This window comes from Uloborus diversus, unplaced genomic scaffold (genome assembly GCF_026930045.1).
Source record: "Uloborus diversus isolate 005 unplaced genomic scaffold, Udiv.v.3.1 scaffold_17, whole genome shotgun sequence".
In the NCBI taxonomy this organism is placed as follows: Eukaryota; Metazoa; Arthropoda; class Arachnida; order Araneae; family Uloboridae; genus Uloborus; species Uloborus diversus.
This window is the reverse complement of record NW_026558318.1, coordinates 692,975-837,153: the sequence shown is the minus strand read 5'-3', so window position 1 is coordinate 837,153 and position 144,179 is coordinate 692,975. Positions and strand designations below refer to the sequence as shown.

Here is a 144,179-nt window from a genome sequence, read left to right as displayed (position 1 = left end):
ATTTTAAGCCGTTGATTGGTCGATTGGAGCACGTGATCATTAGCTGTCACGTGATTAACTAACCGGACGCTACCGGTCGAGCTCGTCGAACGTAAGCCCTGATGAAATTCGCGAATCAGTTTCGTAAACATAATATTTCCAAAATAACCTAATATTTAAATTGAATCGTTTTGAAAGCACCGCGTTTCTAACGTGATTAACACTGGTGAGAAATAATTGGGAACCAAGAACTTGACCCTCATTAAATAGGTATTCCAAAAATACAAGTTTTTAATGCGAAAAGAATATTTTTTCAGTAGTTGAAAAATTATTGGAAGTTACTCACAGGATTAAGGAAATAGATGGAAAGTTTTCTAAAGTGACACAAATTTGCTGAAAAAGAAAATTGAAGCACTGAATCGGGATTTTTTTCTAGGAAGAGGTCAGAAGTTTCGTTCGTCTTAACCGAAACGTTCATTTTGATCTACGTAATATCCGTAACATTTTAAATGTAATTAAATAGTAAACCAAACTAAATTAACAATGTGCTCGTTTTAACCATGATTTCGTATTAACCGTGGTCGTATTAACAGAGTTCAACTGTAGTTTTGACGACAGAAAGCGTGAGAAGGTTATAACAGGTTCGTGGGATAGGAAGTGGAAAATCAAAAGCGTTTTGTTAGTAGCCGAAACAAGTTACACAAGTTGTTACTGTAATTAACATATTTAAAAATACAAATAAACTAAAACGGTAAAAAAAAAAGAGCAGAATGTAAAAATGGTTCGAAATTAATATATTGCCTTGTATTGAGAAAAAGGAAATTTGCGATTGATTGAGAATTAAAAATTTGAAGATGATTCTTATTGTAATTTTTTAAAAACAAAATGCGGTTTTATCACAAGTGCATCAATACAATGTTCCAAAACTGCTCACCGTTCAAAAGAATGGTCGATTATTTTGTAGTAAGTCACCGCCCTAAAGCCAGGGCTGAGGCAGAAATATTTAAAATACACCGCCAGCTCAGTTATTCCATCCGAGGACTACAATTTCGTGCTTTTTAGCACTCATCAGCCCGGATTAAACTATTGTTCAACTCAAAGATTGAACTATTGAACTTAGTACAAAATACCTTAGCTTTGCCATCAATCTTTGAGTTGAACCGCACCATTGCTGCGGTCGCTCATCTGGTTTGCTAATTCTGCATTAGCTACCAGTTTGTTTGGCTCTCTTGGCTCCCTCAAGAGATTTTTCGCCTCCAGCTCATGTCATTCCTATTCCGGGCTGATGAGCAGGGCCCGATCAAGCCAAACTGGTGCCCAGGTCCTGAGTAGATGTTGGTGCCCCCCCCCACATGAGAAAATCCGCGCAATTTTAAAGTCAATGTTTCATACTAGAAACCTAATTACTAAAAACTACATTTTAAAGGAACATTACTACAATTGAAAGGAAATCTGGGATTTGAATACCAAACACTTGATAGTCACCTAACTAATCGCAGTTAAAATTGCTTCTGAAGGCGAAAAAGAGTCAAAAAACAATTTAAAACTGCAAAAAAAAATCTTACTAATTCTGACATCAAGCTTTAAAAAAGCTTCTTTCTGGCTTTAACAGAGGCAAATGTGTCGATCAAATAATTGTAATCTATGTTTGATGTCACAGAATTTTCAATGGTCAATAAGGAAAACGCCTGTAAATTATCCTGAGAAACGCAGCTTTTCAAATGATTTTTTATTCTTTTCAAAAATGAAAAGGAACGTTCACTGGAACAGCTGCTGATAGGCATGTAAGAAGAAGCTGCAGGGCTGAATCCACATTCGGAAATGTATGCGTAATGTTTAGAGATCTTATCCTTTTTAAACATTCTCCAGGAGAAAGATTACTTTTTGCAAAATTTTAAAGTGTGTTAATTCTTCTGGAAAATGTTCATCTATGTCATCCGAGTAATTATTTTGAAATTCCAGAGCTAAGGGACAACGACTTCTTTGTGCAAAATGTTTTTAACTTTATGAGGTTTTAAGCTGATTTTTAAAAAAAAATTGAGCTTCCTCTCCCTTAAAGTTGAAAAAAAGTAAAATGAGCTTAAAAAAAAAAAGGAAGTAAGTGAATTTAGGCTAGGCTATTTTGGTGCCCCTAAATTTGTGGTGCCCAGGTCCGCGGACCCGCCAGACCGTGCGTTAATCAGGCCCTGCTGATGAGTGCTAAAAAGCACGAAATTGCAGTCCTCGGATGGAATAACTGAGCTGGCGGTGTATTTTAAGTCATGGTCGATCATTTTTTTAGAAGATCGTTTTGACCCGTTCATTTTCAGGATTCGTTCTTTAAGAACCGTTCGTTCATGAACGACACACCCTTAATAAGGAGCAAAACTTTCAAGCTCTTTCTTAGAAACAACAGAAATGTTCACAAACATCACATGGTCTGCAACCAATTGATAAGAGATTATACACCAATAATGTTTTTACCAAGAGGCAGTGAGAAGTCTCATCCTTTTGCTAAATGAGGACAAATGGGTGCTAAGGGATGTAAGTGGACATTTTCAAGTTTGGAGTAAAACGCTTTAAAAATAAGGTCCTATTAAGGCTTTCATTGAAAAACCTACCACTAAATCATGCCCCAAACTTGTCTCGCCAACCTGTTCCTGGATGTCGGCTTTTTGGTCGAACCACTATTCCGTCAGGGGTCGAAACGTATGTTACATACGTTTCTACCGAAGTGGGACATCTTTGCGTGTGAAATATCTTTGTTAGTACTATCTCTTGCCCCAAGACAGGAACGGCTTAACTACAATTTGGACTGGTTATCTCCAAATTTTTAATTTTGCCACTTACATCCTTTTGTTTAATCTAAAGTTTGCCAAACGTAAAATAAATAATAAAAAAAAAAAAAAACAAGGCTAATGGATACAGTAGAATTCTTTTATTTTACACATTATAAACACAAAAAGTGCAGTTGGTATGACAGCAAACATGGCAGTCAGCGAATAAAATTCAAGTCAATAAAATCAAGCTTTTTCAAATAACAAATAGAACTCAAAATGAAATGAAATCACAATTAAAAAGAAAAGAAAACAAAGTGGTTCTCAACTCAATATTATACTTTGTATTGCTGAAATTTCAATACTCATAGTTTGCTACTTTTTAAGTTTTTTTTTTTTTTTGAGGTTTCATGTTTGTTCATGAGAGTTTATTAATGACAAATAGTACATTTTTTGGCGTTTATGTTTCAAATATTGCTCATGTACAATGACTTTATCATAAATGCTATTTTTCCTTGTGAAGTAAGATGAAAACTTCAGTTTTTTTAAAAAAAAATTAATGCCTCTCTCGAGAAAAAGGTTCTTTTGCAAAATTTTGCATCATAAATTGTTTAGGTCATGAAAAATTGCACTATGATGTAATAAATGCCATTATATTGAAGTGTAATTAGAATGTTACACTAGAGTATAATAAATGATACTATAATATAATAAATGACGTGTTTTTTTTTTTTTTGGCACATACGACAAAAGAAAACATGAAAAAACTACATATTGCACATTTTCAAACAGGCCAGAAATAAATATAATTTCAATTTAATAAAATATAACTTCCTTGAAATAGCTATACCTCAGAGCCAGAAGGACGCAAGTCCAAAAGAGGCGATTTCCTGTTTACTAATGCACTGTATGTAGAAGCCTATTCCGCATTAAGCCATGTGAACGTAATCTATATATATATATAAATGAATGTTTGTCTGTATGTCATCCATGAACTCAAAAACTACCCGGCAGATTTGGCTGAAACTTTCACCGTTTGTTATTTTTGGTACTGGGAATGTTTATAGACCAGTTCAAAAAAAATCCGTTCCTTTTTTATTCCAATTTAAGTCACAATCCATTGGATAAATACGAATAAAATGCAGAAATTAATTCGCGTGAAAGATCTCATTGATAAGAAGCCATTTTTCTTGAGTTTGAAAAAATAAATTCTTTCTTTATTGTTTTATGGCTTTTCATGCAACGGGGGGATTTAAAACTTTTTCTATTTGATATTTTTAGCGATGGATTGATCTTGCAAACTGCGTGAGAACAAAATTTGAGAATAGTCACGGCTTCACTGGATACCTAAACCCATTATTATGAAAATGGCTATATATATGTATTTTTCCACGGAGAAAGTGCCTAATATGCTCATTGAAGCCACTCGCCACCAGGTGGCACTGCAGAGTAGCAACTTCTGCCCCGTTCCACCGATTGTCATGAAAATCAGTATAATGATGGATTTTTTTTTGTTGGCGTCGGGTACAGCTAGTTCTTAATAAAAGTCCTTTTCAATTTTTTACCCCATCCTTTGCGTGGGCCAGAAAAATGTTTTTATTCTCTACTGTAAAATGATCCTCTGGCTCTGAGATACAAAAATGTGCACATCGAAATGGAATCTTACATTAAGGAATTTCACTCCCATATATATTTGGCACTTCAATGCTAAGACATTTTCAATAAGCTCAAAAAGAATCAATTGGAAGAACAGATAATTATATAATCAAAAAGTTGATATTCTTTTCTTTTCGCTCTTTGCCTTGAATTTTGGCAGTTGCTATAAAAAGCAATAAATAGTTCTAATTTTTGGTGCACAAGGCTTGAAATTCAAATCGAGCTCAAAGAATGAATGGGATATTCATCCTTTCACATTCAAAGAAACTGTTTTTGATACACACTATGCGTTAACTAAGTTCTGAAATGGGTTTCTTTAAAGCGTTGTTTGATAGTGATACAACTATCGCAACAACTTGGGCATATTTCATGATTACCTACCTAACAAGACTGCTTCCCTCCTCCAGTTTTTAAATTTGTACGAAGTACAAAGATGGAAACCAACTAAAAAGTTAATATTCAGTAAATTACCGCCCATTAGCCAGGGCTAAAGCAGAAATACATGAACTACACCGCCAGCTCAGTCATTTCCAGCCGAGGACTGCAGTTTCGTGCTTATTAGCACTCATCAGCCCGGCATAGGAAAGGGACTGAGCTGGAGACGGAAAATCTCTTAAGGAAGCCAAGAGTGCCAAACAATTTGTAGCTAATATAGAATTAGCAGACCAGATGAGTGACCGAAGCAATGGTTCGATTCTAAATATAATATATTAGCTACCAGTTTGTTTGGCACTCTTGGCTTCCTTAAGAGGCTTTCCATCTCCTGCTCAGTCACTTTCCTATGCCGGGCTGATGAGTGCTAATAAGCACGAAACGGCAGTCATCGGCTGGAAATGACTGAGCTGGCGGTGTATTTTATGAAACAAGTTAATGTTCATGAAATGGTACACTCGAACTCACTTACAACAAGCCCTGAATTAACGAGAACTCAAAGGCAATAACCGAGTTTCTATGTTAAATTTGCCCTTGCGGATTTTTAGACTCGTACATGGGGGATCCTTTTGGCAATGAATAAAAAAAAAAGCTAAATTTTCAGCTCTTTACCTCAAACAATCTCTCCGAGTTTTTTCAGAAAAACCTGTTTTTTTCAATTAAAATTTTTTTATAGTAAAATACAAAATGAATGAATGGTGATTTCCCCCCCCCCCTTATTCATGATTTTTCATGTATTTATAAAATGCATGAAAAAATGTTAGGGTCATAATTTTAAAACGAAAAGCCGGTTTTTGGTGAAAAAAAATTAAAAACATTTTTTTTCAATGTTCTTCTAAAGAGAGAGTTTCTAAAGAGTTCTCACTCACTAAATTTTGTCAAATAATGTCTTTTATACTCCTCTACACTCAAGATTTTTTTCAAATTTTTTGAAGTGGTGGAACAATACAAAAAAGAATTAAAAAATAATTTTTTCCACCATACTTTTGTGTTTAAACACATTTAAATATTTTTACAGCCAAAAAATTCATTTGAATTAAGTCAGTAATAAAAATTTTCTAAATAAAAAAAAGTGAATCGACTTCAAAACTGCATCTGGAAATTTCTCTAAAGAGTAAAAGAAATAATTTCATTCTTTTAACAGCATCTATAGGGTCTGGTGGGGTAAAGTGGTCATAAAATCGTTGGTTTTTCAACTTAGGTGGATAATAAATGCAACAAATTCTTTAAACACTTCAACTTTTTTTGTTGTTATTTTACATTGCATTATTAAAGAACACGGTACATTGAATTTTTAGGAAGAAAAATATTGATTTTAGTAGTTTTATATAACTTTCTTTTCCCTATGTTTTTATGACCACTTTACCCCATGGGGTGGGGGAAAGTGGTCATAGCATGGGGTAAAGTGGTCATAGTTAAAAATAGATGCAAAACCATTATAAAGAACCCTAATACTTGTATATTTCAGTTGTTTTTATAGTTACAAGTATATTCACGAGTACATGCGTGTATACACGAATATATACGTGTCGTGTTATACGCGAGTAAACACGTTCCTCTATGAATAGATACATGTATACATCAGATACATGCATACACGTGCCTACTCAAGAATATACGTGTATATACGAGTATATAAGCATGTATATGTGATTACCTACAAGAGTGTATGCGTGTCTACATGAGTACATACATGTCACATGTTTATGCGTGTCACGTATATGTACGTGTCACATGTATATACGAGTATATACGCGTATAAACAAACATAATATGCGCGTATGCACTTGTATCTCGAGAAAATACGTGCATACTTGAGTACATATGTGTATAGTAGACGCATATACGCATATATAAGTGTACACACATACATATACGGGTATACAAGAGTTAATTCGTGGATACATCCAGTGCGTCTTTGGTATGTATCTACTCACGTATATATAATATGGAAGCACGAGTATATACGCATGTATATGTGTAAACACGATTATATACCTGTATAGACGTATATACGGACATTTACGTGTATACACGAGAATATACGCTTATATACATGTCGACCTACAGAGTGAATCTAAGCTCTTGGGCAAAAATCAAAGGGGTGTGAGAGGGGAGGATAAGAAGCAAAGAATCATAAGGAATTATAATCACTGACGAAGTACATGCACACAAAGCCAGAATCTGATAGATGCAAAGCAGGGCACAAATTTGTTGCACAAAGATGAGTTTACCTAACATTTTAGTTTTTAAGAAATATTTAGAGCAGTTGTTGAAAGTTACGGTCTGTAGTAGCTCTAATACACGCATCGCAACAAAGGCGCAGTGGCTGATGAAAGTTTTTCAAAAGTCTCGTTATTGCAACAGAGAGGGATCTCTGAATGCGACGCATGTATTACAACTGAAGGCCGCAAAACTTCATCAATTGCTTTAAAACTTTCTTAAGCCCTAAAATGTTGTGTAAAATTGTAATATATATATATATATATATATATATATATATATATATATATATATATATATATATATATATATATATATATATATATATATATATATAAAATTAAGCAAACAGAATTACAAATATTAAACAAATTATAAATAATTAATGATGAGAAAAAGGGAAATTGCAAACAGCTATTAAGTAGAAAAAGATAAAGTATGAATCCAGAGCTCATCAGCCGTGGAGGATTCATTAAAAATGGTCAAAAGACCAAAATTTTTAACTAAGAACTATAAGCTTAAACATTCTCTTTTAGTTCTTAGTTAAAAATTTTGGTCTTTTGACCATATTTAATGAATCCTCCACGGCTGATGAGCTCTGGATTCATACTTTATCTTTTTCTACTTAATAGCTGTTTGCAATTTCCCTTTTTCTCATCATTAATTATTTATAATTTGTTTAGTATTTGTAATTCTGTTTGCTTAATTTTATATTTACTTGGCTTTTTAGTTTTGCGGCGTTGCGCATCTATGGGCTCTTGGTGTGGTCTTTTCAATATTTTTCACTTTTATTATTATTATTTTTATTATATATATATATATATATATATATATATATATATATATATATGACTATATATATATATATATATATATATATATATATATATATATATATATATATATGACTATATATATATATATATATATATATATATATATATGACTATATTTATATATATATAAAAGAAGTTACATATATGTGTGACTTTTTTTGCATCCATCAATTTCTCACTTTGCGTGCATGTAGCGCGTCAGCATTGTGCTTGTGAATTTATTGATTCTTACTTCTTATCCTCAACTCTAACACCTTTTAATAATTTGCTCAAGAATGTAAACTCACCCTGTATACTTTGTATCATATGCTTGTATGTAAGTGTCTACTCGAGTACGTACGCGTATATACGTGTCTACCTGAGTATATAAGCGTTCTTATATATACGAGTATAAGCGAGCATATACATGTATAGTATAATGTATAGCTGTATGGATAAAAATACTTGCAGATACCCATATACGTGGTATATGGTATATGCGTATGTATTGGTGCATTTATGTGAATACGTCTATGTACATGTTTACACGAGTATATATATGCATATACTAGTATATATACGCATATACTCGTATATTTAACCCCGTTTACTGTAAAACATAATACATATTAAGTAAAATTAATATTTAATTTGTATCTGCCTTATACCTAAAGATTAAGTGACATTAGAAGAACAATATTCGTTAAGCCTAATATTATGACCACTTTACCCCATCTTACGTAAATTGTTCTAAAAAAGTATCTAAAACAGATTAAATAACTGCTAATGAGTAAGAGTTCTTGAGACATGTAGGAAGCTTCCTGTGCAGTCAATCTGTTCTTAATTTTAACAAAAAAAATTTACCAAGAAAGTTAAAAGAGGTGTTTTGATTTTTAAATTTTTTTATATTCACGCAAAATATTTTTTTTACTAAATAATAAAATTTAGGATTTAAAATGTAGTTTTCGAACTGCCCTACTCTGAAATAAAATTTTCCACATTCATTCGAACATTTATTTCCAATCTACGTATATCCTTTTATTTGACGTATGAACCACTTTACCCCATTGAGCACTTTCCCCCACCAGACCCTACTAAGCAGATAAAAAGATCACATTCAGATCAATACCTTCTGTAAATCTGAAACTAATAGTAACATCGTCATGGCTTAATAAATAATATTTTAAACATTTATAACAGTTATTCTCACTAAAAAAGCTAGGAGAAATGAGTAAAGGTTTTACGATGCACAAAAACCTCTAATTTAAAAAAAAAGCTCATTTAGGAAAAAAAACAACACTAGTACAAAAATCAGAAGCTTTTCTTCCTTTGTTCTATACACAATAAGTATTTCTTATAGTACACATGATTGATGAAACAGCAAATGGATTGTAAAAGACGAATATTTTAACGGTTTTTCAAACCCACATCCTTTCTAAATATATGACTTAGAAAGGTTTTATTATATAGATTATTATATAGAGATCTAAATATATGACTTACACAAACTATAAATACTCTGTATAATAATATAATTACAACAATGTAAAAATAGGAAACACTTTTTTTTCTGATGTCGGCTATAAAACAGAAAAAAAAGGCAGTTATTCTAAAATATCATCAATTAAACCTAGCTTGGCAGAAGTGATACGTCGACGCCTCTTTAAAATTTCCAAATACACTTCATGAACTAGAAAACAAAATAAATATTTTAAAAGCTATCACAACAGAATATTATTTTTATATTTAAATTGAATAACAAAAATACAAATGCATTTAAGTACAAAATTCATATCGACCTATTTTGGTCCTATGTACCTAAACGCTGTTCTTGTATAACAATGATACATCATTTTACGGTTTTAAACCCATTGAGAAGGAATAAATAGATGGAGAGAGTGCAACCTTGCTATCCCGATATGCATACTTAATCCTAGCAATTGAGAGTGCCTTTTGATTGGAAAAATAGTACTGAAGCACAAAATTGTGAATGGAAAGAATTAAGGATTGTTGTTACGAAAGGGAGAGGTAAAGCTACTTCTTCAGATGGGTTTAATTTCGTTTTTGAGTTTTTGGAAGAAGTGCCACCTCTGACTCTGTTGTACTGTGTCCAGAGTTTGAATTTTTTGGAGCAATTATATTGCTCAAAAAAATTCAAACCCTTCAAATCCATATCCTACACACACCTACACACTCACACATATACACACACATACACACACTCCTACACACACACACACACTCCTACACACACATACACACACTTGTGATTGCGGTAAACATAATTTGAATTCCAGATGCCAAAATTCAAATTAATTTTTAATTTCTTTTTTAAGCCCAGCCCACCCAGGTTTTGATCAAATATCCAGGTTCTTTTTAGGTTTTAGAACATCGATAAAACACAAAAATATGGGAATTTACAAGAGTAAAATTGTTAAAAAGTCCGAAAATATTGCAAAACTCACAATTTTCAGATGCAAGCAATGTATATTCTTACATGCCATATAGGGCAATTACTCAAAAGCTTATGACATATGCATACATCTTTTTAATACTGATAAACCTCAAACTAAATTAAGCAATTAATACATTTTTTAATTGTTAAAAGCAATCCAGTTCAGGTTTCTATTTGTTTTTGAATTTAAATTTAAATTTAATTCATAAATTGAAAATGTTAAAAACTATGAAAGTAAGTACTGACTATGTATTCTGTTCCTCTAAATATGATAATTTATAGGGGTGTTTTGAAGTATTCCTTCATACTCAAATAGGAACAGAAAATTCAAATGATTCTACTGATATAGATTTCTAAACGCAGAATGTTGTTCACTGTGGCTTTATTTATGGGGCATGTATGATTCTACAAGCACAACAACAATGACATTTTTTTAAAATTTCAAATGCGAAACCAGTTTGTAAACTGTTATAACATAGCACATGTGGGGAGAAATGAATAAAAAACACTTACTACTAGATGTTATTAGGCCTTTCTGCAAGTACCGAAAATAACAGAAGAGATCACAAATGGCTGTAATCTGAAATATGAAGTTGTGTTACATATACAGACTAACTTCAATTTAGTACATACTTGATTAATACTCCCTTTTTACTTCCTTTTCCAAAAAAGGAAGTATCGTATTCGCGAAAAAATTTTCACACAAAATTCGGCCTTCATTTCCATTTTGCTCACCCCCAAATTAATGTTGAGTTTTTTCCAACCCAACCACACGTGGATATATGCCTAGAAACGTACAGACACCCGAAATATCCATTTTGACGACCCCCGAGTTAATTACAACGAATTTTCTCGTGACATTCGTATGTACGTATGTGTGTATGTATCTCGCATAACTCAAAAACGGTATGTCCTAGAAAGTTAAAATTTGGCACGTAGACTCCTAGTGGGCTCTAGTTGTGCACCTTCTCTTTTGGTTGCATTCGGATGTTCCTAAGGGGGTCTTTTGCTTCTTTTTGGGGGGAAATCATTGTCAAATTCATTGGCAATATATCGCCAGTCTTTTGGTCGCCAAGTTTTGTCGCCAACTTGCTGACAAATTTGGCGATTTTTTTTTTTTAATTTGGTTTCACTTTGTTTCTAAAGGGGTCTTTTGCCCCTTTTTAGGGGGAAATCATTGTCAATTTCGATGTAAACTCAAGTGGTGTTATAATTTGTCAGACACTTGGCGATCTATCAGCAGTCTTTTGGTCGCCAAGTTTTGTCGCAAACCTGCTGACAAATTTGGCGATTTTTTTTTTAAAAATTTGGTTTCACTTTGTTTCTAAAGGGGTCTTTTGCCCCTTTTTGGGGGGGGAATCATTGTTAATTTCAATGTGAACTCAAGTGCTGTTTGGCGACAAATTTCGCGTTTTGTTTTTTTCCAATCTGGTTTCAATTTGGCCACTGTTGGTGATATTTAGAGAGTAAACAATTGAATCCCATTAAAATTGCCAAAAATGTGGAAATGACATTAAATTGGAGTAAAAGGAAGTCATGTGATGCACACATCAGCTCGTTTATAAAAAATCCTTAACCACCAAATATCTATACACAGCGCAATCTAAAAATAAGCGAACGTCTTATGAGGGTTGGTCAAGTCTTAGATCCCACTAGACTTGACCAACCCTCATCGAGTTTCCTAAAATTGTTACCATAGTTGTAAAAGGTGTAAATAAAATGTGAAAGTAAGAATTTCTACCTCCTTCACGTTAACTAATGCCAGGGGTTGAAAGGTGCCTTAAAATGAGTCATTTATTCTCATCGAGTTGCCGAAAATTGTTATCATAAATGAAGAGTAAAAAAACGGCCTCGGAGGATATAAGAAAGATTATAAGATTGAAAGCAAATCCAACAGAAGCGAAACTTGGAGTGTCCCAGCTAAAAACTATTAGAGAGAATCAAGTTTTAGTTAAGTGTTTTTCCGAAAATGTGATAGAAATTTGCTTCAAGCTGAACGGGAAGCGAAGTCTCCGGATTTAAAAACATACCTTCCCAAAAGAAGAAATCCTACAATACTTGTGAAAAATGTCCCAAATGAAGTAACTAACGAAGATCTGTTCAATGTGATTTCTGAACAAAACCAAGAAATTGATGAACCTGATGAAAGCAAAAATATTTGAGCGTTCGTTTTACGTTGAAAAAGTTCCAGCCCACCACCACCCTTTCCCACCCCACATCATGGAATGAATACTAGACTTAGGATTAGATTCAAAACGTCAATACTTAGACCTAGTAGTAACTTCCTCTTATACCCAAAAACTGAACCCCATCTTATTTCCCTGTGTTTGAGATACGTTTGAAATGTAAGGGTCATCAATTTCATACTTTTTTAACCTCTCGACGGCCTGCACATTTGCGTAAAGGGCAAATAATTGCGTCGTAATTTTTATTTGTCTTTTGTACATCAGATTACTTGAAATTTCGTTATAACACAAATATACCGTAAACCGGGTATTGTAGCACCCTCATTTTTGAAGATATTTCAACAATTCTTGAACAAACGATAGCTTAACATCTCAGCTTTAAATTGTCGTTTGAAATTCTTCCATATATTGAATAGGAAGGGAGGGGGGGGGTCATTTTTTTTAAATTAATGTTATCCCATCATCCGGAGTTACTTTGTAACAACGTGTTTTCTCCATCTAAAATGCCTGTTTCGGTGGTTTGTAATAAAGTTACCCCATCCCCACATAAATCAGTGTTGTCAAAACCATTTTACAGTTTCTATCAATTGGCGATGTCAGTGCACTCTGGAAAGTGATTCTTGAAACCCTGAGACCACCAGGGGGTCGCCAATTGTAAAATTAAGCCCGCCAGAATGGTTCAAAAATAAAAAAACAGGTTTTTATAAAGTTACCACGTCAGTCTAAAGTAACCCCGGTTTACGGTAATTGTTTCTAAAAATCGTATGCATTTCATGTTTTCATGTTTATTTGGAATAGTATTATTTTTTTGCGTTTGTAGAAGGGGGAGAGTGACATCACAAATAACAGCCCCAGGTGCCACCCTTGCTAGGTATGCCACTATATATACAGGGGTATTTCGTTTTAACCTGCAAAGCCTCTATTTTCGCAACCGTTTGTTTTTGATGCATACATCCAATTGCAAAAATGTTCAAAATCAGAAGCAGAGTTAAGACGTTGAAAGTTTAAAGCAAAAAAATTAAAACCATTCAAAAAATACAAAATATAACTTTTTATACGGGCCCCAGGTCCCCTAACTCATATTTGGGGACATTTTCTCCATTGAAAAATCATCTATGAAACGCAGCGTTTTGTGACTACACCACTTTACACTCGCCATCAATAACATATTTTGGGGGAAAATATAGCAGTTAAAAAAAGTTTGAAATTATATGTGTTCATATAGTGTGATTTTTCAAATTGTTCAAGGTTTCGTAGTGTTTTTTGCGTATCATGGAATAACATTTGCATTTATTTAAGAATAGCAATGAAAAAAAAAAAAACTTAGTTCTTTTTACTTTGACAACCTGACATAAAAGGTGATAAGTCCCAAAGTTATCTTTTGTATGGTTCCTTAAAACTTTGAATTGGAATATCTTCTTGAGTTTTGGTCGCACAAATATCAAGTTTTTTTATTTAAGTAATATTTTTCGATACAAATTATTTCCCTTAACATAAGTTAGGGGACCTAGGGCCCGTAGAAAAAGTTAAATTTTGTACTTTCTCTGACTCATTTCTATTTTTTCTTCAAACTTTCAATATCTGAACTCTGCATCTGATTTTGAACATTTTTGCAACTGGAATTATGCATCTGGGACTATCCGTTTCGAAATTAGAGGTCTTGCAGGTTAAAACGGAACGCTCTCTCTCTCTCTATATATATATATAGGGGAAGGTCGTTTAGTATCGGACAAGGGCTGCTTCTTAGTTCTGCCGCCAGGGGCAGCACCTACTGGGTCAACATAGTGTGCGGTATTGAGGAAGAAAGCCACAGACGCTATATTGGTTCAAATCAACTGTTCGTTCTGGTGTGCAAAGCTAGTTGTTTGTTTGTTGAGAGAATTGCAGTGCACAAACTTAACTTTTGGGTACATATTTACACATAGAGTAAGTTATATTGTTTTATTGTTATACCTTTAGACTGATAGTATATTAATCTAAGTATTATGAGCTATAAAAGTGTCTAGCTTAAGTAATAACCTAGTGGTGGTTAAACAACTGTAGCTTTATAGTCGGGTTGTATTGGACAAAATTACTGGCACCAAAATAAAATACCGACGGTGTTTTTCTTTGTCCAACAGGTTGAAATGGAACAATCACGACATAAATAGGATGAGAAACAAATATGAAAGAAGCCATTGAAAAAGCTGGACTTAAATAAAATGACAATTAGCCAACCATAGGCTTTATATTTTTCAACTTTTATAAAAAATGATTACTTATTTTCATTTTCAGACTTGTATACTATTCTAAGTAACCAACTACTTTGTTTGTTTCATTTTTTTGCACATTAAAATGCTATTTCTGAACTATTTGTTTTTATTTCAACATTTTAATGTTGTGTCCGATAGAACCCTCCAAAATTTAAAATTGGCCAAAAATAGAGTTTGACAAAAATTTGTTTAAAAAATACGAAACCATGTTTTTTTAACCAAAGTTTACAATTTATGTTAGGTCACTTAGTACAGCATAATTCAGTGTAAAAACTAATTCTTTACAAATAAAACAAAAAGTGTTATGATTGAAATGGCTCAGGTGTCCGATACTACCCGACCTTCCCCTATATATATATATATATATAGAGAGAGAGAGAGAGAGAGAGAGAAAGAACTCTCGCTTCCTTAGACACTCAAAAGGACTGTGAAAACAAGTATTTAAATGAATTTATTGATTTCTGAAATGAACATAAGAAAGCACTTACTCTATTTCTGCTCAAAGCAGATATATTAAAGCTGTTCTGTCCATCCAGATACATTTTATATGGGCATAAACGGGGCGCATCCATCAAGGCACATGTTCTAGAATAAAATGAAATCAGAGTCATTTATTAACATACTTGTACACACATTATAGCATAAATTATTTATGAACTTATATATAGGTCAGGGTTCATACTCGATTTGGATGAAAAAATTTCATGACTTTTAAAAGACTTTTTCATGACTTCAATGAAAATTTTCATGACCTTGTTACACGAAGAGAATAGCACTACTTAATTTCAAACTTGGTAATATTTGGAAATGAGCATTAGCAAAACGTGTATATGAATGCCACAGTCATTGAAGCACTTACTCGTAATGGAAAAAATATAAGTGCACACTTAAAAAACTAAGCTATTCTTATTTGTTTTCATCATATAAATTTCAGTAAAGTAAAAATGCAGTGAAGCGAAAAGATGATGCTTAAATGTCTGATTTTTTTTTAAAACAGGCAGAATGATATTGAATGGGACAAAGGTTGAATGAGTCATCACTAAGTTTCAATAAATTTGCTTCAAAAGTTACCTTTTAGGGTCAACAGTGCCTTTAATCATCCACGTAACTTGACAGTATTTTGGTTCTTTAAAGTAAAGCCAAATAGTTTAGTTCTTTATGTTTCTAAACCAGCTCTTTTTTGGGAAAACCATTCAGTAATGAATCAATCTTCTGATTCAAAAGTATATTTGTTTTGTTTACAAATTTGCATATTTTCAAATGCATATAAATTAATAGGTTCGGAACTTCCAGAACACGTTTAATTCCCGACATTGAACGTAGCAGTGGGTCGCATGGATTAGTTTTGCGTGCCATATGTTGGGCACTACTGTTTTAGAGCATTAGAATTCCTCTTTTTCTGTATTCTATCGCATGACTTAAGATCTTTATTTTCTAAAACATTCAACAAATTAAGATAAACTCTGATAAATTTAATAATAAAGTCCTTACAAGTGATGGAATTGAATTTGCAGGCAATTGAATTGCTTTTTTTTTTTAAAGTGGGCGTGGCAAAACTAAGAACGTGAAATTTCGCTACTACAGAATATGAAACATAAGAAGTGTTGAAAATAACAGAAAATTCAAAATAAGTGATGTCCAGGCAGTAAAATCACATCGCAAAAAATGGCAAGCGGCTGCGACAGAAGTGGATGCAATGAGATTTCAAAATTCAGATTTGATTTTTGGAACGTTCAATTTTCCACTTTTAATAGCTTTTATGTGCTATACTGTTAAATCACCCAAGATTTCTAATGCTCCTTTAACTACTGTTCCTTTCTCTTTGTCCAGGACATTTTTCCATAACTTGAAATAAATTTCCATAACTTTTAATGAAAATTTCAATTTTCCATGACTTTTCCAGGACTGAAATTCTGTTATTTTTTTTTCCATGACTTTCCAGGATTTCCATGACCCGTACGAACCCTGATAGGTCCACTAAAAAAAAAAAAGGGTAAGTGCTCCAGTCGTCGACCATAAGGACATAAAAGTGCTTATAAATAGAATATATATAACTCAAAATCGAATATGATGCATTCCCGCGTTCTTATCCGATTTTGATTTCTTTTACCTGTCCACAACTATCATCCAATAACAGTGAAGTTGTAAGTACGTTTTATTAAGTAATTATGAGTCATTTTATTTTAAGTAGTGTGCTCATTATTCTAGTTTGCGATTCTGCTTATTTTTACTTTCTTTTACAAAAAAGGAAGTATTATATTGGTAAAAAAAATTTCACTCAAAAATCGACCTTAATTTCAATTTTGCTTACTCCCGAATGAATGTTGATTTTTTTTCGACCGGACCACACGTGCATATGTACCTAAAAACGTATAGACTCCCGAAATATCCATTTAGATGACTTTCGAGTTAATTTAAACGAGTTTTCTCGTGACCCCTGTATGTACGTATGTATGCATGTGAATACATATGCAGGGCTCCCAACATATTTGAGCCATAGGAAAGGGTAAAAGAGGACCACTTTGAATCAAAAAGGGGACCAAAGAGGACCAGTTAGGAATAAAAAGAGGACCTTAGGAGGACCGTTCATAATTAAATCCAGGGAGCACAAAGAGGCAAATTAGCTGTCTGGCATTAAATACGTGAAGATAATTTGTTATTTAACCATAATAATGTTTTTTTTAATGATAACTCCTTATCACCTTCTGTACAACTGAACTTTTTATCCATTGAATTACATTATTTACACAAACATTTGGATGGGGGCAGGGTGACAAGCAAGCATGTAACTGACCATCTTACAGAGTAACTTTAATTTTAAAATAAATTTTCTACTATTTAACAGGTAAAAACTGCCTAATTAAAAATAATCACCTAAGTGACCGATGATTCAGTGCATACCTAATAAAGATCTTTTAGATACAGTTATTACAGTAAACACCTTGCACATAGTAGTTTACAAAATTTTTCACATTAACAGTTTAAAGAGAATTCATTTTGATATAAGGTACCGCAAGACAAGAAGATATAGTTTAGAGGCCAGGAGATCTCCCTCCCCCTCCACAGACCTTGGTTTTTACACATATTTCCAGCCTAAATATGGTATGTTTATATACATATGAGAGTTTATGACCAAACACCAAAGCAGGAGGTAATTTCTGGCTACGCTACTGACTGACTAAGTTCAAAAATACTAGAGGTTTGCAAATCATTTATTAGTATGCTAACTATCCAAATCATTTCTTCATATGTATGTATTACTTGTTCGAGCAACAAAAAATATTGTAACTGTCTTCAAGTATATATACAAATTAGTGAGAAAGAAAATTTTTTATTAAAGTCACCACACCCAAAAATATACAAATGCTGCTTAAGCGATAAATACACTGAACTGAATGTAAATTTGAGCCTGCTTTGACTGGATAACTTAATGTAATAAATAAATGTGAGAGTTCAGATTCATAGAGCTATATTTTCAAATTAAAAATACTCACTATGAGTATTTAAAAAAAAAAACGTACAAAGTTTTATAATGAATAAATACCTTTGTGCTGAAAATTAGAACAGTTAGTAGTCCAACGTTGTGAAGCACTAAAATTGCAAAGAAAAGGGATGACTTTTCAGCCAGAAGCTCACATTTCTTAGCATTGAAAAAGGTGTTCCTTGTAACACCGAAACACGTGTCTGCAATAATTTTGCAATTTTTGTGCTTCACAATGTTGGATTACTAACTGTTCTAATACAAAGTTTTAGTTTTTAATAATTAAAATTAAATAATACAATTTGAGGTAGCACATTTCAAAACAGATTCCAATTTTCAAAAATATTAAAATAATTACAAGCTGCAAAAGGATTGAAATCTTGAACACGAGAATCAAATTTTCGCGAAGTATGTTCACTACTGGCATAATTTCAAAAAAAAAATCTCTAAAACTAAACATGACTAAAATTGAACATAAAATATACTAGTCTAGGATAGCATATGTGAAAATAACATTCGATAGCGCAAAGCATTGAAATATGTACAAGATGCAAAAAGATTGAAATCTCAAACACAAGAAGCATATCTTCGCGAAGTTCGACTAAGTGCAATGCTGCTATGTTTCCAAAAATAAGAGTTTATTATCTATTAAAATTAAACAAAAAATAAGATAATCTAAGGTGTCGTATGTCAAAATAACTTCCGATTGCCAAAATTATCAAAACATTAACAAGATGCAAAAAGATTGAAATCTCAAACACGACAAGCAATTTTCCGCGAAGTGCGAGTAAGTTCAATGTTGCCATGGTTTCGAAAAAAAAAAGTAGTTTATTATCTATTAAAATTAAACAAAAAATAAACTAATCTAGGGTGGATTGTGTCAAAATAACTTCTGATTGACAAAAATATCAAATTATTTACAAGATGCAAAAAGATTGAAATCTCAAACACGACAAGCACTTTCCGCGAAGTGCGAGAAAGTTTAATGTTGCTATGGTTCCAAAAATAAAACAGTTAATTGTCTATTAAAATTAACCAAAAAACAAGCTAATCTAAGGAGGTGTTATGTCAAAATAACTTCCTATTGCCAAAAATATCAAAATATTTACAAGATGCAAAGAGATTGAAATCTCAAAACCCAGAATCAATTTTCGGCGAAGTCCTAGAAAGTTTGATGTTACCATGGTTCCAAAAAAAAAAGTAGTTTATTATCTATTGTAATTAAACATAAAATAAGCTAATCTAAGTTAATGAATGTTAAAATAACTTCTGATTGTCAAAAACATCAAAATATTAACAAGATGCAAAAAGATTGACCTCGCAAACACAGGAAGTAATTTTTCGCGAAGCTACATATCGAACACGAGTTCAGAAAATTCCACTGATGAAACATTCTTGATTTTTTTTCAAGGTTTTTCAAGGGCGTACGAACCCGTGAGAAATATCGGTAGCAAAATGCTTTGATTTGACGTCATAACTCCTCCCCCAAACCTCTCCATTTGCTAGATTCCCATGTTACAGCGATTGAAAGAGGAGTAATGTCGTCAATCTGAAGCGAAATAATACCAGAAAGTCAGGTTCAATAGAAAAACGGCGCCGCGGCCGAAGGTTCGGGCATAACAAACGTCAGCACACAGTATCTTTTAATGTAATGAAAATTTTTAAAATCTGATTTTTGAGTAAAAACAGTGTAAAAGCGGACTAAACGGACCTAAGTGTTAAAAAGCGGTCTAAAGCGGACTACACCTTAAAAAACGGACTTTGGCGGGAAAAGCGGACCATTTGGGAGCCCTGCATATGTCGCATAACTCAAGAACGGTATGTCCTAGAAAGTTGAAATTTGGTAAGTAGACTCCTAGTGGGGTCTCGGTGCGCACCTCTCCCCTTGGTTGCATTCGGATGTTTCAAAAGCTGTCTTTTACACCTTTTTGTGGGGAAATCATTGTTAATTTCGATGAAAACTCAAATAGTGTTATAATTTGGAGGACACTTCGCGATATATCGCCAGGCTTTTGGTCGCCAACAAATTTGGCAATTTGAAACTAATGTCATGTACACCACCCTTGGCGACTTTTTCCTGTCGGTGCCAAGAAAACGATGTATGACGATATATGTCATAGATCGTTCTTAGCGATGCTTTTTTAGCGCCAACAGGAAAAATTCAGGTAAAAAAACATGATCAAAGCACTTCAGAACACTATATATATAAAAACAACATAAAACCACAACAAGAAACATCGCGAATATACGCTTCAAAAATACCAGGAACGAGAAAGTTTTTGTACAGAAAGAAAAACTACTAACAATTATTTAAATTGCTTAAATTAACAAATTACTATAACAGCTCACCAATGAAATATGTGCCAATAGAAATAAAAGTTTTTTTCCAACATGCATTACATCGAACAAAAACTTTTCCCATACTCTGCTAAAAAAGAGCAAAGCGATTCAAATTGCGATGTTTAAAGCGGAAATTATCCCCAAAATCAATAACTATTTCAGCCAAAAAAACGCTTAGTTACTCAAATTTCGATGCATGAAAAGTAGAAATGTCTCAACAGAACCATCCCAAAGATAAACAATACAAAATACCATACATTAATTTGCTATCCACACATGCTTTCAAAATACCTATTATATTTTACATAAAATAACACCTTCATATTGCAGCGAAGTTCGTACTTTCCATCCGTGGATAACGGTGGCTCAGTGGTAGAATTCTCACCTACCACTCGAGCGACCCGGGTTCAAATCTCAACTAGATCAAAGTGAGTTTTACTAAAATTTCCTTCTACTGTTTCCCGTATTTTCTCGAATGTTCTATTGATTTTTGTATCTTTCCGAGTCTGGAAAGTTTCAGCACTTTCTCAAGTTGTATATAAGCAGATGTAACGTTCATTCGTGGTTCTGAATAAAGATCTCGAGTTGAGACTAACGAGTATTCGCTTCGTTTGGCTTTCACATTGTCTCCGTTAGCTTCATCTACGCGACAATATTTTTTATAAAATGCTAGAATCAACTTGTTTTCAGAAATTCAGTACCTAAAGGAGGCACGTTTATGGAATATGTCTAAATAATTCGTGGCATCGATAAGAATTAACTTTTAGAATAAAATAACCGTACTATTTTTGGTAAATTAATTTACATACAGTAAAAATAATGTTAAAAACTACAAGAAACCCTCAAGATTTTGTAAAAACAAAGAACTTACCTTTTTATGGTATAAATCCTCACACTCAATCTGGAACAAAACAACATATGACAATGGCTACCTTACAGATACACACCAAGTTGGAGTTTACTTTTAATTAACGTTCAAGTTTGAAGAAACTGGCATTTTCTAATATTTACTCATCAAAAGACAACTACTGAATTTAAACTAACAACTGAATTTAAAATAAGCTTTCCTGTAAGGTATATTGCACGAAAAAACAAGAATATCTCCTGCGTGAACTGATTAGAAATAAACAAGTTTGAACAGATCTAAGATTGCCTTCGGGTTGCCAAACACAGATTAGTTTCGGCAGGGATGCCATGCTTAAAAAATTATCACTTCATTGGCGGGAAAAAATATTTCAATTTTGTGCAAAAAATCGGAGTCGCCGAATGGGGAAGGGGGGGGGATATCACATCTGTACCGGCATTTTTTTTTAAAAATCTGGTTTCAACTTGGCCATTGTTGGTGATATTTAGAGAGTTCACTATCATAGACTAATAATAAGAGTAGACCGAGCTTCCCCAGACTTGTTGATGAAAAAATTGGTTCATGGATACATCATGTGACTGGTGGAAGGCTCGGCGAAAATTTTGGCGGCATGGTTGCCAGCTGGCAGGATTATCTATAGTTTGGCACTCGGCATGTATTTTAAGACGTAATGTGTTTTTATTATAATTTTTTTCCCAGGTGCAGAGATGATTGAACTGTTTTTGTTTTAGTTATGCATTATTTTGACATTAGTAATTAGTTTTTGATCGCAGTTTTCAGTAACTTTAATTTCATTCGGAACTACTACATCAGCGTTGGCGTAAACGCAAAAATGTACTAATTGGTATCTTAAATTGAAATTGTTAGTAAAAATCTTACCGTTTGCCGATTGTTTTTGGGCGCTTGCATCTTTAATTGCTTAGAGAGTTATTAAAATTGAATAAAGAAAATGCACAATACTATCTAAACGAAAAACTCACTATATTAGCAAAATATTTACAACTTAGAATAACAAATTTACAAATCAAGACTCCATAAAAGATCATTCTTCCGTGTTTCATCAGTTCTATTTATTTTATTTCTCGCGGGCGTTGATCGTCTGCTCCGATCAACGCCCGCTGTTGCTAGGATATCCACCAGTCACATGGTTTGGTATATGAGCAGCAAACGGGTTTCCATAGCTCGGTCTACTCTTATTATTAGTCTATGTTCACTATTGAATCACATTAAAATTGCCAATTTTAGGGAAATAACATTAAATTGGTGTAAAAGGAAGTCATGTGATGCACACATAAGCTCGTTTTTTTTTAAGAAGTCACATCACCTTTGAATGTTAAGTCCCGTTATTTTTTTCGTTCTAATGTAAATTTGCTTCTACTTATGTTTTAATGGATGGTATAACATTACAATCAAAAAATAAGCTCCTTCTTCGACTCATTTATTTTTGGAGGGGTGGCCGCAGGGGTGATTGTGAGTTCATCAAAAAATACCTGAAAGTTTCAAAGCGAAAACGGGGGGGGGGGGGATCTTTGGCCCCTATTACTTAAGTGCACCTATGCCACACTATTAAATAGTTCTGAGTCAAAATAGTGTGTGTACATTTGATGAAAATTTTAATGGGTTACAAAGTTACTTTTGAGCTTGTGTTATACAAAATTATCTTGACATTTGTCCATCTTAAGGGATAGGTGTCCATCTTAAGGCTCTTGCAGGTATATTTGATGAGTATTATATAATTTAAAAAGATTGCGGAGGTAGGGAGATAAAAGCATAACAAAAAAAAAAACATAATTCCGGTATTTTCGGACATAAAAATACCGGAAATACGTCCGAAAATACCGGAAATTCGGTAAAATACCGGAACACAATCACCCCTGGGTGGCCGACCACTGGGTACTGAATTCTTATGCATTTTCAATAGTCGGAACATAGCAGATTGACCCCTGGTTCTATACTGTTTGGTTGATCTACCCAGTAGTCGACTGCGTACTTAATATGAATTTTCTAATGTTCATTAAATAGTAATTAAAATGAAGTATTGACACAGCGGCAATTTAGCTCTTTTTAGTAAAAATTCCTTTTCTAACGTTATTTCTTCAAACGAAAATGTTTAAATTTTGTGCCTTAACGTTTTTTTTTTTTGACAAAAACAGTCGTTTCATCATTTTACTGCTTCAAATATTGATTTTAGTTTAGAATTCTCAAAAACAGGGCTGGAACCAGGTTGTAAATTCAGTCCGCCGTTGTGCGTTTGGAATATAAGTTCTATTCTCAACTTCTCATTACCAAATGGTGATTTGTCGGGATTTTTTAAAATCAAATCATGATACGTTGATGAAATCGATAAAACAAATGATCTGACTGGAATTAGTACTTAATCGGCAATAAATAAACATTCCCATTGGCAGGAATTAAGATGTAATGCTTCAATACTTACGTTAGCTCAAATTATTTCAATGAGCCTTAAACCTGTGATTTTTCTTTCTATTGCTCATTTTGCTAGACTATTTACTTCACCAAAGGTTTAAGAAACCTGTATTTTATTTAGACTAATTACCGTAAACCGGGATTACTTTGATACAGGTTTCGCATATTTTGTATTGTAGCACCCTCATTTTTCAAGATATTTCAACCATTCTTGAATCTAACGATAGCTTAACATCTCAGCTTTAAATTGCCGTTTGAAATTCTTAGATATATTGAATAGGGAGGGAGGGGGTCATTTTTTCTTTTTATTAATGTTACCCCATCATCAAGGTTACTTTGTAACAACGTGTTTTCTATATCTAAAACGACTGTTTCGGTGATTTGTAATAAAGTTACCCCATCCAAAAGATAGCCTGAGTTTTTTTTAATAACAAAATTCAATTTTTCCATTATTTTTGGGTTTAAAAAGCTGGTTTTAAAAGAAAAATGGTTCTTAAGTCACGTAGAGTGGTTCCTACCACTCTAAGCATGCTCATCTAGCAGGAATCAGGTTTGAATCAAACTAAAAAGAGAGAAATTCATAGGAAACTTCTTTTATTATAAAACATCAGTTGAAAAAAGCTTGAAATCACATCAAGCGTGTTTTTTAAATGTAAAACCACAGCCATCGTAATGTTTTTCTTCATTTCGACAATAAAAAATATCAAGGTAACTTCACTTGATTAGAATAAAATAGAACTTGAACTAGAACTTGAAAAGAATAGATTCAAAAATTATAAATGCTCGAAAAGAAATTAAGAATAAGACACAGAAATCACAAACTTTTTAAAATAAATGAGGCACATGAGATCTTTCTTATATCGTGAACATTATCCAAGGTGCACTCACAGCAGTCTTTGATCTATGGCTTCAAGTCAACTGAAAACAGTGCATTCTCTCCATGTTTGATTCTTGGGATTCGAATCCTGCAGCAGATGCGGCGAGGATTAAACCACAGCTTATCCTCTTCTTGTAGCCACGTCCACCACTTTCCGGATTTTTTCATGCATGTTACTTCAGATTCTCCATCCTCCTCTTGTACAACTTTCCCCGGGTATTTCCGTCCACCGTAAATTACAACTACATAGTCCCCTTCGATCAAGGGTTTCTCCATCAGAGTCGGCAGCATTGCTGGCTGCGGTGGTTCTGGAAAGATCTGGTCACTTGTTGAAGGAGCAAAACGACTGTCTATGTGGAGTAGATCTTCATCTGACATAACCCCATGACTATGTTCAGAATTCCCCATGTATCAAAGTTACCCCTTCAACTTGTGTTGTTTTATGTTTTAATTCATAGTAAATCGTAGAATTGAGTTAGAGAAATAAAAAAAAGACAAAATCATCTTAAATAGTTGTGTAATCAGAAAATAACTCACCCGAATTCAAAAGGTTGCTCAGTTGGTGGCACCAGAAGGGGTTAGGACAACAAACTGAAAACAGCTGATATAACGGATAACACATAAATCAGTGTTGCCAAAACCATTTTAATGTTTCAATCAATTGGCGATGTCAGCGCACTCTGAAAAGTGATTCTTGAAACCCTGAAACCACCAGGGGGTCGCCAATTGTAAAATTAAGCCCGCCAGAACGGTTCAAAAATAAAAAACAGGTTTTTATAAAGTTACCCCGTCAGTCTAAAGTAACCCCGGTTTACGGTATTCCAAAAGCAGGTACCACATTTTATTACTGCTTCTAACCAAATATTTAATTCATTGGGGTTTTTCTTAACAACGAAATCAAATTTACTTCTTGTTTAAAAGTTTGCTGAATTTGTTTTAAAATAACATAGTTTCAAAGTTGCATTACGTTGCTACCCACTCCATTTTAGTTTATTAATAATTAACTAATGTTCTTTTTGAAAGCTGTAAGATTAACTTCCATGACATCCTCCATTTCATAATTTCAATTTACCCACATACAGACCCGTAACTTGGGCAATCAAGAAGGGGGAGGGGGGCGATTGGCCCTCTTTATTTTCGAAATACAATTTAAATATGCATTTTTTCTTGTGTTTTTATTTTTATTTCCTATAAAATGCATTGCATTCATACCCTTTGCCGCCACGCCCTCCCAGAAAAACTTTGAAAATAAGAACCTTGCAACATAACTCGTCTTATTCTAGTCCGTTCACAGCAAAAGTACCTTTTTTTTTATGATAAAATTTTGTTTTAGATGTGACAAGAATTGCCAGTCGTGCTTTTCAAACGGATTTTTACTTGCTTTGTTTTGAAGTGAAATTGCTTCCCAAACTGCAATTTTAGTTTTATATTCCATATCTTGAAGTTCCGTTCTAATGAATATGGACCAGTCAAGTTGCAATTATATCGATCATCAATACGCTATTTATCGATCATGAATTCTATTCAGTTCTAAAGAAGTCTAGCTTCAGTTTAAAGTCTAGCCAACAGCGCAGCATTGCTAGCAACAAAGCCAATAAGATGCTTGGGTTTATCAATAGATCTATTTCAAACAAATCTAAAGAAGTTCTTCTGCCCTTATATAAAAGTTTGGTAAGACCCCATTTGGAGTATGCTGTTCAGTTTTGGTCTCCTTATCTTAAGAAAGACATTAATGTATTGGAAAGGGTTCAAAGGCGGACTACAAGGCTAATAAGTGGACTTTCCCACTTAGATTATGATTCCAGGCTTAGAAGGCTAAAATGTACAGTCTTGAGCAAAGAAGAGACCGAGGGGACATGATTCAGCTGTTTAAATTTATTAAAGTGAAAGATGTTACGGGGGCTAAAGTTTAGCACTGAAAACAGGACAAGGGGTCATTGTTTTAAGCTATTTAAATCTCAGGCTGACATGTATATTAGGCAAAATTATTATTTTAGCAGGGTAGTGGAACCTTAAAACGCTTACCGGAAGAAGTGGTAATGAGCAAGGGAGTAGACAGTTTTAAGAGGGCCATTGATCCTCACTGGGGATTGTAAATTGGCTAGGACCAGTCTAGCTGGGCCCAGAGCCTGTTGCTGGTCGTCACTTTTGTATTTGTATTTATCGAAACATCCAAAGTACATACAGAAACTTTTGCGTCAGAAGGGGGGTGGAGGGGGGGGAGCGAATCCACCTTTTCATGTTTTCAAAATTCCTTTCAAAAAAAAAAAAAAAAAAAAAAAATCCGGATCTCATTTACGTTCTTTAATTTCTATTTCACAGAAAATGATACTACTTTAGAAGATGAATAATAAAAAATGAATTACTAACTGGTTGCAAATTGAAAAATAATATGAACATAGATGTTACGAAGACATCAAGAATGCAGAATTCTTTGGAAATTATTGGAATAATTAATTTTGTATGCAAATGCTGTGCTGTAAGAGTTTCGCATTAAATATTGCTTAAATTTATTCACTCATACTCCATAAGAGTAATGCAAATGAAACGGCCGACTACTGGGCTCATACAGAGCCGAGCACTGGATTTCAATCGCCTACTACTGGAACATTTTCTGATATTAACTATAGGTTAGTTTTTAAAATATTTTTTTTTTTATTTCTGAAACAATTTAGTGAATCATTATCAGAAAGGTATAGCCTAAAGTCTAAAATGTTTTTGTTGTTGCGTTGATTGTTGAAATTTATAGGTTAACAAGAAAATTCAATGACAAATGATCATGCAATTATTATGTATGCTTATCCATGGAAAGGTCATTCAGATTCAGTTTTTTTTTCAAAGAGCCAGGCTGAATAGTTGACATTTTTGATCTTGCTTAAATTTTCAATATTTGTTCTTTAAGTAAAATTATTAGGCGCGTGTTTTTTTTTTTTTTTTCAATTATTATATTATTAGTATACCTTAAAATAATGTATTTTCTGAAATTTAGATTTCGTTTGTGACTTTTAAAGTGAATAATTGCTTGCACCAAGAGTGACCAGGTATGAAACTAGGTGGAGAAGAATTCTTTACTCTAGCAGAAACGAAATCAGTTAACTGACCATCTCATTTAGTTTTTATAAAATACCACTCTTCAACAAGTGCTTCTCAGGCACCTGTTAAAAAAGCAAACTTCTGTTATTTCAATATTTAGTACTATTGTTTATACTAATATAACATTCAATTTTCTTTAACTAATTAAATTGACATCTGAAAGTAGTATATATTTGGGAGAAAGAGAAATTTCCGTGAATGATTTGATTAGTTGTAAATATTGCGAGAAAATGATGGTGCACTTCATCATTATACTGAAACAGCCTTCACTGGAAAGTCCCAAGATTATGCCAATATTCTTTTGATAAAAAAGAAACCAGCTGTTGCTAGAGTGAAGTCATGCTATACATTTTTTTATTGGTAATGAGCCATGTAATACAGTAGGGGCCGCTTAATGTGATCACGGTTAATGCTATCATTCGCTTAATGTTATCAGAATCACGAAGTCCCGGAACACTTGTATGTTAATTACACGTTAAAAAGGGTGGATATTGTAATCAGCGTCTTCGTCTATTGTTATCACTTTTTCATAAACTTTCAATTTTTTTCCGGTTTTTGTTCCTCAATTAACATAAATACATAGGCAAACCCTGACGAGACTCACTTTCTGTGTAGCATTTTGTGGTTTTCAATAGCAGATCAAAATTTTTCTAGGAATGTAGTTACAGAAACGCTCCCCAGTGACCAAAGATTCTCCCTAAGAAAACTTTCTTTTGCACTTAAAAAAATTCAGTTGTGGACATGTTGCAGGCATTGATGTAGGACCTCCATTGTTGCCACTACTTTGTAAACTATTAAAGAATTGTGTCGAGATTGAAAACAAAGCGAAATTAAATTAAAATTTAAACAACAAGCAAAACCATGCTGGAAAAGATAAAAAAGCTGAATGTGCTTTGTAACAGGTTTACGAATGTCAGGGAAAACGGTCATATTTTACTTCACCCATTACTATGTGATTTAAAATTGCATAATTTAATAATTTAGCTTTAATTTTTTATAATTCAGATGTTTCCATTCTGTTAATTTAATAATTTATAATTTCAAACTGCGTTCAGTTGAGTCATTGTGATTTTTATTTGAGGTTGCCAAAATAAATGCACCTTAATTGGAAAAAAAAAATCATTATTTTGTGTCTCCTGGATTCTTTTCGGTTATTGTTATCAAATTATATTTGTCCCAAAGTGATCACATTAAGCGGCGTCTACTGTACTTCCAAATGTGGAGACCGCAGAAACAGGGTGTTTCTCAACTCTTGGACAAAACTTTAAAGGGGTATAATACACATCTGGACAAACAATATAATAGCAAAAATAAGTGTCCCAAACGTCTTCCGAAGGAGATAGGCGCCATTTAAGTTTAGGGCACAAAATTTTTAATGATCATAAAAAACGGAAAAATGGATCGATCCATTTGCAGTTTTCGCTAAAATTATTCCCTTTATCAGTATTTTCTTGAAGATAAATTTTGAAGATGTTGTTTAAAAAATGCCAATAGAGGGCGCTTTAGAGTTTGGAGTAACGAAGAACTATTTTTTACCGATATTCTTGAATCTCATTAAATGCTTTCTAAGGCTTGGACTTATATTTGGAGAACATTGTAAAACTTCAGGCTATACCTTTCTGATAATGATTCATAAACTTGTTTCTGGAATTAACATTTTTATTTTAAAAATCGAGCTATTGTTAATACGAGAAAATTCTCCAGTAGTCGGCCATAGAAATCCACTGCTCGGTCATGTATGAGCCGAGTAGTCGGCCGCTTCATTTTCATTACTCTAATGAGTGTGAACGAATAAATTTAAATAAAATTGAATGAGAAACTTACAGCACAGTAGTGTACCTTACTAAATTAATTATTAAATCAATTACGAAAGAATTCTACATTCTTGATGTCTTCGTAATGTTTGTTTTTATAATATTTTCCAAACTGCAACCAGTTTGAATATGCATCACATGCATCTTCAAACTGATTTATATTTTATTATATATCTTCTACATCAGCGGTTATGCACCTTGTGGGGGGGAAGTAGGGAGTGAATTTAGGAGATCGCAGAAGAATACCAAGGGGGGGGGGGTATATCAGATAAAATAAAATTTAAATCAAACAATGACATTCGATTTTGGGGTCACTTGTCAATATTAACTAACAGCTCTCTCATTAATATTCAGTAAATTACCGCCCATTAGCCAGGGCTAAAGCAGAAATACGCTTTCACGTATTTCTGCTTTAGCCCTGGCTAATGGGCGGTAATTTACTGAATATACCTTGCCTCGCGTTCAATCTTCGAGTTGAACCGAACCATTGCTTCGGTCACTCGTCTGGTCTGCTAATTCTATATTAGCTACCAGTTTGTTTGGCACTCTTGGCTTCCTTAAGAGGTTTTCCATCTCCAGCTCAGTCACTTTCCTATGCCGGGCTGATGAGTGCTAATGAGCACGAAACTGCAGTCCTCGGCTGGAAATGACTGAGACGGCGGTGTATTTCACGCGTCTCTCATTAATGTTGTAGAAGTCAGTAATGTGCACGCCAATCTCAACTGGATCCTAAATTACCTCAAAATAATTCCTTCTTTTCAACTTGGATTTTATATGGCACAGAGGTGCCCATAGTGTTGGATGGGAAGGTATGATTGAAATTAACTCTTGCCCAAATAACGTAATATATTTAGCAGAGTGAAATTGGAGTTCGTGAAACAGTATAATTGAAGACGAATAGCTCATTAAACATCAATTAATTTATTAAAAGATAAAAAACAAAGTATATGGCTTTGACAAAAAGTAAATAAGGATAAGTATATCATTATTGCAAATACCCCGTTGACCTAGACTAATAAGTATTATCAATTGACCCGACTATCGTTCATGAGGAACGAAGTCTTCAATGGACAAACGTCATACTACTTCAATTAAACAAAAAAAAAGGCTAACAGCCTAAGCTTGCTGAACAGACAGCAAGTTGGCTTGCCTGACATGAGCCAACGCGTCTAGGCTGTGCAAGAAGTGAGAGAGAGATCAACTGATAACAGCTTTGCTTATATTCAGAATCTCATTAGCATATCTTCACTTCAATGCTACCTGATCGTGATCTTCAGTGGCCAAGCCCAAAGCGTGTGTACGTGACGTCACATGTTCAAGAAGAATCGACGTTAAAGTAGTCACGTCATGGGCAACGCCCGCTACACGTGCCGTTCTCTATTCCAAGACTAGTTACGTCACGGATTCTAGCGTTCGTTAAGGAACAATGATATGAAAACTGCAAATATGTAAAATGTTATCTAACATACAAAATGATAATAAACCTTCACTTAGATTGACATACTATGTCTATCACATAGAGGGGGATTATGGCACTAGTTGCGCCATCAAAATTTGGGGGGGGGGGATTTTTTTTCCAGAAGTTTTTTTTTTTTTTTTGAGCAATCACGGTTGCTTATTGTCCTCACTTGACCGTTCTTGACGTTGTGGTTCCTTTTTCAGCTTGAACCAGGAGCGTCTGCAGCACCACCGCCCACCGTCCTCTGCAGGCGGCGCGGCTGCTCCGGTCCGGAGCTATCCGCTTCTCTTGGTCGGAGGCGTCCATGTCCTACACATACTCATGCTCACACACATACAGTACAACCTTGATATCTCGAATCTCTTGGGATGGGAAATTTTTTCGAGATATTGAGTTTTCGAGTTATTAAGGTCTTTAAAAAATTACACTAGTAACTCTCACATTTACATACATGTACGCTATATTCATTTATATATGTACTATCGGACCACTTTGAATTACGATCAATAAAGTAGTCTTCAATATTTCACTAGATTTGAAATTTTCTAATTGTCGCAAGTGCACAGGATGAGATTTTGAAATGGACAACAATTTCAACTTGGTTTTTCACCTAAAAATTTAAAAATGCTGATTTTATCTTTAACCAGTAACCTCACATTCAAAAAGTTCTCAGCAGCCATTTTGTAGGAGTTAATACTGAATGATGAAAATGAGGAACGCATTTTCCGTTTTCGCTTGAAAACTGACGGACGAAAAATCGAACCCTTTTCCTCAAAATGGACAACATGTTCGAGAGAAATGCACAAAGATTCTAAACTCTGGGGAAAACACAGCACCTCCTTCATACCAACACTCCCCTATTATCTTGCCCCAATCCCCTATTCACAAAATTTCCAAGAAAAGGGACGAAAAACGTTAAGCAATTGTCCCTGGAACTGATTTTACTACGAAAACTGCCAAAGCAAAATGAGAATTGAAACTTGCTTCTGTGCAAACATTTCGACATATCGAGGGTTTCGAAAAATAAATTTCGAGATAACTATGGAAAATACATAGGGGTTTCTATAGAAAATGCTGGGGAAAATTTTTGTTTCCAGACATCAAGGGTTTCGAGATAAGGAGGTTCGAGATATCAAGGTGTGACTGTACACACACACACCACTTTACACACATACACTCACACACGCATATGTGCATACACACAGGTCTACGCAACACAAACAAGCCTACACACTTACACACACAACTATGCACGAGTAACTGCCCAGGAGGAGAGGCAAGCTTGGGGGGACAGGAGCCTTTTCTAGAAACAATAACTCCAATGAGTAGGGTCCTGTGGCAGTTCGTGATTGCGAAAAACATAATTTGAATTCAAAATTTCAGAATTCAAATTAATTTTCTTTCTTTTTTTTTTTTAGAACACATGAAATTTTAGATTTTTGAAAGGAAAAAGAAAAATATTTATACTTATTCAACACGAAATACATGTATAAGTTGAACGTACTCATTCCAAAATTTACTAGCGGTGTCTCTTCTTTATCTTTACTAATAATAAAGCTGAAAGTCTGTCTCTGGATATCTGGATCTTTGTTCCTCTGGATGTCACAAAATTAGTTCGCTGCATAGGGGTGAGGACCTCGAAGCGATTTTTCGAAAATTCGATCTTGGTTTTTTTTTCTATTCCAATTTTAAGAACATTTTACCGAGCAAATTATCATAACGTGGACGAGTAAATTACCAAATTAACCTAACGTGGAACCGTAACATGGGCGAGCAAATAAACATAGCACATTAGCAAGAAATTCATCATCCATTTAAAAAATATACAGACGAATCAAATGATCTTTTAAGTTTCTACTAAGGCCAAGCCGTGCGGGTATCGCTAGTTTTGAATAAAGGAATCATGAAAGACGGGGTGGGGTCAGTGCCCGTTGTAAATCAGGATCAACCGATTTGATTTATTCTTGATTTATTAGAAACTAGCTGCGTCGATCGACTTTGCAAGATCTACCTCGAAAAAAAAAGTTATTTCAAGTGATGTGTGTTTAACAATCAGACTTGAATAAAAAGAAAATCTGTAAAATATCCCGACAGATCGCGGAAAAATAACCAAAAAGGAAAAATTTTGTATACCCCGATTACAGGAAAAGCCTCAAAACAAAAGCAAGAATTTTATTTGTTCACAGTCAAGAAAAAAATGGCAACAGATCTTTCTCCTAACTCGTGAAAAAATTTGCATTTTTCTTTACTTGGCCATGTTATACATCAACACCACACTAGAAACAGAATATCTACTGCGACATCTACTGTGTGACTGTACTGTGACTATATGAAGATCAAAATACTACTAAAGCAATGATGCTAAATAAATTTACTTTTTGCTTTAGACAAGTCGATATTCAAAATTTGCGATATGACCACTAACGATTAAATACAGGGGAAATGTTTAAGGGGGGGGGGTACTCCTCTAAAGCAAGAGCCCCCCTCCGCTCTTAAGGGGCTCCCCTGATTAATATTAATGTTTTATGGTACATTCTTTAATACTGAGTAAAGAAAGTACCTTTGTTTTATGAGCACTTTCTTTAACAATGGATTTTATATTTAATCGTTTAATATTGAAATTAAATGTAGTTTATTGTTTTTTGCCTTAATTGTTTTCTAAAGAACAAATATCATGAAGCAAAGGTTTGGGACCTAAGTTAGATCTCTCCTATTCATCCAGCAAAAAAACCCCATAAAAATCGTTTCACTAATTGAGACGCTATGAATTTACAGACAACAAAGCGAGAGTATGAAGTTTGAAGAGTTCCCTCCATTTCTCCAAGATCCCTCCTACAAGGACGTGAAGATCATTAGATGACCGGGGGAAGTATACCGTTTCAAACAGAAAAAGAATTTTCCTAATTGGTCCAGGCGTTATCTAGTAATTGGGGGGCATAGTACAAAAAAAGGACCAACGAAGTCTGTTAATTAGTATTGCCATTAGGGATGCGTCGTTCATGAACAAACGGGTCAAAAAGTTCGAATCCTCAAAATGAACGGATCCGTTCGTTCACTTAGAAAATGAACGACCGTTTTTACTTCCTTTTACAAAAAAGGAAGTATTGTATTCGCGAAAGAAATTTCACTCAAAAATCGGCCTTAATTTCCATTTTGCTCAACCCCAAATGAATGTTGAGTTTTCTTTTCGACCCGACCACACGTACATATGTACCTAAAAACATATAGAAGCCCAAAAATCCTTTTTGAAGTTTCCCGAGTTAATTACATCGAGTTTTCTCGTGACGTCTGTATGTACGTATGTATGTCACATAACTCAAGAACGGAATGTCCTAGGAAGTTGAAATTTGGTACATAGACTTCTAGTGGGGTCTAGTTGTGCACCTTCTTTTTTGGTTGCATTCGGGTGTTTCTAAAGGGGTCTTTTGCACCTTATGGGAGGAAATCATTGTTAATTTCGATGCAAGCTTAAGTGGTGTTATAATTTGGTGGACACTTGGCAATATATCGCCAGTCTTTTGGTCGCCAAGTTTTGTTGCCAACTTGGCGACAAATTTGGCGATTTTAGTTTTAAATCTGGTTTCAATGTAGCCATTGTTGGTGATATTTAGAGAGTTAGAGAGAGAATCCCATTAAAATTGCAATAATAGGGAAATAACATTAAATTGGTGTAAAAGCAAGTCATGTGATGCACACATCAGCTCGTTTCGAACGGTGAGCAGTTTGAAACATTGTATTAATGCACTTGTGATAAAATCGAATTTAAAAAAAAAACAATCTTTAAACTTTTTACTCTTAATCTCAATTTCTTTTTTCTCAGTGCAGTAGAATATATTTATTTCGAACCTTTTTACATTCTGATTTATTCTTAATTTTCCTTTATACGTTGCCGTTCATTTGCAATCTTCCAATGAATCCATTAGTAACATTCTGTGTAACTTGTTATTGTGACTAACAAAATGTTTCGACATTTCACTTCCTGTCTCATGCACCTGCTAAAATCCTTCTCACCCTTTTTGTTGCCAAATTAGTTTCATACGAGCTGATGTGTGCATCACATGACTTCCTTTTGCTCCAATTTCTAGATTCGCAGTGAGCAAAGAAACAATTTAAATATTTTCACCCCAAGTTTGTTGCAAACCGCAGCAAAGAAAACATTTTATACAGATAAATTTTCGCAATATTGGCAGTTTTAATGCGATTCAATGGTTAACTCTCTAAATATGGCCAAATTGAAACCAGATTTAAAAAAAAAAATTGCCAAATTTGTCGCCAAGTTGGCGACAAAACTTGACGACCAAAAGCTTGGCGATATATTGCCAAGTGTTTGCCAAATTATAGCACCGTTTGAGTTTACATTGAAATTAACAATTATTTTACCCCAAAAAGGTGTACATCCGAATGCAACCAAAAGAGAAGGTGCACAACTAGACCCCACTTGGAGTCTACGTACCAAATTTCAACTTTCTAGGACATACTGTTCTTGAGTTATGCGAGATACATACACACATACATACGAACGTCACAATAAAAATCGTTGTAGTTAACTCGTGGATCGTCAAAATGGATTCTCCAGGTGTCTATACGCATGTGTTCACGTGTGGTCAGGTTGAAAAAAAAATCAATATTCATTCGGGGCGAGCAAGATGGAAATTAAGGCCGATTTCTGAGTGAAAATTTTTTTGCGAATACAATATTTCCTTTTTCGGAAAAGGAAGTAAAAATGATTAAAAAACGATTTAAATTAACGGTAAAAAGATTTTAAATAACTATTTGTAATTAAAAATAATGTCTCAATTATATTTCCAATGAGACTGTCTCTGTTTCGAAAAATAAAATTTTTACGCTGTTCGCAGGCCGTTCAAAATACTTTTTAATGCTTTTATGACCAACCTTTTGTCTTCCATATAAGCAGTTCCCAACCTTTTTTTCCTCGCAAACCCCATCCAAAATCCAAAAGAAGTTGGCGAACCCTTTCTGTAGTAAGTAATGGGTTAAAAAAAAAAAAAAAACGAGCTGATGTGTGCATCACATGACTTCCTTTTACTCCAATTTAAGGCCCCTATATATACGAGCCGGCGCATCAGCTTAAGATTAGCCTTTTCGGCTAATCGATTCGGATCGGAGCGCGTGTTTGAGAGGTTGTCTTTTCTGGCGAGTAATCGCGTTTGGTGATTGTTCACTGCGAGCGATTATTAGCGGCACGTTAATTGTTTATTAAATAAAGGGCTATTTTCGGCAAATTTGGCGAAACCCCGTAGTAACCCCCCCGTAGTAGCAGCGCAACAATGTAAAATCCGATCCAAAATGGCTAAACTTAAGCTGATGCGTCGGTCTGTCTATATAGCGGCTCTACTCCAATTCAATGTCATTTTCTCATTATTGGCAGTTTTAATGTGATTCAGTAGTCTCTAAAAATCGCCAAATTTGTCGCCAAGCTGGCAACAAAACTTGGCGACCAAAAGACTGGCGATATATCGCAAAGTGTCCGCCAAATTATAACAACACTTGAGTTAACATTGAAATTACCAATGATTTTCCCCCAAAAAGGGGCAAGACCCCCTCTGGAGCATCTCAATGAATGCAACCAAAAAAGGAGGTGAACAACTAGACCCCACAAGGAGTCTAAGTACCATATTTCAACCTTCTAGGACATTCCGTTTTTGAGTTATGCGACATACATACACACGTACATACAGACGTCACGAGAAAACTCGTTGCAATTAACTCGGGGATCGTCAAAATGGATATTTCGGGTGTCTGTACGTTCCTAGGCATATATCCACGTGTGGTCGGGTTGAAAAATAAGCTCAACATTAATTTGCTGGTGAGCAGAATGGAAATTAAGGCCAATTTTTCAGTGAAATTTTTTTCGCGAATACAATATTTCCTTTTTTGTAAAAGAAAGTAAAAAAAAATACAAACACACACAGAGTAAAATTTTGAATATTTTATTCAGTTTGATGTTGTGTGCTCATCAACTCATTACAAGAACGAAAACCTGATAGCAAAATACAGAGGTACAAATGTGGCTACAATGAATACAAAAAAAAAAAATCTACAAAAAAAAAACCCTGTGATTATTCTTTCTGAGCTTCAGTTGTTGGAAAAAAACTCTTAAACGGGACAGTTGTGTAGCAAAGAAGTTAAGCTCGAAGTTTGGCTCAAATACCTGAGTTTTAGTCTTACATTAGGTTCTACATTTAAGTTGCTTCAGTATTTATCTCTGTATATATTGTAACGGATCCGGTGCGACTTCCACTTTCTTGAAATGAAGAAACTTCTTGAGGGAAACACAGGAAATTTATTTACACTATGTACAGGAAAGATCGGTAACAACTGCTAAATTAATCATCAGCAATTAAGCAAATATCAATCAACACCGTAAACTCAACGGTTACACCCGTATTTACTTCCAAATACGAAAAACAACACAGCAAAATGCCTCGCAATAAACAGAGCTAATACACTCTCAGTGCAAATTCTCAATCGAAACTCAACTTTTTATCATGCGTAACGGCTTTTTATAAACATCGAAAGAGAACTCTCAAATATTCCACAAGATTCCCGAAAACCGTAGACCGTTATTTTGTTTCTTTTCCATTCACAAATTTTATCATTCAGAATGAGGGGACGTATACTTCAGCCGAATGTACAGGGGCTGTATATTCATTACAAGAAACTATTTACAGGTTACGTTACTACAATTATTTTAGATGAAAGATAATTTAATAAACGCCGAATTTAGCTAGATTACGACAAATTAATCACAAAAATAACTAATATTTACAGAATTTGTAACAATATATATTGAAAATCCTTTTTCATATAGAAACTCTGTCTCTTTCAGTAAAAACTTATAAAGGACATTTAATTTGTCTCTTGGAAAAGGTCTATGGACCCTAGCTGGTTGATAAGAATATAATGCAAACATTAATCGTTTGAAAGCTGAAGAATTTTCTTCTATTTCGCTAAAATTGTAGAATAAAATGCAAATGCGTATATTGGAAGAAAAAAAAAGGAAAAAGAAACGAGTATAACTACCTTTAACTATTACCCAAAAGTTAATTTTTAAAAGCAAGAATATTTTAAAGTTTACTTATTACGATCGCACTTAGTGCATTTTTAGCTGACCACAAGAGTTAGTGCAATAGCTGTACGTCACACTCAAACGGTAAAGAAACTAAACATCGAATATTAACTAAGTATGGTTCAGACTCGCACACGCACTAAGCAATATTTTCATTAAGTTTAGTCGGAGTTTCGAATCAAAAGCTACTGAGAAACCAAAACACATTCATAATTCTTCTACCTGAATAAATTGTATTCAAAAGCGGAATTTCTTCGGCATGGCTTCTATTTCATCATTTTCAAAGCAAGCGGTAAAATATGCAACTCGTAATGACAAACAGCAAATATGCCGCATTTTCCTTGCAATGTGCGAGAGAACTGAATAAATGTTGAACAAAAAACCACTTGAATTTAATATCTTTTTCAAATGATATTAAAAAAGAATAAAATATTAAAAATAAGAATTCAAATCTTATTTTTAATATTTTCTTTAAATGAACAAAGTCGTTCAAACGAACGAGTTAAATGAACGGATCATTAGAATGAACGGTCCTCTAATGAACGGATCATCAAAAAGAACGACGTTGCCCACCTCTAATTGCCGTAACTGTAAATTAAACTGACGGCGTCATGAAATATTAAATCTAGAGTACTTGTCAAACTTCAGAAATTAGACACTAGTTACGATATATTTAAAAAATATATAAATTTAATCGGCCGGGGGGGGGGGGGATTTCTGTCTTCAATTGCCCTTGAATTAAATGTATTTCAAAACTGAAATATTAAAAAAAAACTTTAATGACTTAACGAAGTTATTTATCAGCAATTTTTTTATATTAAATTAATTAATTCAACTATTTTCGTAGCAAAATACAATTAATTTACTGATTTGCTACATAAGTAATAAATACATTAATAAGACTATAATTAAAATTAACAGGTGGTGCCGTGAAAATCAAATATCCTGATGAGTGAGAACTAAATATTGTTTAAAACAAGATTCATCCGTCGAAAAAATGCAGCGTTCAAGCCAAAACCACCTGTGGCGTATCACGCAGCTAACGAAAGCTGGTCTACGTAGTCACAACGCGTATTAAATTTAAAGTTTCTTAGATTTCTCCGAGACCACTCATCAGATCGAGACAAAATTAACATGGGACGATCTGGAAAGTATACCCTTCCAAACAAAAAAAGAACTTTTCAAACCGGTCCAATATTCTTTGAGCAATACGAAAACATACATGAATAGCCGCAAGATGAAATCATAACCTCCTTTTTTGAAGTCGGATAAAAATAAACAGAATCGCAAACTGGGATGCTATCATTTAAAGTGCACATCATTTAAAGTAAAATGACTCGTTGTTTCTTAAGAAAAAGTACCCACAATTTAACTGTTATTGGATGATAATAGGGGATTGGTGATGGGAATGCGTGATGTCCGATTTTGAGTTATACACATACTATTTATATTTTATGTCCTTGTGGCCGACTACTGGAGACTGGTTGACTACTGGAGCACTTACTCTATTCAGTTCAGTTTGTATTTTCAACCGTAAAAAAAAAAAAGGAATCCAAGTTGAACCGGCGCAGGTTTACACATCGCGAGGGGCACGTTTACGCACATGATAAGTGATACCAAGGAGTAAAGTAAAATAGATATTTAACCAAATTTAAATGCTTTATTTCTCTTAACACACTTATTAAAAATAAGAATATTACAAATAATTAACTAAAGAACATTATTATAGGCTAAACTAAAATCATAGGGCTTATTGCTTATGAAAAACTGAAACTATTTAGTCATCTTCATCATCAGTATTAGATTTTACTAACAAAAATAAAGTATTTCATTTCGCTTGCTTGTCATGGGATCACGTTTTGATACAGATTTAAGATTGCCAATTTGTATTCCCAGAACCATAAAACAATTCGCAGGTAATGAGAAGGTAACTTTTCTTTTTGTAAATTTTATCATACTGTGTATGGCTAACTTAAAGACAGTTTTAAGGTAGCAATCAATGTTCTTATGTTGAAATGAATGTCCGTTATTCGAAGTGTAAGCTATTTCAGAGTGAATAATAAGGAAAAACCTACATGGGACTTGTACTCGAAGAAATTGGGGGTGTCCGTTAAGGGAGTTTTTACATAGATTTTGTTTTGTTATTTAAGAACCATACTTTTTGATTTAGGCTTCAGTTATTTCTTTATCACTATAGTTACATTTTAGATAACCCAGGAAGAAATTCTTTTTGTAACTCTTCTTGTCAGTCGTGCTTGTTTGTGCTGTTTGTCAGTCTCTGGCTGTATGAAAATTTTACCCCTGTTTTGAGGGTGTAACATAGTTAGTGAGTTCCCTCTATTTTTCTCTTAATAAGTTCCTAGCAAACAGTAAGTATGTTTTTTTTTCAGAATTTTTTCAGCATTCTTATTTTTGAAACAAATGTGATTGAAAAATGTCAGGTTTTTGGAGAATCACCCCTCTATTGATGCATCTAAAAACAGGTGGGCGACTTTTCGACCTTTCATTGTTCCCCTTTCTGTCCCTCCCCTTCCCTTCGTCTCCAGTTTTAGGGTGGGAGTAATATCAAAAAATCGCTTCGTATGTAGAAATGAAGATGTAGAATGAAGCTGCTCTTCATCTCTATTAATATCTCTAGTACCCCGCTTAGGCTTCATTCTGTTAGAAATAAATTCCCCTCCCGGTCACATTTGACTTACCAGAGATTCGGCCCCCAATCAATTATTTTACTTTTTGGCCTACTTTCCCAGCAAAAGTCATACACTCTGTTGCAAAAAAATATATGCACCTAGAAGAAATTGAGCTACACTCACGAAACTAGGCAGGCATGTAGTGTATAAGGAGATAAGAAGATGATTACAAATTCAGAATAAAAGATAATTTTATTAAGCAGTTACAGCATGCAAAAGGTTACAAATCAGTAAGTAGTAAAGCCACCTCTGGCAGCCATACAAGCCGAAACACGACGTGGTATAGAATCAGTTAGGTCATTTATGACGCCCTGCGGAAGATCATGCCATCATCTTTGCAGCTGTGTCGTTAATTCCCCTGTATCCCGGGATGGCTGCAGTTGGAAAGGTCTGGTGACCTGGCAGGCCATGTTAGTACGTCATATCCATGAAGACAATGTTGACAGAGTTGCGCAGTATGTGGACAAGCATTGTCCTGCTGATAAATGGCACCTGGACGACTTGATAGCATGGGCAGAACAATTCGGCGTTAAAATGCTGTCCACGTATCTACTAGCTGTCAAAGTGCCTTGGAGAACAACTAGAGGTAATCGTGTATTCCAACAAATTGCTCCCCACACTGTCACACCTTATGAAATGGCTGTATGCCGCTCGATAACATATCCCGGACCGGAGCGCTGGCCGGTGCGCCTCCACACACGTGTACGGAGATCATCAGCACCGAGACTAAATCGGGATTCATCGCTGAAGATCACGCGACTCTAGTCTGTTACACTCCAAGCTGCCCGAGGTCGGCAAAACTCGAGTCGGCACTGCCCGTGATGTGGGGTCAGTAGCAAGCGTCTTAATGGACGTCGGCTCCTCGAGCCAACTTCGGCCAGTCCTCTCCTAATGGTTTCCCTTGATACCACCAGTGCCTGGAAGGAGGTAAGGGGCGTTGAATCGATGCTAGCGACGTTGTTGGTGCTGACGTGGTCGCTCTTCTGATTGCACGATCCTCGCGTTCAGTTGTGTTCCTGGGACGCTCTGATTCTCCTCGACGTAAACTCTTCCTTCCGTGATCCACTGTTGCCAACACCGAGCAACTACCATATCACTCCGACCGAGGTGGGGGCTGATACTCCTGTTTGACCAACCTGCTTCTCTGAGGCCTATTACAGGGGTGATTGTGAGTTCATCAAAAAATACCTGAAAGTTTCAAAGCGAGACCGGGGGGGGGGGGGAATCTTTGACCCTTATTACTTAAGTGCACCTTTGCCATAGTATTAAATAGTTCTGAGTCAAAATAGTGTGTGTACATGTGATTAAATTTTTAATTGGTTACAAAGTTACTTTTGAGCTGCTGTTAGACAAATTATCTTGACATTTATTTGTCCATCTTAAGGGATAGGTGTCCATCTTAAGGCTCTTGCAGGTATAATTGATGAGTATTATATAATTTTAAAAAATTGCCGAGGTAGGGAGATAAAAACATAACAAAAAAAAAACATAATTCCGGTATTTTCGGACATAAAAATACCGGAAATATGTCTGAAAATACCGGAAATTCGGTAAAATACCGGAACACAATCACCCCTGCCTATTATACGGCCCCTATCAAACTCCGTCAGCTGTTCGTACTGCCGCCGGTTACGTAATACAGGTATCTGAAAACACAATACAGTCTACCGAAGTCAACAGATTCGATTGAATAGCCCTACGGCACAAGTTCTCATGCTTTTAAACTTAACCCACCTGTGCAACTCACATGCTCATAGCACGCTTAGCCTTGTTTCATTGGCGTTGAAATTTTAATCATTTGCATATCGGCTACCAAGCTGCATTTGTGCCGAGTTTCATGATTGTGGCTCTAATTGTTCTAGGTGCATATATTTTTTGTGACAGAGTGTATAAAGAAGAAAAAGGCATGAAAGAAGGATTAATGCATATTAAAAATATCGCTAAAAAAAGTCAAACATAAATAAAATAATTAAATAAATTTTGAAAATTAAAATTGGAAAGTGGGGTATTGAGATGTGGGGAGAACATGTCTTTTGGTCTATCTGTCTGTCCCCCCTCAAATAACTTCTGGATGAATAGTCTAATTCAAACGTTCTTTTTTTTTAAATCTCTGCCAGGACACCTACTTCCCATATTTCATTTTTTCATTTGAACAATATTTCGTTCAATTTTGCACGGTTCAAGAAACTTAAAATTAGCGCGCAATTTTCCGTTCAATTTTGAACAGTTCATATCACCTAACATTAGCAACTACGTGGAACTAAAAGTCAATCTTGATCCCGAAATAAAAGACAAATTTACTTCATAACAAATTTACTTCAAAACAATTTTTTTGGAAATAACTCTTGTTGATCAACTAAGGACTCTGACTCCTAGAATGTTGTCTCAAATTTTGAATGAATTTATTTATAAATTCGTATCGATTTTGTTTCTATTTTTATATATTTTGAAATATTTAAGATTTGAAATTAAAACGAATGTGCCAGTATCATGTATATTATGCGTTTCTGCATAGTACAAAACTGAAGCTATAGCGAGCGTAAAGCATATTCGACTTAGTAAAAAACTTAACGCAACACAGTAATGTTCCTAAACGGGAACATGCCTAAAATATTAGATTTAAAAAAATCCGAAAATTTCTTCTTGCATTGTGTAAAGGTATGCCTAAGAATCTTGTTTTTATGAAGCAATTCAATATTTTACACTTGGAACATAGAATGACATTTAAGGAGTTACAGTACCTCAAAAATGATGAAACAATCAAAAAATTTTTTATTGCTTATTTCAAAACAAAAAACTATTCTGAACACAGGGGAAAAGTTTCAATGCTCTGGTTCAAATATTTAAAAAGTTATGAGTGGTTTTAGGCCATGCTCCCTATGTGTTCTTATGCAAAAGAGAAACTTCAAATTACTTTTTTCGATGATGGTTTTTTTGGGTTTTCATGTCATTAGAATCCCTAAAGATTTTTTTCTATTAAAGATACAGCTTTAAAGTAATACTTTTTGCAATTGGGATAACCTATTTGACAAAACTGTGCATTGGATAAGCATTTTATAAATGACTCTAATGTTTACAGCATGTTAAACCTTTAAAAACCAAATTAAAAAAAAAAAAAAAAATTGATTTTTTACATAATTAATCACAGAAAATTTTCGAATGAACTCATTAGCAAATGAACGCACAGATTTTTAGAGATGATTATAGTGATCGTTTTGCAAAAAACGTTTTTTAAATGAGTGCAAAAATAAAAAAGTCTTAGGGGTTTTAAAAAGTTGAAATTTTCCTCAATTTTTTGAATTTTAAAAAAAGTAGGCAATATTTTTAAATTTTGAAAATAAATGATTGATTACGAAATAAGTATGCATGTTATGGTTTCAAAGAAATATAAAATTTATATAAATTAAAAGAAATTGCTTGAAAGGTACTGTGACCCCTTAAAGGTTAAAAACTGAACATTTCTTGGTTTACTCTTCAAAATCTAGTGTAAGTACAGGCATTTGATCATAGTGTAATTTTAAAGGCTTTCGAACATATTTAAAAGTGTTTCAAAGTATGTTGACTTCTTATTGCTAATGACAAAAAATAAAAACATGTAGCCGAAACTAAATATGAAATTAAGTAAATAGAATAATTCTATTGATTTTATTCTATTTTTTTTCCCACTGCTATTGCTCAGATAAACTATATTGCTACAGAAAAGATCGGAACTTCTTTCTGAGAATATGCATTTAGTTCTTAGTAAAGAATGTTTTCTTTTTGTTTATCTTGTCTTGTTTTATGGTTATTATAGTTTTAATTTGAGGGGTATGTAAATGAACAAAGTTGTATCATTTATTGCAAATCTAATTTGGGATCAGTGGGAACGTTGCATGAATGTGTTGAACAAAACTTGCTTTTGGAGCAATCTTGGGAGTAGGTAAATGGAGAGTTTGGAGCAGCTTGGAACAGTAAAACGGTGTAGCAAATTTTAAGCGGCTTGCGGCAGCAATAATTTTAATTTTGCATCAATTAGGAGCAATTATGTATATCTCACACACAGACATGTGTGACATGATAAAATAATAACAAAAGATATTAAGTATTAGGGTGGGCCGAAAAAACTTTTTTTGGAAATCTGTTTTTGGATAGTGCGGAAAAGTTGCTATATGGGCCCGTTGTTACCCATAAAAAATTTCGCTAAATTTGTTTAATATTTAGCCGGCGCTATTTGAGCTTGAAAAACTGAAAAAAAGGGCAAAAATGCACTTTTTTTTAAAGGGGGGGGGGGGTCAAAAGTAAAAGTTTGAAGCTAGTTTCAGCAAGCATTAGAAGTATCTGTCAGAGAATTAGTTGAAATCAACGAAGACTTTTATACATTTCGTAGAATATTTAGCTACGCTCCTTTAAGACTAAAACATGGGAAAAATGAAAAAAACATTAAAGTAGTATCGAAATAAGTAAATACTGAAATGTTACGCAATACGTTACTTAGAAAAAACAGTGAAAATTCAATCAATTTTATGCGCCATTTGTAAGCCAATTTTTAAAAATGCACACAGTCAAATAAAAAATAGTTACATAAGATGCTAATCTTTTAATCTTCGGTTCCAATTGTTTCTCCTGGATAATAAACGGTGCTCAACTGCTTCTATTATTCCCAAGATTATTTTCAAAAGACATTTGGTCATCAAAGATTAGCATCTGAAGCACATGTAGCACTGATAGAAGAACCAGGTAGCAAGTACATCGGTCATTTATCACTAACAGTTGGTGAAAGTGCAAAAGAAATTTCGCAAGGTATTAGAGGCTTTGCAAAAAAAGTATAATATGAGCTTGCTTAATTTATCGGTTATTGGATGCGACGGAACAAATGTAAATACGGGATGGAAAGGTGGAGTAATTTGTTTACTTGAGACATATCTCAAAAGACCTTTACAGTGGAACATATGTCTGCTGCATACTAATGAGTTGCCACTGAGGCATCTTATTCTGGAATTGGACGGTTGCACAAAGGGGCCACATTCATATTCTGGAACTATCGGACAACTTCTTAGAGATTGTGAAAAAAATCCGGTGGTCAAATTTGATAAAATTGACTGCAATCTTCTGGTTTTGGACATAGAAGATATAAAAAATTTAAGTACTGAACAACAACATTTGTATAGAATCTGTCTTGCCATAAAAGATGGTACTTGTCCTTCTAGCGTGGCTGACAGTAACCCAGGCAAACTCAGTCATGCGTGATGGCTGACAACTGCAAACCGTTTGTTACGCTTGTATATAGGCACACCAACACCATCAGAAAATCTTACAATACTAGTAAAGTATGTTATGTTAGTTTATGCTCCAATGTGGTTTGAAATCACCGACCCCGAACAACTACTGTTGACAGGGTTGTTTGACTCAAGAAAATACATTCGGGAATTAGCTGTTAGGAGCATTCTGAACAGTGGCGGCGCTAGGCGTCGGCGACGTCGGCAGCCGCCGACGGCCTCGCACAGATAGGGTCTCGCAAAATTCTCAGAAGTTTTAAGAAAGTTCCATGTTTTCAATTTCAATTGAAGCTTTTATTAAATAAACAGTCACAAAAGTAATCAAAATATTGCGTGAAGGGGAGACTGCACAGAGTCAGCCTTAGCAGATGCGGTGCCCGATTGGAGAATTGGAGGATTCTGTAATGACCTTTTACAAAATGATTGTACAAATTTGAGCAGTGCCTGATCGTCGATTTGTCGGCAAACATTTGAAACTGTTGAAATTATCCGGCTAACTTCAAGTTTTTACATCACGTTTTACTTATTTCATTTTTTATGAAAGAAATTAATGAGTGAAATTTCTTTTAAAATGAAACTTTAAATTAAACATATTCAATAGTTACAGCTTTTATTGATCAAGTACTTCTATTCCCCCCCGCCACCCCCGTTCTATTTCCTTTCTTTTTTCTCTTTTCTCCTAGTTCTTCTAAAAATAAGAAAATGTTCAAAATGCTGCTGCTCCAAACCTCCTCCCTCACACACGCACACCGAAAGCATTATGGAGCATCTGAAATTTCGTTTCCAGATCTTCAATTTCGCGATATTTCCAGCTGAAAGCCTCCAAACACTCAACAACGCCGAAAATCGCTTAAAATTAGGTCTTTGGAGCTTTAATTTCAAAAATTACTGAGCCTAATATTTCAAAATATGGCCTAACAGTCGCGTTTTTAAAGCTCGAATTTCAGAAAATGTTCGGGCAAGGGTTGCCATACCGCATTTCTTTTATATCATAAGCTATTAGGTTTTTAAAACTACTCTAACAAAAAGTTTAAGTGGAATGGCTCCTGAATATAAAATATTGCTTGAGTTTTTAGAACCATAATTTTCAAAAAATTTCCAGTTAAGAGCTCCAGAACCTCCTTCCCGTAAAACCTTCAAAGTTTGTCTGAAATTCTGTTTTTGAAACTTCAATTTCGAGAACTAGCAGGGGGAGGAGGAATTGATTTCGACCTATTGTTTTAAAAAAGAATCGATCGGGGACAGTTTCTGACCCTAAAGTCAATAAATATGGCCTATAATTGCGTTTTTAAAGCTTCAACTTCTAGAAATTTCCGCTGAGGCCCCTGTACCTTTTTTTCCCCCAACATCAGCAAAGAAAGTCTTAAAATGGCGTTTTTAAACTACAAATTTCTAAATTTTTCTGGGGGAGATCTCCCGGACCCCACTTTCTATCAGCATTTTTTACCTTTCAATATGCCCTAATCCCCCACCAAAATAAACTTCTTTTTTATTGCGCTACTAGTCACGAAATGTTTCTGTCATAACAATTAAGAAAGTGAATTGGTAATTCTGAGTGCCAACAGTTAGTAGAAAAATTAATTCTGTGAATTCAGTCATTTGTCTGAGAATATTTTATGATTAAAAGGGCCTCCCAAAACTGCATCGCAGACGTCTACTTTTGCTCTCGCGCCGCCACTGATTCTGAACTCTAGAAATAAGAAGACGAAGAGCTCGGATGGTGTACGATTTTGTAAGCGTCCTAAACTCAATTTTGAAGCCGTTGATTATGTTGATTTAGTTGATTGAGCAAACTGTGTTGTAACAGAGCCATCTCTTACAATGCATCTAAAAGACCAACAATTGAAAGAAATGTGCAAAGAACAGCCTACAGAGTTCACTTTTGAGAAATTTCCCTGTCACACGCAAGCTGTGGAACGTTGTGTGAAACTAATAACCGAAACTACAATAAAAGTTCCTGTTGAAACTGCACGAGAAAGATACATTCGTACCAAACTTCAAGCTAGGAAAGAACTTCCATTTTTGATAACAAGAGACAATATTATTCCAAAAAATAATATTCATTATGCATGAGGTATTATAAATCAAATTTTAAGATTTCTTTTTTAAAATTTTATTATCTCTATATGTAATTCTAGAAAATGTATGATACTATTGCGTGATAATAATTACTATGATTATTAGTGCTATTTAATTAATTTCTATGATTTAGTTTTGAAAAATAATTTTCACATTGTTTTTTAAAGAAATTCGATATTTTTTCATTTTTCTCCAATTTTTGATGTCGGAAAGGAGCGGTTAAATCAGTGGCGTAGCTAGACCCGACTTTCGGGGGGGGGGGGGGGGGGGGTTACTTCTTTTATATATATATATAAAGATATATAGATATATATATATGTATGTATATATATATATAGAGATATATATGTATGTATATATGTATATATATATATATATATATATATATATATATATATATATATATATATATATATATATATAATCGCTTGGAATTTTTTCCTTTTCTTCTTTTTTTTCTTTCTTTTTCTTCTCTCTTCTTTTTCTCTTTTTTTTTGAGACTAACTTTTCGGGGGGGGGGGGGGGGGGGGTTTGTCCCCAAAACCCCCCCCTTAGCTACGCCCCTGGGTTAAATGCTCATTAAAATCAATGAAACATTTTATGGGCTCGAACTGGCTCATTATATAACATTTTCGGTGCATTCCAGCAAAATATTTGGAATTTAGTTTTAAAAAAAAATTTCGACAAAAATTCATTTTTCTCTTTTTTTTCCGTTTTTTCAGTGTCAAATAGCGCCGGCTAGATATTTTTTAATATCCAAGAAATTTTTTGTGAGTGCTAACTAGCTCACTACGCAACTTTTGCGCGCTATCCAAAAATTGATTTCGGAAAAAAGAATTTTTTTGGCTTATTTCGGCCCACCCTATTAAGTATGCAAAAACACCATACTTCAATTGCTAATTGAAGCACTCTTAATCACATTTTTTTTTTAAATTTATGTAATATGTTTTTCAACTGACAAGTCTTGTCCTGCTGTATTTTTTGCTTACACTTCTGATTTAAATTTAGTTTACACATTTACTTTGCTTAATACATCGCTGCTTTAGTGCACATTTAAGTTATTTTTTTAACCTATTTTAAAAATCTATTTGCTTTTACGTAGTTTGTATATACATTTCAAAGACTTAAGATGTACAGGTACATAAAACTCAAAAACATATTCAAAAGGGCTTTTAAAAAAAGAATGGTTAAATTATAAAACTTTGCCTCAATAAGTTACAATTGAATTTTAAAGAGCTATTAATTAATCTATAAATATTTTTTTTTGGTATATGGTATACTTTGGTATGTTTTTTGGGAAATTGTTAACTTATTTGACCTGAGGCATATACTGAACTACTTGATTAACAAATCTGAAGACCAAGCATCAGCAACATTGAAAACTTTTTCTTTAATACTGTTTCATATTTAATCACAAAAATGACAATGACATTACAATGAAAAATAATAATAATCTTGAGAAATGGTGTCACAAGAAAAGGAATTTTAATATACACGTGAAAAATAATGTGAAAAATAATAAATAAATGATATAAAATAAAATTTAGAATTAAACATCCATAACAAAAAATTTTTTGAACTAGATAGTAATAATGAAATTAATTAACATGACTGCGAAAATTTTAAGAAAGGCTAAAAAATATGGAAAAAATACCTGAATTTGAGCTACAGTCAAACCTTCCTTAACGGACACTCCCCGTTAGCGGACAGTTTCTGAATCCCCAGACCCTCGTGATAGGCGTACAATGTATTTCACTCCTCGCAAGCGGACACTCCCGTTAGCGGACAGTAAATCAGCCGAGTTTCGTTTTGTTTTTATATGTATGGTAAGATTTTGCTCAGCACTGCTTCTGTGGCAAGCATTTTTTCTACTCCTTTACGATGTTCTGGTGCTAACCAGTACCGATAAGAGGGTTAACACCCCTTTTTCTCCGAAAACTGGAGCCTTCAAGTCGAACTTTTTAGTCGAAGTTTTGTTTTCATTTCATGCACGAAATTCCAGCAAAAAACAGAAGAAAAAAAATCTTCCTCCTTTTACACAGTACCTTGCTTTATCAGTTTGCATGAGAGAGAAAAAATACTCTTGTGCAACTTAACAGCATCGCCCCCCCCCCTACTACTACTTGCCAGATTAAGCAAAAAGTAGCCTATTGCGTTACATTTTTCTACGATCTAAAACAAAAAAGGTACTGAAAATCAGCGACATTGATTCCGTTGTGCTTGACTGGTTTTGTTCAGCTAGAGGAAACAATTTACAAATGCCTTCCTATTTTATTTTCCCGAAAGATTCAGCGGATTATTTACTTATTAGTTAAGTTCACCTAGAAAAGCAATATTCATTCATTTAATTTAGAATTATGCACTGTATGTGTAGGTTTAAAATACAAAATTAAAATGCCATTGTAAATTCAGACTCCCCAATAGCGGAAGCTCCCCGTTAACGGACAAAAACATTGGCTTTGACGGTGTCCGCTATTGGGAGGTTTGACTGTATTTGCATATTTAATACCAGAGGATACGAATTCCCCGATTTTTGCCATCATAAGTGTCTCCAATCAACATTAATGATCGATTTTTGGACCTAAAATCTTTTGAAACCCAAGATAAAAACTGGTGAACAATATTAGTTTTTACAAATGGCATTGGCTTAAATCAATTTGGATGCAGCTGGATTGACGTTTTCGAGCAGGCTCGGCAAGAAGATGGACTTACAAGTCCTCTTCTACTGAAAATCAAAGATAAGAATGCTTGAAATAATGGTCAATGCAAAATTATTGATGTCAAAGTTGCAGAATCACATAGTAAATTAAAGCGGTCGAGTTTTTCAAAAGCGGATGCAATCGGATTTTGAAATGCGTAATAAAAATCCGAACTAACTCAAAAAAACAGCTTCAAATGCATAAACTTTATGCTAGTTTGCAAAAACTGCCAAATATGCTGAAGGAACTACAATATTAAATCCACTTTTGGCGCAAGTTTGTTCGATTTTGGCGCTGAAAAGTACACTATATGACCAAAAGTGTTGGGACAATTTCAAAAATTCATAATTTAAATGATTTCTCGTGAAATAAATACCAATTGCTTTGTAACTTTTGTCACATAAAAGGTATGTTCTAGCTGTCATTTTCCATTAAATGTTATATCACCCATGTGCTGGTCCACTTAGTGGACCAGCAACAAATTTAGGAAAACAAAAAAAATTTCTGATCATCGTTCATCGAAAATAGCTGAGAATAAGCTGTAAATTTCAGAAATTAGGATCTTTACTATGAACAATTATGTTACGTACTTTCGAGAAAATATCACTGATATTAATGAAGATATAAGCATTTCTTTCAGAGCTACGAATTGTATTTGAAGGTTTTTGGCTCATAACGCAAAAAGGTTTCCATCAAAGTTTACCAAACTTTCAGAAAACTTGACAGCACACAAGAGAAATATAATATCAACATTTGAAATTAAAATATTAAAAATTTAATGAAATATGAACGTTTAAAGCAATTAATTTTTTCCTGCGCATGCGCAAAAGATAGCAATTTATAACTTTCATAATCAAAACTGTAAGTAAATTTTCCAACTCATAATAAAAAATTTCACTTCAATATCTTAAAAATTCAAAAAGTTATTAGCAATATAATGAGCCGAATTTGAATAGATCTTGGATAGGCGACGACTCGTTAGGGAAACGTTTGCAAGTTTGCAACATTTGCTTGCAATTGCTCAGTGTGATTCATGATAAAAACAGATTATTTGCAAACGATCCCTAACGAATTCTGCCCAAGAGTTATTCAAATTCAGCTTATGGATTAAGATATTGAACTGTATTTTTTTTTAAATTATGAGTTGGATAATCTAGTTGGTGTTTGGATTATGAAAATTATAAATTGCCATCTTTCGCGCATGCGCACTGAAAAAGTAATTGCTTTAACTGTCCATACCTTATCAAATTTTCAACATTTTACTTTCAAATTTTAATATTACACTTCTCTTGTGTGCTGTCCAGTTTTCTGAAAGTTTGGTAAGCTTTGATGGAAAACTTTACGTATTATGAGACAAAAACCTTCAAACAGAATTCGTAGTTCAGAGAGAGAAATGCTTATATCTTCATAAATATATCAGTGATATTTTCACAAAAGTACGTAAAATAATTGTACACTAGCTGCGTGCCCGGCGTTGCACGGGCTACTTAAAAATGAAAGAGATGTCCAATTGATGTTTTTGTATTACTCTGACATCAGTTTCTAAAGCGCTAAGGAGTAAATAAATACGAGTAATGCAAGGTTTGCAAAACACCAGAAGAGCATATTGTTGGCCCTCGGGAAAAGGACCAACGGATGTGGAATGGTAAGTTTGGGAGAAATGAAGCAATGGAAACTGAATTTCAATTTAAATAACATTTTATTTAAAACATATGTATAAGTATAAATAGGAAAAACAAATATTCAACATTTATAAAATCAAATCCCCATAAACAAATTAAATATATTTCCCCCCCCCCCCAACATATATCAACAAGAAATATCACATTATCCGTTTTCTCTAAATTTCAGTTCTAAAACGTCCTCAATAAACAACCCTAAACAGCATGCCACATTTCCAAGAAAAAACTATTGGAAAAATTTCATACCCTTGTAAGTCCACACATACAAGCACTTGGCACACAAAACATGAAGGCCACATCCATCAATAGGATGAACTTTTGAGTTGAAAAAACCACACGTCCACTCGTAGACGACAGACCATCCTCTGTCAATGGCATACCTGCCAACTTCCGAGAAAAAAAATCCCGAAGATTTTTTTATTTTTATCCACAAGATTTTAACGCAAAATAAAATCAAACAGAATCCCTATCCTCTTTTTATTTAACAATATATTAGTTATGAATTTCATATCAATTGAACTTACTTTCGTTTAGTAAATATTACTTTTATTGCTTTCTTTAAAAGTTTGGAAATAACATTTGGTACTCATTTTAAAAAAAGAACAAATCAAAAACAGCTCGAACTGAGAGAACGAGAAGATAATCGGCGCCGAAATTGTGCCCCTAGTTGCCAGGCGCGACGCTTGCTTTGATTGGATCCCGATGAAGTCATGCGCTGTATCACTCCGTGACGTCATAATCTTGCCTCACTTCTTCTGCCATTCTCCTACAGCAACCTTTCCTTGGCTACTTGGCCTAAAACGTTCCACAAAAGAATCGTTAGCACCAAAATTGGCGAGATACAATTTTTTTCCTACAAAACGTGAAAAATCCGGAAGATTTTGCTCATGACCGGAAAAACGGAAAAGGAAATAAAAATCCGTAAAACTTCCGGGAAATCCGGAAGGCTTGGCAGGTATGCAATGGTCACTGCATTCCAGGCACACACATACCACAGTAGAGAGCTCCTCATCATATGCAGTACAGGAAATTAGTTACTTGGTTTCTTTGCCAAACAGGAGAACATTCAGTAGTAGTCTCTTAGAGGTCACCTCACCCTAATAGGGGACACACAGTCGAAGAAATGCCTCACCCCGCACCGAACCCGTACGGTCCGACCGGCTCGGAACCCGGGACGAGCGGCTTCGGTCCTCCGGTCCTGTTGAGCCTAATTCAATACATCAACTCTTTCTTTCTACTTAATTTTGTTTTCAAAAACCGCCTTCTAAATATAGGGTACTGTTTTAGAACTTATCCTGCACTTCTAGCAGGCAAAAGGAATTTTAATTCTTACATTTCTTGAACAAACTTCCACGTCCCCTGCGTGGACAAATCAACCAGAGCTCACATGCTCACATCAAAACAAACCATCTGCATTTGGTCTCCTTATCTTAAGAAAGGCATTAATGTATTGGAAAGGGTTCAAAGGCGAGCTACAAGGCTAATAAATGGACTTTCTCACTTAGACTATGATTTTCGGCTCAGAAGGTTAAAAATGTACAGTCTCGAGCAAAGAAGAGACCGAGGGGACACGATTCAGTTGTTTATATTTATTCAAATGAAAGATGTTACGGGGCTGAAGTTTAGCACCGAAAACAGGACAAGGGGTCATTGTTTTAAGCTATTAAAATCTCAGGCAACTCAACATGGATATTAGGAAAAATTATTTTAGCAGGGTAGTGGAACCTCGGTACAGCTTACCGGAAGAGGTGGTCATGAGCAAGGGAGTAGATAGTTTTAAGAGGGCCATTGATCTTCACTGGGGATTGTAAATTGACTAGGACCAGTCTAGCTGGGCCCAGAGCCTGTTGCTGGTCGCCACTTTTGTATTTGTATTTGTATTTAAATCATAAGAGATCGATTGATTGATTGACTTTCTATTTAAACCATCACTGTTACCCCGACTCAATGACGTAACACCATCAAAATTTGCATCTGTTGCATCTCAACACAGTTACTATTTTAAATTATCTTCTTGACTGCTTTCAGCAGAAAGATCCTCAAACGTCATGTCCGCCGATGGGCAAAACACATGATTGACTTGTCGGGCGTGTTTAGTCACTCGGGGATTTCATACGCCTGCCGGATAATTTACATCTTTTAAAACCGGGAATCTTTTCCTCGGATAGGTTTAAATTTGCAGGTAAGTTTTCAACAATTTAAAAATACATTCAAGCTTTTTACAAATCTTTCCAAGAACCAAAATAATGGCTTTTGCCAGAACATATTTTTGTTAAAAATCTCTTTAACGTTAATCATAGTTATCAATGATACAAGTTATGACTATTTTCAATTAGCACAAAAGATAAAAATATATGCATTATCAACTATAATCTGTGCTCACGTTAAAATGAATTACATCTGATAGGCTATATCTCATCAAAAACAACCCTGTTGTAAAAATTTCCCCGCCAAGAAAACCTTTAACTTTTCCGCACAAAAAAGAAACCCTGCATCCTAAACCCAAAAACCCTCAGCCATAAAAAGTTATGATATCTAGTTTGCCCACCAAGTATCTGCCAAACTATCATCCTCCCTCTTCTCCTTTTTCATCACAGCTACTTCCCCATTAGAGCCTCCTCCCACCTTCAACTCCTCAGAAATATGGATAGATCTTTTAAATTGTTTATCTTGTTTGGCGATTTTATAACTTTAATACCTCCTCCCCCTGATGGTCTAGGGGATTGTATTTTGGTTTACGGCGTCAGGGGCCACTAGAAATTGAGTGTACCAAAAATCAACTCCGGGGGTCTTCATGGGGCTGAGATACAGAGGGGTGAAAAATCCAAAAAATCCCAATTCGTTCTGTCACGTAATCTTGTTCTTGGTCGCTTTATTTTCTTTCGTCTTTGGCGGTGGATTTGCTTCTGTTGGCTGCTGACGTTTGGTTTCCTTGGCGGGGCCCGTAATCTGAACTATTTATGTACAATTATAATCAGCTTTTTACATAGAATGACACATACTTTTTGGTTGATTACGTGAAACTAAAGCACCAAGACTAAATAAATACCAATAAGCATTAATTTAATACCAAGTCATCAGATTCCAATTTAGCTTTGGTTAAAATCCTTAAAAACAATCTTTTTTGTTCAACTCTGTTTCACAAAGAAATCCAAACAACCTTAATTTAACATGTTCTTTTAACAATATAAACTGTATTTTATAAATAGAAACAGGAGGGAAAAAGAGAGTTATTACAATTCGAAAACTCACCCATGTGAGGGGAAAAAGTCCAACAAAATAAACATAATTAGTCGTACATCCTAAGGGTACCAAAATATGAGGCCGGTGAATGATAAACTTACACTACAATCAATAAACATAGCGAAAGAAACAACTTTCATTTGCTGAAAAGAGTTAAGAATGTTGAATGTAAAAAATAAAAAAAGGACAGACGATAAAATAAAGGCTATGTCCGAATAGGGCAACCAATTTTAAACTAATTTAAAATGAAATTCTAGATGGAAACGTTGTTTTAAGATTTGGACAGCAACCAAAAAAATCTCTTTTAAAACAATTATTAGAATTTTACTTGCTCACGCATATGCAAAATGGCAACAGGAAAGAAATAAAAATTCCTGAATAACGTTATGTTAATTAACGTTTTAATTAATATCTCCGCTAATTAAAGTTGCACAATTACGAGATTGGTTCTATTGTTTTCTTTGGAAAATTTCCAACTGATCGGTATCTCGTTTGACTCCCGATTCGCAGCGGTTCTCGAGAAGATTGATCTTCAGACAGACGGACGCGAACAGATTTTAATATTATAGTGGATTATAGTGGATAGTAAGGGAACTAATTTCTGAAAATTACAGCTTATTCTCAGCTGTTTACGATGAACGATATTCAAAAAACCTTTTTGTTTTCCTCAATTTGTTGTTGGTCCCCTAAATGCATGAGTAATATAACTTTTAACAGACAGTGACAGACAAAACATACATTTTATGCGACAAAAGTTGTAAAGCAATTAGTCTTTTATTTTTCGAGAAATCCTTAAAAATGTGAATTTTTGTGAGTGTCCCAATACTTTTTTAATCATTTATAGTGCACATTTTTTGGTCTTTTGTAGAAGTTTGGTGCAGGATCGGCGATTGGCGCAGTTTGGCACATCCGTGGGCTGCATGTTTTCTGTTTTGGTTCCTAGTTTTCGTTTGTATGTTTTAATGAAAAGAAATTTCAGCAATTATAAAATCTGTACTTTTAGACTTGGTTCAATATAACGCGGAACATATTGCTTGATTTTCATAATTTTAAAGACTCATATAACACGAAGCAAGTTTTGATACAACGCGATACATATTGAACGGAATAATGTTATGTACATGGTTAATTAGTGTAAAAAATAAGTTAAAAAAATTGATAAAGAAGTCTCGTATAACATGATTTCAATACTACATGGTACTATTTACTATGTGATATAAACTATGTGCTATAAACTATGTGCTTTTAGTTTTCTGAACATTCGGTATCATGCAAGTTAAAATACCCCTAAAAATGACTGAACACTTTATCAGTTCAAATACAAATATGAAAAAATGTAAATAAAAGTCTGAATCATTTTCTATTTAAAAAAAGGATCAAATGAATATCAACTATCTTACTTTGGCAATGGCTCGTTTTTATTTAGATGGATTTTCTCAATTATCATTTTGTCTTCTTCAATAGCAGATAATACATTTTTAGCAAGCTGTAAATGCAAAAGAGTATTAGGTTGTTGAATATTTTTTAACAATTAGACTTTTGGACTAATATGTCTCTAAAATTAGTCGATTTATTAGAGGGCATAAAACTGGCCAGTAAAAGTTATTCTTCAATTTTGTCAGTATTAGTCAGTGCTTTTATAATTTAAGCAGTAAAGCCAGTTTTTTTTTTTTTTTTTGGAAACTTAGTGAATAATAATTCATTAAAAAAAGCATCATAAAGCCAAAAAAGCCATCAAAAAAGCCAAAATAGTGAAAAATTGCCAATCTTAGAACTTAATTTGCCTACCTAGTGAAGTCTGCACCAATTACGTAGTGAATCCAGAAAGTAAGTTTCCAGATGTTTTCTCCTTTAAACCCCCAAAGCAGAATGCTTCTAAATTTGCGACGTACGTCGCAGAACAGATGCCTGAGCTGCAGAACAATTCTGCTCAAATATGTGAGAGGAAAACTCACATTTTCTGCAAACATTCTAGATTTCTGTGAAATTTCTGCAGAAACTGCAAATTTTCTAAAAATATCTTCCAACTCAACATAGAATTTTGCACAAATTCTGCAGATTTCTTTAAATTAGAAGAAAATCTAAAATTCTTGGAAATTAAGATAATTTGGCGGAAAACTCGCGAAAAATGTTGAATTCGATAAATCATCTGCAGGAACTTTAGATTTACTTTGAACTTAGTGAAATCTGCAGAATTTGTGCAAAGTTCTGTCTTGAGTTGGGAGATATTTGTAGAAAATTAGCAGTTTCATTAGCTTTTCTGCAGAAATTTCATATTCTCAATCTAAGAAGATTCTGTTTTTTCTAGCTTTTTTGGTTCCCGTTTTCCTTATTTTTCCCAATCGATCTTCACCAATGCGCTTTCCTTCATAAACGTATGTTTTGGAAACATGCCAACATTGAAATCCGTCCATCGCCGATAATTGCATGTCTTGTTAGAGATTTCAATCCATTTGCATCCTGAAAATATTTCATATATTTAGAAAGTTTTAAAGTGTTTTATTATAGGCTACCCTAACTCGACTCATTTTATTTATTATTTTAGTAATTTATTTATTTAAACATTGTTTTAATTGCTTCTTCATTTCATGTAAAATTAGCCAAAAAAAAAAGTGGTGAAAAAACCTAGGTTCGGATTTTAATAAAATTTTTATCTTTGCTTTCTCTATCCATTTTATAAAGCATAAAAAACATTTTTGGAGAATCTCATTCTGAAAAAAAAAAAAAACGTTATGAAACGATTTTGAGTTAGGGCTCCCGATTTGTGGAAAAGTTCACGTTGGTTGCTTGTGCATACAATGCTTCAAGCACTTGCAGAACATTGTCGAGTATTTTGCTTTGGGGCTTTAAACTAAACGATATTAGCCATGTCAATTGCATATGCGAACAAGTGACGTCACCCACTCCCACTATTGGCTAAGCTGGGAGGCATCTCTGTCGAAGCTATCTAGCTGATTGTAGTCATGAATTAGTGATTTTAAAAGAATGAGCTTAAGGGAACCGGGACGTTCGCGGCAACGAAAATAGTCAAATTTTCCATTGCAAACACGAGGTGTTTATTCATTTTAAAATCAAGTGTGACTTAAAAAACTTTTGTGTATAGAAATAATGTAATCTTCTCATCAAAAACCACTAAAATTTTTTTTCCCTTAAAGCATATAAATTTTAAATAGTAAATAGAAAATATATAGTTGCACGATAGTTTGAAAATTTATGACTGCAAATAGGTACGCGTAGCCTCTTACAATTCTGAATTAAATCACTCCAAACTTCAATACTATACAGGCAAAAGGTCACAAATTACAGTGAGTCTATTATTTTTCAGTTACTTTCAAATTAAAAAAAACTCAAAAAATGTTTAAATATAGTATTTCATAAAATCCCGGAAAAGTATGATATTTTTCACTAAAATTAGCCTCCTAAAAATACAATAGTACCTAAAAAAAAGTAAAAATAAGTTTAACACATGCAAAATGCTTGTATATGTTATAATACAAAGTTTCATAATCATACATTGATATGAATTTTATCTAAGCGTACCTAAAGTTCAAACAAATGTGTTATCGAAAAAATGGGAAAACGTGTTGACCTTGACAATGCTGGTAAGCATGCGATACGCTTCCCAATCTGCTTACGCCGAGGCATTTTCTAAGTTTACGTTATGTAAATAGAAAAAAAAAGGAATAAAAGTAACTGAATTATGAAATATTTGATGAAAGAAAACAGTGGTTTGTCAATATTCAATCCAGATACCGTCCCTTTAAAAGGGGCTTGGCTTTTTTGTTTACATTTTAAATAGTAAATTAATTAGCTTTCGGAATTTGATACCCACACAATATATACATTTTTGTAATTAGGGAAGTGTCCCTTATTTTATGCAGCTAAAATTGAAAAATCGATTTTTTGAACATGTAAAATGTCCCGGTTCCCTTAACTAAAACAAGCTAGTCATATTTAATAGTTTTACCTTTGGCTTCAGTTAGTAAGTTTTTGCAACTATACAATTACCTTTTCAAACGTTAATAAATTTTAATTATATTTTAAAGAAGTCTCTTCATTATTTTTCATGGAAATATTGAGACATTAGTTTATCCACGAAGTCTGCAAGATTAGCTTAGGCCGCCTACGAGGTTCGTTCAGTGATCAAGTTCTTCAATGCACAAAGCATTGCACCAATTGAAATTCATCGTCAGCTTTGTCAGATCAACGGGCTGGTGCAGGTGTTGTGCTCCTCCATGACAATGCTTGTTCACATACGGCTCGACGCACAGCAGTTGTTTTGACAGAATTTGGCTGGGAGTTGTTTGATCATACATCCTAGTCCTGATCTCGCTCTCAGCGATTTTTACGTTTTCTTGCACCTCAAGAGGTTCCTGTCCTCCGGTGAACATTTTGGCAGCGACGAAGAGCTGAAGACGTCTTAACCACGTTGCTTCCATTCTGCTCCGTCCATTTCTGAAGGCTTTACCAATCGCAATTTTTCCGTCTTAAGACAGTAAAAAAAAAAAAAAAACATCGACACAAAATTTTTAAAAAATCCGTAAAAAAACATAAAATTTTCCATTTTTCAGAATTTTTAGGCTCGTTGCGCGATTTGAAGACGATTACAAAATTATTTTTTTTTGTTTTAAGTCTTCACAAATCGCAACTTTTCCGCACTACAGCAAATCGCAAAAAAAATTTCGTTTTTTTTGCTTCACCCTAGTATACATACTTAAACGTGTATAATACGTAAAAACAAGTGCACGCATGAATATGTATGAATACATATATGAGAATATGCGTCTGCATTAGGGATGTGTCGTTCATGAACGAACGGGTCAAAATGAGCGAATCCTTAATTTGAACGGATCTGTTCGTTCACGTAAAATATGAACTACCGTTCTTTTGAACGGTGAGCAGTTTAGAGCATTGCATTGATGCACTTGTGATAAAATTGCATTTTTTAGAGTGCTTTAGAAGGTACTTCATTCTTAGCACTATGAATAAATGGTTACTAATTATGACCCTAAACCAGGGGTGATAAATAATACGAGTACAAGAACACACACACAGATACATTTAAACATTTTATTTCCTACATGTTAATAATTTTAAGTTACATTAGTAAGAAGAAAAACTTTGAATGAGGAAAACAAAACTGAACAATTTTTACATGTTTTTTGCATTGGCTAGAACCTTATTAGAAAGTCTTTTTTGTTTTAACCTTGTTGTAAAAATCCTCACCAGGAAACCACATGATCAAGGAAATTCGGAAAAAATCGAAATTGGTAGCATTTGAAAGAGTATCGGAAAACATGTTTATGTCACAAAAATTACGTACCCTTGCGACCCCGTTATCGAAATATGAGGTCTCAAAGTTTGCCGAAATTTTAAGTTAAGTCGCCAAATTTAGCGAGTTTTGTTCAAAAATGGTAGGTATAGCGCGAATTCAAGACCTGCATCCGACAAGACATCTCATTGCCATTTTTGGCCTTCACGAAAACGAGTGAAAGATGTTTTAAGGTAATTCTTTACTCATGTGTGACTACCAGGGGGAGAGGCTCGCCATTAAAGTTCTTAGGGGGTTGTTTTCAGGGTTATTTTTCTCTCGTCTGGGGGCGGGGGCTTTCGTTTTTGTAGGGTCTTCAAGGTATTAGTGTGAGGGGAGGGTAGCATTATCGCTCTTGGAGGAAATAGGCACCCCTGCTTTGCTTGTGCACGTTAAAGTCAAACAACTATCAAGCTTAAAAAGTGGAAAGTTTTTCCAGAGGAACAACTTTAAATCAAGATTAAGCATAAGTTTTTTCTTATTATTAATGATAAAAGCATAACCAACACAGTCGGGGGGGGGGGGGTTAAGGGGCTAAGGCTGACCCTCCTGGTTTTTAACAAAAATGTATTTACATGTACTTGCAAGAGGTAGGGAAGGTATGGAAGGGGAACGATGTCACAGTAAATATTTGTTGCTTTTTTTGTTTTTTGTTTTTTTTTGTACAAAACAATGCAAATAAAATGTTCATTGATTTCAAACCACCTTTTTTTTCTGGTGATTCACCTAAATCCCAAGGTGAGTTCCCAGACACATGTGTATGTGGGTGTGTTTTCTGTTAATAACTGTCATGATAAGCATTTTGTATAATTCTGCTGTGGGAAAGCAAAGCGTAGTATCAGCAATTTTTTTTTTCGCTTTTTTGCCACATTCTGTACTTTATCCAAGGGTGCCCACCTAGGGGGGGGGGGCTGTCGTAGAGCAGACTGCGCCATTGAAATTTTTAGGAAGGGGGTTTTTGAGGGGTATTTTTCTCATTTTGGGGGAAGGGTATCTTGCTTTTGGGGGGATCTCTGTGATATGTGGGGGGTGCGTCGTTGCCTTTAGAGGGGGGGGTTCCTCTGCCTTAGCTTTAGTGCACAAAATTGCTTATTTGGTTCCCGCTGAAAATAATGCACAAAAAGAACGTCATATTCAACCTTTTTTTTTGAATCCAAAACATGTTTCTTCAAATGTCTCAAAAATTCATTCCAGCAGATACTGTGCTTGAACTTCTCACGGTAGACTCGTTCTTTTCTCTGGTAAAATTTTGAAAAGACGGGCCGGATAAAAGTATATTTTTGCATTTTAGTAGATTTTAAGTAGATTTTACGTTAGTACTTTAAGTGTTAATTACAATATTATTGATGTAATATATTTTAAGTATTTCTTATTATAGTTCTTATAAGTATTAACCATGAGTATTTCTTTTAGATTCTATTCAAAGCTAATTTGTTTACTTTAGGCGATTAAATAAAAATTATTAAAAAAACATCTAAATCGGAAATTTTAATCAACAGATTAATCTAATTACAGACAAGAGCCAAAGTAAAATAAAAAATAGAATAATAAGTTCATTTGTATACTTAAGGCAATGTAAATTTTAAAAAAATGCTAATTCAGAAATTTTAATTAGCAGATTAATGTTAAATACAAATAAGATATATAGTACAATAAAAGTGAAAGAAGCCCGTCGAAAGGGCAAAAATATGCTACTGACCCTGACAAGTATGATACTGAACAAAATAATGATTAAAAGATAGAAAATTATGGCTCTAGAAGCATGTCATGAATTTAAGCCATGTACAGATATTTCAACTGTCAAACTCCCACGAAATACAAAATCGCAAGGTGTTTAAAATGGAAGTGGCCGAGTTTCCAATAATCCAGGCTTATACCAAGCATATAGTATCATGTCCGAGTATTATGGTTGTAATAATCTGGAATTGAATAGGTGATTGTAGTTTGATTGAAACGTAACTTGTAAAAGTTATTCCAGTATTTTTAAAAATGAATAAAAAACATGCAATATGTTGCGCATTTACGTTATACCCACTTTAAGCTATAGTGGTGTTTGGACGTCAGGTGTTGTTGTAACGAACGCAGACTATATTAACAGTTTTTGAGAACAAAAATAACTATTTCCCTCCATCCATGATGTAATATCCGGTATTGATAATTTTGAAGCACACAGGTTATTGACACCGCTGTTTTCTTTTTAGATTTTTTAAAAATGTTTCCTTTCTATTTTTGTTGTGTATTTGAGTAGAATATTTCAGTACGCCACATACTGTGTAACCACCAGAACTATAGTACTACTGTGTGAGTTCATTTTCTTAAAATTACACTGAAGCAAGAAATGAAAAACGCACATTTTTTCCCTTTCAACTATGTAGATAATATGTTTGCATGTCTTTAGGCAAGTTACATAAGTTAATGTACAAAGAGTATGTTTGTATGTATTGAAAATTTGTGTGCATAGATTATTAGTGTAGTATATTAACGAACTACTTAAGCTGTCAATCAAGTATGAACTACTCATTCATGTCCAAATATTTCTAAGTAATCAAATTAAAATAATTATTTTTAAACTTACAATATGTTTTTTCAGTATAATAGACTATATAGAGCACAATATACGTAATTTAAGAAGGTGCAAAATAAAGTTTTCATGCTCTTTATTTCCGTTTTTGTGTGAATCAATAGCAAAATTGCTCAATTTCAAAGACCTGCATCTTTTTTACAAACAAAATACACAAAACAATATATATATATAATATGTATCATACTTGCATGGAATATTCAATTGGTCAAGAAATTTTATTTTTAATTCCATCCCCTTTTGGTTTAAGGGGTCTAAAAACGTCATTTTTTCATTTTTCCGATTTTTGAGGAGTTGTAATCCATAAAGGGTGAAAAAACACACAGTAACAGTTATATATTTTTATTAGCATGGGTCCAGTGATTAGTTTTTGCCGTATTTCATTTTGTGTTTCCGTCCCCTATGCGAGTTATCCCTCTTTGAAAAGAGTAAAACTTTTATATTTGTGACCTTGAACTTTAACCTTTTTCCATTATTTTAATTAATAAGTTACAGCCACGTAACTCAGCATGTAAGACTATCATATTATGCAATTTAACATCAAAGCGTAAAATTAACTGTCATATATGTAATTCAAATAAATTTTGGACAAAATGCAAAGGTCTAAAAATTCCATTTTTAACTATGAAACTCACTTTTGATGACCTCCAAAAAATCGAAGGTCCAGTTTTGAGATTAAATAAAAGTGGCTTTAAACATCTTTCATATGCAGCTTTTAGAGATATGAGTTTCAATAAAATTCAAAATTCAAAATCCGTCGAACCTGTATGGATTGACCCAAATTTTATTATGTTAACATAGTTTTGAGTGTTTAAATTTAATATCAAATAAGTAAACAACAGTTATATTGTTTTCATTGAGTTTATATTGTCATATGACTACTTGTTCCCTGGGATTATGTATCCTTCTAAACGAAGGAATTAAGTATCCCTTATATGCGATTTTTACAAACATACTTGTTCTATTATTAACAATAAGTGGCAATTTACTAAAAACAAGTCTCAGTTATTAAAGACTGTCTATACTTTAGCATTACACTTCAATATTTTTTTTAAGTTGTATATAACGGATAATGTAAACTTCAGAATGCTTTAATGAAAAAAGTTCCCTTCAACACATTCAGACAATCCTTTCTTGAGCTAAAACAAAATGGCTAAAAAAACACCAAAATGTTGCCAGTTTTTATATAAAAGTATACCTTTAACAAAATTGTCAGGTTTCAAATCTCTACTTAATGATTTTGGTAAATTTTTGGCTGTGGGATCAAGTATCCCCAGGGATCAAGTATCCTAGTCTCCCAGGGAGTGGGCATTGGGAGTGGAGCAGCATCAAACTAAAAAAAAATCTCCCAAATTTTATTGACTATAAGTGTGTGTGTGTGTGCTTTCTTCTGCTTGTTGCTTATTACCTAGTAACCAAGGGGTTTGCCAACTTCTTCAGGTGATTGGAGAGGGTTTTCGCAAGGGGAGAAAGGTTGGGAACCACTGTTTTATACCAACTAACTTGTATAGACTAGTGTAAGCTGCTTAAAATATGGATTAAACTTGAGTAAATAATATTCACTGAGCAATAAAAAAAATTCAGGTAGTAGGAAATTGTTACACTAGTTACCTCTTTATTTGCAAAATTTAAGCATGGAAAGATATCTTCTTCATAAATACGCTTCAGAAATGGATCCTCTTTATTAAAACTAGGGTTTTGGCGCCATACGATGTATTCTTTGTTGAAAATAGGATCAACCTGGAAAAATCTTATAATTATTGCATGCTACAAAGTCAACCAGATACCAAGTTATAATACAACATGACATGTATAAATAACAGAGAAAAATCATAGAAGCATTTTCTTTCAGAGTTTTTCCAAACAAAATAGTATTGGGACTGCCCGAATGACGAGTAGACAGGTTGAATAAAAGAGAATGCTTTTATTAGAATCAATAGAAATCGCCATAGGCATTGTTACATACATTTCATCATTTCAGCAGCAGGTTGCAGCAATTAATGTGGAAAGATTTTAGTTTGATTCATGAGAAACTCCTGCTCATTTTATTATCTAAATGGATGTTACCACCATAATGCACTCTTAAGTGGCTGCTTAAGTCAATTTGTGAAAAGCGCAGTATCAGGTTCATTGATGAGGGGCGTTTTTGTAAATGTGATTGGAGAGCTAGGGATGCCCTGCTCTACAGGGGTCAAAATAATTATAAAATACTTTCTTAAAAGACTTGCATTCAATTTCTACGTTTGTTTGCAAATGCATGGCATATGGTTCACGCAAATGTTTTTGTCACATTTTTCACACACAAATTTGTTTTTTGTCTTTTATATTGGGGTTTTCAGTACAGCTTTTGTACGTTGACTTTACTTTTTTAGCAGGTGATGCAATTTCTTCACTGGATCCTACTTTTAACTTCAAGTCTCTTGGAAGCTTTGCATATGCTTTAGTTCAGAACTGTAGCAGAAATCCGTACAATAACAATAGTTTTTATTTTGCTGGAAGGGCAATGTAACAGCTTTTCATCCTAACATGTTCCAATTTTAATCATCTGTTCGACAGGTCTTATGGGTGATGATAAAACATATTTTTCATTTTTTCTTATGTTTAAGCAATTCTTTTATAGTGAAAGACAGCAGTCTTTCATTATAAAAGAATGAAGTATCAGCTTACTTTTTTTTCTGTGCTTCTGTCTCTGTCATCGACTTTTTTTATGAGTAAAGTGACCAAAACACCACTTTTTAAACCAGATTTTATCCAGGAAAACTCCTAGTTGGGCTTAACCTTAGCTGTTTCTTTTTGTGCTCAAACAAAAGAGTTCATGTTTGCTGCTATACAATAAGCCATTTTATCCTGAGAAATAACCACTATTTTTTGTTCAATGGATGAGCAAAATTTGATATTTTTGGTTATTTTTCTAAGAGCTCTAATAAGTTTATTAAAATTAGTAGGAAGATCATTCCTACTAATTTAAATAAACTTATTAGAGCTCTTAAAAAAAGGACAACAAATCCAAAAATGTATAATTTATGGTAGCGACATTTAAATTTGGCCTCCAGATGGCATTTCATCCAACAACTCATCTTTTATGTTTTTCCCTTTCAAAATACAATAATGTTCCCTGGCAATCGCACTTCCTAAAAGTGAAATATGTAGTTTCTTCTTTCTCTCCAGCTGTAATTGATGCCACATTTTAAAACACTTTTTTGAGCACAACTTTATTATTTAACTATAAACCAGTTTCATCCATATTAAAGATACAAAGCAGCTTTAAAAAAGATAATATTCCTTAAGTACACCATATTCTTTTCTTCAATAGAATTTTTCAAATTAGCTCTACGTGTGGATGAACCTTTTCTAAAATAGGTATCTTCTTTATAAACCAAAAAAATACTATTATAAATTCAGTTCTTGAAAACTCAATATTTTAAAAATTCAATCTCTCCCATCTAGACGTGGTCCATCTCTCTCGATTGTCTAGGTGAAAAGTGCAGTTCCTTCGAACCTGTCACTGTGTCTAAAGTTTAGGAAACTCACATGTACTCAGACGTTACTGCATCAAAAGTAGATAGATAACATTTTATACGAAAGCTTAGATTGTACAATTACAACCACGTAAAAAAATATTCGATTTACCATAATAATAATAATAATAATGTTTAACTGACAAATTGTTATGTTTTTTGAAAAGCAAACAGCAGGGTGAATTGAAAAGCGATAGCTTTGTGCAAGGTAAATTAGATAAAAATGGAACAACGTTTAAAAGCACAAAAAGGATAAAAAGTTTTTTAAAGCGCAGACATGTTTCGGAGGCAATAGCCTCCTTCCTCAGTGCGAAATGAACAAATGGATGAATCAATGTCAAGGGAGAGTTTAAATGCGTAACCGGAAAAACATTGACCAATCAGCTATCAGCGAGTGCAGAGACATAATATGATGTATTCTAACATGTAAGATTGAATAAGATTGGAGAAAAATGCGGAACAGCAAAAGACTCCTTGCAAAGATTATTTAAGTTTTTATGAATGTAACAGCAGGGTGTCATAAAAAATGTCTTTCCAATCCTGACTGAGATAGTTATTTCATCTATTGAGAGACGCATTAACGAACATTCCGACTGGTACATCTCACACGGTGGTTCATTTCTCCTGGAATTATCCTACAGAATATTGATACATATTACCTACCAAACTTCGTTAGGATCCAAGTGTGCGTGTATCTTTACTAAGCAATTTAATCTTCCAAAATTGTTTGTCTCAACTTCCACTTCCCCATATCAGCATAAAAGTCCTTGCTGGGTATTGAAGCTACTACAAGTTAGATGATACATACTCACTCGAAATTATAACAATATTATGACTTCACTTGAAAAATACTTATCATAATATTAAATAATGATTTGATAACAAGGCTCTATGGATGCATTTGATATCACCAGGTTCAAATTTAAAACATGATTGTTATTTTTCCCCTTGCTGTGGAAAACATAAAAGTTGATTACTTCATTAGGTAAACAAATACTTACTTCATAAGACTGCCTGTGAGATATATTATGTCGTCTTTCAGTCACTTGTAAAGAATCAATTGGAGGCGAACAAACATTACTAGCTTCAACAATTGCTTTTAAAGCTCCAACTTCGTCTTGCAGCATAGCCAACTACAAAGAGAAAATCCATTCACAGGATACTCACAAATGCTTTCAAATCTTGAGTTATAATAAAAGAGAATTAAGCAAAATATTTGTGCTATACTTGTTATGAACAATAAAAAGTTATGAATAATAACAATTTAAACGCCAATAAAACGTTCTGCGAAAAGAGGCCTGGGCAAAAATAAAAATGCAAAACAAATTTAAAGAAAGTGTAACTCACCCTTTAGTCGAAGCTTGTTAAAGAAAAAATGTGTTTGTGAGTGTGTGTGTGTATATATATATATATATATATATATATATATATATATATATATATATATATATATATATATATATATATATATATATATATAAACATCAATAAAAAAACAAGTAGACAAGGTTACAACATAGATAAATGACAAAGATGAAGGCAGAACTCTTCAGCAATGGAAACTTCATCCTACGGTCAAAAGATACAAAAATTATACTAAAACTAAACGTAGGATGTTCTGTTACGAAAAAGCTAGCATTCAAGACTACATTGGGCTAAACGCACCACATGTGAAAAATGAATGCTTAGATCCAGTAGTTGACATGCCCGAACCAATTAACATGAACGGGCTTCAGGGAACCTCGGAACGATCAATTACTTAAGGGAATTGGTACTACAGGTCTCAACATTGAGAGCCACTTTAAGGATATCATAAAAAGAAGATGCTAATTGGCAATGGCTTACAATACACATAGGAGGTTTAAGTAAGTTAAAGGAAAAAATTATTAGCGCTCCTGTTCTGAGTATTTTTCAAAGTTCCAAATTCATTGCATTACAAGAGGATAGTTTAAAATATGGTTAGGAGTGCTGTTGATTATAGGAGGAATGTCCAGTAGGGTGGAGTGAAAACAACGAAACTAAGAAATATGTAAAGCCTGTTTGCGGAAAAGTTGCCTCTACCAAGCCTTATCGTACAAAATTGCAAATAAATCAAATAATATCTGTAGCTGCTCACTTAACTTTGAATTTTAAGTATTTTGCTTGATTTTTCACTAAACTGGCGAAAATGGAATGATAAAATGTAATTACCTCTCATTTGAAACTTTGAATGTTTCTAATGAAACTCTTGATAAATTAATACTTAATCTATAGTTTGTTGAATGACTTAGGCTACGGCGAAATTGCTTTCAAACGTGCACTAAGCAAACTAATCGCACGTGCTCTGCCACACACTTTCTTTGCGTTCATTGCTATCAACTGCGTTCTTTTGTTCTAGTTAGTTGTATTTCTTTTTTTCTTCAATTTTAAAGGGAAAAAAATATACAGTGGCTCCCAAAAATGTTTGTACACCTTGAAATTTTGTAGTAAAACTAAAATAACGCAAAACTGAATTCGAATATTGAGTCCAATTTTTTTTTCACACCATTCCTATGCCATTCTGAATAAAACCCAGTGTTTTTTTTTCAAAATATTGCCAGATTTTATTTTTGAAATTTGTCAAAAAACGAAGAGAAAGAAAAAATACGCCACAAAAGTAATCGTACACTGAAATATTTTCAAATAAATTCATGATTAGAATTATCATATGTAGGTTTTTATTATTTTTGCATTGTAATGATACTGTAAAATCATTTGCCGTTAATTTTTTGTCTATTTATTCCCTAATATTATGTTTATTTTACAATGGCAGATATGCGTAGAAAACAACAAACATGATTCGAAATTTGATTTTTTTCCCTCACAGTATCCATAAATTGGTTTGAAATGTCTCTAAATTAGGTAATTTATACCATTCTATAGCGAAGTGCTTGATAAAATGCTTTAAGGACAAGAATCGGATCGAAAACAAGGTAAGAAAAGGTGAACTGGCAAAGTTAACAATGCGTGATCGGAGGTTTACAGTTAAAAAAAATTATGAAAAATACACATTTAAGTGCTGAAAAAGTTTCTGCAGGGTTGAATGAAACATTTTACGTTAAATTTTCACCTAAAATTGTTCGCCAAGTTCTCCGATTAGCTGGATTAAATGGGACCTCTTCCCGCAGAATTTTTTTTGTTGGTGCGAAAAACAGTAAGCTTACGCTTTCCGTCGTAATATCAATGATAAATAAGCTCAAAACGATTTGGAACAACGTCTTACTTATGGATGAAAATAAATTCAAAATTTTGGGTTAAATTGTTGTATAATTGTAAATAGAAGAAAAAATGAGGAATTTAATCTTAAGAACTTAGTTGAATCAGTTAATCAGGATGGTGAAGGTGTTCTAGCGAGAGGGTGGATTACAGCATCAGGACTTTGAAATTTGGAATTTTTGGATGATATAATGAATCATGCTGTTTAGTTAAATATTTTAAAAAACAATTTTAAACTATTATATACGAAATATTTATTATGGAAGGGATCGAGCAAGGTTTGTACTCTATTATTCATCAACTTATTTGTATATATTCTTACTTTTTCTTTCAATGCCTTGCTTCAAGCCTCACAAAAACACATTCCCCCCTTTTTTTTCGTTTTTTTACTTGTAAGACAATGTTTTAATATTCTGCTCTCATTTGTACTACTTCCAAGTTTTCCTATAACACTGTCTATTTTGACAATCTGCAGCAAACGTTTGCACAGAAAAATAATAAAGCTATAAATAGAGCAGACTATTAATTTCATTTTTTTTTTGGTTATTTTTGGGTTCACAAGTTTTAGTCTGGTACATAAATAGAAAACAACTACAGGATATTATAAATTAGACAACAGAAAGACAATTTGATGCTACTGACTGACTTCAAAGTCAGATTCAGAAATAAAACAGGGTGATATTTTTTAATTTTGATATTTTCAAGAGAAATCCATAATTTCAGTTAGTTCCATTTCTATTTGATTGAACTTTGCATCAAATAGCTTTTATGCAGTCTTGTATGATATTATGTAGTTTCTTTTACGTCGTACCCATGACTGAAGCCATAGAAAAAGCTCAAAATTATAAAAATAATAATGTGCTCTATTTACAGCTTTATTAAAATTTCAGGCAAACTCGGGCAAACTTTTGCTGCAGATTATCAAAGTAAACATTTAAAAGTAACATAGGGTACAATTTAGAAGTAGTACAAATGAGTACAGTGTTTAAAAACATTCATTTACATAAAAAAATTCAAAAAATGGATGATATTTTTGTGAGACTTTAAGAATTGCAATTAAAAAAATACTTACGGTCTTAAAATGAAAAAATGGATAAATAATAGAATATAAACTTTCCCCATGCCCATCCATAATAAATTTTTCTTCTAATATAATTTTAACGCGAAAAATAAGACATTGAAGGTTTATTGAAAATCTCGAATGTCGCAAACAAATACAATCGAATCATCAAAGTGCTAAGTTCCGACTGCTGGCAAATTTTTATGCTTAGTTTTAATGAAAAATGAACACTTTTACATAATGGTATGTTTATCCACCTGTCTTGAGACTTAAGAACGACATGAATCTGCAAAATTGACATTTCGACTTTTGCCAGCTTTTTGGCTCAAATGCCCCTCTGTGCACCAGCCGAACCTATTCTTGCAAAAAAAAAAAAAGTGCTACTGTTGTAAAATGGTTCAGTGGGTAAACTTGCCACATCAAATTCAAAAATCGACAAACGCTTATTGAAGGTTAGAAAAAACAATTTAATTAAGAACTGTTAATTGAAATGTATATACAGTGCACTTAAGTAACACAGGGGTAGAAATAAGAAAAGTGTAGTCACTGGTCCATGGGACCAGTAACTAAAATATTTGACTGGTCCGAGCAAACTTTCGCTGGTCCGTTTACACGTCCCAATTAAAAACTGAAAATACTTCGAAATTTAAAATTGCAAAAATTTTAATACCTATATTTTTGCATATTCTAATTGAAAAATATAATTTAAGCATCATTTAATTAAAAAATTTATTCCTCTCGCTCTGCCTGACGCATGCGCAGAAAGGGGAAGAAACAAATTTTCTCCCTCGTGAGGATCGAATGTCGTGATGGCAAGGGCGGTGGTCCGATGGACCAGTGATAATTATTTCTTGGTGGTCCGAGTCATATTTCACTGGTCCCGGACCAGCGGACCGCTGTAAATTTCGAGCCCTGTAACATATATCGAAAATTGGGAACATAAGTCCCATCAAAAGGGGTGACTTTCGTCACATCAAAATATCAAAATTCTACATTCATCGAAGGTAATTCAGTGGCGACTGAACACTTGATTCGAGTTCATGCTAGGAAGCGTTGAATGGCTGTTGCCATTCCAAATCAAATAATTTTCCACACTACATTACGATGCGGATATAAGCGTAATGGACTGATCTGCTTTACTGCTTGAAAAGTATTAAAAGTATAAATTGCTTTACAACCAATGACTGTGAAAATAAGGCGTTAAATAATATGAGTATGATGACGGTAATGAAAATAAGTAATTATTGTACTTGTTTTGCACTTGTAATAGAAGCTTTCATTCTATTTAAATATATTTTAATTTTATATTTGGAAAATAAAGTATTATTATGACATGAAAAGCGTAAAGTAATTTGTGTTAGTCGTATTTCGAAGCAAGAATTCACGCCATTTTGAAATCCTTTTATAAAGGTCAGAACGGTTTACAACGTAGGTCGCATACGGATCGCGGGCCTTAAGTTGTAGACTCTTGTTTAAATATTAGTCGACTCAGGGAATTTCTGTGAACATAAATAGAGCAACTTCTCTTTTCAACCCGTTATAGCATTGTTATAGAGAGTGAAAGAAATGTGTCAAGTTATCGGGGTTCCGTCTAATATTTTGAACCGTAACCATTTATAGCAGGGTTGGCAAGTTTTTGCCGGGGGCGGAAAAAACCATGGCAAAAACCACGGTTTTTACCGCCCGGCAAAAATAGGTTTTTGCCAGTTTTTGCCAAAGTTGCAAAAATAGATTTTGTGTTAACAACTTACAGACAGTTTTTTTCCTTTTACATAAAATTAAAAGCATGAAAAGATTTTGATAAAAGGCTTTGCCATTTTCTGTAGAGTGAGCTAGTATCACTAAAAAGTGGAGTGAATACAGAATGCACATATTGATCAGCTTTTTTTTCTTCTTTTTAAATTCTTCTCTTGGCTATCCATTTTTCCAGTAAGTGAGAAAAAGTGCATTATTTCTTTAGTGAGGAAAAGTTAACATTTTTCTATATTCAAATAAATATTCTGTTATTAATTAAATAGCTTAAAAATCTTAGTGGGATCAAAAAAAAAGTGATTAATTAAATATGTGTATATATATAATTAGAATTCAATCTTTTAATTAATTTACTAAGCTTCAGTAAACATTCTTGGTTTTAGCAGTGAAGGAATTGGCTCATTCTGAAAAAATTGTTTTAGCAAACATTTAAAACCTTAAGTTTTGCAATCCCAACATTTGTTTTTTATCTATTTTTCACCTTATAAATTAGAAGTAACATGGAGAGACATAACTAAAATATAAAAGTGCATTATTTATATTATATTGTCACTATTTCTTGATTAACAATATAATGCTACTTTATTTGCAATTAGGTTTTTGCCGTTTTTTCCATTTTTGCCATTTTTTTCCATTTTTGCCATGGTTTTTTCCACTATCCCGGCAAAAATACCTTTTTGCCGGCAAAAAACCCAACCTTGATTTATCGGGTCTCTTAACCTAAAATTATTTTAATTGAGATGCTAAATATGTATCAGCTATGTTTTTAAAGAAACTTGCTAGCTTGCCTATTTTGAGGATAATTCACTATAGCCCCCATTTTCAAATCTGATTTTGGGAGTGTTCCCGTGATCCAATTTTGTCCATTTTGGATATGTTATTCAGTGCCGTCTACTAACCCGAAAACCGTCGAAAAAGCTTCTGCTGCAATTTTGTCCAGGTTCAACCGTATATTGCTTGGACTATTTGTTCTCTAACGAGGAACGCAACAGCAATTTGCAGTTAATTTTCCCCTCACTGTATTATGGGAATCTCTTATGAACAGTTCATGTTTTAACGTGATAGCAGATCCAAACAGAGCAAAAACCTTGGTTTTCGTTAATACGTACTCTCATCCATATATAATGTGTGCTTTAATCTTAAATAGCACATATTATTTAGATGTATAACTGAGACACAATAAATGCAGATAATTCAAACATTGTCCTGTAAAAAAATTCAGTTAAAATAAAAAATGATTACAGTAGCATGAGATGGAACAGTAAAGTTGTTGCTTTTCATTAATAGCACAAGAACTAGTTTTATTTATTTCTGAACTATTGAAAAAAAAAAATCGTACTAGAATGATAAGAAATCAGAACCATACTTTCATGTTTGCTTCTTTTGCAATTCTTTCAGCTCTTTGTTGTTTCATATGAGCTTTCTTAGCAATATTATTAGCTTCCTAAAAATAATTAACACAAATGTTTTAATTTGATCTGTAAATAGCAAAATAAATTCATGAATAAAATACTTGAAATCAAACGAAAAAATAAACATTTACTTCAAATAAACTAGCAGTGAGGTCTTCTATTTCAGATCCAACTTCATCTCTTATTTTTCTTAATTTAGCAACTTCCTCCTCTCTTAGCTCTAAATCCTATAGAAAATAAGTTATTTTAATTACACTTTGAAACACTTGCATAGCAATTTAACCTCCTTGCAGTTTCCACATCCATAACCTACTATTTTTAAACTTTATTTTGCTATTTCATTGTTTAAATGTCAGCAATGTGTTTTCTAAAATATTAAGATTAAATGCAAGTCCATTTTACTAGCCACATTACTCCTGATTCATTCAAAAAAGTAACAAATATCACACCGAAAATGTGCTGTTTGTTGTACAAAAAACTGGAAAAGAAATTTGAAAGGAACCCGAATTTTGGACGAAAAAGTTAAAGAAGTACTCTATCTTGAACATTGTTTAGAGCTGTAACATACTAAGTGTAATTTCTGTAAGTAAGGTGAACATATTTTTATACATAAAATAGTGCAAATTTTAAAGCTACTTTAATAAAAGAATTGAGCAGTCAAAGGGTTAAATACAATAAAAATAAATTATGTGATCTTACTCTTCAGAGAAGGAAAAAAGATGTAAACAGTGAAATGCTAACATATCTATATTAAAAAAGAAACTTGTAATTCAAATGCTCAACTTCAAAATCTACACAATGTACAACTGAACATTGGTACAAAATTACGTAGGGTGATTGATTAGTAAAGTCTCCATAGTATAAAAAAAGTTTCTGACAAGGTAAAATAACAACGGCGATATCAGAATGAAAAAAATTTATTACTCTTGCATATTTTAAACTCATTTCTCAACATTGTCACCATTAACAGCAACACATTCGCTCAATCGTTCTATCCATGTCCTCATTCCGTGCATGAAGAAAGGCTGTGCATTCATTTGTGCACTGCTGCCTGAATTTCGTCATCCACAAAAAAACTTTGACATTTCAACGTCTCCTTCAGTTTTGAGAGCAGAGAAAAGACATGGTGCCAAATCTGGGCTGTAAGGAAATTGTGAAAGCACTGTGAATTTGAGTGTTTCCTGTTATTGTGCACAAAATTGCGGTCTTGCATTGTCATGATAGAAAAGAAAGACGTTTCTGATTTTGCAAATTGATTGAGCGATTGTGCTCTCGCAATTCACAGTCACTCCTTGAGTCAGAAATTCCGAGTAGCACTTGCTTCTTTCATTTCCAAAGGATGCTGAGTTTTTTGCTGATGATGAAACAGTTCTGAATTTCTTGAGATTGGGAAAACCAGAAGGAAGACAACCACCACAGTAAACCGCTTTTACGTCTATGAATTTCGATTGGAGCGCAACCAACAAGTGTCGAAAACTCTTATCTCCTATCGATGCTTTGTACGTCATTACTCCTGGCCACCTCCGCTAACAATCTTTGAACACCGAACTGAAACTAATAACGAATATTATACCTATTATATCGACTACCGAACGCGTGTCTCTCTTTCCACTACTAGCGACACCACACGGTAGGAGACCTTATTTATCAATCACCCCTCGTAATTCATGTACCGGTAGTTTGCATAACTAAGTCAATTTATTTCAAATCTGTCCTAGATTTTGAAATATTAAATGATTTATGAATGAGTGATGCAATGAATAGTGATTTGGATCAATACCGAATATTCGACGCAATCAAGGCCGAATGGTGAATTCATTTTTGTCCAAAAGAAAAATACAAGTTGCATTCAAAGCAGTTTTGTAGTTATGTTAATAAATCAATATGGCATTTTAAAAGATTGATAAAAAGGATTTGGAGCAATTTTTTAAAAATTTGCTACTATTAGTTTAAACTTGAAATATTCGGCCGAAAAATTATCCAAAAGTGGAATATATTTCCTTCTAAGCAACAGTTCTTAAAGGTCAGAGTTCTATATTTAAGTTTAAAATAGCAATCATTCTCTATTATTATTATCATTATTATTATTATTATTGTTTCCAATGGGGTTGTGTAAGAATCAGAAGCCATTTGGCCTTTACCAGACCCGGTGAGCTCCCCGACAAGACATCTGTCTTTCATGTGACACCATTAAGGCGATGATGCATGACACAAGTAGTTTTTGACGCCCAATTTCCACTAGATGGAGGTACTTTGGTTCTCTTTGATGCGAAACTGCACTATGAATTTAATTTTTCCAAGGGAATTCAAAGCCAAACGAATACCCAAAGCAGGGTTTAAGTTATCTTCAATAGTTCTTTAGCATAAAAGCTAAAATTGTGGGAAAAGTTTTAGCAAAATACTAAAGTGTTACATATTCGCATATCTTTCTAAATGTCTCAGTGTTTCCATCTCCAGTTCAAAATAAAATTCTTATTTCATCTCTATGGCATACTTAAAGAAATAAGTACAGCAGCTATTTTTTTAACGTAAAATAAAAAAAAAACTACATATTTGGGTTTTAGAACCTTGCACTCTCTTCCTCCTAATAATGCAGTTATTGAGAGTTATTTACTATCTATGCTATTGAGAAGGACATAATGCCGGAAGACAAAGTGTTGGTGACTTCATAGTAATTTTAAAATCTTAGCTTAAGATTTTAAAAAGATTAAGTTGACTATCGTCATGCTGCTTCCTCTCTTGGATTATACATTTTTTCTCTCTCTCTCTTTTTTTTAAATAATTTCTTTTTTGTTTGAGCAAAAAAGCGAAAATGCTTTACTTTGTTTGCGCAATTGAGATAGTGTTTTCGCATTTTGCGAAAAATGCGACCGTAGCGGAAACCCTGACCCAAAGGATCTTTTACATGCCGCATAATTATACGACATTTGCGCTGATGATTTTCTGCATCTCGAAAATACACCGGCTGGCCCCCTCAGATCAGAACTCGGGTCAAAGGCGTAAAAGGCCAGTGCCTTGCCATCACGCCACCAGCCAATTTTCTATTATTAGTATTGGTTCATAACGCTTGTCAATTGAATTAAAAGAAGGGTTAAAATAAACTGAAATGATTCAGCATTTAGATTGCATCTAATTTCCCTAAATTGCATTCATTCTACCTTAATATACATTTACCAAAATTATCAGTCTCCATTGGTAAATTTTAACTTCTGAAGTTTTTTAATAAAATTATATTTAGATAAATCTGCAGACAATTTAGTGAATGCATCATGAGAAGCCATACTGAACATAATTTGGGGATGCAATTTGTAACAATTAAAGACCATGAGCACTATATCACACTGCAACTGTTTTTGATACCAGATTCAAATTACTCCTCAATAAAATTCAAACGAAAGACACAACAATAAAGTAAAACAATAAACACAAAATTATTTGGTGGAACATTTTAACGAAATTGTAAAACAGCCACAAAGTGAAACCTCGGCGAAAAGCTCTGTTCAAAGAGAAATAAAAGAAATGAACTGTTATCTTCTCTAGAATCGTTATTAGAAAGAACAAAACGGTCTTCAAATAAATATAAATATCAAATGATAAATAAAGTGCTCTGCGTGATACAAAACATTACGTAGAATCCTTCTTTTGTGTGAAAATCGTGGATCTGGACAAAATTCTGGATTTTGGTCAATCCCCATTAGATATGGGTCCAGGTAAAGCAGTTTGACTGCATGGACCCTAGTTTTGCTGCAATGGGGGTCTTAAGTTGTCAGTTTGGCTCTTCAAGTGCCAAGTGAGTTAGTTTCCTTTGGAAAAAAGTTTTTTCATAGCGCTGGTGCTAACTGCTTACATTTACTATTGAATAAACAAGGATGGATGCCATTTGTTAATAATTTGTCCGGGCAATGAAACTGAATACTGATTTTAATTTAGAAATTAAAATATTTGAAGCATAGTTTCATGCCAAAAAAAAAAAAAAAACACCCATGCAGTACTTTGCTTGTACAAAATTAACTGTTGTTTAAAACTCTCATTCTAACTACAATTAAAAATGGCGGTTAAAAATATACATAGTACAGTCAGTACTGAAAAACCGTATTCCAAACATAAAGTAATGGACAAATTTCGAGGGGTGAACCTGAAAAAGGTTCATAAAAACAATGCATTTAGAAATTTAAAAAAAATTGAAATACAAAATTACAAAATAAAATAAAAGTTTACTAAATTTAATGTTTACTGGATGTTAAAAAAAATTAATTCCGTTGGAAATACCATTGAGTTTCTGCCAAACTAGCAACTTTGGACCCTCATTACATCTGAACTAAGGCCTATGCAAATGAATAACTTAATCTGGGCTCATAACTAATTGTACAGTAAAAACAGGGGTTGGACCCAAGCATCCAAAAAAAAAAAAAAAAAAGTTTCAACCGGTTGCAAACTGATTATTACCCTCCCAATAAGAACAGGTAAAAAGGCCCACCCCATTGTGCGTTGGGCTTCGGAATTGGGGGTGCATCTAAAAATTGCTATTTTGAGTCCTTTTTCGGAATTTTTAGAGTGCATATCGAGTGGGAATATTATGTCATATTAAATTTAAAAGTATTAAATTAGAGGTGTTTTCCTCCTCGGAGGGATGACCCAACCCAAAAATGGTACAGAACCCGCCTTTCCCCATGCAGTACCCCCGAACCCCTTCCATACATTTCAAGTGGAAATATTATTTCATGCAAAGTTAAAGTTAGAAATCAAGTGTGTCCATTCTCCAAGAGCGATGGCGCACCATCTTCCGAAGCTACAGCACCCTTCCGACCCCCAATAAAAGAATATCCTAATTCCCCCTCCCCCCCTCCTTTCCACTTCAAGTAAAAGCATCATGTCATGCAAATTTAAAATGCATTAAATCAGGACTGTCTATTAGAGTGTGTCTTATAATGCACTTTTTGAAAAAATCTTGAATTTCTTATGGGGGACCCTTTAATTGCTTCCTTTTGATGAAAAAACACAAACTTAAAAGTTTCATAGAATTTGAACAAAATTTAGAGGTTGCTACCTGCAATTAAAATTACCTTCATTGTGAAACAATAGAGTAAAAATATATTTCCGATTTTCCATTGCAGTATTTGACATCAACATGAAATTGGGTTGGTTAGGGTAGAAAAATAACCTAAATGCTTATTTCCCATACATACAAAAGAATAATAAGCATTTCATGGTTACTATGCTGTGTAATAATATCAAACAAAAATCATGCAAAAGTTCCACTATGCCTTTCATATCATTGGTTTACAATTTCAGTCTTTTACACCCACCAATATTGTAATTTTTTCCCCTTTGTTTCTAATAATATAAAATATACAAGCTTTTTTATGATTGCTACTCATCGTCCAAACTATTTGATAATATCTCTTCAAAAAAACTTGATGAAAAGACCTTTATGGTGAAAAATTTTAATGTTAGTAATGAAATCCTCCATTTCTTTTCCTTTGGTTTTAGTTCTACAACATCTGCTGTTCAGTAATTCATTGGAGGAGTTGTTCTTTTAGGTTTCTTTAAGAAAGAGACCAATTTGGAGTTTGTCTCTTCAGAAATGACACGTAGATGTCAAATAAAATTACTTGAAGCAACAAATTCCTTCTTGTAAGTGAAAATGCTTTTCAACAACAAAAGACCAAATCTAAATAAACTTTATTGCAAATTCTTGTTCTTCAGAATCAAAGCACATTCAATTACAACAGAGGCTAAAAAAAAAAATACTTTCACTACAGTTGATTCAGATTCTTCATGATTTTTCTTACTTTCAAAATTTCTTCTTTTCACGCAAATACTGTTTCCTTTTAAATACAGTGAGACCTCAATAAGTAGTCGACCGGTTTAGTGGTCACTCCGTTTAAGTGGTCGTTTTTCTTTGGTCCTGACAAGGTCTCACTCACAGTAATGTAAAATGACCCTCCTTTACTGGTCACCAAATTTAATTTTACCTGGTTAACTAGTCACTCAAAAAGTTGTTTTCTAAAATTCCTTTTCCTTATCGGATCTTAGAAAATAGTGTCGGACTTAACTGAAAGGCTGTTTGATATTAATTTTTCCTTGAAATCTCGATCCTCCGTGCTGGTCGTTCAAAGCATACTTCTTGCCGTGACTCTGATGAGTGCCGAGAATATGAATCTAACTCCTTCCAGCAAGCCATACAAAATCTAATACCTGGAGAAAGTTAGTCAGTGTTTAACATCCGTTCAAGGAACTACAAACAGAATTTAAAGCTTGACGTATGTTACAAGAGTTCTTTTCCGTAAGCAACAACTTCATGAGTCAACATTGAAAGATTGATTAATGTACCGTAACTATATTAAAATAAGTTGTTCTTTAGTAATGTATAAGTAAGAGAAAATAAAACAAAGTAACTATCATTAGTATTTCCCCCTTTTTAGTATTTCCACTAATTTATAGACATTGATTACATAAGCTATTGTTTTTCTCGCAGAATTCTACTGCTATTCATGAATATTTGTAAGGCTTTTTTTTTCTTCCTTAATTTCCCACTCCACATAAGTAGTCACTCCGCATAAGTGGTCAAAACTTTTTGGTCCCTTGAGTGACAGACGACTTAAAGAGGTTTTACTGTAGATATTTGTTACCAATTTCGCATCGTCCTCCTAGTTTTCTTTCAGTTAGAAATAATTTCTCGCCTGGAAGTGAAATCTTGCGTAGATATCATCAGCAAGAGCAAGGTTAAGCAAATAATCTAATGATGGATTCCAATAATTTTGTTTTTGATTATTGAAATAGAACTCTTTTTTTTTTTTTTTGAATTCTTAACTGACAACTTGTGTTTCTTTGAGTTGCTAACCAACAGTTAGTTAAGAGGTTGAGAGTTGATTGTAGCTACAGTTAATTAACATGATTTAATAAATTATGAAATAATTTCAAAGTCAGTAACAATCTAAACTATTACTAATTAAAATTAATAACAAAAAGATAACATAAATAAATATTTTAATAATTGATGAAAAAAAAATAGATTTCAAATTTTGCAGCAATGGTAGCAACCTCTAAATTTTATTCAATTTTTATTTTTAAGATATGAGAATTTTTTTTTTCATCCAAAGGAACAAAATGAGAGGGTGCCTCATGAAAAAATAACATCTTCAAAAATAAGACGCACCCTAATGGATGTGGAGCATTCTTATTATTTTTTTTATTTTCAAAATCCAGCAATTATTTTCTCATTATTTGATTTGTAATCCTACATAAATATTTTTTGAAGTTTTTGTCATTTATTGTGTTTAAATTTTCCCAGATTACAATACGTATTGATAATTGATAATTATTATAATTCAAATAATAGTAATGAATTTAACTTGCGAAACCAAATATATTTAATGTGATTCGATGTTTTATGTTGAGGTTCTACGGTTTGATTTACTTGACAACTCCCAATATTACAACAAATTATTGAATTTTTTCTGCTATCCAAATTTGAGTAGAATTTCGTAACTTAAAAAGGTAGATTGTGTCTTAATCTACTTTTGTGGATTGTATAATTTTGTATCTTAATCTTTCTTTAAAAAATTTCTTTGTGTGTTTGCAACCTTTGAACCATATATTTTAATCTAAAAACCTTATGTATCTCCAAAGTCAGCCCATCAAAATATTAACATAATGGTAGTACAATTAATTAATATATCTTCTGTATAATCATATAACAATTCAATAACATAAGGCCCAGTATACTGAATTACTCTACCAGAAAAAAGAAATGAAAGTGCTTTCTTGAAGTACTTCATATTTAACTTTGAATTGGGAGAAAACTTGGGCAGTTATCATAGTGAAATAGATTTTACCTAATATTTTTTCTCAATGCAGCTGCTGATGCAATGCTGGACTTGGTCATCTCGGTCTAGAATCTTTTTGGACAATATTTTACAATTGAAAAATCAAAATACTGAAACACTTAATTTCTCATTTAAATTTAGTTGTTATAGAAGTTGAATTTTAAAATAAAATTGATGAAACAGAAGACACTTCATCCCAAATTTAACTAAGGGCTCTTATTAATTTATATTTAATATAATAATCTCATGTACTACGAGCTCTGACAAACTGTTTTGGAATTCAGGTGAGTCTTTATTTAATGATTCTCAAGGGATCACAAAATATTGTTCTTAAATAGAATGCTACTAAAACTACAGTGCAGAATCCGGGACATTAATCAGTCGTCTTTAAATAGAAAAAGTCGTTAGACAGAGAACCAACTGTATTTATTGCAAATGCAAAAATTTATTCCCTTTTAAGATAGACAAATGTTGTTAGGGATATAATCCATGTTTTTCAACAAGTTCTCAAAAAAAAAAAAAAAAAGAAAGAAAGAAAGAAAAACTTGCAAGAAAGAAAGTTTAAAAAATTAATTCCCTTTTCCCTATCCCCACCCCAATCAACTTCTTTATATTTTTCTATTTCAAGGCATTTAAATGATTTTGTTTTTGTATTTTTTTATCTATCCAAGGTTAGCAAAAGGCACAGAAAAGTTAAGTGATGCAACTTCCAGAACCTCATGATTATGATTGAATTTTTCTATTGTAATATGTTTTCTGTAATATATGTTTCAGTAATAATTTTTTTCTCTTTTAAAATGATGTGGTTATTTTAACCATTTCTTTTTCTCAGAATGTTCATAATAATACTAATTTTATGAAACAAAAGCTTTAAATAGGAACAATACTTCTTATCAATTATTTGAGAATATTATATTCAAATATTGTTTTTTTATTTTACAGGCAGCATGAACATAAACTCATAATTGATATTTTTGTGAAAAAAATTCTTCATGTGTTCTCGGAACAAAGAAAAATTAATGAAAATAATTACTTAAATTGATGTGTATTGTGAAATCCTGAAATTGAGGATGAATATTAATTTAATTAAAAAATAAATTAGTATTTGATAAATTAGGGGTTGTGATATGAGTAATTAGGAGTTATTTAAAAGGCTTAAAGATAATTGATGATAAGAATACATGAAGATTAAAATTTAGAAAATAGCTAGCAGTTATTATTTAAACATTATTATTTTTTATATGCACCTTTTTATTGTTTTTAAAATATTTTTTTTAATTGCTGTAATGTAGCGTCTCAACATTGATTTCAAAAATTATGATATTATCTTCCCAAAGAGAAAAAAAAATCCGTACAGTTTTAATTTGACGCATTTTGTGAAGAAATAAAATTAAGAATGGAGGGGGAGGGAGACTAATTGAACATCATGAAATACTTACACAAACACAAAACAGGAGTAAGTGATTATTTTACAAGTAGGACTTTTGCGGAGATTGCTACTTACTGAGCTTCAAGATAATTATTGATCTAAGAATACAATGAAGATTGATTTTAGAAACAATAGATTCAATACAAAGAGTTTGTTTGAATAAATTGTTTTTAAGTGTGATTGTAAAAGATTTAGGTAAAATTTGAAAATATTAGAACTGCATGAAATTCACTGCATCTTACCTAAAGCTTAGCATAAATTATATGCATAAGTGAAAGTTATACACGGAGCGGAAATACTTTAAGAACAAGGATTGGTACAAAAGCACAAAAATTCTCTTTTGAAATCAAAATTTCAAAGGAAACTACTTTGGTATGACTTATTTTCAAATGAGAACCATTTAAAAATATGGTGTTTTATAGGAATTTCGAACAAGGATGTTTTATAGTTCAATAAATTATGAACTGATATACACTGCTCGACATTGGAAACTCAACACCAAGAAGGAGTGTTCAGAAACTTATGCAAATTTGAGAGTAGACATACATCACCGAGTTATGTAAATGATGTGAAATGCGCAGTTCTCCGATGCACGTGGAGTGAGATATAAGGGAAGGAACTTGCAGAATGGGCAATATTCGTGTCGTTATTTCTGACTGGAGAATTATCGAAGAAGTTTTGTTTTTGTCTTGGAGGATACGTGTAACAGGAGAAAATGCCAGGCCGCCGTCAACGGAGGCACTTCCAGCAGATAGACGATTTTGATAACTTACGATGTTTAAACGAAAAGCCGAAGGGCTAAATTTCGTAAGTCAGTCGACAATGTTACATGCTTATACAAGCAGAGATAATATCACACAGTGGAAGGTGCAGAATCTAATGTTAATGTGAAGAAATGAACATTGGAAACTTGTTAAAATCTTACCAAAAATTTATTGGTCCATAGTAACTAAAATAAATAAACTAACAAAAATAAGTTCATAAGAATAAACCCTGGCCATAAGTGGAGGCGGAGTTCGCAACTCCCCAACCTAACTCACAAGAGGCTGACGAACACAAAAGAAGAGAGAGAGAACGATTGGAATCGTTCACTATTTATACTTGCCTCATTTGCATATGATTGGGCATCAAAGGATGCCAATCTAAAACTGAAACTTTACACGTGCCAAAAGAGTTGAGAAGTTAATCTAATTTGAATAAAGTAAATTTTATATTACATTACATTAGGAATGAGAACGTGGATAAATATCGTTTAGCGATGTCTATCGGATTTTACGAGGGGTTTGGTGATCGGACCGAGAAGGGGAGGTCGGTCCGTACGTCAAATCGCAGCCGATACCCACACGGATGCGAGCACGGTGCATCGGCCGTGCCGAAGATGGTCGGAACAACGAAATGTGGCAAGATTGGGAGATGGAGGGGCAGCCAGAGTGACGTCAGAACGTGTGGATCGACGCATCCACCGACAAGCTGTAAAAGAACCACAAGTCACTTGTTCCTCGATTCTTCAGCAGGTGCGAGATACCCTGAATGTTCCCGTGTCAACCAGAACCATTTCCCGTCGTTTGGTCGCACGTGGTCTGCAATCACGGCATCCGCTAAGAAGACTGCCATTGACCCCACAACATAGATAGCAACATTTAGTATGGTGACAGTGATAGACATAGTATGTCAATCTAAGTGAAGGTCTATTATCATTTTTTATTATGTTAGATAACATTTTACATATTTGCAGTTTTCATATCATTGTTCCTTAACGAACGCTAGAATCCGTGACGTAACTAGTCTTGGAATAGAGAACGGCACGTGTAGTGGGCGTTGCCCATGACGTGACTAATTTAACGTCGATCCTTCTTGAACATGTGACGTCACGTACACACGCTTCGGGCTTGGCCACTGAAGATCACGATCAGGTAGCATTGAAGTGAAGATATGCTAATGAGATTCTGAATATAAGCAAAGCTGTTATCAGTTGATCTCTCTCTCACTTCTTGCACAGCCTAGACGCGTTGGCTCATGTCAGGCAAGCCAACTTGCTGTCTGTTCAGCAAGCTTAGGCTGTTAGCCTTTTTTTTTTGTTTAATTGAAGTAGTATGACGTTTGTCCATTGAAGACTTCGTTTCTCATGAACGATAGTCGGGTCAATTGATAATACTTATTAGTCTAGGTCAACGGGGTATTTGCAATAATGATATACTTATCTTTATTTACTTTTTGTCAAAGCCATATACTTTGTTTTTTATCTTTTAATAAATTAATTGATGTTTAATGAGCTATTCGTCTTCAATTATACTGATTCACGAACTCCAATTTCACTCTGCTAAATGTATTACGTTGTTTGGGCAAGAGTTAGTTTCAATCATACCTTTCCATCCAACAGACGGACTAGAGCGACGTGGACGACAGAATGGCGAAATGTCGTGTTCTCGGATGAATCCCGCTTCTGTTTATCGAGTGGTGGTCGCCGTATACGTGTGTGGCGTCGACGTGGAGACGAATCTAATCCGGCAGTAACTGTGGAACGTCCCACCGCACGACAACGTGGCATAATGGTTTGGGGCGCAATTGCGGACAATTCCATATCACCTCTAGTTCATATTCAGGGCACTATGCCAGCCCAACGATACTCGGATAATGTGCTGCGGCCGTTGGCAGTTTCTTACCTTCAAGGGCAACCTAATGCAATTTTTCAGCAAGATAACGCCCGACCACACAGTGCTTGCACTGCCAACATGCTCTCCAAGGCACACAGATGCTTCCCTGGCCACCATACTCTCTTGACCTGTCACCAATCGAACATGTGTGGGATGCGATTGGACGCCGTTTGCAGTCTCTGTCCCTGCCTCGTTCAGAAGATGAACTGTGGCAAATGGTTGAAAGGGAATCGAGAGCCATCCCTCTTGATCCCATCCGCACCCTTATGGAATCTATGCCTAGACGCGTTTCTTCGTGTATCGCTGTCCGCGGTGGTCCTACATCCTACTGATTCGACGCCGTTCTCGCTCTGTATTCTGCCTATCATTTTGAAATTAAGATTATTTATTATTCCTAGCTGTCTCTGTCTTTTTTCCAAATTTCATCACTTTCTGACCACTCCTTCTTGGTGTTGCATTTTCAATGTCGAGCAGTGTATACACCAAAGATAAGAAATTCTTGCTGTTTTAAAAATTCATATTTGGGGGCTGAATTTTGTTGCATGTGGTAAATTTTTTTGAAAGTTTTCGCAGTAAATTCAGACAGCTTTCATTACTAAAACCGAACAATTAGGCAAAAAAAAAAAAAAGTTTTGTATGTAAATACATTGAATGTTGTGATAGAACTCTTTTTTTCTCTATACACATAATACTCATGACTCATATTTCAGAGCAATGGAATCTGCTGACAAAATCATAAAAAAGAACAAAAAATTAAAAAATAATAGAATAAATTGTGCTTTTCAGTAATTTTTTTTTCTTCCTCTGAAAAAATTGACTTTTAGCTTTCTGGAGCAAAAAACATGGGCAAAGATATTAAGAAGAAAAAAAGGTAAAATGTTTTTATTTTCGGGAAAACTAGTGTAGCTTTTCAAAGAGAAAATGATTTGTATGGTATGTACTCATTTAGTTTTCTTCCCCTTATAGAATGCCTTTTTCTAGCAGAGGTGTGCTTTAAAAATCAGGGCTATTCATCTTAAGGTGAGCCAGCCAATTGTTGTCCTAATAAGAATAGACACATGTAGTTTGTAGGATGTCCTTTGGACATTTAATATAGTCCATTTGATGTCCTGGGGATGAACCACAAATTGCTTTTGTCCTAAAGATAGCCGAAAGATGAACGAATGATGTCAGCTGGACGACCTGAGGATCACTAAATGCTTCAGTCCTCGGGATGGCCTCTCATCCCAGTCGGACATCCCATTCGAGGATGCACAATTAGAGGACATTCACTGGTGCCTGGGATGTCCTAGGATCACCGTGGGATCGAATTTAAACGTCCCGGGGATGAACTAGTATTTTAAAGATGCCCTGAAATGACATCATTCGGACGTCCTGAGGACCAAGTTGTGCTGTCTGGGTGGCCTATGTAAATTGGTATGTTTTTCTTGAAAAAACCAACTAAGTCCAACTTTGAGTTTCAAAAACTTAAAGAAAAATGTTTTTTTGCAAAAAAAAAAAAAACACGTTTAGTATTTTGAAGTAAGTTACACCCCTAAGCCAGGGCTAAGGCAGAAATAATTAAAACACACCGCCAGCTCAGTTATTCCATCCGAGGACTGCAGTTTCGTGCTTTTTAGCACTCATCAGCCCGGAATAGGAATCGCATGAGCTGGAGACGAAAATCCTCTTAAGGGAGCCAAGAGAGCCAAACAAACTGGTAGCTAATGTAGAATCAGCACACCAGATGAGTGACCGCAGCAATGGTGCGGTTCAACTCAAAGATGGATGGCAAGGTATGGTATTTCGTATTATTATTTTGTATTGTTGTTTTGTATTGCAGTCCTCGGATGGAATTACCGAGCTGGTGGTATATTTTAAGTATTTCTGCCTTAGCCCTGGCTTAGGGACAGTAACTTACTATCTACATACTTACGGCAGCCTTGCCATCCATCTTTGAGTTGAACCGCACCATTGCTGCGGTCACTCATCTGGTGTGCTGATTATACTTTAACCCCCAGTTTGTTTTGCTCTCTTGGCTCCCTTAAGAGGATTTTTGCCACCAGCACATGCGATTCCTATTCCGGGCTGATGAGTGCTAAAAAGCACGAAACTGCAGTCCTCGGATGGAATAACTGAGCTGGTGGTATATTTTAAGTACATGTTCAGTAGTTTTAAATAAGGGACATATCCTGAAAATTTCAGCAAAATCAAAAATTTCAACTATCCAGCCTGCCTGATAATTAAAAAAACTGCACTTAAATTAAAAGGAGTAAGACAAAATCAGGAAAATATCAAGGTTTTGGTGATCTGTTCGGGAAGAAAAAAGTTCGGAAATTTTCTCCCGCGACATTGGTTGATCCCCGAATTTGAGCCGCGTTTTTTGTACTAAGTTGCTCAACTAACATGCTAATAACTATTTATTTCAATTAAAGAGCATAATATACTCAAAACTTTCATCAAAGTGAGTGTTTGATAAGTGTCTGCAATGTTGTGAAAATTTGAGTAGTGATTCGAAACAAATCCCTTATACAAATCCACAGTATCCTTGTATAAGGAGTACTGCAATGTTGTGAAAATTTGAGTAGTGATTCGAAACAAATTCCTTATACAAATCCACAGCTTATGTCGGATCTCGACCAAATTTAGCAGGGAGGTACTTGGGCACCCTAGAAGGAAAGTAGGAGGATTTTCAAAAGCCAACAAGAACCGAACCTTTCCAATTTTAATTTTAGGACCCGAAAATGGCACTAATTGGCTCTTTCTACACGAAATCATTATCTGTTTCTATGAATTCCAAAAAAAAAAAAAGGCTGTAAATCACCAAGAAAAACTTAAAAAGCACTTTTAAGCCTAATGGAACTCAATTTTCAAATCGGAAAATTATCGTTTTGCGCAATCTCATTTTAAATTAACTTTCGGAAGGTTGCCACATTTTTTTCTCGGCTGTGACTAAGTAAAATTTTGTTTTTGTTTTGAGGTAAAAATTTCCCTTATGATTATTTTTTGGCGATTTATCTTCTATTTTTTTAGGATTTTAGAGTTACTTATGGAGGGCTGCGTTTATTTTATTCAGGAATTTTTGATTTAGAGTGTTCTTTCTTTGAGAATGATTACCTTGACGGGAAATGTGAAAGTTTTTACTTCCTTTTACAAAAAAGGAAGTATTGTATTCGCGAAAACAATTTCACTCAAAATTCGGCCTTCATTTCCATTTTGCTCACCCCCGAATGAATGCTGAGTTTTTTTTCAACCCGACCACACACGGATAAGTGCCTAAGAACGTATAAACACCCGAAATATCCATTTTGACATTCCCCGAGTTAATTACAACGAATTTTCTCGTGACGTCCGTATGTACGTATGTTATTTGCGTATATGCGGAGGTGCATATGTATGTCGCATAACTCAAGAACGGTATGTCCTACAAAGTGGAAATTTGTTATGTAGACTCCTAGTGGGGTCTAGTTGTGCACCTCTCTTTTTGGTTGCATTCGGGTGTTTCTAAATTGGTCTTTTGCCCCTTTTTGGGAGGAAAACATTGTTAATTTCGATGTAAACTCAAGTGATGTTAAAATTTGGCGATACACTTGGCGAAAAACGCCAGTCTTTTGGTCGCCAACTTGGCAACAAATTTGGCGGATTTTTTTTTCTTCTTTTTTAAAAATCTGTTTCAATTTGGCCACTGTTGGTGATATTAAGAGAGTAAACTATTGAATCATACGTCTGTATGTACGTATGTGTGTGCGTATGTGCGTATGTATGTCGCATAACTCAAGAACGGTAAGTCCTAGAAAGCTGAAATTTGGTACGTAGACTCTTAGTGGGGTCTTGTTGTGCACCTCCCTTTTTGGTTGCATTCGAATGTTCCAAAGTGGGTCTTTTACACCTTTTTGGGGGGAAATCAATGTTAATTTCAATGCAAACTCAAGTGGTGTTATAATTTATGCAAACACTTGGCAATACATTGCAAAGCTTTTGGTCGCCAAGATTAATGGCCAACTTCGAAAAAATTTGGCGATTTTTTTTTTTAAATCTGTTTCAATTTGGCCACTGTTGGTGATATTTAGAGAGTAAACTATTGAATCATACGTCTGTATGTACGTATGTATGTATGTATGTATGTGCGTATGTATGTCGCATAACTCAAGAACGGTAAGTCCTAGAAAGTTGAAATTTGGTACGTAGACTCCTAGCGGGGTCTAGTTTTGCACCTCCCTTTTTGGTTGCATTTGAATGTTCCAAAGGGGGTCTTTTACACCTTTTTAGGGGGAAATCAACGTTAATTTCAATGCAAACTCAAGTGGTGTTATAATTTATGCAAACACTTGACGATATATTGCCAAGCTTTTGCTCACCAAGTTTTGTCAAGTCCTAATCGATTATAAAACTATTTCAATGGTGTAGTTATTCAGTAGCACTTAATAACATTCTAAACTACTGGGCTTATTTTTTTTCTTTAATAGTTTTTTTTTTTTTGGTTTTTAAGCAATTTAAGGCTTTTTAAGCAATTTAAGGACTTTTTACAATTACTTTTTTTATTTTACACTTTTTAGTTAATTTTCATTGACTTAGTTATTATGACAATAAGACGGTAAATTTCGCAATCTTGTCATTTTATTGAGAGAGTTTAGATCGTGAAGATTATTAAGTAACTTGCGGTGCTCTAAACTACTGATTATTAGTACCTCTAGGGACCTAACTCGGCTCAAAGCTACATATGCTTGACCTTTAGCAAAGATTGCGTGAACTTAAGTCTACCACATCTCGGTACAAAGTAGTTCCTTGGTGCTTGTGTACAGTTACACCCCAGCAAAATATCAATGGCAACATTTTTCGTTCTATTTTATCCTAACCAGGAAGTGCATCGAATACTGTTGTTGATGGTTCGATTCTGACTCCTACTCTAGGAACATTGTTTTTAATTGCTTTGTCATCAAATTCTGTATAAACAGCCGGTATAACTCATGATGACACCGGCTCGGAAACGTCGTCAGTCAAATCTTTCTAGGAGAGCTTAAAAAGCATGTCAAGTAAATACACTTCGCGAAACTCGGTCCCCTGAAACAAGAAAAAAAAAACAGCTGATGTGTGCATCACATGACTTCCTTTTACTCCAATTTAATGTCATTTTCTCATTATTGGCAGTTTTAATGTGATTCATTAGTGTACTCTCTAAATGTCACCAACAGTGGCCAAATTGAAACCAGATTGGAAAAAAACAAAACGCGAAATTTGTCGCCAAACAGCACTTGAGTTCACATCGAAATTAACAATGATTTCCCCTCCAAAAGGGGCAAAAGACCCCTTTAGAAACAACCAGAATGCAACCAAAAGGGGAGGAGGCAACCAAAACCCACTAGGATTCTACGTACCAAATTTCAACTTTCTAGGACATTCCGTTCTTGAGTTATGCGACATACACACGCACATACGCACGTACGCACACACATACATACATACAGACGTCACGAGAAAACTTGTTGAATTAACTCGGGAATCGTCAAAATGGTTATTTCCCGTGCCTAATCGTTCTTAGCCACTTATCCACGTGTGATCGAGTAGAAAAAAAATAACTCAACATTCATTCGGGGGTGAGCAAACTGGAAATTGAGGTCGATTTTTGAGTGAAAATTTTTTCGCGAATACAATACTTCCTTTTTTGTAAAAGGAAGTAAAAAAAAGGCAACATGCTAACGACCAAAATCGTCTTAACTATGATAGTCTTTTACCCACGACAAAGAAAAAAGTCTTGTATTGCACTGCGAAAAGAATGTCCGACCATCGCAAAAGTCGGGAATCTGATCAAAATCGATTTAGTAAACAAAAAATGCAAGCAACGAATAGGGAAGTCTTCGATTTTTCAATTTTATTTTTATATGATAGAGTAACATGTATGAACATCATAGGTGAAAAAAATTTTGCGATACGATAAGTAGTTTTTTTTAATTAATTTTTAAAGTTCAAGTGCTTGTGACGTCAAATGGCATAGGAAGTGATGTCACGCGTTCTTCCGATAGGGGAGAAGCCGAAGGACATGCATATTCGACTTCGAAAACGAAACGTAAAAGGCTTATCTCCTCGCATTTAACGCCTCGCGTTTCTGGAACATTAAACATCTCATCCTCTCGGAAATATTCGAATATCATCATTGATGTCACTTGAGGAGGATTATCAGATTGTGCTTTAACGAGTCCGGCCTCCATAGTGTGTTCAAAAGGATTATTGAATTTCTAAAAAATAAAAATGTCCGTAGCGAAAACAAGGGATCTTCAGCGGAAGGCTGCCCATGAGTGCCCTGTGACATAAGCTCGTGATGTTTCAGAAGAGTGCACTTTTGCGCGTGAATTTTTAAAAATTCATTAAAAATCAATCACGGTGTTTTAAAATTCGGCGATGGTGCATTTCTTAGTTTCGAGGGTCAATGAACAATATCCAATAGCCAAAATATGAACATTTAATAGGTTGCAACTTCCCTATTGACAATATGGCGATGGGTTGTTGCTATGGTGAATTTTGATTACTGTCATGTGTTTAGTCTGCTGTGTGTGGGTAAAGGGTAGTAAGTGCAAATTTTTCATTTTTCATTTTTTTGCATTTTTGTCATCTATTGTACGTTAGCTTTATTGTACAAGCTTGCTTATTTGGTTTCGGCTGAAAAAAATCTTCTAATTCCAACATTTCCCTATAGTTAATATTGAATCCGACACACATTTCTTCAAATATCTCGAAAACTCATTTCTGCAGATACTGCCGTTTACCTGCACACGGCAGGAGTGACACTTGCAAGGTCAAATCGATCAAAGTAAGAATCATCAAAATTGGCGAAGCCGTTTAGTCTCTAGAATGCTACATAGGAACAAACATACGTACATACCTGTACATACATAAATAGACTCATAAACACATTACGCGCAGTCGGGTAACGAGGCAAATGCTCTGATTACTAAATTATGTGGATAAGAGTTACCTTCTCAGCTTTTTCCAAATTAGATTGCAATCTATCAATTGTACTCTGTCTCAATTCAGAAACAGACAAACTACGAGATCTTCTAGCATCTAATACTTGAATCATGTTGTAGTCAGGAGGACTGAAAGAAAATAAAAAATTTGAATCTTGTAATTAACAAATACAATATCTTTAAATGGTAAGAAAAAAAAACATTAAATGTCATTTAAGGTTTTCTACATATTATGCAATTTTTACAGGGGATTAACACAAGAAGTTTAACGAAAAGCTCCATACTTCTTTTCAGCACCCATTTAATATCAAAAGTTTTAAAATGTTTGCTAAAATCTACACAACTTACAGGTTTTAGTTATTCAATAAAAAATTTTTTTAAAAATAATTTAAAAAATCATGAATTATTACAAAAAAGCAAACTTTTTTTTTAAATTTAAAACTGTTTAAACTAAAAATTATCAATATCTGGATATTGCATAAAATTGAAAGACATCAAATTAAAGTTTTCTGTTAAGAACTGTAAAACAAGTAAGCAAGAAAGCATTTAATAACAGAATGCAATGAAAAAAGCAATTGAATCATAAATAATTTCCTTTTTAAAAGCAAAAAAGGAAATTTATTCATGGTATCCTTTGTTCAACTTTCTTAACTGATAATATTTTGGCATTTCTGTCATTCTTGGAGGGATGAAAATCACAGATTTTATCAATGGGCTATGCGTACACAGTTGAAAAATATACAAAGATAAGCCTGACAGAAAACCAAATTTTTAAAAACTGTTAATCATAATAACGTTATGGGCAGTTCCACGGGTAACTGACTGACATTCACAGAGCAAAACGATAAATATTTTGAAACATAAACCACAAAATATTAACTTTCAAAAAGATGTTTTCTCCTCACTTATTGTACTTTTTAGGCTGAATTTTATGGTATAATTGAATTTCCAAAATACATATTGGGTGATTTTAGAAAAATTGTTACGAGCTTGGTAACTGCCTGACATGAATGCAACCTATGTGCACAGTAATACTGATTCAATAAGAGATTTTTCTGAAAGTAAAAGAAATTTTTATTAAATTCAAATCAGGATCAAAGAACAATGAATAAACTTTTGCGTATGGCATTTGAGTTCGAAAATATTGCTACAATAAAGAATTACAGTACAGTGCAACCTGTGTAAGTTGACCACTTGCGGTGCAGTACTTTGGTGGTCAACTTAGACAGGTGGTCAAGTTATAAAGAGTGGTACTGATTTTTTTTTTTTTTTTTGTCATTTCTTGCATCATGTATTCATTTTTTGACAAATTCACACTAACTCTTTCTATTCAACTCACTTTCATTGTTTAACATTACTTTGAAACAATAATTAAAAATGTTATTCAAATATTTTTGTTTTTTACTGAATCAGACACTGTAGTTTTAAAAATTCCATATGTGTCAGCTCATTTTTTCTTGCTTTCCCCCTTTTCAATTCATACTTTTTACCAACCTCAAGTGCAACTAACTTTCTTTTTGAAGCCATTTTATGTAAAACTTATAACACAAAGAGCAACAAACTGGACTCTCCTACTTCATAAAGGCTGTTGGAAATGAAAATGTTTCTATCTCTTAATCCCTTGCACCAGAAATAAATAAATGTACTCCTAAGCACAATTCCAGTGTTGCCACAAAATATTGCAAGTGGAAGAAAAGACTGAGTACTTTTCTACTGATGCCTGTTTTTATTGAACAGAGTACAAAAGGCTATCTCAAATAGAACAAAAGAAAGAAAGCTTTAAACACTATGTCATGCTTGCCTGCATCAAAGCATTAAAATTATTCACATGATAAAAAAAATAAATAAATAAATAAAAAATAAAATAAAATAATTTGCTTGATTAAGTTTCAAAAAATAAACCAAGTGGTCAACTTACAAAGGGTTTTTTACAATACTCCAAACCAAATTTGGTGTACATTAGTGGTCAAGATAGACAGGTGGTCATGTTACAGAGGTTTTCTTTCATTATATAAGGTAGGACTAATTCCGTTCCCGATAAAAGCGGTCAACGTAGGCATGTGGTCAACTTACAAGGGTAGTCAACTTTACAGGTGTTACTGTATTTAAAACTGCTTGGTAACTGACTGACATCCTGGTAACTAATTGACTGACATTTCTGAAATTTTCTAAACATACTAATGCAAGTGTTAAAGCGGTCAATGTAGGCAGGTGGTCAACTTACAAGGGTGGTCAACTTTACAGGTGTTACTGTATTTAGAACTGCTTGGTAACTGACTGACATCCTGGTAACTAACTGACTGACATTTCTGAAATTTTCTAAATATACTAATGCAAGTGTTTAAAATTAAGCAGCTAAACAAATAAATAAGTTTACATGACAACAAGCAATGAAATTACATTTGTTAGATTTGATACAGTGGTTAATTAAATCAGTGAAAAATTGAATCAACCGCTTTAATGAATCAAATTGCCAAAAACAGGACAAAATCCAGCTTTATTGAACTATCCGCTTTATAGAATCAGTCGCTTTATAGAATCAAAACTGTTGAGAACAAATGGCATTCATATACTCGGCGCGCATTGTATTGCTAAAATAAAGATTTGCAGTATTTACGACAAGTTGGTAATTCACTGAACAGATTGGCCACTGACTGATATTACAAACATGCAACACAAATATCTAATTTAAAAAAAAACATTTCTCCTAGTTTATTGATTCCTTTAAGCGGAATTTAATGGTATAGTTGAATTTTTAAAATGAATTTCAGAAGATAAAAATATGTTAAAAGCATGGTACTTCCAACTTTCTTGAAAGGACGATACAGTTCTTGAGAAAATCACAGGAGATTTATTTACACTATGTACAGGAGAGATCGTTAACAATTGCTAAATTAATCATCAGCAAATATCACTCAACACCGTAAACTCAACGGTTACACACGTATTTACTTCCAAATACGAAAAACAACGCAGCGAAATGCCTCTCAATAAACAGAGCTAATACACTCTCAGTACAAATTCTCAATCGAAACTGATTCTTTATCATGCGTAACGGTTTTTTATACACATCGAAAGAAATCTCTCAAACATTCCAGAAAATCGTAGACGGTTCTACCTCTACCTTATTTCTTTCCATTCACAAATTTTATTATTCAGAAATGAGGGGACCGTATACTTCCGCCGAATGTACAGGGGCTGAATATTCATTACAGGAAACTATTTACAGGTTACGTTACTACAATAATTTTAGATGATAGATAATTTAATAAATGCCAAACGTAGCTAGATAACGACAAATTTAATCACAAAAATAACTAATATTTACAGAATTTGTAACAATAGATTCAATGAAATAATCTCATTTGAAAGCAAAAGGAATTATTCATAAATTTCAATCGGGAGCAAAGAAAAACGAATAATGCGGCATTTGATTTCAAAACTATTACTAAAAGAACAAAAGTAGAGTAATTAGAATAGCTTAGTGAGCTAACTGTGTTGGATATAATTTTAGATGTTATAGAGCTAATAGCCTACAGCTAAGCTGAAAATTAGGCAACTCATTTCCAACTGAAAATTTGAGGGAGTGGTCTGCCCGAAGAAAATAAAACATGAATCATTCTTTACACTGAAAAACATTTATTTAACATATATTATAAAATGGTTACATTACTATAGTTTGGTCCTCCGAAGAAAATTAAATTATGTTAAATCAAAAAGATCTTACAATAAGTCCATGCAGGTGTCAAAAAGTCCTGTCGATGTTCCACAGTGAATCCCCACAGGTAGAAGGACGGCATCGCAATCTCCCCAGAATTGCACGCTGGTCAGTTCACACCTTAGGAGCCAAGTTCACCATATCAGGGAAAAATATCGAAGATGGACACGATCCTTTTTCTTTGGAGACCAAACGACCCACTTAAATTGGACTAGAACTTTTCACTTTTATGGACGTCATGGCATTCCAAAACTGAAGACATCAATAGCGAATCATTCAGAAAAGATCAGACCTCACCTGAGAGGCCAGTAGCAAAACTTATGAGGACATGGACGAACACATTTACAACACAAGACGAGGAGACAAGTGAGAGAAAAAGTAGCCGTCCAGCTACGGCCGGTCCGAGTATTTATAGCCAGATCCGACCTTGCTCGTAACAATGTGACGTTACCTTATTTGCATATTGCAAGAACAACTCAACCCGAGAAAAACGCAGGTTGCACAATTCTTATTTAATTTGACATTCAGCACCCAACACCTCAACATGCTTTTCTCATGTGATCGACATGTGCTCTGTCGGAAGTTTATCGACGTCTGCCGAATGACGGCAACCAATCATAGCGTGCCACATATTTTTCCGAACACTTTCGATTCAAACTCGGACATTTGAGTGTCGGTGGGAGGTGGATGGGATTTCCCGTGCAAGGTTTTTCCCGGAATGGCAAAAGGTAAGTTACAATTTTTTTTTTTTTAAACAATATTGGTGAAATCCTTCAAGAAACAAAAATAAAGGCATTTAGCCCAACAAACTGACATTTGTAAATTTCCTATATATCCTAACATAAAAAATTCAGAATTTTGTAGTAAAACATACAAATAAGTTTACACAAAATCAGATCATTCTTTGCCTTTAGGGCTAGACCAGGGGACCTTCAGCCTATGAGGACCTTCTAAATAATAGACTGTATAGAAAATTACTACAAAATATAGTTTCAATATGCTAATGATGACGTTTAAAAGCAAGGGCGATACAAAATGTATATAAAGATTGATTTCTATCATCAAAATAGCAGTTTTGTGCTACCTAGTATTTTGTTAAATTAGTTTACACCCTCAGCTCGCTGCAGTGTATAAAATAAATACTGTAGGCGATTGCAACTCTGCAGCACTTCCTTCGTTAGTATTTTTTGTAGCATCTATAAATGAGTATGGCCGAATGTCTAACAGCCTTAAAATTTTTAAATAAAACTCTACGCAAAAGAAAAGCAATCAAAATAAGATTTTATTTTTTTCTATCGATAACCTCTTTCAACCTCATATTTTTTTTTTTAATTGCTAGAAGGATTTGAAAATCTTTTCCTTTTCTTCAATATTTAAAATTAGATCACATCTTTGTAAAATTATTGAGCAATAAAAAGTAAACTATTTCTCTTTCCTCTACATCATCTTAGCCACTCATATGATTGAATAAGTCAAGAATTTCACCTTCACCTTTCCGCTATTACCATCTATCACTCTTGCAACAAAATACTGCAGATTACAAGAAACTCCATAGAAATGTTCTTTACTAGCAGTCACTTCCCCTTTTTCTCAATTCTATTCCTCCCTGTGAAAGTTGTGATATTGTAAATTTATCATTTGGCTGTACTGACTGTAAAATGCGTGCCTCTTTTGCTTTGAATTGATGTATTTTTCGAATATTAGGCAATTATTTTTCAAATTTAGGCTAAAGCATTATTAAATTACGTAAGAATGAATAATGAGTACAATCAATAAAATATGTTATCATTTCTTAAAAATTAAGAGAGTTGGGTTGTTAAATATCACTTAAAGGGCTAAAAAAAATAATTCTGTTTTCAGGAGTATTAAATTAAATAGATTACAGCCATTACCAAGGAATTTTGGGTGTTCCGGATCTTAACTTCCAATTCTACTTTTTCAACATTTAAATGCTTTTGACGTAGGCAGAGAGTATGAATTTTGGAAAATTTCCACCAATAATTTTCATGCTCAGAGGGAATAAATAATTTTTTATGGTAACTGGCTGACATTTATAAACTGATTTTAAGATTGTTTCTGAAGGAAACACTAGATCTATTGATATAACCTTCCAGTATAAAACTGTATTATGAGTACAACAAAATACACTAACCTTCTTTCCTTTCAGTTACAATTCTTATTAGAAAAAAATTTCATTTTTACATGTCATTTTCCTTAATAAATTTAAAAAAACCGCCTTCAAAAAAACACCTACGAACTAAAAAGCTAAAAAATAACTGATTGCACCCAAACCTAGAAATGAAATTTATTTAACAATTCCAGTAAGAAAATTGGCTAAACTAACACCCAATTATAAAATAAACACTGATTTTAATTACTATGCGATGAATAATTTTAAATACCTAACTAATTATATACGAACTTTAATTTTTAATAACCTTTTGAAGTTGGAGCCTCCTACAAACTACTACCTAACGTAGCTGACAACCTACCGAATCCTGAATTAAACACTAATTTAACTAAACGCGAAATTAGTCTTCAAAACTAAGCCTACTCAGTTACGTTAGGTGGTAGTTTATAGGAGGCCCCGACTTCAAAAGATTATTAAAAATTAAGAGATCGTATATAATTAGTTAGGTATTTAAAATTATTCATCGTATGGTAATTAAAATCAGTGTTTATTTTATAATTCGGGGCTTAGTTTAGTTGATTTTTGTACTGGAATTGTAAAATAAATTTCATTTCTAGGTTTGGGTAGGAAATATTACGTATGTGTAATCGGTTATTTTTTTGCTTTTAAGTTCGTAGATGTTTTTTGAAGGCTTTTTTTATTTATTTATTTTTTTAATTTAAAAGTAATTTATTTTTTGCTTTTTAGTAGTGTAAGTGTAAATATAAATAAGTACGTAGGATAGAGTATGTGGTACATGACGTTGAAGCCTTTCTGACATGCATCTAGAGTAAGAAAGCGTCGAATACATGAGTCTGAAAACAGCTAAGATGAGCACGATAGAGAAAGAAATAGACCATAGCGTCTCGGAAACTTCCGACGATTGTGAAGAAAGGCTTTTTCAAATGCGCAACTAGGTACAAAAAAAAAGTCTTCATCCTTAGTTCGACTTGATCAAAGTTTGCCTTCCGAAAACAAATGCACGACTCACTAAAAAAATCGCTCTAAGTTTAAAATTGTAAGTTGTGAACTTGTAAATTTTAAAATTACAATATTGTAAATTGAAATTTATATTTCATAACTACGTATTACACAAGCCTCGATAGTCGATAGAACTGTCATTGATTTAGGAAAAGAGAACTTTGCGAAAAGACTAGTATACGTAGCTCTCAGCAGAGTCAAGACTTGAAGGAGTGTAGCTCTATCTGATTTAGAACCCTCTAAACTTTAAACTAAACCTCAAGATGAAAGAGCATTAGCAGAAGTGCAACAATTGACAGAGCTCATTTCTGATGAAAAGTAGACTGGATTCACAGTATTTAGTTAGAACCATTTAAATGTTTACAATTTATTTGTAGTTTGGGAAACCGTAAATTGTAAGTTGTAAAATTGTAAATTGTAACAGTGTAAATTGTAACATTGTAATTTATGTTTTACACCAATACATGTCATGTAACTCCTGATAAAAGTCGCATGTTTCTTCACATGGCCCCATTATAGATGAAGGCAAAAACTTCCGCTAGAATGAATTTTATGCATTTGCTTCAGAGAATCCTTGATTCAAAATTTTCATTATGATTACTCTTAGTAATAATGTTCTTTAGCACTTTTTAAATACTGGTAAAGAAAGAACATACCTTTGTTTTATGGCATTTTTTTAACAAAGGGTTTTATATTTAATCGTTTGTGAGAGAATTTACATGAAATTTATTGTTTTTTAACCAAAACCTTTCTCTAAAGAACAAATAGGGTCAATTAAAGAATTGGAACCTAAGTTAGACCACCCCCTATCCAATAAACAAAAATTTGATAAAAAATGGTTCACTAAGTGAGACGATATATAAAGTTAACAAAGTACAAATCGCTTTAAATGTGAGTATGATATTTGAAGAGTGCCCACGATTTCATCAAACCCAGACTTGATTACCATTAGACCGCCGGGGAAGTATATCGTTTCAAAAGAAAAAAAAAAAGAATACAGGAATCGGTACAGGTGTCTTTGAGTATTTATGGAACATTGTACAAAGAAAAAAACAAATCCAACGAGTTCAAAACCTCCTCCTTTTTTTGAAGCCTGCTAATTAGTACAACCCTAATTTCAAATTAAACTAGCGGCATCTTGAAATAGTAAATCTAGAATACTGGTCAAACCTCAGAAATCAGACATCAGTTACAATATATTATTTAAGAATGTAAATTAAATCATCGAGGGAGGGGTGTTCTGTAATCAATTCCCCTGAACATCAAATATATTTCAAAACTTAAATATTTTTTAAAAAAACTACACTTTAGGGACTAAATAAAGTTATTTATTAATAGAAAAGATAGTAAGGTAAGGTGCTTGCTTCAACTATTAAAGTAGCAAAATATATTTAATTTACTGATTTACTACGTAGTAATAAATACATCAGTAATACCTATAATTAAAAATGAGCAGGCGCGAAAACTAATCATCCATATGCCACGAGAATTAAATATCGTTCAAGACGGAGGCAAAACCAAAACTGTGAAAATACATCGAACACTTCAAATCCACGTGACCTGTGACGTATTCCGCCTGTGATGTAAGCTGGATACCTGGATTAAAGCCCTGGACGGATCAAGGGCTTTAACCTGGATTACGTAGTCACAACGTGTATAATTTCAAGTTTCTTGGATTTCTCCGCGACCCCTCATCAGATCCAGACCATGGAACCATCTGGGAAGTATACCCTTCCAAACAAAAAAAAAAGAATTTTTCAAATCGGTCCAATAGTCTTGGAATAATCAGAAAACATACATAAAAAGCCGCAAGAAGAAATCATAACCTCCTTTTTTGAAGTCGGTTAAAAAATCCGGAAAAGATATAGGCTTCTGTTACGGCTTATTTCCAATGCGAAAAATTATAAATTAAAATTTACTTTGATACACTTTAAAAATATGTATTTCAAGCTTTTAAGTGATATACAATACTTATAGTTTTGTTAATATTGAAATTTTGATGCTCAGGTTAACATTTTCGTGGAATTGCCCTTCTCATTTTAAACTATCAGCAGTAAAACAATTACCGTTACTCTATCACAAATTAATTTCTTCGTTTAGAATATTTACATGTTTTGAACATTTGCAGCAGATTTGGCTTTGGATAATATTTTTGTTTCAAAGTTCTGATCCTAGCAGTTTCCAGAAAAATTGCTCTTCATCAACAACAAACGTTCAAGCTCTTCATCCGAAAGAGATCAACAAAATGTAATTTGAGTGATGAACGATTTATTTTCTTATTATTCTATTATTACGTGATCTTGCATTCATTATTCTGTGCAAAGAATTCCTAACATAATATATGCTATATTTTGGAAATTTTACACATAACTTATTTTCCAGTCGTCCAACTGATACCCACAATGAGTCAATTATCTTTTCTATTTGAATAATTTTGGACACTTCAATCTGCCAAGTCTGATGGAATATCAGTCTCTTCGTAAAAGACGAATTTTCAGAGTAGACAAGAGCCAAAAAGAAAGAGAGAGAAAGCCATGAAATCGCCAAAGTTTTAAAAGGCTGTGAAATTTAAATCTGTAAGGCTATGTTTTATGCTTTCTTAAAAACATAAAAAAAGCATACACTATATGACCAAAAGTATAGGGACACTTTGAACACAATTTTAAGGAAATAAGACGCCATTCGCTTTGTAAATTTAGTCACATACAAGGTATGCTTCAGCTGTCAGATTCCAATAAAAGTTACATCACCTTCGCGTTTCGGGGCTCAGTAAAAAATTGAGAAATACAAAAGTGTTTTTCGATCATCATTCATCGTAAATGTTTGAGAATAAGCTGTAAATTTCAGAAAATAGTGAGCTCACTATGCAAAACTATTTTACATACTCTCGAGAAAGTATCACAGATATTCATGAAGATTTAAGCATTTCTTTCAAAACTAAGAATTTCATTTGAAGGTTTTTGGCCTATAACAAGCAACGTTTTCTATCAAAACTTACCAAACTTTCAGAAAACTACACAGCATAGGTACAAGAGAAGTATGATGATAAAATTTGAAATTAAAATGTTGAAAATTTGATAAAATACGGACATTTAAAGCAATTATTTTTTCCGTGCGCATGTGCTAAAGATAGCAACTGATAACGTTCACTATCTAAAACCTAACTAGATTGCTCAACTCTTAAAAAAATTCCAGTTAAATATCTTAAAATTTTAGAAAGTTATCAGCGTTCTAATGAGCCGAATTTGACCAACTTTTAGAAAGTCGACGAATCGTGAGAGATCATTTGCAAATAGTCTGTTATTGTCATGAATCACACAGAACGATTGCAAGCAAATGTTGCTAACTTGCGACGACCACTCACGACTCGTCGCCTTTCCAAGAACTGTTGGAATTCGCGCATCAGATCGCTGATAACTAAATGAATTTTTAAGGTATTGAACTGGAATTTAATTATGAGTTGAGGATCTAGTTGGGGTTTAGATAGTGAAATGCTATCCTTCGAGCATGCGCAGTGAAAAATTAATTGCTTTCAATGTCCATATTTTATTAAATTTTCAACACTTTAATTTGAATTTTTTGTAATATGCAGAGTGACGAGAAATAACATAGTACATTATAATTGAATGCTAATTGAGAGCAAACTTGAAAATTAATATGAATTAATTATTCCGACCAATATATATACACATGCTTAAGTGGCTAAAGCCTTTATACAGATGCACAATAATACATAACACGTTTAAAGCCTTTATAGATGCACAATAATACATAACACGTTTAAAACCTTTATACAGAGGCACAATAATACATAACACGTTTAAAGCCTTTATACAGAGCTTTAAAGCTGTCATAAAATTCTCAGTAACGGGCCGCAACTCACTGATATTTTATCCCGTTCTTTCATTCGGATTTCTTTAGGGACAGCCATGTTTTATGAAGTTTAAAAGACATCCTAGTTTCCAAGACCTTCTTGCATTGTGAAACGGCTTCAAAGGGCCTGATTAACGCACGGTCCGACGGGTCCGCGGACCTGGGCACCACAAATTTAGGGGCACCAAAATAGCCTAGCCTAAATTCACTTACTTACTTCCTTTTTTTCTAAGCTCATATTACTTTTTCTCAACTGTAAGGGAGAGGGGGCTCAAAATTTTTTTAAAATCAGCTCAGAAACTCACAAAGTTAAAAAAAATTCGCGTAAAGAAGTCGTTCTCCCTTAGCTCTGGAATTTCAAAAACATTACTCGGATGACATAGATGAACATTTTCTAGAAGAATTAACACACTTTCCAATTTTTTCAAAAGGTAACCCTACTCCTGGAGAATGTTTTAAAAGGATAAGATCACTAAACATTATACATACATTCCCGAATGTGGATTAACCCTTGCCGCTTCTTCTTACCTTGCCTATAAGCAGCTGTTCCAGTGAACGTCAATTTTCATTTTTAAAAAGAATCAAGAATCATTTGAGAAGCTGCGTTTCTCAGGATAATTTACAGGCGTTTTCTTTATTGACCATTGAAAATTCTGTGACATCAAACATAGATTTCAATTTTTCGATCGATACATTTGCCTCTGTTAAAGCCAGAATGAAGCCTTTCAGAATTAGTAAGATTTTCTTTTTTTTTTGCAGTTTTAAATTGTTTTTTAACTCTTTTTCGCCTTAAGAGGCAATTGTAACTGTGATTAGTTTGGTGACTATCAAGTGTTTGGTATTCAAATCCCTTTTAAATGTAATAATGTTTCCTTTTAAATGTAATATTGTTCCTTTAAAATGTAGTTTCTAGTATGAAACATTGACTTTAAAATTGTGCGGATTTTCTCATGGGGGGGGGGGCACCAACTTCTACTCAGGACCTGGGCACCAGTTTGGCTTGATCGGGCTCCGGCTTAAACGACTCCAATCAGGTATGGGGTGAGATGGGAAAAATATCACAGGTTTTCGTTGATTAAGGGATAAAGATTAATTAAGAAAAACATATCGTAAACGTATTTTGGAAGATGTTGTCTTACCTTGGTCGCAAAGGTTCTTTGGAAACAAAAGATGAACCTTCCAACAGGATTCCACTCCAGTACACAGCACTCAAGATTGGTGCAATATACATTTTCCGAACTTCATTGGCCACCGTATTCTCCAGATTTGAACCCAATTCTGTTTGTTTCCATCGGGAAGACAAGGCTCTACTAAACCTCATAAAACTTTTGCATCCCAAAAGAAATCCTTGTGGGATAAATTATCAGTAAGTGAATTACGGCCATTTGCCAAAAATTTTGTGACACCTTTATAGCTTTGAATTAACGAAATAATGTATTTATATTGGTCGTAATATTTTCAGTAGCATTAAAGTTATTATGTATCATTCAGTAAATTACCGGACCAATAGCCAGGGCTAAAGCAAAAATACATGAAATACACCGCCAGCTCAGTCATTTCCAACCGAGGACTGCAGTTTCGTGCTTATTAGCACTCATCAGCCTGGCATAGGAAAGTGACTGAGCTGGAGATGGAAAACCTCTTAAGGAAGCCAAGAGTGCCAAACAAAACTGGTAGCTAATATAGAATTAGCTCAGACCAGACGAGCGACCGAAGCAATGGTTCGGTTCAACTCGAGGATTGAAGGCAAGGCATGGTATATTCATTCCCATCCATCTGACTGAGCAGGCGGTGTATTTCATGTATTATGTATCATGTCTGTTCAAGTTATTTCTTGTCACCCTGTACTTCTCTTGTTTGCTGTCACGTTTTCTGAAAGTTTGCTAAGCTTATAGGGAAAACTTTTCGTGTTATGGCCAAAAACCTTCAAATAAAATTCGTAGTTTTGAAAGAAATGCTTATATCTTCGTGAATATCAGTGATACTTGCTCGAAAATATGTAAAATAATAGTACTTAGTAAGCAAATTAATTTTTTTAATTTATAACTTCTTCTCAGCTATTTACGATGTTTGACGGTCAGAAAACTTTTTTGTTTTCCTCAATTTGTTACTGATCCCCGAAATGCGAGGGTGATAAAACTGTTATTAGAAAATGACAACTGGAGCCTACCTTTCATGTAACGGAAGTTATAAACCAATAGTGTTTTTTTTTCGTGAGAAATCCTTAACAATGAAAACTTTTGAAAATGTCCCAATACTTTTGGTAATATACACTGGTGTGCAAAAATTAAGGACGAGACGGTTTTTTCAATATACCTTTGTACAAAAGTTTTCCAAATCAACACATTTAATACCGTAAGATCCCCAATACGTAAGGACATGTGTAATATAAGCAGCACTTACTAAAAGAGAAATCAGAGGGATAAAAAGAAGCTTTATTGAAAAAGTAGCATAGAGCGCAATGCGACTGAAGGCCGAAACATCCCTGTGATGGGTGTCCAGCAAGAAACATCCGGTCTTTAGTAGGGGATATGATCTCCCCCGACTGCTAGGCAGGTTTCACAGCGTCTGCCCATGCTGAGAATGAGTTGTTGAGGCATTGCTGCCCATTCGTCTTGCAGCGCCAATCGAAGCTCCCGAATCGTTACTGGTGGTAAGGTACGAGCTGCCAAGCGTCTGCCTAGAAAATCCCATACATGTTCGATGGGATTGAGATCCGGAGATCGTGCCGGCCAATCCATACGTTCAATATCCTCACTCTCTAAGAGCTGTTCGGAAGATACTGTGCGATGACATGGTGCATTGTCGTCCATGAAAAGGAACTGCGGACCCATAGCGCCTCTAAAAAGACGCACATATGGAAGAAGAATCTCGTTACAATAACGGGTCCCGTTGACTGAACCTGCGTCGAAGATGTGAAGGTCTGTACGACTACCAAGCATGATGCCTCCCCAAACGAGAACACCGCGACCTCCATACCTGTCCATTTCAATGATGTTCGAGGGATGATTGCTCTCTCCAGATGAGTATGCGATGAGAATCGCTACTTAGACTGAATCTGCTCTCATCTGTAAAGAGTACTCGTCCCCATTCATTGTCTCTCCAATTCCGGTGTTCCCGGCCACCACAGAGAACGCCTTCTCCGATGGGCAGGCGTTAGAGGTACACACCGTATAGGGCGTCGTGCAAACAGACCACCACCGTGCAGTCTTCTGGCCACGGTAAAACGCGATATCGGTCGCCCAGTCGCCTGTGTCGTGTCTAGCGATTTCTCCCGCTGTCTGCCGCCTGTTTCTTCTGGCCTGTAAGACAATATACTGGTCATCTGCGGGTGTGGTTCTTCGTGGACGACCACTACTGAACCCCCGGATAGCTGTTCCTGTAGTTTGAAATTGTCTCCAAAGTCGTGAAACGATGCTGTGAGCAATTCCGAACTTTGCAGTCACACTTGTCACACTGCGGCCTTCCTCCAACTTCCCAATGATTCGACCTCGGGTAAAAGCATCTAGATGTCGTCTAACAGATTGATTATTCGCCATTTCTCACTGAGGCAGCAACTCGGTGTGATTTTAACTGCTATACGGCGTGCAATCTCTTTGCCAGAAATACTGATCTTACACCGACAACATGCTTTATACTACTCAGACACTCCCCCATTACGTCTGCCTGCATATCTGCGCATGTGCTACCGTACATCACCTTACTTAATCTCCTGATTGGTCTTTCTGTCCACTCTGCCTCTTCGTTCAGCTGATATGCTAATTTTTCGACTTTGTCCTTAATTTTTGCACACCAGTGTAGTGTAAATGTTAAGTTTCATCAAGAAAAAAATCCAAATTGCTCATTACAATTCTAGTATTCTGTCAATGGACTATTTATCATCATAAAAAAAAACTCCACAACACATATCAATAACACAAAATTCTCTGAGGTTTATTGATTCGTCAAACGAGTAGTGTTTCATTTTCGGAATAAAAATGTAGTAATATTTAAGAAAATATTCAGATATTTATAACACAATATACAGACAGAATACTATGAAGTGGCCGGATACTTCTCAGTTAATTTTCATTACTTCAGTCATTTCCCCAAAATCTCATTTATCAATATGTGATATGAACAGACACCTTACATTTAAAGATGAATAAACTTCATTGATTTACTACTAGCAACCGCAGTGTAAACTGTAATTGTAAAATGTAGTACCTTAGACTATTTTCAATTAACTTTATTATTTCATTTTGTTGTTTAATCAAGAAGATTTCTACTAAAGTAACTATAAAAGTGCTAATTCAAATCCCAGTTATCCTTTGCAAAGATTGGCTTTTTATTTTCTGAATACGCAAGCTTGGATTCTCGTGTTGAATGTTTGCTCATCATCAGCGGTGTCTTTTTGAAGAATCTTACTCTTCTTCAAACTAGATTTTTTTTTCAAAGTAGGCATTTAAAAACGTCTTCTTTGCATCGCTAAATTAGGGAAGCGATTTCTTGCTTAAATATTTTGATTTATTTAATATGTTTATTTATTCAAAATTGAAAATGAAAATGTTTTCTGTATATATTATGCTTTTTCCACAATCATGTACTTATAGAGCTGCAACGAAAATACCCAATGAATTTTTTCAAACTGTTACGAGATTTGTGTAATAGAAAAGTGCATTAAATAAAATGATAAGGCATTGTGACATTTTCCCCCCTCCGGCTAAGGTTGACATTTCTATAGAATGAGCTTAAACCCGTTATTGTTTTGCAATGCTTAAGTTTTAGAGATTAAAACTGCTGCCACCTGCCTGACTGAATAATAATAATGGTGCTGATGATAAAAAGAAAACTAATTTTATCTTTGAATGTTATGAAATAAATGGTTAAGAAAATGTAAAAGATTGAGAGTTCTGTCTATCGTATGTTTATTATTGTGAACTAAAATTTGAAACACATTCAATGATTAGCAGAGACCGAACATTTTAGAAAAACTGAAAGGTTTTGGGTTTTTTCGGGGAATTCTGAATTACTCAAGGCCTTGTAATCATGCGTTCTTTTTTTTTTTTTTTAAATCTAGGCTTGTTGCTTCTTAAAAACATGCTCTGAGTATATTTGAATATGTTAGGTGCAAATTATATTGCTGCTTCATTGAAATGCATTTCAGAGAAATAAAAATATTTCCTTTGATGTAAAGCGATGAAGTTATTTTACATTTATTGTTAACTTAGCTCTGGCTGAAATATGTAAACGCATTTAAGAACATGTTGTTTCCAAAAGAAATTACAGGTTAAATGTACCTCACGTGTTCATATATAATATAAATAAATTTTACTTTCAATCACAGGAAAACGGCTTAGTTAGAAATTTTCTGTCGTCAAAGTGTGGTTGCCGTTTTCGTCATTTCGAGCCTAAAAAAATCGATGATGGACTAACTGTAGGAAACCGTTTTTTTTTCCTGCTGCAGTTGAGTGTGCATACTAGAAGTACAGAAAAAAATAAACCAATACTGGCAGTTTTGTATCATGAAGCAAATGCTTAAACGTAAGAAAAACTGAAAAAATGGGTTTTTTCGCTCCCCAAAAGCAACCTGTGGGGTAGGCGATAAAAATTTGAAAATGCTAGGGTAAGAAGCAGTTACATTGCCCTTTAAAACAAAACAAAAACTGTCTTGTTTTTCTATGGCATAGAAGAGATATAAGCCTTTAAAATAATACAATAATAACATTTTCACTTTACCTAAAGGAGGCCAAGTAGATTCGATAAATGTTCAAAAAATACCATGTAACCATGTTTCATTGAAATATATTTGCAAAATGTAATTTTAAACAGCAAATAGTTTTTAATTTTTATTAACTTTATTTACAAAGCAGAATGTTTTACCAAACACAAATGCTTTATTTAAAGATTTTTATTTCTTCAACACCTAAAAAAAACGACAATTTTTTTCGTTTTAAAAGACATAAAACGGCTCCTTACTCTAGCATTTTCAAATTTTCATCACCTAACAAACATTCCGTTTTTGGGGAGTGAAAAAAAAAACAATTTTTCATTTTTTCTCAAGTGCAATTTTTTCGTCATTTTTTTCTGTGCTTCTAGTATGCATAACTACAACGGGAAAAAAATTTAGCTTCCTACTGTAAGTCCCTCATATACTGTTTTAGACTCAAATTGGAGAAAACGGCACTTTTTCAACCATGATTTGGCAACCGAAAATTTCTAACTATGCTTAACTTAAATCTTTTTTTTTTTTGCACGAATAAAAGTTCATTCTTTCACCTTTAAATTAAGACGTGTTTGATCTTCTTACTAATTTAAATATAATTTACTAGATCTTTTTGAAAAAGGCTCAAAAATGGCAAATTTTACTCATCCGTGGATCTATATCTCAGGAATTAATTTTTCCAAGAAAAAAAAATAACAGTTTGAGGGTACATATTACCTACAAAATGTCATCAAAATCAAAAATGGTGTGGCACGGCCCATTTGTTGATTTCATATGGAATGACCCTTCACTAAAAAAATTTTTTTTGTTGGTATATATTACTTTCGGGCATTGTTTAAAATCTTCAAGAAGAAGAACATTATTGCCCCATGTATGCAAATTTTAGTTTCATTATATAAGAAGAGGCATTTCTGTGTTTTGTTTGATTTGAGATTCTGAATTGCTAGTATGCTGCCTTTTATTTACGCTGTAGTTGTTTTTAATAAATATGTTACTGTTGTATAAATGCTTGATGTTTTTTTTAACAATGAAGCTGCAACTCTGCTATGTTGGAATTTTTTCAAACAGTTTTTGTGTAGCTCTGAATCATATTTTTAAAATGAATTTGTACCATGGAAGTTTAGACATTTTTCTGGAAGCAGTATTTAGCAAGAAGATTAATACTTATCACTAAAATGACACTTGTATTTTATCTTATTTATCAGTTGCATTTGTAAGGCTGGATTATCTAGAAAACATTTTTCAGTTGCAGAGAGTAAAGCTGGCAATTTAATTCCGTTTCTATACTCCCATCCAACTTAAATCTAACAGAATTAACATCTAGATCCAATACATTTCTTTTTAGTATTTTATTCATCCATTTATTGTATTATTTTTAAAAATTTTTATTTAACTTTTTTTTTACAATTCGTTAAAACTCTTATTCCGTTGAAGTTATATTAGTGCAGTTTTAATAAAATTTTTAACTCTTAAGCCAGACCTAAATTATATTACTTGAGACTAAAAAAGAAACAAAATTTGATAGGTTTCTTTTTATTTATTTATTTTATATTTCTTGCAATTCTCTTTTATGAAACATACAAAACTTCAAGTAGAGTTGAAAATAATTTAGGTATTTGTTCACCAACTCTGTGAAGACTAAAGTAAAAAAAGTATAATTTAAAATTTAGAAAACCCCAGCCCGGACTTAAGAAGTCATATTAAAATGAACTTTGCAGTTTAAAACCCATAAAAATTGAATTACGTTTAATGTTTTTCTAGATGACATAAAGAGCAGGGGAAAGGAAACATAATTAAAACTATAGTTGAGGCAAACCTAACCTGGCTGCATTGTAATGCTGTAATTAGGATCCTCACAATGCTGCCACGTCAGATTTTCCTCAACTCAAGTAAGTTAGCCAGTCTCAAAGCAGAATCAAGAGGGGAAAATGCCAATCCTTTTCAAAACCTTTCTTACATACTAAAATGAATTACAAGAGTTTTATTTGTTAACAAATAGAAACTGATAAGATTTTTAAACCATTGGGCACCTTGACGGCCAACATGGGTAACAATATATGAAATTAATATGAAGTACGACCCAAATTCAAAATAATAGAATACTTTTCATTTTTTGGAAAAAAGGTTATTCTAACCAAATATAAGTGCAAATTAGGTATTTAAATGAACGTGTCACCTTTCTTAGACCTTAAAGTGTATACAGCTCATTTCAAATATAGTTAATTAAAAATAATCTTAGACAGAATAATCCAAAACTTTATAGTGATAAGAGTTTTCATTGAGTCAGAAAATTAGAATATTCAAATTAAAGGAGGAAAAACATTTTCAAAAAAAGAAAAATAATATCAATACTTGAATGTGTCATTTTTTGCTTCACTTAATCCTTTCACACACGGATTCTATCACTTCCTTACATTCATCGCTTCTGAAACTGTTTCCATACTCTCTTCAATGAGGCAATGAGCTCAATTTTGTTGGCGGGTACTCGGTCTTGAACCACTTTCTTTAGATTTGACCGCATCACAAATCCTTGATCGTTTTTAGATCGGTAAAGTTGCTGGATCAGCTTAATACCGAAATTCCGCTTTCTGTTTAAAACCTACGAGTTCATTTAGAGATGTGACACGGAGTAGAATCTTGCAGAAAGATAAAATGTGTCACGGAATGTGTCACTGCTGTGCCTCAGATGAAGAATCATGCAGCATTATTGATAAACAGCGGAAGTCACACATTGTTTTATTACACTACTGTTTGTGAAAATTGCAACACCATGCAGGAAGCATCATAGTTGAATGATATTTAATACACAGTTGAGTGGTAATGGTCAGGGTTGGCAAGCTTTTGCCGGGGGCGGAAAAAACTATGGAAAAAACCACGGTTTTTACCGCCCGGCAAAAATAGGTTTTTGCCAGTTTTTGTCAAAGTGGCAAAAATAGATTTTGTGTTAACAACTTACGGACAGTTTTTTTTTCCTTTTATATAAAAGTAAAAGCATCAAAAGATTTTGAAAAAAATTTTAATTTAATTTTTATAGTTTAAAAAAATTTAAGGTTTAACTTGCTTTTAAAGTTAGGGAGCATTTTTACTTTTAAATTTTTAAACTAACATAAAATTTCAGTTTGCAACATCTAAGACAAATAATTAACTTACAATGAAAATCTAATTAGCTTGTTTATTATAGCATTTTTTACAGAATACTAAATATCTATATAAATTATACTTAATCACGATGCAACTATAAAATAAAAGAAATAAAATTAATTAAAAAGCAAAATACATATTTCTTTAGATTGAAATATCATTAGATTGAATTTAATTTAGAATTTTAATTTAGATTGAATTAAATAGCTTAAAAATCTTAGTGGGATCAAAAAAAAAGTGATTAATTAAATATGTGTATATATATATATATAATTAGAATTCAAACTTTTTATTAATTTACTAAGCTTAAGTAAACATTCTTTTTCTTAGCATTGAAGAAATTGGCTCATTCAGAAAAAAATGTTTTTAGCAAACATTTAAAATCTTAAGTTTTGCAATCCCAACATTTGTTTTTTATTTATTTTTCACCTTATAAATTAGAAGTAACATGGAGAGACATAATTAAAATATTAAAGCGCATTATTTGTATTATATTGTCACTATTTCTTGATTAACAATATGATGCTACTTTATTTGCAATTAGGTTTTTGCCGTTTTTTTCCATTTTTTTCCATTTTTGCCATGGTTTTTTCCATTGTCCCGGCAAAAATACCTTTTTGCCGGCCAAAAACCCAACCCTGGTAATGGTACAAATAAATGATTACATTTTCAAACCAAACAAACAATAAAAAGAGATAGAAATTAGTACTTTGTGTGGCCACCACGCGCCCCAATAAGTGCGGATACTAGACTGGGCATGGCGTCAAACAAAGTTTGAATATCCGCCCGCGGAACAGTATTCCATATTGTTTGTATGCGCAACCAAAGTTTGTCTGTCAAAGCAACAGGACGAGGATCACGAGCGAAACTCCGCCCAACGAAATCTCACACATGTTCAATTGGTGACATATCCAGGGAATATGCAGGCCACGAAGAAACTTTACCTGCTGCGAATCAAGGTAGGATTTGACAGTCCCGGCGACATGTGGACGGGCATTATCCTGCTGGAATACAGCCCCTGGCAATCCTTGCAGGAAAGGAATAGCTTGGGGCTGTAAAACTTTGTTTATACCAACCAAGATATTATTATTACAAAAATATATAATTCTGCTAAAAGTACAAAATCTATAATTGAAGACGTCAACCCCCTGAAAAATTCTCTTTTTATTAAGCGAGCGACTGGTAGAACAACGGAACAAAGAACTCTGTGATAGAAGTGCGTGAGGTTGCCGCCTTTCTACCCGAATGTTTACTTTCGGGGCCGCCCGTCTCGCGAACTGAATCTTCGCATATTTGGCGAAAAACATGAGATGCGTTGCGTCATTTTGCAAAGCCCTCGCTCTCCAGGTAGTCGTCAATGATGGCGGCTCTATGCGGAAGCACATTATCGTCCATTCTAACGAAAACAGGAGCCACTGCTGCAGTGTACCACCTCACAGTAGGGTCAAGGACTTGATCCCGATACCGTAAGGGCCTCTTCACATATCGGCCATCCGTCACATTTTTCTCCTCCCGAAACAGGTTTTCTTTGCTGGTTGCCATGACAGCAAGCCATCTTGGACGGAACCGGTTTCGATCAGAAGAACCTTGATATCTGACGGCCGTCAAAAGTAGGACAGCATTTCATTGGTTCCCCCCAAGCAGCGCGCTCTTTTCTCTGGTGGGTGAGTTAATTCACGTGATTGATGTGTGGCGATCGTATGTGTCTGCTACTCTGTTTTTGTCGGCAGTCCGTCACGTCAAAAAACGGGATGGACGGGACGGATGGCCGATAAGTGAACTGCCCTCAAGCCGTCACAGAGCCCCGTCTGTCACAGCAGGTCGGTGCGATCAAGGCCCCTATAGTGGAGGAGCCGACGCATCCGCCATTTTGGAGCAAATTTAATCCAGTGCTTCGTAGCGATAGCATTGCTGCTGATGTTAACATTTCTTTAGCATAAATTGAGTCAAATGGGTGGTTGTTCGGCTGTAAATTGTGCAAACAGCTCCAAAAGAGGATTTCAGCTCTTCAGGTTTCCAGCAGATGCAGAAAGAAAAAAGAAATGGATAATTAATAGCCCGCGAAATGACTGGCAACCTGGAAACGACGCCAACCGTTTACAAAATTTCGCCAATGCTCACCTTCGCTCTCCGACTCTCTCGTTCCCTGTTTGACGAATGATTGCCAATAAATGTAGCTTTCCCTGTTGTAAGCTTGCTCCAATATGGCGGAAGCGTCGGCCTCTCCAGTTGTAGGGGTTCTAGGTGTGATACCCCAACGAAATCCCTGCCCAGACCATGATGCTTCCATCCCTGAATGTCTCGTGTTCGGGGATATTCTGGGGCTGATTACGTGTGCCTTGTTCTCTCCAGACCCTTACACGCTTGTCATCGGGTTGCAGAGCAAATCTAGACTCCTGTGTGAACATAACATTGCCCCAATCAGACACAGTCCAACTGACATGTTGACAGCATCACTTTAATCGTGCCCCTCTGGATTGGACGGAGAGAGAAACACAAACTCGTTGCATCCAGTCCCCTCATGTGTAGCCTTCGGCACACAGCAGTGGCAGATATCATTTTACCAACAGCCGTTGCAACCATAGATGTCACACACGTGGAGGTCACACGTCGGTTCCGCTTGGCTACAACAGTATACGAGGGGGGACCCAAAAATAACCTCATTTTTATTCGAAAATATTTATACACTAGTTTATTCACAAAATTTCTTTATTCTCCTTTAAAGAGAAGAAGCAAAACAGTTGTTAATTTTTTTTTCCACTGTTAGAAGCTCCCCTGGAACTCTTTAACTTTGACCATGTCCAGTGCCCGTTGCGAAGCACAAAATCAAAAAACGCTTCACTTTCAGATTTTTTTTCATCCTCGGGAACAGAAAAAGATCACAGGGGCTAGGTCTAGCGAATACGGGATTCGAAGAACGACTAGCCACCCCTGAGAGGCCAATTAGCGGTTAATAGTGAAGGCAGTGTGTAAGGGAGCGTTATCATGGTGAAGGAACCATCCTTCCGATCGCCCGCACGAGCTCCAACTCACTCTTGTTTCGTCTAAAGTTCTGTCAATCGTAAAACGACGACTCTCGTTGATTTCTTGGCAGATTTTTTCAATGTTTTCATCATTTCGAGATTTTGAAGGGGGCTCAGAGCGAGCATGATCTTCAACATTCATATTACCCGCGTTTAAAGCGCCCAAACCACTCGAAAACTTGTGTACGGCTCATAGCATCGTTCTTGAAAGCTTGTTGAAGCATTTGGTAAGCTATTCCGTTGCTGACTTTTCAAGCAGGAAGCAAAATTTCAAGTTTACAGTTTGTTCTTTTAAATCTACCATAATGAGTTCGCAGGCGGAAAGCAACAACACCTGAGGAACATAAATACGAAGTCGGTTTTTTCCCTAGATTTCTGAAGTACCCTACTGTCTATACTTCAAACATTACACTTCGAGTTTTTTTAAGTGGTATACAACGGATAATGTAACCTTCAGAATGCTTTCCTTTAAAAAAATTTCCCCTTACACATTCGGACAATCATTTCTCAAGCTAAAACGAAATGACTAAAAAGAAAAAAAATATTGCCAGTTTTTATGTACGAATATAACTAATATAATTGAGGGTTTCAAATCTCTACTTAATGATTTTGGTACATTTTTGGGTGTGGGATCATGTATGTATCCCCAGGGATCAAGTATCCGCAGTCTTCCCTACAATAAAAATAGGGGTTGGACCCAAATATCGGAAAAAAAAAGTTTAAACCAGTTGCAAGTTGTTTATTACCCTCCCAATAAAATCGGGTAAAACGTTCCACCCCATTATGAGTCGGGTTTTCGAATGGGGGGGGGGGCATCTACAAATTGCTATTTTGGGAATATTTCCGGAATTTTTAAAGTGCATTTCCAGTGGGAATATTATGTCATACTAAATTTAAAAGCATTAAATTAAAGGTGTTTACCCCCAAGAGGGATGACACAACCCACCAATGATGCTGTAGAGCCCCCATTCCCCGTAAAACGAAGCAGTACACCCGAACCCCCCCCCCTAAATACATTTCAAGTGGAAATATTTTTTTATGCTAAGCTAAAGTTAGAAATCAATTGTGTCTATCCCACAAGAGCGATGGCGGCCCTCCTCCCAAAACTACAGCATCCCCCCCCCAAATAAGAAAATAACTCAATCCCCCCTCCTTATTTCTATTTCAAGTAGAAGTATTATTTCATGCAAATTTGAAATGCATTAAATCAGGACTGTCCACCCCACAAGAACAGTGGCTCACTTCACAAAACGAAATAATATAGGGGAACGTGGGGTAAAACCGAGAAGTCGGGAGCAAATTGGGTACCCCTTTCTAGCCTCTGTGAGCGTTGCAATCGCGTGGACAAGAGAGGAATCACCTTCCAAGTTGATGCAGAAGCAACGGCCATTAAATTAGAACGCAATAGACTCGCTTTTTTCCACTGAAGAAAATTATGTTTGAGTGGTTTTTGCTTAAAGTTTTTGAACAAAACTAGACCGATTATACTACGCTCCTGTTTCTGCAACAGTAAGAGTATGTAGCTCTCTTTGTGCAACATTTGATTACCTTCATTATCATTCTACGCATATGTCTGTAGCGGCATATGACGGCATTTTTTGTGAAAGCTGTATGTGCGGGGCAAAACCGGGTACCTTCCCCATACACTGAGAGAAAGACGTAGCGAAAGGGGCACAAGACAAAAGCAAAAACTAATTTTGAAGGGCTCCCCATACAAGCTTCATCTTTAGGCAACATTAGAAAAAAAAAATTGAAAAAAAAAAAAAAATAGAACCCACTTCAAAATTGCTCTAAAAAGTGAAAAATAATTTTATTCTTTAAACATCATCGATAATACTTTTAAACATAATTTTTGAAGTTGGCGCAAAAACAAAAAGTAAAATCCCGTGCAACGATGCTTCGTTCATATTTTTTCAGAAAATCATCCAAAGTTAGGAACGATACATTTATATCGTTACTCAAATGCGCTGTCATCAATGCAAATATATGCGGTAGTGAAGAAACTAGGCTTGGTTAAATTTATAGTTGTTGTTGAGTTATGGCTATCGTTTTTGCGCGAATTTCAAAAATTATGTTTAAAAAGTATTATCGATGGTGTTTAAAGAATAAAATTATTTTTCACTTTTTAGAGCAATTTTGAAGTCGGTTCTATTTTTTTTTCCCAAATTTTTTTTATTTCACTCTTTTTAGTGTAAATGTAGATATTTCAGTAAAAGTAAGAAGTTACCTTATAGAAGTTCGGCTCTATATCACTGTATTGCTTCAGAGAAGCCTTTATTCAAAATTATTATTACAATTACTATTAATGTTATTGTTATGTGGCACCAAACTTTTATAACAATTGGTTTCATATCATTTTAATCATTTAATATGGAAATTGCATAAAATTTACTGTTTTTTGCCCATAACTTTTTTTCTAAAGAACAAATATGGTCAAACAAAGTAATGGAACCTAAGTTGAGCCATCCCCTATCCATTAAAAAAAGAATCATAAAAATCGGTTCACTAGGTGAGACGCTGTGAGTGGACAAACAAAAAAAAACATACATACGGTATGAACTGATAACCGCCTCCTTTTTGAAGTCGGTTAAAAAGAAAAAGGAAAATGATGGCAAGAAGACCTAAGATGGACAAAAGAAAAAAAATCCTGAAGAAAAGATAAACGAATCAAAGAAAAGGCAAAATTATAAAGATGCCAAAAAGAAAGGGACAGAAAATAAGCGTCTAAAAAGAAGAAAAAAATTAAGGAGGAAATGAGGAATGAGTCCAGTGAAGAGGACCACAATACTGCCTGCATTTACTGCAATGAGCTTTACTCGAACTCCAAAGTGTGGTTAAGGGATAGATCCAATGCATCCAATGTCTTCGTTGCACCCATGAAAGTTGCTCTGGGGCCGAAGAGGAAGCTTACTATTTTACATGCGACTTGAGTCAATAGGCCATATATTACAGCAAAAAATTAAAGACAATTAAATTTACTGACAGTTGTCAGTAAATTTAATTGTCTTTATCAATCAATATGCGTCCTTTTATACTTATTCTATTATGACAATAGTTAACAAATGTCACTAAATAAAACTTGATTTTTGTGGAAACTTCTAAAATTTTTATTTTCCCAGCAATAACATGTCTACCCGGTTTTACCCTACTACTGGGGCAGAGCTCGGTAAAATGACTTTTTTTTATTAAAAAAAATTAACAAAAAAAAACTTATGTTTTTGAAACTGCGGTTGCAATAATAAATAAGTAGTGGACACTTTTGCAAAATTTTATTCCTTTATGCAAAAACTGTGATTTCTGGAAGCCTGCAAACCTTAGGGTCCCGGTTTTACCTCACATTCCCCTACTTAAAGATCCCTTCCCCCTCCTTTCTGGGAGTGCATTTGATTAAATGGTCAGAAAAATTACGCTGAACTGTTTTTTTTTTTTCATTTGTACACTGTAAAAACTGTGGTGTAATTCTTCTCCGAGTTTGGGGTTAAGAAACTCCAAAAATTTTGCAAATCAACGCTTTATTTCAATTCAACACCATATCCAGCTTACCCATACACTAAAAGTGGTGTAATTGAAATCAAACAGCGATATTGGTGAATTCTTATTGGTCACAAGCGCAAACATCATTCGAGGAATATTTTCAACTCCAATACCTTAACTCCAAACCTTTGGCGTAAGATTGGAAATCGAATGGTGGCAACAAAACAATGAAGCTCAAGCAGTTTGGCAACGTCTTCCTGTCTTCCTTCAGCTTTCGTGTGCATGGGATTGAAGTTTTCAAAAGGTATGTAAAATTTTATTTGTAATGAAATGCTGATTACCGTAAACCAAGGCTACTTTGCAGAATTGTTGGAAAAGTCTTCAGTCCGTCCGTCCAAATAAACTAATGAATACATTCTTTTATGAATGATCGTTACAACTTTAGCAGCGGTATGCCGCGCTTCCCGAGAAAACGGTAAGGCCTATAGAATGATTAAATTTGGTATACAGGTACAATTTTTACCAAAGATGTGCTCCTCGGTCTTTGATTTTTTTATATTTTAATTAGAAATAAAAAATTATTAAATAAAAAAAAACCCGACTGCGTAAAAACCAAAAAAACTAAAAAGGAAAATGTATAAGCCCAGTAGTTTAGAATGTAAGTACTACTGAATAACTATACTGTTGAAATAGTTTTATAACCGTACACAGATAAGACAATTCATAAATTCAAAAGCAGAATAGAAGGATCAACAGTCGGGGCCCATTCCTTTCTGATTCAAGGAACCCTGTAAAATTTGAATGGTCCCCGACTGTTGATCCTTCTATTCTGCTTTTGAATTTATGAATTGTCTTATCTGTGGACGGTTATAAAACTATTTCAACGGTGTAGTTATTCAGTAGTACTTAATACATTCTAAACTACTGGGCTTATACATTTTCCTTTTTAGTTTTTTTGGTTTTTACGCAATCGGGTTTTTTGTTTTTATTTAATAATTTTTTATTTTACACTTTTTAGTTAACTTTCATTGACTTAGTTATTATGATTATAAAACGGTACATTTCGCAACCTTGTCATTTCATTGAGAGAGTTTGTGTCTCTCTAAGGACCTAACTCGACTTTAAAGCTACATGTGCTTGACCTTTTGCAAAAATGTGTGAACTTAAGTCAACCACAGCACAGCTATATAAACAGCCTGTATAAACACATGATGACGCGAAATCGGAAACGTCCCCCCCCCCCCGTCAGTCAAATCTTTCTCGCAAAACTAAAAAAGCCTCTCAATAAAGTACACGTCGCGAAACTCAGTCCCTTGAATCAAAGCAAAAACAATTGCAACGTGTTAGAGATGAAAATCGAATTAGTAGGCTTTCCTTCTTTTGGTACTTATTGAACGGGTTTATTTTGATGAGGACTACAATCTGAGTCTCTTGCCTTCATTACGATAATATGCTTTTTATTACAGTACAGAATAAAAATAAAGAACACATGAAAGAATTCACATCAGAAAGAGGGGAAAGTTTATCCGGAGCAAGGGTGTCTTGATCCACCGCCTCAAGTGGGAGAAGCAATCGCTTAGACCACTCGGCCATTGAGACCCCAATTAGTAGACTTGGTAAACAAAAAAATTCAGGCAGCGAAATCTACCTGCATTTGTCACACGCAGGTAGCGTGCGACAGTGTGCAACACCCAACGTGCGCCGATCCCGAACTGACAAAATGGCAACCGGTTTTTGAAATGGTACTTTTGATTACTGTCATGTGTTTAGTGACACACCCAAGGTTAAGACAAATCGATTGACGTAAACCGAAATTGGACAAGGCGTTTAGCCTGTAGAACGCCACATAGAAACGGACATACATATAGACTGATAAACACATTACCCTCTTTGCGTCGCGCAGTCGGGTAAAAAGTTAATGTTTTATGTGATTTTTAGCACATTATAGTAAGTTTCGATTTCAATGGTTTTTGGTAATGTTACATTTCAGTATTAAATGCAGCTTGTAAAAATAAAAAAATGTTATTTATCCAGAATTTTTTAATTTAAATTTTTAATCCTTGTTTCTTTGAATGTAGCTCTTAGCATATCTGAATCAAATTCAATTTTGATATCCTATGACAATAGACGATTTGTTCATAGACTGCCATCTTCAGTGACCGACCTGAAAAAGGTATTTATAATCAATGTTTATTTTTATTTTTTAAACGGAGAAAAATTGTAAAGTACTAAAAGTTTCCTCAGCCTTCAGTTTATATTATGTAGTTAATTTCTAACAATGTATTATGTAAACTCATTTTATGTGGTGTACCTACTTCATTGAGGTAATAATTCTGAATAAAAGGATTATGTTTCTACATTTAGGGTATTTCTAAACCTTTAGATATTTCTATGCATAACCAGGTTATCCAAAGATTGCATTATCAGATACTGAATAACTGTTGTGGATGGTCAATTCAAATTACGTAGACTATTCGTTACAGGCACAGATTGTTTCCAAAATTAATTTGAACTGTAAATGCTTTATCTACTAACTGTTGATTTGGGAATCAGGGGAAAGTTGAAGAAATATGCGTTTTGATTCGAGTAAATCTAGAAATTTTTATGTTACTCATTTTTTCACATTTTCTGTCGATTAAGAAGAATTGCTTAGGATTCTATCTGTACTGTTTACTCATTCAATTTATATCATTATTTTGAAGAAATTTCCTGGTCTCGTGAATTGCAAGTCCTCGTTCGGCAGTTCTCTTGTTGGTGTGGGACAAACAATTTGTTTTCTTTTTTTGGAGTTCTTATAAATGAGAGCATTTGAGCCAACCGAGATGTTTGTGTATGCACTTTGGGATTTCATTCTTGAATGTTCCATTTAGAAAACAGCGTGTGTTTTGATTCTTATACCAAATTTGATAGTTCTTTAAATGTTTTCAAAAACATTGTGGCATATAAAATTAGAGATTGCGGGAAAAAAATATAACCAAATCGTTTTGCAATTCCCAAATGCAATTGCACTATATATACACATGTGTACCATAAAAAATGACGAATAAAAAATTTCCTAGCACACGATATGTTTGTAATTTCATTCTCTTTTGGTTGATATATGGTACTCGATGCCTGTTTTGATTCTTATGCCAAATTTGATGTATAATTCTTTGAATGTTTTCAAAAATATTGTGATTTATAAAATTAAAGATTGCAGAATATTCCAAGTGGCAAAAGAATTATATCCAAATTGTGCTGTGAACGTCAAAAGTGATTGCATAATATAAAAACACATATAATAAATTTATTAAATACGAGTAATAAATAGAAATTCTAACATGCAGTATGTTTGTATAGAGCTATTTTCTTTCCAAAGAGTAACAGTTAAAGAAGTGGGCTCAGTGCTTTTCTGTTCAGTTAGTTGATAAACTATTTACACATTGGTTTTAAACACGCTCCAAATAATATCCGGCCGTTGGCTGCCTCATAGAAGTGCAAGGGTCGGTTAAATCGAATCCAACCCCACAGTAGATCGCTCTGCGCATGTGCTCAAAATAGTCTGCTCCATTACGTGTCCCGTGTTCAGGTCTGTAATACCTGCCAATGTACAATACTAAATTTGAACATAGCAAAATGCTATTAAGAGTACAAATAAACTTTAACAGTGTATATATGTTAATATCTGAACTGTTAAATTCAAGTGAATCGTGTTGTTCTAATGAAATCTAAAAGTTTATTGCGTAACTCGGCATATTCTTTTTGAATATAAAATATTGAGATATTCCTGCAAAATTTTGCCACACTGCTTGCATTACTGGACACCGAAGCTAATTCTTTCAGGATGATACTAAATTTTTTTGTAACAACTTTGACTTTTTGAAAACATTAAACAAGGGTCTAAACACGATAGACATCTAACAAACTGATTGGCTAAAGAAAGTATTTTGGCCAATCATCATTTAACAAATAAAAAAATTAATGGTTTAAAAATTTTGTGCTTAACAAAACTAATGCCATTTGAAGTAACTATAAAATATTTACAATATACAGTCGAATCTCGGTAACTGGAAGCTTACAACTCGAATATTCCTTTATCTTGAAGTTTTTATCGGGTCCCAAACTCTTGAGACTGTTGTTTAAACTTTCCATAACTCAAATTATCAATAACTCTAACGTTTTAGCCGGTCCCTTGGGACTTCGAGTTATTAAGAGTAGACTGTACTGCTTCTATACGTTATTGTACACGTTTTTATTGATTGTTAAATTGTGAATTGGGCATATGAACATTATGTCAATGTGCATGTTCTTAATAAGTGCAAGTGCACATGTATGCATGTTCAGATTTCTGCAGTGAATTATAATAATTTAGGTACAAATTTTGAAGGTACGAAGTACATATTAAATTGGAATGATTATAGCAAATATTTAATAACTTTTATTAGTTTCAAAACATTTTAAACACGTTGGTTAGAGTAAATAAGTTTCATTTATAACATTTTTTAGTATTAGGAATATTCTCTGTTGATCAACAAAAGCTTTTGTTTATTTATTTTTTAAATTATTTCTTTTTTATTAGGCAGCAACTGAAAATTTTTCAATTGAACTTCTTCACTAGTCCTTCAAGTTTTTAATGCTACGTGGGATGAGTACATTAATGTTTCAGACGAAGAAAAATTAATTGCGGGATATAACAGCTACCAACTGTATTATATGTTGATAAAAGTAGTGAGAAGGAGTTGAACTCAATTGGCGCTATTCGCCAAGATTTAGAAGTGATATCCTGCGAATCACATAGTACTGAATCTTCATCTTTAAATGAAGGTTCATATGAGAAACCGCTTCATTTCCCTAGTTCCTTAAGGGAAGTGTTGCATGATAATGTTCCTTTATCAAGAGTGCTGCGAGCAGAGTTCGTAGCTTCTTATTGCAAAATGCTTACGAAGAATACAAAATATCCTTCATCTATAGAAATTACAGATGCGGCAAGGAAAATAGTTTCTGACTTTCCATATTTGAAGGAAAGTATAGGAAGTGGATATGGAGGATGGAGACAGTCAATCAGAGATAGAAAAAAGAATTTGAGAAGATTTGATAATAGTACAGAGGTCCAGCGAAGAAAAAAACGAAGAAAATTGAAGAAATAGTTAACAATTGTAGTGCTGTTGATACTTTGCTGGCTGAACAGATTCATACGCAGCCGTCAGAGTTAGAAGTCACATTTGAATAAGAAGAAAAGAACATAGTTGTAGGAAAAATGAAAATAAATACACTGAAGGAAAAATTTCCTAGTCTTTTTGATAAAGTTGAATTTGAAAAGGAGTTTTGTAGAATCACTAAGAAGGATCATTTATTTAATTACATTCCGATTTTTTTAGGTTCTTACTGTGAGAAGTTGAACACTTTGTTGATAGTCCTAAACGAAAAGAAGCTTCCTGCATAATTCAAATTAGTAACTCCTGCATTTTAGGTCGACTCGAAGCTTTCAAGCTGTTAACGAAATATTAGTTCTAGTAACTCTGCCAGTGCATTTTTCAGGGGAACAACTGGCTTTGACTTTTTCAGTAAGTAGAATATGCAACTTTATATTACATTATGTAAGTCATTGTTGCATATCTTCTATATCCTAAAGACTTTTTGATTTTTTTTTTTTTTTTTAAATCTGATTTCCTGCCTCAAGATAGTTCTTCTTACGTTCTATTTTTTCAAATTTGTTTTACTCTTCATAAATTTTAGGCATTTAAAAAAAGAAAATTGTATTTATGTCAGAGAAATTTTCATTAAATTATTAGCATTCTGGACTATCTGAAGGAGTTAAACATGCGTATATTTTAAGTTTTTAAAATATGAATAAAATATAGTAAATTAGTATCAGTTAAATCTTGATATCTCGAAACCCTTGATGTCTCGGAAAAAAAATTTCCCCAGGCACTTTCTGTAAAACTCCTATGCATTTTCCATAGTTATCTCTAAATTTATTTTTCAAAACCCTTGATATGTCGAAATTTTTGCACAGAAGCAAGTTTCAATTGTCGTTTTTCTTTGCCAACTTTTGTAGTAAAACCAGTTCCAGGGACAATTGCTTAACGTTTTTCATCCCGTTTCTTGAAAATTTTGTGAATAGAGGATTGGGGCAAGATAATAGGGGAGCGTTGGTATGAGGGAGGCGCTGTGTTTCCTCCAGAGTTTAGAATCTTTGTGCATTTGTTGTCCATTTTGAGAAAATGGGGTCGATTTTTTGTCGGTCAGTTTTCATGCGAAAACGGAAAATGCGTTCCTCATTTTCATCATTTTGCTTTTTTAACTCCTACAAAATGGCCGCTGAGAACTTTTTGAATGTGAGGTTACTGGTTGAAGATAAAATTAGAATTTTAAAATATTTAGGTGAAAAAACCAAGTTGAAATTGTTGTTCATTTCAGAATCTCATCCTGTGCACTTTCAACAATGATAAAATTTCAAATCTGGTAAAATATTGAAGACTATTTTATTGATCGTAATTCAAAGTGGTCCCATAGTACATATATAAATGCATAAAGCGTACGTTTGTGTAATTGTGAGAGTTACTAGTGTATAATTAATTTAAACCTTGATTACTCAAAAACTCGATATCTCGAATTTTTTCCCGTCCCGAGAGATTTGAGATATCGAGGTTATACTGTAGTAAAAAATGAAAGAAACTAATTAAATAGTTAATAACTTTCTTTTTTGTTTATATCTTCCTTGTTGGTATTTAAATTAATTTCCTGAAATTATTATCTGAAAACAGTTGTTTTGTGGCTTATAATGTGCAATAATTGCCACTGTTTGAAAATAAATATTTTTTTGCAGTCAGCCGAAGTTAACTTTGTAGAAAAAGGCTCTGCATCTCCTCACATAGCTATAATTGGTTTGGAAACAAACCGTACAAGATTCTTTGTTTTGGCGGAACATCAAGTGGCCATCGAAGCCGACTCTATCCATGAAGCAATAGCCATCTTTTTTGGAAGTTACTTTATCTTTCATTGCCAGTACCCCAGACAGTAGAAGAAAACTTTACTTTTCTTAGAAAGTTTTATATTTAAAATGAACATTCAAAATGAAAAACTTACTGCTAAAGTTGTAAATTTTGTTGAGAAATTGCAAATGTAATACATTTTAATGTTTTATTTTTATCAACCTTGTTCCAGAATTAGTCTTCCTAAATCTGACTTTATCACTTAATTTTTTAAAATATAATTTCATTATGTCCTTTTCTTGTTTATTATGTTCTGATTTAACTTTTAATAATTTCACCACATATTTTAATCATTTAAATCTAAGTCATAGTCAAGACAATATATTTAATGTGAAATGTAACATAGCTGAATGTCCCACAAATTTTACAAACTTTTGTGCATATAAGAGTCATATTTTAAGATGTCACAGAGGTATTTTAACTCTTGATAGTCGTAATGTTCTAGGCCCATATATTTGTAAAATTTGTACTAACTCTCCAGTATCTAGAATTTTTAAAAATCTGTTTGATGTTTCTAAACATTTAAAATATCATCTGAGCAAAAATGAAACAATAATTTGCCCATTTAGTAACTGTGACGCCAACTATAAAGTTTATTCTTCATTTAAATCGCATTTAAGTAGAAAGCACTTTAGTCAGACAGCTTCATCTGAAGAAAATATTGACTTATCAAATGATGAAAGTTTAAGTTCTTTAGAAATAAATGGTGAAGCCTCTACTTCTTTAGTTTCAAATGATTTTGTTAACAGTAATTCAAATAGTGTTAATTCTGAACATAGCGTAGAAGCAGATTTTGAGCCAAACCTAAAAAAACATATTGCTATTAAAGACACGGGAAAAGCATTTGCTGCCATTATCCACGACATAAAAACTTGTTCAGGATTTTTCTTCCTTATGTGAGATGCAAACAGATCATATTGTTAACAAAATTAGGAATAGTTGCACAGACTTAGGAATAACTTCTGATCATTTTCTTACATTAAACAATGTTAAAAGACAGCTGCATTTCTAACAGCACAGAATCGTTATCTACTAATTATAAAAGAAGGAAGTATTATGAAGGAGATTTGCAGTTTTTCCAATTGAATTTTTTTTAGGAAACACCAAATGGAATAAAGCTTGTTCCTTTTAGTATGTACCTTTGTTAAATACTCTGAAACTTTTGTTGATCTAATTGTTGAACCATTAGTTAAAGAGTTATATTCCCTATGATGCAAGGGTATTTTTGTCAACAATAAAACTTTTGTTGGTTATTTAGCTTTCATTAGTGGGGATAACTTGGGGAGTAATATGATTGGTGGATTTGTTCAATCATTCTCAACTAAAGTGAGCTATTACTGTAGATCATGTTTGTCTTCTAAAACTGAAATTCAAAATGTTTTTTCAGATGAGAATATTCCATTAAGAACTCCTCAAAATTTTTATCAGTTACAGATTTATCAGAAGATGCAACAAAAGATAGTTTCTATGGCATTAAGCGAAATTCTCCCTTTAACTCTAATTTTTTTCATGTAACACGTGGTATACCTCCTGATATTGCTCATGGTGGAAATAATATTCCTGAAGGTAATCTTCATTGGCAATTCTTGATAGACCTAAAGGAAATTGTTGATACAGTAGAAGACCATTATAATGCACACCTTGGGACCAGAGCTTTTGCGTTATACAGGATTTTGCATTATATAGATCATTTCACAAATTTTGAAATTAACATTCAGAATATATCTATACATTAGCACTTCAGAATGAGTTTTATCTGCAGTGAATATTAAAGCACTAATACTACAATTAGTTATTCCAAATAAATGTGTTTCACAATCAAAAGAAAGTGCATTACCCTGCACTTCTGCTGGCTTCATGGTTTGCATAACAGTTGCATTTTCAAGAGCCATCTGGTATTTTCTGTTTATTATGGTTACTAATTCTAAATTTAAAAGCTTTGAATTAAGATGGAATGATGAAAAATTTTCAAAATTTAATTTGCCTAACAATTTTTATTTTTGCAAAGCAAAACAGAGTGATTTTTTAAGCTTAAAAATTTATTGTTTACTTGTGAAAAGTTGTGCGGTTTATAAGGAATTGCGTTATATAGGTCGGCGTTATAACGGTCTTCTACTGTATTATCTTTGCTCCCATTCTAACTACAGATTATATTGCATATTTGAAGATAAGAATCGATGAACACCTGCAATTTTTCAAGGATATGTTCCCTGATAATGTCATTCTTCCTAAACAACATTTTTTGATTCACTATCCTTTGCATTTCTTAAACTTCGGCCCACTTCGAAACTGCTGGACATTAAGGTTTGAAGCTAGGCTATTTTAAAAAGCTTGCTGTTGTATGAAAAAATTATAAAAAACATTACACAAACCTTAGCAAATCGCCACCAACTTCACCAGGCTACCCACTCAAATGGTTATCTTCACAACAATAAATTAATTGGTACTGTAAAACTAATCAATATTGATACAATTGAACCGGAAACTGCTCAGGTGGTTGTTAAAGAATATAATTTTGTAGGGCAGCTTTACTCTATTTCTTTTTTTAGCATTAATTCCATAAAGTATGTGTGTGGGTTATTTATAGTAAGAAGTACAGTTAATGAAGAGCCAGTTTTTTCAAAAATCAAAATGATAATATCTAGTGGAGGCAAAGTCTTTTTTCTCTCGGAAGATCATGCAAGCTTTTATTTTCAACATTATGGTGCTGATCAAGTTAGAAAAAAATATGGAGAATTTTTTGTTGTTGATGTAAATGACCTCCCTTTTTCATATCCTTTTAGCAGCTATTACTTGAGTGGAGACTGGTATATTTCGTTAAAATATGTTTTAATACCTGAATCAAATTAATCAAATATTCAAACACATTAACTTGAATATTAGTAACTGGCATATGAGAAAGTGGTGGTAAATGTTGAATTACTTTTCTGATTTTTTTTTTTATATATAACAACATTAAAAACAATTCTGGTTACATAGTTAATGTATAAGTTAACTAATAAGTTTTTTTTTTTTTTTTTTTTTTTGAAAACTTGGAAGAATGAACCAGCTTGCCTATAAGTTTTGGATTAGGTTGGTCCATTCTGTGTGATGTGCAGATCATGCTAAGAATAAAGCATTGCGATATGTTATTTACCTTACTCTGCATTTTAATATTCCCTTTTATGCATTTGAGATCCATTAAAAATTACTAAAAAAAAAACAAGAACATAACTTATTGGGGGAAAAAAAAAGTTGATTGTATCCTACTTATCCCGGTTCCCCCTAAAACAAACGTTTATTTATTTGAAGGAATTTATAACATGCAAGACTTTTAAAAATTTGTTACCGAAAAATTGATTCTTCAAATACTTAAATAATGTTTAATACTTTTACCTAGAAATATGGAGTTTTTATGGATCCCATGCAACCTTGGATGTATAATAAGGAAATTAAAGATGAACTTCTGAATTTTTAGTAGACAGTACTTTTTTGTAAAATAAAAATTTTTTGGGTAGCAAGAAACTTTATCATTATGGTATTGTGATTTCTGAAATTTTATACTCTACTGTTTTTATGCATAATTTGTGTTTATGTATACTTTTAAGACTAATTAAGAAGTCTTGAATAAATTTGATTGAAATCTTAAACTGTGTTCCATTTCTATGTTGTTTAAAGTGTTCATTTCGTTGTTCTAACATACAGATAATTTTTGTTTCTTTAAGTATTTTAAAAGTTACTTCTTGAACAATATTTAGGCATAAATGTCCATTCCTCATATGAAAAAAAAAGTTGGAGCTTCATTTACTAAATAATTATATGTAATTTTATTGTTAATAATCAATTGGGAAATTAAAACTTGTATAATATGTTCACTGCAAAAAAATTTTAGTGCATCTGAACTCCAAAAATGGTGGCAACTACTTTACACCAAGCGTCGTGTAGTGAAACACCACAGATAATTCTTGGTGTTATCAAACACCAAGACAAATTTTTGGTGTTATCAGACACCAAGAATTCTTCTTGGTGTTTGATTACACCAAGAACTATCTGTGGAGTTTCACTACACTACATTTGGTGTAAAGTAGTTGCCACCAATTTTGGTGTTGAGATACACTAAAATTTTTTACAGTGTACCATATCGTTTTTTGCAGTATCTAAAATCAAAATTTTTAGTTTACGTTATACATAAATGCATGCCTCAAATACGTCATCAGATTGAGATTAACTCTCCGTCAGAACTGGAGTTTTCAAATAATTTCTCCTAAGATTGTAGCAAAACGTCTTTGTTATCAAGTTCTATATTGGTATCTAGATCTTAGCCAAAATCGTTATTGTTGCAGCTATGTCTAACACAGTTTGTGCGTATAGTTGAGCACTTTAGTCCGCTTTCAGACTTTTCAATTTCAGAAACACTACTAACAGTTCCCTCACGGCGATGCCCGTGCTAAGAACTTAAAGTCCGTTGAATAAAAAAAAATCCACGATCCCTTCCATTCCTTCTGATGTGAAAGATCATTTTTCTTCAATTAAAATGCGTACACACATTCAAAAACCTATTAGAGTCTGCTTGTAATTTAAAACTATTCGCCAAAACACATAAAAAGATTGACATTAGCTTTAAAACTCAAAATAATCCTTCAACTGTATAGCGTGCTTGCTTAACATGTCAAGGAACCACGCTACCGTACCCTGGCCTTTAACGAGTGAAGTGGTTTTTTTTTCTTCAATTTAAAATGTTTTACCAAATAAAAAATACTATAACAAAAACGTTATAAAGAACAATCACAACTGAATAATACAACAAATGATATTATTTACTTAGGTAAATAACTATTTTCAACTATAAGAACAAAAACAAACGTAGTAGAAATAAGGAAAACAAAGCTCAATAGAAAAATCATACAAAATCAAATTATGTAACTGAATACGGAAAAAAAACTCATTCAAAAATCAGTTCACTGACCACAACAGTCTCACAATAGCGTAGCTATCGACACTGTCGGCCAGCGCCCTCTCGAGTAAACTTACCCCGCTATCTACTGAGAATTCATAGAACTAAACTTACCCCGCCATCTATTAGGAATTCATAAAACTAAACAATTAACTAAACATTTAATTTGCAGTTACAAATATTTTAGTATTGCGGTCGAACGGGATAAAAGTATTATTCTATGTCCGTCTCCTGATTCTAAGATACCTCCCCGCCAATATTCAGCCCAAACGGTTCAGCTGTTCTTAAGTTATAAATGGTGTGACTAACACGACTTTCTTTTATATACAGTTGAATCTCTGTTTAACGACTTTCAAGGGACCACAGAACATCGTCCTTAAGTAGAAATAGTCCTTAAATAGAATGCTTTTAACACTATAGTGGGTCATCTGGGACCCTGAAAAGCAGTCGTTAAATAGAGCGTTGTTAAACAGAGAGCCAACTGTATATAGATATCCCATGAACCCATCAGAGCACAAGATATGAGGCATAAAAAGTCTTCCAGAGCAAAAGGCTTGGCTGCTGTAATAGGGAGCAGATGATATTTCTGCTGTTTCCTCCTTCTTTGTACCCATCAAAAATGACACTAACTTTCCCATATTTACAAGTAACATATACACTGCACTGCTGGCATATTTCCTTGAAGCTTGCAGATCATTAACCGAAAAAAAACACGATGGAGAAAATATCTTCCATATATAACATTGTATGACACCAGGTGTTTGTTTTGTGAGGTTTGATTCAGGTAGTAACACTTTGACGATACAGGATTTCTTTCCTTATAAAAGCAGATTCATCGAATACTGACGGATGATCAGCGCAAAAATCGCACCGGAAGTCTTAAGCAATTTGTTATTCTATCCTTACTGTACACACCATTTGGTGTACAAGACAGTTTGGGTTATACACATCTTTACAGATGGTAACTACTCTCCTAATAGAGGATAGGAACTTAACTGCATACTTCCTTTACAAAGAAATGCCACTAAATTGTTTGCCTTCAACATCCTTTTATGTTATTACCCCAACGTTAAAGGCCTACTCTTAACGCACCTCATTATCAGCGAGCAATACAACTACCAACTCGAGTCAATACCCGTGAAGAGGAAAGAAAACTTCTGGTGGCTTCAGAAAAGGATTGAGATCTGATCTCCAAACTGAGAGACAAAAAGGTGTAAATATTTAGCATTCATTTGTTGCATTGTGTTATTGCTCTCGTCAAGACTTGTTCTATGGTTATCACTACAGGTTCTGCATTACCAAAATTTGTCACTGCGTTGGACCATTGGGTAGCCTGATAAAAAATCAATTTTTTTTTACCGCATAATGTACTCAAAAGTTTTAGACAGTGTTGCTAAAAACAGTTATGCTAAATATTACTAGACATGAATCTGAACCAAGGCAAATCTGGGGGTCTTAATGCCCGTTTTATTTGCGAAAATTCACTCATTAGATGTACCGTCACTCAAAAACTCTTCCTGGCTCATCGCCAATAATGAACTTTAAGATTAAGATTTTTCATATTTCTTAGGAATTTTCCCCTAAAATTGAAAATAAAATCTAATGAATCAAATTCTTTTGAAGAAAATTACCAAAGAAATTAGTATTAGCTTCAAGCTAAAAATGATCCTCCTTTGCTGAACAGGTGTGACTAACCAGTGAATTGAGACGCTTGAGGGGCTTTTCGACAACCTACCTATTTGAATGAGATTTTTCATTGCAAATTTTTAAAAAATAATATAGAAATGCATTGAATGTTGCAAGTTGTTTGAAACTAAAACCATCCAGTTTCAAACCAGATAGCAACTCCCTCGTAGAGGAAAAACAGCGTCAAAAGTCCCATGGAGCTTTGACTTTGACGACTTGTTTTTGAGTTTCTTACAGCTATGCCAGCTAAGTGAATGACAATAAAGTTATTTTCTTTCTTAAAAACTAGTTTGAAAATTGTTCTTGTACAGTATGTCAGTATCAGTGGTGCAGCATGAGAAAAGAAGGTGATTAACAACTCCAGAATTTGGTTTTTAACACACTTTCAGTCCTAATACGGTATATTATTTAGACTTAAGGAATATTATGAGCAAATGCTACTCCCCCCGCCCCTGAAAGTAAATATTGGCTGTAAAGGTAATATATAGTAGTTAGTGGGCCTCAAGGGTGCTTCCTACACGATTGGTGGGCCGCATAACTAAAAAGGTTAGGAATCGCTGACTTACAGAGTGCAGAATTGCAGCATTTAGACTTTTTTTGGGCGGCACAGGCCCCCCCCCCCCCCATTTAGTTTTAAACATCACTCCAGTGCTCTAAACAATTAAATAACTCCAGTCACAACTGAATTAGTAGCAGACATTCACTTCTTATTTAGTCACAAGGAACTACTTATAGAAGAAGTAATATTACTCCAATGGGCAATTCCATGGTGTCGGACGTAAAAAATGAAGAAAAATTTCTCAGTTTTAATTCCAACTACTGAGCTCGCTTACATCATTTTAGGATAAGCTTTTTGACATTACTATATTATTGTGCGGCATTTTGTACTGCAAAAAAGTTAAAAATGAGTGAAATTTTTTGCGTGAACTTCACTGTAATGACTCTTGTCAGCTAGTCAATTTCACTAAATAGAGAATTAATGACATTTAATATATTGTACATGAGGTTCAAAATATCTACCGTCCTCAACTATCTAGTACTATACAGTGAAATTCCGTTATAACAAAGACCAATACAACGAAATATCTGTTTAAACAACAAAAACAATTCAGTCCCGATTTAATTGCCATTACGTTGCTCGAGTTGCATTTCAATGAAATTCCCGTTACAACAAACAAAATCTTTTATCTCTTGAAGTCTGTTGAAACGGGATTGCACTGCATATAGCTAGTTCTAATACTCGGTCATACTGAGGTGACCTCTAGCTACTATCAATACTTCACTCTGGTGACCATACCGTCAATAAATATATGGCACCAATTAATCCACTTCGATGATATAGTACATATCGTGACCCCTTGGTAAATACAATCATCAGACCACACTAAGAAAAGGATTTTTCATACCCCAATGATGAACATTACACTGAATCTTCAGAAGTTACTTTTTATATGACGTAGAAATAATATATAACAGGGAAGTAGCAGACATTCACTTCTTATTTAGTCACAAGGAACTACTTATAGAACAAGTAATATTACCCCAATGAAATAAATTTTAACTATGAAAGTACACAAAATTTTTACTGACTTTTTTTTTGACGGAATGCATATATAATAGAAGTAAAAAAGTAAAAATCTATTTGAGGATCACCTACCTTGAGATAGACTCCAAAGATTCTGAATGTAACTCGGAATTTGGAAGATTTATTTTCTTCTCAATTTCAGTTATTTTCTCTTCTATTTTATTTCTCATTGCAGATGCTCTAATAACATATTCTGATGAACTCATTTTTGCTTCAGTTTTACTTGCATCCCCAAATATTTGACATGAATCTCCACTTGAGGGGAGCATATGCATTTTTTGTGAAGGTAAGCTACCTACAACTGCTTTCTTTCTGTCTGTGTCACACAATTCATCTTTTCTCAAAAGATGAGTGGCAATTGTTTCTTGAGAGTTATAACTGTCCTCAAAACTAAATCTTACAGTATGAGATCCTAGTTTATGAAGATTTTCCACGAGGGGAACTTCAGTATCTGTATATGTAGGAACATCAACGACTCTAGATCCACACTCTTCAGGCAACGTTGCACTGTGCAAGTTAGAGACATTTAATGTCTCAGTTTTATCCATATGTCTTGGTTTGTCTAAAAAAGCAAAAAAAAAAAAAAAAAAAAAGGAATCAATTAGTAAAAGCAATTTTATGTATTTAGAATATACAAATGATCTAAAACCATCAAAAAAAATGAAAGATCCAAAAATGCCTAGTTTCAGTAACGGACGTACTGGTATGTCCGTTGACTTACCCAATTATTTTCATCAAATAATATTTTTTTTAATATAATGTTATTCATATGAAACAAAACGTAAGCCTACGATTTGGGATTTTTCTGTTAAAAAATAAATAAATAGCATCATTTTAAACCGAAGTTAGTGACGGACGTACCAAAGTAATTCAGAAAAAAAATCATCAGCATTTTTAGACATTAAATCTATTGTTAAAAAAACTTTTTGAATTATTCAGAATCTTTGAACATTATGCAAATAAAACAGGTGAAAAGAAAAAATATATTTGATATTTTTCCTTTTTTAATACGTAGTCTAACTTATTACTCATGCGTACTGCTGTTTTGAACCAATTGATAGAGGCCTAAACATGAACTTAAAACCAAAATTCTATTGCAAGTATAAGCATTATCAACACATTTTCAAAATCTGCAAGCTTTCACCTTTAAAATGAGGTATCATTCAAGTTCTTACGGCAAATCTGAATTTTTGAGAAAAAGTTTAATTTGAGACGATTTTGCCCTTTTACTGACTAAAAATCCGCGAGCTACCTCCTTTAGATACAACCAAGCCGCTAATTCTTTTTGGGTGAGATTTTCATTAAGATCCTAGTTTTTCAAAAGCGTTCATATTTGTCGGCTGACAAAAATGCATTTTTCTTTACATTAGCATCACTCAATTCGGGAAAAATACTTTTCAAATACAAAAATCCTTTGAAATTTTTCCCATAGGTTTGACGAAAATTTTCCTCAAACCCAGTTTTATATGCAAGGGGAGGGAAGAATCAGTTTCTTGCGGAATAAAAGGCAAATTAAAAAGTAATTGTTGCCACTTCAGAAACTTTCAGATTTTCTAACTTAAACAAAATATTCTATTAAATAATAACTGTGTTAAATGATATATTTCACAGTATATACTTATAGGCTGCTTTATACTTTTATTTATTTAAATGTATATGAAATTAAATTATTTTTATCACATTATAAGCGAGGGTGCATGAAAATGTTATATAACTAAGAAATGTGATGTGTTAGACACCCATATCATTTGGCAATACACTTGATAGAATTCATTTTAGAAAAATTGTGTCACACAGTGTAATCAATTGAAACATATTTTCAGATATTTACATAATTATGATTGTAAAGAATTTTGAAAAGAAAGCAAAAATGTATAAAAAAAACTAACAAGCTCAAATTTAGTCAAGTTTATAATAAATTTCAAACCAAAGGGCTAATATAAAATGCAAACACAAACCTCTCCCTCTCAAAAGAAAATGACGTTTTAAAGAAATTACCACTAGCTATATATTAAAATAATAATACACAATACAGAAAAGAATGTATCCAAAACTAAAACACAAGAGCCTGACTTATTTGAAAATGGACTCCCAGACAATCAGACGAGGTGTATCGTGCATTGTTAACAGTACCACTGATCTGCGTAAATTCAGAAACAGTATTTTCAACTGTAGGAAACTTGAGCACGGAAACGAGTAGATACAATTCAATGGATGCATTATGTTTCTTTACCATTGCTGATTTTTTATTAAGATATTTATTCCTTCATTTTATATTTCTTCACAATACGTTTTCATAAATACTAATACAATTTTTGTACAAAAATATGGCAATGAAACAATATGTTTTCAAGCCTTTTTCGAGAAATTTCATATACCGGTACAGTAGAAGACCATTATAACGCAGACCTCGGGACCAGAGCTTTTGCGTTACATAGAGCATTTCACAAATTCTGAAACTAATATTCAGAATACAGCTATATATATTAGCACAGAATGAGTTTCATCTGCAATGAGTACTAATATTAAATTTAGTCATTCACAAATAAATATGTTTCACAAGTGAATTATCTTGACTTCTGCTAGCTTCACGGTTTGCATAACAGCTGCATTTTCAGGAGCCATCTGTTTACTGTCAGTATTAATTTTCATTTAAAAGCTTTGAATTAAGACGGGAAGATGAAAAACTGTTTCAAAATTTAATTTTCCTATTCATTTCAATGATTGCAAAGCAAAACAGAGGTATTTTTTAGACTTCAAAACCTGTCTGTTCACTTCTTGTGTGGTTTATAGAGAATTGCGTTATATAGGTTGGCTTTATAAAGGTATTCTACTATATCACACGTTTTAAAAATACTGAACACCAGTATTGAATTTCTGGTCTGGTATTGCAATCCCTAACTGTTAAGGATATTGAATGGTAATTCTACTTCACATAAACTTAATGAAAAATTAAGAGTATTTACTAATACATTAACGCCCAATCCAAAGTTGCGGGTGTGACATTTACACTGACTAAATTAGTCATCAGCAAAAATATTTTAGAGTATAGGTTACAATTTTTATATTTTTCAATAAAGATCACTTGCAGGTACATTGATGCCAATTCGCAAGTTGATTCATATTTTATTTATTTTTTAAAAAATTAATTTCTACCCGTTGCGGGTGTGACATAAAAAGGACATGCATTTTCACCTTGCGATCAAAACATTCAAAACTCTGTGAATTATATCAACTGATCAAACTGGTTTTTTTTTAGGTTTGACAGTAATACTTAACTAATTATTCCATACAAAAATTTAGATACTCACTCAATTAGTTTCAATGTAAAAAATATTCAAAATTGCCGTTGCGGGTGTGACACCCCGTTGCGGGTGTGACTTGTGTGGCCAATAAAATAACAACATACACAAATAGTTATCAATCAGACATTTTATGATTAGCACAGTAATAAATAAGAGAAATTGCAAATAACTAAGGAAATTTTTTTTACATAAATCTCATTTCCAATCTAGAATTGATGATTTCAGGGGGGTGTTAGTTTTCTTATTACAATGTTCTGTTTCTTCCATGATATGTCTGACTGATTGGGCCAGATGTATACATGTTCTGAAGGTTTTTTTCCAAGTATTCTACTTGTATGTCTTCTCCATCTATTTGCTTGATTTGACCATTTTTTTTTTTTTTTTTTTGAGGTAGAAAACAAAACTAATTCTACAAAATCTCCAATAGCATTTATATTACCAAGGGAGATCGTTTCCGACTGAGGCAGCAATGAAACTATCTTCAGTGCACTTTCTGCAGTTAGTGCCTGCCACTTGAATTGTACCCATATCGATCGTTACAACATGGTGTACCGATTGTAAGTTTGGTATAGCTTTGTACAAGACAGCAGCGTGCGTGAAGCATTTTTGCAACATCTTTTGTGATGTCGCTCTCCGCAGAATAAAGTACTCTGATTTTTTTAAGAGCCTTTTCTGCTCAAATGGCAAAATCCGATGCAGAATTGACTGTTGCTCTACGCTGTAACGGCAAGTGACACCATTTTTTATTTGTTACCGCACCAACACTATCCACAGCTCCTTATCTATGAGTCCTTGCAAAGTATGACCATGCAATTTTAATATTGTAGTCTTTATGGTTGTATGACATTAACAGAAGATTGTACCTGTCTATGGATTGCATTACCAAAGGTTTGAGCTCTTCAAAAAATTGCCATTGACTCTGCTTCTACAGCTGGAGATGGTGTGGTGGTGTGGCCCCTTTTGTCGAAGATTTCTTTCTCTCTCTACACTTTCTCTGCCTCTCATTCTGGTTTTGCCTCTACATTTTCTTTTCTTTCATGGCCACAGATGTAATTTTTTTTAAGTAGTTTCTTTGTAATTTCTATTCTTGCTTTGTTTCTTTCCCTTTCTTTTAGAAAATATTCCGAGTATTTAGCCGAGTTTTCTTTCATCTTTTTACGATGATTTCGGAATCTTTCAGTGCTGTTCATTCTTCTGCAAAAAAAAAAAAAAAAAAATGTGTAAAGTGAATAAATATAGTACTACAAGTCCCAAAATATATTGTTGAACATGTTTTTTTTTTTTTTTTTGAAGTTCTTTGAATTTTTTAACCCCAATTGAAATTAAAAACATTAAGTTTTGATTCATTTAAAACTTTAACTGACAGAATTTTATACAAAGTTTTTTTAAATAAATATTTTAATAAAAGTTTCATTACTATTTTTATTATTTCTTTATATTTATTTTGAATTTGAAGTAAAAAATAATCTGTCCCTAATATTACATTATTTGTTTTAAAAAGTAAAGGGGGAAAAAGTCAAATGCTGAAAGCAAAATTATACATTTTTATACATATTAAAAAAGATAAAATATTGTTTTGGTTTTTTAAAGTTTTATTTAAAAAAAAAAACAAATCTGACCTTATTGAATAGTTGCCTTAATTATAAATCAAGAAATACAAAAATGTTTATTAGAACCAATAATATAGAATACCAAGCTAAATAAATCAACTGCACATGCTCTAAAGATACTAATTTTGAATTAACTGGTGTCTAGACAAATAAGTCAAAGGCCAAAGGTTAGGTCAAAGGTTAAAACATTTGTGCTGTCATCTACATGCATTCCAGAATTACATTTGTGTTTAATTTAAAAAGATGTTGCGGGTGTGACTTTAACTAAATGTCACACCCGCAACAGGAGCATGTCACACCCGCAACGCTTAATAACTCCAATTAAAACATTAATTAATTTTTTTTCTGTTTGTTATTCAAAGTACTTTAGTAAACTATTTTAGAATACAAAGTTTCAAAACTTTTAGGCAAATAAATTTTTCTGTGGAAATATAAATGCATTTTTTTGTTGCGGGTGTGACACAATAATTAAGAATAATTAAATATGCTTACCTTTTGTAGTGAAGATTAGTAGACATTTCTCTTCAGGAAAAAACTGTTGCTAATGAATGTCAGATTATGTGTGAAACTTTATAGATTTCTAGAATTATTTGTTAAGCTGTAATAGACCATGCAACATAAGCAGTTTTGGTGCAGTCTAGTTCGCACTAATACAGTTCCACTTTAGTAATTAAAATAAGAATGTTAATGACATAAATGAAATTTTTTTTCAATAAAATATGAAATAGTATACTTTTAACAGTGTGTATGCAAAATTTCAACCATATTGAATGAAATTTGAATTTTCATCCTCATGTCCACTTTTTTTTGGATTGGGCGTTAATATTCTTTTTAAGTGAACGAAGACTATTGTTATGGGTCACTCTACAAAAAACGTGCTTCTTTAGTCCAGGGTGGTTAATTTCCTTTTTTATGAGATTTAGAAAAGTATAACTAATTTTGAAAATGAGCAATACAAATTAATAATGTTATAATTTTTTTTATGTTTATTTTTCACTATACTGAGGGATACTTGTATGCCTCCGTTACATGTCCCAACACATTTCCTATTATGTACTTCTTCATTTATTTACTCAATACAAAAAAATATAACAGATTTAATAGTGAAATTTGAATCATTCGATGTTTTTTAATAGTTTAAAAGAATTATGTTATAAAATAAAAAAATAAATAGTATTCATAATCTTTTAAATCACTGTCATAGCCTTTTGTGTATCCTCCGTTCATGATTTAATTAAGTACTAGAATTTCCTATAGACGGCAGTATTGGCAGCACATTACAGAGATTTAGAATCATAGGCCCTTTTCAACTCTGGGTCTTCATAGTGAAGCTAAACAAATTAGTGTGAAAGCATTTCAGCATTATTCTCTTTGAAGTCATCTAGGTCCTTTACTTTGTGTATCCTCCATTTCTGATTTAAAAAGGATATAATTGTTTGTGTAAAAAAAATATTTTTATAGTTAAAATTGAATCACTTTTTTTTAGTACAGTCGACTCCCACTACAATGCGATTCGACTTACGCGAAAAGGCTATAACGCAAATTTTTCACGAGTAACGAATTTTAGAGCTAACACGAATTCCTCGTTGACGATTTTTTTTGGAAAGAACTATCGTTTTGTTATTGGCTACTAACTATATTGATTTTGTGCAACGTTATTACATCACTTTAGCATCAGTATGAGAAAGTTCTCATACCTAAGTAGTCTACGCATCGCGCTGTTAGTGCATCAAATAACCATTCAGCATCTTTCATTTATTTATTTATTTCATTATAATTATTAAAAGTGATGAAATATAATGACGCTTTAGTGAGCTGTTTCATCCAAAGTTTGAAAATAAGCAGAAAAAGAAAGTTTCTGTCAAAAAAAAAAAAGTTAAGATTCTCGATATATTGAACAACTACAAATCGTCGACTGCAGCATGACACAATAAGCATGAGTGAATCTTCCATACGTACAATTAAAAGTCAAAACAAAAATATATCCGTAAAAGTTGAGAACTTAGTTTCAATATCGACGCTTGCAGAGTAGTGTCTAAGCAAAGCAAATATATGTAATGAAAATGAAAGCTGCTCTTGTGCTGTGGATTAAAGAGATCACGAAGAGAGGCTGTTGCATGAATGGAAACTTCATAAAAGAAGAGGCGAAGCAAACGTGTTTAAAAATGTATTTAAAAAGAATAACGATCTGATCATGGAGGATAAATCATCACCATCTTTATTTTTTAACTCATGAATATTATAAAAAATTAACTGTATCTACTGTACAGTACTATTATAGTGCAGCTTTTATTATTACTACATGATGTGCGTGTCGTGTTGCTTTATTTTATGTCTTTTCCTACCACTGATCATTCATTTTGTGCATCTGAAAGTATTTTATGTTAAATAAAATGGCTTGTGTTATTTTTTAGAAACAGTAAAACTTCAGCTCTTTATGTATAAGAAATTCTTGTATAGTTGAGAAATGCTTTGAAGTAGTTTGAGGAGCGTTTAACAGTGGCTAAAAGAATTTTGTATTTTTTTAAAAAAAATTGTATACGTACATTTTTCTACAACGCGAAATTTCGACTTACGCCAGGAGCCTCGGAATGCATACCTCGCGTAAATCACGATTCGACTGTAAATTCAAATAACATGTTGCGTTAAACATGTTGCCCTAAATATGTGCCTTCATAATATAAATATTGCCTTCATATAACATGTTGCCCTAAATATGGGCAACATGTTATATGAAGGCAATAACATGTTGCCTTCAAGTAACATGTTGCCCTAAATCAACACAATGCGCATAGCAAAACATAAATATTTGTATCCTCCATACCACAATCCTCCGTTACAGTATACAGTGGCTCCCAAAAGTGTTCGTACACTTTGAAATATTTTAGTGAAACCAAAATAACGTGAAACTGAATTTGAATATGAAGTCCAATATTTCTTCACATCATTCCTATGTCATTCTAAATAAAACCCTGTAGTTTTTTCAAAATATTGACGGATCTTTTTGAAATGCAGGGGTGCCCATCCCCCCCAAGCACAATGGCGCAAATTCCCCCCCACCCCCCACCCCCAAATTTTTCTTGGTTTCAAATTAGGTTAAACATAACACTTTTTAGTATACTAAACTTCCAATTGAATTCATATACATCTCGCATTTAGTAAACCAATGTAAAAAAAAGAACAAAAAATTGAGAATTAAATTTGCGTAAGACATGAGTATATTGCGTGAGAAATAAAGTGAAACAAATACACTGTAAGCTGAAAAGATGAACAACTCACAGTAACAACAAGATGCTAATTCACGATTTAAAAAATAGCCTCGATGTGCTAAAAACATTTAAAAAAAATTTTTTTGCTATGTCAAAAAATGTATCCTATTATGACACCTCAATCGTAGAATTAGACATTGAAAGAATAAACTGAATGTAATAATGGAATGACTATCAGCAGGAATGGATCTATATACCCGCAGGCCGTGCAACACTGGGGGGGGGGGCACGCCAGATGCCCCCCCCCCCAGTGTTGCCTGATCGGTAAAGCATCGCACTTGTGACCGGACGGCCCCGGGTCCGATCCTAGTCGGTCGAAGATCCACCGTCTTTATTGATGTTGACCGGGGGGGGAGGGGACGTTAAATATGTTCGTAGTCACAAAGTCCTCCAAGTGAAACGATACCTCTGGGGGTGTTGGACCAGAGATTGCTCGGTTTCCAGTCTGGATCAAAAATCAGAGCTGTCTTGAGGGTTCTATTTATCTTGTTAAACTACAAACAGTGGTAGGTAAAGGGGAACCCTCGAGTGAAAAGTGAAAAAATTGACAGTCAGGGCCTTGCTGACTTTATGCAGGGGGAGCCTAAAATTGATGGATTCGGGCCTGATAATAGATTGTAGTATACATTCAAGTTGAACAAAAATCTCTTTTGGAACCCTAAATTTCCGATCGAGCTAACGAAAAAAGTTCTCGTGTCATTCTTTGATGGGGTAGAAATTAATCAAATCAAGCAATCTCATCCAGATTCGCGCAATTTATTTTCTGGGCGGGATGTGTAATTTACTTTTAAATCCCAATTAAAATAATGATATCATTGAAGTTCTCAGGGTCGTCATCAGGTCAAAAAAAAGAAAAAAAAAGAAAAACGAGGGATGAGGAAGTTAAGTCTGGGATCTCCAACCTACGGCCTGCTAATAAATTTCTTTTGGCTCGTGGGAAGCTTACAAACTGAAAAAAAAATTTGATATTTCCTTTTGAGCATTTAAAAAGATGATTAAACACAGAACATATCAAAAATGACCACTAAGCACCTAATTTAAAAAGAAAAACAGAAACAAAAACTCATAAGAATATAGGGGGCGGGGGAGTGTAGTGCCAAGTACTTTATCTGAACAGAAATATTGTTGATTTATTGGGCCACCTTGCCTTCCAAAATTTTAATG

General features: G+C 33.7%; 1 protein-coding gene across 1 annotated transcript; it reads right to left on the bottom strand.

Moving 5' to 3' along the window:
• Nucleotides 1-57,244: 57,244 nt before the first annotated feature.
• On the bottom strand, nucleotides 57,245-135,037 carry LOC129233109 (rab-3A-interacting protein-like). Its single transcript, XM_054867168.1, has 7 exons — nucleotides 134,904-135,037; nucleotides 93,578-93,698; nucleotides 74,848-74,943; nucleotides 74,671-74,748; nucleotides 68,260-68,391; nucleotides 65,352-65,480; nucleotides 57,245-57,334 (listed from the first exon to the last, which is right to left on the bottom strand). Exons 1-7 carry the CDS (start codon nucleotides 135,035-135,037, stop codon nucleotides 57,245-57,247), a joined length of 780 nt encoding a protein of 259 aa, XP_054723143.1.
• Nucleotides 135,038-144,179: the final 9,142 nt, after the last annotated feature.

Excerpts from the sequence above, each read along its gene's own strand:
- LOC129233109 (XM_054867168.1), bottom strand. The coding sequence starts at position 135,037 with ATGAGTTCATCAGAATATGTTATTAGAGCATCTGCAATGAGAAATAAA. Across the intron at positions 93,699-134,903 it reads TCTTTGGAGTCTATCTCAAG|TCCTCCTGACTACAACATGA; the intron begins GTAGGTGATCCT and ends ATTTTCTTTCAG. Across the intron at positions 74,749-74,847 it reads TCACTGCTAGTTTATTTGAA|GAAGCTAATAATATTGCTAA; the intron begins GTAAATGTTTAT and ends AATTATTTTTAG.